This window comes from Alosa pseudoharengus, unplaced genomic scaffold (genome assembly GCF_046254945.1).
Source record: "Alosa pseudoharengus isolate Yale_2024_CS ecotype anadromous, Long Island Sound unplaced genomic scaffold, YU_APseudo_1.1 YU_APseudo_1.1_scf_12, whole genome shotgun sequence".
Classification (NCBI taxonomy): Eukaryota; Metazoa; Chordata; class Actinopteri; order Clupeiformes; family Clupeidae; genus Alosa; species Alosa pseudoharengus.
This window is the reverse complement of record NW_027468587.1, coordinates 32,561,946-32,704,466: the sequence shown is the minus strand read 5'-3', so window position 1 is coordinate 32,704,466 and position 142,521 is coordinate 32,561,946. Positions and strand designations below refer to the sequence as shown.

The window sequence follows — 142,521 nt, the reverse complement described above, 5'->3', positions numbered from 1 at the left end:
TGTGTTGTGTTATGACTGGACACTGCACGGCCAGAGAGACAGGGGTCCACTTAAGACTCTCAGTCCTGAGAGGGAAAATGGACACAAGGAATCAAAAACTTTTTTTGCACTGGAGATTTTTCCATTGCGTGCTCTTGAGATCCATGTCTGGCAGTGATCAGACGGCCTGTTTTCCACTCTCATCTACAGAGACAACCTGCCAAACTGAGAGCACGACGTGTTGTTTGAATAAATAAAAAGCCTGTGCGAAGTGAGTCAAAACAAATAATGGGTTTGTTTTACGCTTGGCTCTCTTGTGCTGATGTCAATGAAACAAGGTCCTGATGTTCTTTTTCACGTGTGATGCTTTTAAAATCAAAACCTTGCTGGAACTGAAAAGCTTTCCGCCCCCCCCCCCCTTCTTCTTTTCAATGGCAATTCTCTTTTGGTAGCAGAGTAACAGAGTAAGAACTGCAATTTTTTGAAAAGTACACTATTGTCTTCCACACATGTATCTGCACAAACATAAAGTCAACTAGGTCACAGACATAGTCACTGATATCCGAGAGGACACTAACCTTCCTGCCAACATAGACGGGGATCCCGATGATCATGGCCGGGATGGCGATGCCCGCGATGAGCGCGATGCCCACGGGCGCCCCGACCAACGTGCCCAACTGCCACAGGATCTTCTTCTTACGGCTCCACGGCTTCTTGCCCCAGAAGGTGCAGCCTGAAGGACTGGCAGGGTCAAACAGGGAGCTCAGTTAGTACAGGTCAGAACTACTGAACTGGAACTACACACAAGCATACAACTGTTGTAGTACAGTTTATCCATAGTACAATGTGCATTGTTGTTGTACAGGTTATCTATAGTACAATGTGTATTGTTGTAGTACAGTTTATTAATAGTACACTGTACTATAGACAACCTGTACAACAACAATGCACACTGTACTATGGATAAACTGTACTACAAGAATGCACATTGTACTATGGATAAAGTGTACTACAACAATTCGCACTGTACTATGGATAAAGGTAAATAGAGGTAAATAGAAGTCAGGTGCTAGTGAGGTGTGTCACCTGAGATAGTGCAGGTCGGAGATCTCCTTCATGCAGAGCCAGCAGAACTCACAGCCGCACACTGCACACGTCATGTGATTGCAGCTGCCATCGTTCATCTTGATGATGTAAGCAGCACAGCGAGGACAGGGCTTGATGTCATCAGCTGGAGACAGGAGGCAGAGAAACGCCATGAGGTCAGACAGGGCTCTAGGACTAACGCATGCTCTGGGAACAGTGAACGCATGTTTGTGCTGAAGAGAGCTTCTGTCCACATCCATGCTTATGCTAGGGGTGTATGCAGTATATGCAGGCTTCCCCATCTCATTCATAGAGATCTGTGCATTTGTGAGTATTGGTGTAAGTGTTGGTGCACCTTAAATGCAGCATCAACCTCTGCTGTAGGTAATTACAAGCAGACGGTTATCAGCAGCAGACTATGTGTGTGTGAGTGTGTGTGTGTGATTACATGCTGCACTGCTCTGTAAATTAGGATGAGTGGATGGTCCTGTGTGTGTGTCTGCGTGTGTCTGCGTGTGTCTGCGTGTGTCTGCGTGTGTCTGATTACATGCAGCACCGCTCTGTAAATTAGGATGAGTGGATGGTCCTGGCTCGCGCTCTGTGTGTGTGTGTGTGTGTGTGTGTGTGTGTGTGTGTTCCTTACAAGCAGCGCCGCTCTCCTGGCTGTAGGTGAGCGATGACGAGCGGATGGTCCTGAGGCGCAGGCTCTGTGCCCGCTGCTGGCGCGCGGCGTCGCACGTCTGGTTGGGGTGCCACAGCTGCTTGCAGTGGTAGCAGAACTCCGTGCCACAGCCCTCTCGGCCACACGTGATCTTGGGGCAGCTGGCACAGCCGAAGGCAATCACGGCATACCTGCAGCAAGACACAAGGTAGCACTGCATCAGGCCTGGCCTCAGACTCCTCAGAGTGCTGAAAGGTTCATCCACAGACAATGGCAGACAGACTCAAGAAGATACAAACTACCATGGAGAGAAACGTTAATGAAGTGATGGGGTGATGAAAAGTCACACACACACATTCCTTGTTTATAAATATTCTAAAAACAATAGCAGTTTATAATCTGAACCCAGTACAGACCATGGTCATCTCTGGCCTAAATGACGGGCCTTCTGGCTTGTGCAGTGAAACCAACTACAGGCGGTCTGGAACGTGGCGGCACGGCTGGTTCTCAATCAGGCGAAAAGGGCACACATTACCCTGCTATTAACTGAGCTCCACTCCACTGGCTACCCTTAGCGCCCGCATCAAACTCAAGTCACTGATGCTTGCCCACAAAGTGATTGCTAGGCCTGCTACCACTTACACTAAATGCGCTCATAAAGGCTTGTGCTACCCCTCGGCCACTGTGTTCCTCCAAGGAACGCCGTCTGGCACGGCTGCCTCTGCCCACACGACAAGCCAGACCATTTTCATTTGCTGTTCTCCGTTGTTGGCTACACCTTGACCAGTACTGGCACATCTGCACTCTCATCCTCTTGATGGTTGTGTTTATTGCTACCTTATGTCTGCAATGTAGCTCGAATGTTGTTCCTCATTTTGTAAGTCACTTTGGGAGAAAAGCATCGGCTAAATGAATTAACGAAAATTAATAAAAAGACTAAAATAGCCGATTTCCAGTCAGAGTGGATTGAAGAGTGTGATGCGCCTCTTCATCCTGTATAAACTGCACACCTACATAATGGAGTCCTAATGGATGCATCTTCCTGTAGCCAAGGGCCGAGCTGCATCTGCGTCTGTGGGAGTTGTCCATGTGCTGAGCAGGACGGAGCCGGAGGGAGGCGGCGGTCATTACTCGTGTGGTCATTACAGCCCACCACTAATGACTGAGAAATTCAATCTGAGGACAGTGAGAGATGGAGCCGTCACCGCACACGCTCAGACCGAGGCCCTCACCGCCGGCCACGCCGCTGCTGCTGCGCATCGCCGGCCTCGCCATGGCAACATCACTCATCTTTACTGGCTGCCAGCTGCAACTTAATTGAATTGGTGGGGGTGAACTGTAGAACTAATGACTTCACCAGACTGAGATGAGCACAGAGCAGAGTGCTCAGGGTCTCAATAAAAGTCTGTGGAGATTGAAGGGAAGGCAAATAACTGGTTCTCTTGTAACATCAAGCTTAACAAAATGGCAGCAAACCACACTCGGGCTGCTTCTGGGACACAAACACTGTAAGCAAACACACTTACACTTCTTCATGTGTCTAATGAGACAGAAAGGCTCATTTTCCACTCCACAGGGGCAGTTTCCAGGGAAAAACTGACACCAAGATCCCTCAGTGTGTGTGTGTGTGTGTGTGTGTGTGTGCCACAAAGACCATATCAGTTTCAAAGTAGATGCGCTATGCGTCCACATTATTACCATTGATATGCAAATGTTATAACCATTCACCCGTTGTCAAGTCCCACATCTCTATGTCACTGTCACCTGCATTAGAACTCAATTCTGATTCTTTTCTTCCTGAAAAGGAGCGCATGACCAAACGAATCAGGGAAGGGAAAATGGACTTCTACGTCATCTCCTTCAAATGGTTTCGCAATTCAAATCTTCACACTCGGCTCTGGCTCATATAGGGTCGCGAGCATCGGGAGCTCTGATATGGTGGTGTAATGTGGACGCGAGGGCTATCCCCCCAAAAAATCTTTCGGATTCAAACGGCTCCTACCCAATGTAGACCAGGCCATTCTCACTCACATGCACTCACATCCACAGACCTGTTATGTCTGGAGGCAGCAATGGCAGGATGTACCCGCCCAGCCCAGCCACCGTATCAGATCACATTACAGCCCCACAGCTCCACTCTCTCCACCCCCCCCCCCCCTTCCCCAGTGGGTACACATACGCCTGCAGGCTTCAGCAGCAGTCCCCCAGGCCACAAGCCCCCCCACCCCACATCCACCCTGCCATATGCATCTGCCAGTCACACTAATACCTAATCTGCTGGTATTACAGCCACCACCAACCACCCCCCACCCCTAAATCCACCAATCCGCCGCGGATGGCTGCAGTCTGACCTATATTCGGTCCTCAAGAAGAAAAGCCATCATTAATCCTGAGTCCGGCTCCCAAGCACATCGGCACCGGGCGATGTTCCCGGCAGAGAGAGGCTGACTGCTCGGCTCGCTAAAATGTGAGCAGTTGTCTGGAGCGCCGCCCTCCGACTCTTGTAAGGCCATGGGACAAGCTCCAGCTGTTTGGCTAGGCCAGGGCCGATGTTTCATACGAAGCTGGGGGAAAACTCACTCGCTTCTCCCCCACTTCCCCTCTCCCTCTCTGACCCTTCCATCTACCCCAAACGACCACCCCCCTTTCCAGAGAGTACCCCCCCCTCCCTCTTTCCAGAGAGTACCCCCCCCCCCCCCTCCACCACACCCTATCCATCTCCTCATTCTTTCCTTTATGCCTTCATGCCTGACGTCTCTGGGAAAGCAGTGCATGCGCTCAGGCTTCTGGCACAAGGCCAAGGAGAGAGAAGATGAGAGAAAGCGAAAAGAGAGGAAAGAGAGAAGAGAGAAGAGAGAAGAGAAGAGAAAGAAAGAAGAGAAAGTGAAGAGAGAGGAGAGAAATAAGAAAGAGAGAGAGAAGAGAAAGTGAAGAGAGAGAGAGAAGAGAAAAGAAAGAGAAAAAAGAAGAGAAAGTGAAGAGAGGAGAGAAAGAAGAAAGAAGAGAGAAAAGGCTGCAGGACAAGGAAATAAAAAGGACTCGGTCCAACATAAGCACAAGGGCTGAATCAAGCACTACACTTACAGGCAGGCAGACACACACACACTAAAGACAGCCATTTCTCTCCCCTCGTTCCTCAAAGCCACTCCACAAACTGGGCGACAGAACATTAAAAACCAAACGCAAGCTCACATGACTGATGGCGTTCAACCAGAGGCTGGAGCGTGAGGTGGATTTATGATTCAGACGCATTAATCTGCTGGAAGAGATGAAAGTGCTGGTAAGAGCCTATGGATGGGTGATGGCTTACAGCCAGTGTGTATTAAACTGTGTGTACAGAGGGGATTGATGATGTGACACAGACACAGACACACACACACACACACACACACACACGCACGTCCCAGGGACTGCAGTGTCTGAGGAACCAGTGGTAGCCTAGCATAGAGTCAGATTTGAGTTTCCTTTCTCTCTCCCTCTTATATTTGTGGTGGGAGTGTTTGTGGCTCAGGCTCACACTGCCATGCTGGCGCCCCGTAGACAAGCGCACTAGCAGAGCTCTGGAGCAGAGCAGAGGAACAGGCAACTCTGAGCTTCAACAGTGTTAGTGGACAAACTGAAGGCTGAAGCACTGTCAGATACGTGTCAAGTTGTCCTAGAGATGACAGATTGAAGTCCAGATCTATGATTTTTTGTGACCAAGAGGTTTGGCATGGGGGCAATGAATGGGGATTTGGTATTTGGGCTTGTGCTTGGGTATTTGGGGTCCACAACATGACTGACTGACTGTGGGGAGTGTTTGGGGTGCGCAAAAGTCCTGGCCGTAGGTAATTTAAAAAAATGAATAATCATTACAAAACAAAAACAGAGGCAACACAGACTTCTGACTACAATAAAAGCATATCATGGATGAGGTGCATACACTCACTACCAAAACCACTACCACAATATCTTTCATGTTCTCAAACTTGCCACCCAACACAGTTTAATAACTTGAATCAAATGTCAACCCTGTTAAGTGACATTGCAGTAAGAAGCACAAAGCCATCCTCCAGGGCCACCTTCGTCCACTAGTTACTCTCTTTGCCTTCTGACCCAAAGGCCCCGTTGGGCTTTGTGCTGGAGTGGAGTGGAGACTGGCCTGACGTGTTGACGGAGGAGTCTGCCCACATGGTGATGGGGACCAAGCATCAACCTGTCTGCCCCTCAAGTGTCGCGGTGGAGTGCGCTCACACTCTATGGCTGGCAGTGAGTGAGGGCCGAGTTTAGGGCGGGCAGGCCGGGTGAGTTTAGGGTTGGTGTCACCACTTCAGTTAGCACAGGGCAATCAGGCAGAGTCAGACTTAAGCTGCAGCTGTTGACAATGCTGATGCTGACGACGACATGCTGCTCGGAGTCGGGTGGAGGCTGTCCGCTGACCCCTGGGCAGAGGCCAGCACTGCTGCAGAAACCAGCTGGCACCCAGCCACCGCACGGGCAGCACAGCAGAAAGGGCTTGGCACAGAGTCAATGGCCAGGCTCAGCAGCAGCAAGACTCAGGAGAGAGTTACTGCAGTGCACAACTGGACCCGGCCACACACACACACACACACACAGGTCAACTGAATGATGAAAAGGGGGTCAGTCTTTAGCACTAATGTGTTGAATAGTTACGGTCTGAATACAGAATTTTTTTCTATCAACAGCTAGCTGCTAAACATCTAGCCACTAAGGTCTGTAAGGCCAAACACTGTACATCTGCAACCCAGGCCATTAAATAAGTCTGATCATGTTGAGTGCCGTTCCCTCTGCAGACATGAGCTTTCTTTCCCCTCCGAGTTTAATATTTCATTCAACCGTGGTATGAGGAAAGAAAATTAATGGGCAGGAAGTATTAAAAGCAACAGCTGCTGGATTTTCCTGAGAAGCTCCAACTTGACTTCTGCGGAGCTCACACACATTTCATTGGGCCATCTACTTCAAGGAGTAGCTGGAAGATTTCTATTGCATGTCAGATCTGTGAGTGTGCGAGTCAGAACCAGACACAGTATCTCTGTGGCTCAGCAGAGGCAAATCTCCCCCCCTGGGTTAGCAGTGTGATGGGAAGACTCCAGGCCTAGATGCACCGAAACAGGAGCTCTAGACTCTCCCCCACCATAGCTCCCTCCAGACCACTCTCTGATCCCCCCCCCCCCCCCCACCTGCCCCAACCACACACACTCAAACACAACCACCCTGATAGAAGCCTGCAGCACAGCAATCAATTCCACAGGCCTGCCGGAGGACCACACTGTGACCCCAGGCTGTGACGGGCTGCCTCCATGTTTAAAAACAAACAGCACAGCATTCATGCTTGTGGTTTTTCTTCTTGACAAATCACACAAACAAACCCAGCAGTCATTTGTTTAACTGTAGGGCCAAAGAAGAGATTGATGGAGTTTAATTTTGCTAGAGTAGCCGGGGGAATGTTGTGCAGAAACCTTATGGGAAAGTGCATACACACTGCTCTGCATACAGCAGGTTCTGAAACCCGAAACAAAGGCATAATTCAGTCAATCTGAAACTGTGAAGAGAACTGGGGGGTGTTTTGGTTGTGTGTGTGAATGCGAGATTCAGTCCTCACGTGAAACATTCCTGCTCAGATTGTGTCCTTCATGAGCACTGGGCCTCTACCACCACAGCCACCCACACGCTTTGGCCAGGCCAAGGGCAGAGCAAGAAGTAGAACAGTGCCCAGTCAGTCAGACAGTCTTACTGGAGTGCCCCAGCAACCTCCCAGGACTGCCTGTGGCCTGCATGCCACAACTGCCACTGACTTTAGAACAGAACATACAGACAGAGGAATGCTGCCCATGTTTTCTCTCTGTGTGTGTGTGTGTGTGTGTGTGTGTGTGTGTGTGTGTGTGTGTGTGTGTGTGCGCGTGCGCCTGTGTGTGTGTGTGTGTGTGTGTGCGCGCGCGCGCGCGTGCGTGCGCCTGTGTGTGCATGCGTGTGCATGCGTGTGTGCGCGTGTGTGCATGCGTGTGTGCGCACGCCTGTGTGTGCATGCGTGTGTGCGCGCGTGTGCACGTGTACATCATGATAAATCTCGAGGTCAGAGCCAGGGTTTCACTGATAACTTGTAGCCAAATCAGGGAAACCAAATTTCACAATGCAACTTCATTATATAACTGTCAGATGTTGACTAAGATAAAATCAATGTTACCTTGTTGAGCAACTCTTCCTAATTTCTTAATCCAACAGAGGCAAGAATATTGGGTCAAAGATGTGGCCTTGTCCTTTTGCTAGGCTAAAGATTCTCTCTAACACAGAACTTTGCCGGGAATAGGAAAGTTGATTCTCTGCTTTATAATTCTATGGTCAACACAGAACAGAACGAAAAGTACCCAATGGGATTGATGACCAATAATATACAGACCATGGTCATAACAAGATATGCAAATGTACTTATACTGTACGCCTGGCATTAAATGTTATACTTCAACTCTACCCTTTCCAGAGTACATGGACTCAATCTACTGGAGAGAATATCTGGTTATACACCAACTTGAAAAAGAGGAAACCCAGGTGGAGGTGGGTGTGTGTGGTTGGGTCATGCCTGCAACTTACCCGCAGTCAGGGGCTGGGCACCAACGGCAGTCGGGGTCGGCTACGAGCCAGCGGCGCAGCATGAACTCCTCATACTTGTCCATGAGTGAGCGGTCAGCAAGGATGGCGCGGATGTCGTTGGGGTTGAATCGTTCGGCGCACTCGGGGCAGGAAATGTTGACGCGGCTCTCGCTGATCTCGATGCGAAGGTACTGCCGCAGGCAGTCGGCGCAGGAGCGGTGCGCGCACGTCATGATCTCGGGGAAGTTGTCGCGTGTGTGGCGCAGAAGGCACAACGGGCATTCCAGCAGCTCCGACTTGGACGCGGAGGACGAGGAGGACGACGACGCCGCTGAGGAGGTAGAGGCGTGAGAGACCCCCGTGGAGCTGGAGGCCGCTCCTGCCCCGGCCGCGAGGGCCTTCTCGTGGTAGGTGTCCGAGTGGACGCTCTCGACGCTGGCGATGCCGTCCACCCCTCCCGCCGAGGCGGCGCATCCTGCCGACAGCGCCAAGTCGCGGGTTTTCCGCTTGGGCTCGCGGGGGCGCCGGCGGAAAAGCGAGCCCAGCGAGAGGCGCCGCTTCTTGGGCGCCTTCTTCACCGAGGGCAGGCTGATGGAGGAGGCGGTGGACTGCAGGTCGCGCTCCGAGCCCAGCTGCATGTGCTTCTGCAGGCTCATGGCTCCGGCGTGCTCGCCACACCACTCACATGGGACAGACGCGAAGAGGGGAGAGGAGGAAGAGGACGAGGAAGAAGGGAGCGGGAAGGGAGAGGGAGAGGGGGAGGGAGGGAGAAGGGGGGAGGTTTCGAGGAGGAAGGGGGCGGGGAGGGGGAGGTTGTGGGCACGCCGTGGGTTAGGACATGGTGTGGGCTCTCTGTGAACTACCTGCTGGGGCCATTCTGGAACTCTGGAGCTGGTGAAAGGGACTGAGGCGTGGGGTGGGGAGTCACCCTCTCTCTCGCTAGATCCAGGACCTGAAAGACAGAAAAACAGAACGCCTTTAATGGAGAAGGAAAGGAACAGAAGATCATGGGATGTCATCTCCTTGACAGGCACACTTGAGTGAGTCCACAAATCTAACACAGATAGAAACATGACGTCTGAAGATACATACTGTACACAACAGGTTCTCCCATAACTAATAGAAATCATATCACTAGAAACCACTAACAGTAAAGAAGACATTTTCAACTCATGAGGAGTGATAAAATTCAGCAAGTGTTTTCCACATTATAAATAAACAGATGACATCCAGTAATATACATCTTATCAAATGCAACACTCATCCTCAATTACACACAGTATCACCCCCACCCAAACACTCAAGAGTTGCTCGTAGTTTTTTTAAACCACTGACACAGCGTTCTACTTGAAAGAATGGACCATAAAACCCTTCGCATTATTTCATAACATAATTCCACAGAAAAAAAATGTAATTGGGTGACACGAGAAATACAATTCTATGAAAACAGGCACTTTATAACTTGACAAGAACCGGTCCTATAATACAAGAAAATGCTGTAAACCTGTTTACACTCTTGCTTGGCTATTCATCAGCTCAATGAAGCAGTCATAATGTCAGCTGACCTACATACAGAGAGCGAGAGAGAGAGAGCGAGAGACACAATCTGGACTCCAGTGACGCGTGGACAGAGGCGAGTGACATCAAGGACCTCTGTTACCTGGCAACACCACTTGGGCCAAATGCAAGCGCAGTCGGTGGAAAATTTAGGCTAACTAATCTCCAGTCAACTATAAGGTGTAGACACAAGTTCAGAGAGGAAAAAAGTCAGAGGGAAAAAAAGTTGATTTCTTTAACAGCGTTTGCCAGATAAATGTATTAGACTTTGATGTTGGTTTCCCCCTTCCTTGCATTCTCCTGAGAGGCGGCCTCCCTGCCCCCCACCACTGGATCCGTGTGCTCTACTTCTGCTGCCAACTCAGCCTTTACCGTTCACCCTCATGACCATCTAGCATCAGAACTACGGCACTCCCAGAGGTGACAAGGTGGAAATAAGGATTTCTTTGCACACATCCCATGCCCTGATCAACCATTTTTGACAATGTCAAAAATGTTTTGACAATTTGTTACGTTTTCTTACATGTGGGTAATTACTCAATTTTTTTCTAGTCCTTCATGTCGAAGCTCTGTGACCAGACCCAGCAGATTTTCAGAAAGGATCAGGTTCCTCTTTTTTTCCCCCTCTGAGAAAAGGCAGTGTGAGGAAGCTGCTGATTCAACTAGTCTGCTAGAGTGGCACGAGGACTCATCCCAACCCACCGTGCTGTGCTGAGCCAGGTGGACAGAGGCCTGAGGGGAACATCCACATTCACACCACTGTGTTCCAGCAGTCACAGACCAACATGCCTGGCTCAGGACACCATAACATTTCAGTTCAGGGACAGGGGCCTGTACTACGAAGCAGGGTTACTGGCTTATCTGGGCAACTTCGAGAGTAACTTGATCACGTGTGGCGTAACTTCCGATTAACCCGTACTACGAAAGGTGGATATGTTTCAACCGAGGTATGCTGCCATGGCAATTTATGCTGCATCTCAAACCTGCTCCGAGCAGGATATGTTCTTGGTTAACCCGAGGTTTCCGTTAACCACACCCTTTATAAGTACCACCCCTCCACTAACAATTCGAGACAATGTCGGCGTACCTGGATGATCCATACGACATTGGAGCGCAAATCGTGAGGGGCTCTCTTCGCAGGGCGAGGGGTTTTAGAGACCGCCATATATATATATACACGATATTCTCTATGAAGATATAGATTGTCCGCCGAAGGAATTCGTTATCTTTGTCAGATGATCTAGGCAGAAGTCTCTAATATCACCCGTCATAGCAATGTCCTTACGTGGACATTCATGTATTCCATCTAATCGGTGATGCTGAACATCTGAGCAAGAATACTGTATGTCCGAAAATAAATCGGACATAGGCCTAGCCTACAGTATGCTGAACATCTGAGCAAGAATAGGCTAAAATAAATCGAACATAGCCTACAGTAGGCCTAATAAATTAAAATCACCATTTTAACAAACTTGTTGAATTGAATGGCATATTACTGTACCCTGCACATAAAGGCTACACATTTCCACAGCACCATCCGACCGAATGCCTCCCTCAACCCCTTCCATAATTGGCCTTCCACTATTATTTGCGATGGCCAAGTCCTCTGCTACTGTAACACTCTGGTGCCTTACAGTAGTGTTCAAAGACACCTTTTTCTTGTTAGCTGTAAAACAGAGGCCAAGTGAAGGCTATAAGCATACTAGGCCTACATGTTTTCATAATTAAGAAATATTAATGCAAGCTATGACTATATAAACCACTATTCTAAATAACGTGTTTGTTTTCACCTGCTGCTATGTGCGTTTGGCAATGGTGTTGCATCTGAAATGTTCACAGGATTAGGCATACACTAAATCAGTCAATGGGGGCTACTTAAACATTCAATTACTGTAATCTATATGCCCACTTCTAAATTGTGTTGCATCTGTAGGCATTTCTATAAACTCAAAATAGGCAATTTAATTAACTAATTTCAGACATTCCGCAAGCTATTAATCCTCCGTAACACATATTTGAAGAACATGTGGAAATAAAACTTTACTTTTAGGCATTTAGGCTACCCGATCTGCAATACGTTGCCAACAGCCTTGCCTTGCTTCGTTTGCTGCCGACGTATTTGATTTTTGTCGTAGAGTGAGTTTTAATTCCTCGTAACTTGTCACAATAATTGTGCATTCCTCGTCCGTAAAATAAGGTGATCGTGTCTTCATTGAAAGTGGTGACTTGCACTGCAACCCGCCCCTTTTATGTGAACGTGCACAAACTCCAATTAGGTTTAACCCCGGTTCAACAAACTTCTTAATCAGCGTCGTAGTACCGATTAACACCACTTATGATAACCAGGTTTTGTCAACCCCGATTTAACAAAGTAACCCTGGGTTACATCTGGGTAGGTTAAGCTCCCTTCGTAGTACAGGCCCCTGGGCATGACGGAAGAGCCTGGAAAAGAGTTTGAGTCAGGCAGGGTGGTGACATCACAGTACCAAGCAGTGCTGGGTGAGAGTGCGCTATCAGGAGCCTAAACACAAATAAAGGTGGTACTGCGATGTTTGACCTGCACCACAGCCCACCATCCACCATCCAAAACAAACTGGACTGCAGATTGGCATATACAAAGGATTATTACGCAAGTGTTGCCCAAAGTTATCTTTGAACTGGAAATACCAGGACCTGGAATAAAAATTTTACATAGTTTATTGACCTCGTGAGTCGACCGAATCTCACCACACACACACACACACACACACACACCTCCACTCAACAGTTCTAAAATTTCTGTTCAAATCACAAATCAACAATCAATATTAGGACAAAAGATACACACCTCGCCCATCACACAGATAGTGACCTAACCATGCCTTGGCATGTAGAGTCCACAGTCTAGCCAGGCATGTGTGTGTGTGTGTGTGTGTGTGTGTGTGTGTGTGTGAATCCCTACAGATCCTGCAGGCTGTCAACACTCACCTCAGCGCTACTAGTGTAGACAGACACACACACACGTCACTCCAAGATGGAGCACGGCTCAGAATTCACACCTGAGGAATAGCGAGACACTGGATCCTGAGGAGGGGGCCCCGAGGCAGACACAAGGCAGACGCAACACGAGTTGGGAGAGAAACCAAACTAAAATAGCACTGTAGTGTGTGTGTGTGTGTGTGTGTGTGTGTGTGTACGCACCTGTTGCATTTAAGCCTTTCCTATACAGTAATTTCCCGTGCATTGTGTATAACCCGCAGGACAGTGTTTTATGCAAGTTAAAAGAAACAAAACCATATTAACTGCCATGTATTAACCTGGTAGCTGAAGACATTTTGCAAAATCAATGTATAAACTGCAGCTAATAGTTGGGAAATTACGGTAGCACAACAAGCTACATTGGGCTTCCTTCTTTAAGATGAACTCAGGGAAAATTCCCCTTTCACTCCTCCCCTTTCCTCCTTGGTGCACTTCCCTGTCCACTGTGCCCTCTCAATCTTCCTCTCTTGCTCACATGAGAGTCTTGTGAGCCCAGCTGGGGCAGTCAGAACCAAGTCTGAGCTGGGAATTAATGCCCATGAACACCCAAGCCGCTAATACCAAAGACTAGGTGCTGCACGAGATGGCATGGGCGCCACATCACACTTTGACTTTAGAGGCGGGAATGAACACAGAGGCAAGGAAGTGATACAATCACCATCCCAGATTCCTTAAAGGCAAGCCTCTCCACTAAGCAGCCACCTTGGTAACAGTGAACTTTATTTTGTGCAGCTTTACGATTACTAGTGGTGTCAACAATAATCGATTCGGCGATGCATTGCAATGCGGGGCATGCACGATTCAGCATCGATGCGGCAACGTGCCATAATCGATTATGTCATTGTTTATTTTCTGGCCTTGAGTGGACAATAAAGTTGTGAAGTTTCAATTACTTGTTCTGGGGGCATTTCCGGAGCAACGTTGTGATGACATGCGCAGCCTGTAGCTACATGCTAAGCGGCAGCACTAGCTAGCATAACAACAACACTAAAGAATCAAGATGACTTGAGTGAGATGAACGCGATAGACGGGTAATTAAAAACGCACCCAAAGCTTGGAAAGCGGACATCTGGGCACATTTCGAAATCTACGAAGTTAATGGGAAACTAGACAAGACGTATGCGGTGTGTAAAACCTGCCACACTAAAATCAAGCACGTTGGCAATACAACTAACTTCACGAACCATGTCGATCGTTGGCATCCTGAGCTTCGTTACTGTGTGTGCAGTATGTGCAGGGTAGGAATTTCACGACGGCCATGGCCATCGTTGCCCCTTGAGTTGGCCGTGATGCCCCTTTGAAAATCAGAGGTTTACAGGCCACGCCTTGCCCCTCCTACCTAATAACGATTTTTATTTAGCCTATGGCCTGTCAAAATAAGCATTCACAGCGCAAATTAATTTAGTCTTTTACGCAGTGGAAAAAATGATAGCGCACGGCAAGAAAGAAAGTGCATCCAAATTCACCCAATCTTCTCAGTTGAACTAGGCTACTCGCAAACGAGCCTACTCATCACACAGACATCACAAGTAGCCCATCACATCACATGAAAGAGCTTTTTCTCAGCTTTTAAACGATGTTAGCCGTTAATTGCTGTGGTGAACGGTTCACGAGAAAAGTAAATAATATAATTAAATTTAATCATAAATTCTACTGAAGGTTCTGCGCCCATCTCCCTACCCATTCATATCGGTGGAATACTTCACGAACCCTTCGTTCAACACATAACAAACCATATTTCAGAATAAACAGCTGACCTTACCGAACAGAAAAGGTGTAAAGCAGTCCCCTGTACAGTTAGCCGTTCCAGAGTAATCCAGTTTTGAATTTGCAGCAAATTTCGACATGCATGGATGTCTCCAAATTTGGGCTTTAAGTTATACAATGTGTTTAAATTATTAAACGTATTAAAATGCCATATCCAATATCCTGTGCCATTCAATTTAATTTTATTTAATGATATTTATGTCAAAGATACAGGAGAGTGATAATACACACATAGCAGGGCAAATCTGTTGTTCAATATCTGACTGCTTGTATTGCCTCATGAGCTCAAAATTTGCCTTGTTGTGTGCAGTAGAATTTTGATGCATCGCAATGCATCGTAGAATCGAATTGAATCGAATCGTTACCTGGTGAATCATAATCGAATCGAATCAAATTGTGAGGGCAGTGCCAATGCACACCCCTAACGATTACAGATTACATCAATCATGCAGTTTCCAACAAAGCGGTTTGTTACTTACATTACTAGAAGGGGCGGGATATGTGTAGACAACTAACTCCATACATTTCTGTGGAGGATTCTTGCGGTGTTGCAATTGCAATTATCAAGTCCATTTGGAGATTGGGTCTACATTGCGATATACCTCTCCCATATATCATATTTTGTGTACTGGGAGTCTCTGCAACCATCTTGGTGTGATGGTGTGTGCACTTCCATGTAATGATAATGTAGGGCTTAAAACCTCTCAATAAATTACTGTATAGATTTTTTTTGCCCCCTCCTCAAGTACCCACCTGTACTACAGTATGACCAAAGATCCTTTAGAACACTTTACTATGACCTTGCGTAAGCACAGAAAGGGCACTAAGTCCAGGGGAGCTCTCCACAGAGGGCCATAAGGTCTCACACAGTGTGCTCAGCACACAGGACAGACAAACAAGCCTGCAGTCAGGCCAAACACATGCACCTGGACACCCACATAACGCAAACACCTGTGTACTGGCCAGGTGGCTAACCACAGCAGCTTCAGAATTCACACATCTACTCAGAAAATCCACACACAGACAGACAAAAACACTGAAACCCACATCTGGTTGGGCATGAACTGCACTGTGGTGCACTTATGGCTCGAACTCCAACTGCTGCCAAACCACACACACACACACACACACACACACACACACACACACACACACACACACACACACACACACACACACACACACACACACACACACACACACACACACACACACACACACACACACACACACACACACACAAAAGAACCTTAAGAGTAGTACTGTCACATTGACACACCACTCTAGTGTTGTCACGATACCAAAATTAATGTTTCGATACCAAGTCAAGAATTGCGATTTCGATACTTCCTCGATACGAAAAAATGTATTTGATTTGGGGGCCCCACCACCTTGACATCATCAGTAATATTGAATATACTGTAGTGTGATCATTCACACCAGTGGCCATCCCAGATTCTGCTTGACACACAACACACATGGAAAATGATGGCTTGTGTCATATTTCATATATTCTGCATAATTACTAGTAAATATATTTAGCAATTTGAAAACTATTCTAAAACTATAACTATTTTTAAACTATTTCACTTAGGCATATCTTCAATGTGGTGTGTAGGTCTAATTGAGTGCACATTGGTGATGTGTAGGTGTAATTGAGTGCCTGTCACTTTAAGAGATACGTGCAAGTAATTGACCTTGTCTCACGGTTTTAGTCTAGTGAATAAAAGTTGCACATAGCGCATAAGGATATGTGGATGCAATTAATTATGTTTTGTATGTCATTTGATAAAATAAATTATCAAAAAATGTACAAGTTGAAGAAAATCTTTCTGGGATCATAGAAGAGATAAGTGTCTTGCAATATTCATTAATGATTTTAGCGAGCAATAACTGTCAAACGTGACTTGAGCTAGCGGGATAGTAAGCAAGGATCTCTCTTCAGATGTAAAAGTTTACAATGGTTGCTTAGCCTATTTCTAAATTACATTGAACCCAAATAGTAGGCCTACTGTAAATGACCAAAATCCCACAGTCTAGGTAGGTTAGCAACACAAACTTGTGAGATGCAAGTATGATGTGTTACCATAGCATCACTTGAACTAGCAGCCATGTCTCGCTGTTTATAGCACGACAGCTGCGCTTACGTGTGTGTGAGGAGAAAAGACGCACAGCCACAGGTTAGGGGAGGAGGCGCTAGCAGCATGCCTTGTGCACACGCATGTTACTTCAAAAGAACACGGTCATTCTCAAAAGTACCGATACTAATAAAATTAGTACTTTTGTAGTATCGATGCACCGTGCAACACTACTCCACTCACATGCATGCTTAATGTCAAAACTAGGCCTACAGGAACCGAAGGCACATTCCTCATACACGTGATAGAAACTAGCGCACAGCTTTTAGGCCCGACTAGTGTCTGTGCATTTCTGAGAAACGGAGGGATGAGATAAAACAACCACAGCTCTCACAACAGACTAATGGCGAAAATCCCAATCACTCATGACAGACAAACTGACAAGAGGATTGGTCTGTGGTCAGTCTGGGTAGGACTGGGAAAAGCAATAGGCTCCCCCAGACAGACAGAGGTCAGGCAAAGTAAATCTCCCAGCTCTGTTTTGTAGACTATGGTAGACTGCTGCTGAAATAAGACTTACTGTCCAGCTTTGCTGGCAACATTTTGGCACACAATGCCTTTGCCTTGCCCCTCCTACCTTGAGCTTACCTGCAGCTGGGGTAAAGGATGCAGAGGAGTGAAGGCAACAGGAAAAAGACCATATAGCACTGTAACTTGAACAGTGCCTCAGGAGACAGGGATCAGGCTGTCTCACGTGCATGGGGGCGTGCACGCGTCTCCTGAAGGATACTGAAGAGGTGTAGGTTAAGTTTACACATTACGTCAGCAAAGCCAGGACTGTGTAAAGGTGTGCTTGTGCACGTGCATGTGCATGGCGCTTCGGACTTGTAACCGGAGGGTTGCCGGTTCGAACCCCGACCAGTAGGCACGGCTGAAGTGCCCTTGAGCAAGGCACCTAACCCCTCACTGCTTCCCGAGCGCCACGGTTGTTGCAGGCAGCTAACTGCGCCGGGATTAGTGTGTGCTTCACCTCACTGTGTGTGTTTCACTAATTCACGGATTGGGATAAATGCAGAGACCAAATTTCCCTCACGGGATCAAGAGAGTATATACTTATATATGTGTGTGTGTAGGTGTGTTTGAAGCGTTCCAGTGTCACACAGGTGAGCTTCCTCTGAAATACAATGGGGCAACCTGATACCACAATGTGAAGCTGTGAGGCAATGAAGCAAGGCCACAAAAAACGGCCATGACAAGGCTAGTCATGAGCAACAAACCGCAAACAAAGCACAATACACCGCAGCCAAGACATTCTACATCAAACGCACCAAGGCAAAGCCATGGCAGCTGCCCTCTCGTTTCGTAGAAAGACTTTAAGAGCTTGTTGTTCAAGGCCTGCCTACGTAGCGACGCAGCCACAACAGGAAGAGTGGCCGCCGTAGAGCTGTTCCAGTCTCCTAGCGTCTTTTGAAGACCTACGCTAATTTCCTGCCTTCTCTGTTGAATACGCTCATCAAAGAGACCTGCCACAACAAGCCCATCAACCCTCCCACCCATTACTGTAAAGCTGCTAGCTGACACACACACGAGTAGCACATGCTTTTAGCACACACACACCAAAAAAAAAATAAACACCTCACATGCATGATTTCAAATGCATAACAATAGGCCAATTCTTTAACCATGTTAAACATGCTAGTTACTAACTAGGCACACACTGCACTGAAAAACCACACACACACACACACACACACACACACACACACACACACACACACACACACACACACACACACACACACACAGGGCCGTGTGTGAGGGAGCACAGTGGAGCAGCATGGCAGGTTCTAGTAGTTCTGACCGCTGTTGCCCCTCTGACCTTGGCAGACCCCAGGGCAGCTCCTGGCACAGCTGTTGGAGGGCCCCCAGCTATAAGAAGCCACAGTCTCACTGCACGCCAACGCCACTGGCTCCAGGACACTCTACACGCTCACAACAAACAGGGCACAAACATCTCAACAGCAAACACTGTTCTAAAGCAAAGGAGAAACTTGAATACAAAAATATTAACAAAACATTCAGACCCATAACTGAGTATCACAACTCTGAGAACAAATTGAATACCATGGACCAAGTTTTATGTAAACTGCATAGGGGTAGCAGCAGTTACTACAAAACCTTGACCTCATTATAGATCCCATAGAGTGCCGTGCTTCTCCAAAAGCACTATGGTGCGCTTATCAGTCACAGCGTGTGCTGTTGTGAGAACACAGTGAGAGTGGGAGGGTGGAGAACTCATGTTTGCCTCCATCTTAGTCCTCTCTAAGGCTTTGGGCCCCATTCACAAAGCATCTTCTCAAGGCAGCTCCTAACTTGTTCCTACAAGGCCAAACTACTAAAAAGAATGGGCATGTTGGTGCTAACTTTGGAACTCCTAATGTTCCGACTCAGAATCCACAAACAAAATTCACATTGCCCAAGTGATAAAAGGAGGACTGGTCAAGAGGACTCCTAACTTATGAATGCCAACTTCCAGACAGAATGGTAGTTACAGACATGGTAGTTTTTGTTCATTCCATCTTGCAATATTTTGGAATTCAGAATTACTGTAAAACTACTCACAAGGAAACAATTATGGATCAAACTAGCTCATAAAGATATCAAATAGATGCTCTTGGAAGACTGCATATTTTGTTACCATTTCACCGGTAATCAAAAACTGATTTATTTATTGTTTTTTTGTTTTGCTGTAAGCTATACCTACTCACCAGCACAGACATCACTAGAAACTTTTTCATGCTTTGTGTAGAAGGGCCATGATTTGATCTCTAGCTTCCTCTGTGAAGCGAAACAGAGGCTGCATAGCTCACGAGTCAGAGTGTATAGCCACACACCAGGCAGAGCTGCAACCATGAGAGCAATCATGATAAAAAAAGGAACTTCCTGTCTAAATGTTTGTTTATGGTCTCCCTGAGCAACAAATCAAAAGCGAGTCACCATCGTTACGGTGACAGACTGTGCTCAGACAAACTGGAAATGTCAATAGCAGTGGCAGCCTCTTGCCCAATGACAGACCAATACACCTATGGCGGGCCTGACTTGGGGCCTGTACTACGAAGGGAGCTTAACCTACCCAGATGTAACCCAGGGTTACTTTGTTAAACCGGGGTTGACAAAACCTGGTTATCTTTAGTGGTGTTAATCGGTACTACGACGCTGATTATGAAGTTGATTTGTTGAACCAGGGTTAACCTCATTGGAGTTTGTGCGTGTTCACATAAAAAGGGCCGGGTTGCAGCGCAAATCACCACTTTCAGTGATGACGCGTTCACCTTATTTTACAGATGAGGAATGCACAATTATTATGACAAGTTATGAGGAATTACTTCACTCTACGACAAAAATCAAATATGTCGGCAGTGAACAAAGCAAGGCAAGGCTGTTGGCAACGTATTGCAGATCGGGTAGCCTAAATGCCTAAAAGTACAGTTTTATGTCCACATGTTCTTCAAATACGGAGGATTAATAGCTTGCGGAATGTATTTAATGAGTTTAAATAATTAAATTGCTTATTTATTTTGAGTTCATAGAAATGCCTACAGATGCAACACAATTTAGAAGTGGGCATATAGATTACAGTAATAAGGATAATTGAATGTTTAAGTAGCCCCATTGACTGATTTAGTGTATGCCCAATCCTGTGAACATTTCAGATGCAACACCATTGCCAAACGCATGGCAGCAGGTGAAAATGAAACACAAACACATTATTCAGAATAGTAGGTTTATATAGTTATAGCTTGCATTAATATTTCTTAATTGTGAAAACATGTAGGCCTAGTATGCTTATAGCCTTCACTTGGCCTCTGTTTTACAGCTAACAAGAAAAAGGTGTCTTTGAACACTACTGTAAGGCACCAGAGTGTTTTACAGTAGCAGAGGAGTTGGCCATCGCAAATAATAGTGGAAGGCCGATTATGGAAGGGGTTGAGGGAGGCATTCGGTCGGATTCTGGTGCTGTGGAAATGTGTAGCCTTTATGTGCAGGGAGGGTACAGTAATACGACATTCAATTCAACAAATTTGTTAAAATGTGGATTTTATTTATTAGGCCTACTGTAGGCTATGTCCGATTTATTTCAGGCTATTCTTGCTCAGATGTTCAGCATACTGTATGCTAGGCCTATGTCCGATTTATTTTGGGACATACAGTAGGCTATTCTTGCTCAGATGTTCAGCATCACCGATTAGATGGAATACATGAATGTCCACGTAAGGACATTGCTATGATGGGTGACATTAGAGACTTCTGCCTATATATATATATATATGGCGGTCTCTAAAACCCCTTGCCCTGCAAAGAGAGCCCCTCACGATTTGCGCTCCAATGTCGTATGGATCATCCAGGTACGCCGACATTGTCTCGAATTGTTAGTGGAGGGGTGGTACTTATAAAGGGTGTGGTTAACGGAAACCTCGGGTTAACCAAGAACATAACCTGCTCGGAGCAGGTTTGAGATGTAGCGTAAATTGCCATGGCAGCATACCTCGGTTAAAACATATCCACCTTTCGTAGTACGGGTTAATCGGGAAGTTACGCCACACGTGATCAAGTTACTCTCGAAGTTACCCAGATAAGCCAGTAACCCCGCTTCGTAGTACAGGCCCCTGCTGTTATGAGAAGGAGACCGGCTAACCGGAGTTCAGAGACCATGTACAATCATGCATCACTCACAGAAAGAGAAAAGCTTTGTACCTAATTTAGCTACTAGGCTAGCTCATTTGCATTGAAGATGATTGCTACACGTATAAAGGAACTCAGCATTTGACGTTTGGCGAGTATTAATTTCAGACCTTGCGTATACATGAGGTTGCAGATGGTAAACCCAGATAAGGGCAGATGATACCAATTCCAGAGACAGCAACCAGTGTTGGGACACTGGGACAGCAATATGTCTGTTCAATTTGCTCTTCAAGAGTCGTGGGGAGCACCCCTGTCTGACATTCACGTGTCCCTTACGAGCAGTCAAACATCCCAGTCATCTGAGGGAACGCCCCGTCTGGTCTAAATCTAGAGCCCCAGAAGAAAAAGTCTAAGAATGCAGGTCGTGATGTGTCCCTTGGGGGTCCCCATGCTGACCCCTTAACCCCAGGTCACTGCTTCAAAGCATGCTGAGGTTCATGAGGGAGAAACAAGATGCAATGTAGACATACTGTAGACATAAATATAGACAGATAATACAAGAAATACAGTTTAATGTCTTTCAGTCGACACACAACGGAAAGGTGACAAATCTTCTTACTCCCTTGAAAGAGAGTTCACCTAGAACACAAACTTCATATTGTCATAGACATTAGTGCAAGACAAAACAATATTGACTCTCAAAGGAACACTTACACTGCATTACACAATATCTCAAATAAAAACAAGAAATCTCCAGCAGGCCTAATGCCCTTTAGGCTCCTTCAGGCAGACCATTTTCTTCAACACGTTGACATACCGTATCCACTATGCACAGCTGACTGGCTGACACAGGTTGATCAGGCCCTTCACTTCAGACAGATAGGGCAGAAAAACCTGTCAAACCAAACTATAATCAACACAAACATCAAAAGTTAGCTTCCAACACAGCAGGCAAGATTCTAACTCCGCCGTTCCTCCCTCTCTCTGTACTTCAGCAAGCAGGAAATGATGTCAGAGCACAGGAATTCTCAAAGAGAACAGAAGAGCGAGAGAGCAAGAGAAAGAGAGAGCGAGAGCGAGAGCGATCACATATCTGGTCTGGGTAGAGTATTTCATTCCCAGTTCCCACAACCTCTTTCCAACTAACTGGCCGTTTGTGTTCACAAATAAATCTGACATGCCTAAACCAAGACTATCGAGCACTTCCAGAACTTTGTCATTGTTGCTACAACCTAGACCGAATATGGAAAATGTGCATTCTACTGTAAATCCCTCTACTATGCATACAAGCAATATACAAAAACAGAAGTGGAAATGGCAATTCATTTCTTTTCCACTTAGCCTAATCCTTCCTCCATCAGGTAACAGATAATCCTCAGAAACTACACAGTCTGCAACACATGCAGTTTGTGCAGGAGGCCGATGCTAATCCCAGGACATCCCAACCCATGTATTTCCTTAAAAGGCAGAAGAACACATGTGAGGAGCTCCTCAATCTAATCCAACCCACCTCTCCTCTTGGGCACAGCCATTAGATTATTCAGAGGAAAAGGCTGTTTTCTGCTCTGCAGCTCCAAAGTGCCCCAGTAGGACCATTTTTACTCCAACGCTTAAGTGAAGGAGGATGCCTGACCTCAGTTGAAATGGTTTATACACATGGAAGGTAACCCTTTAGATACAGCATCTTCCAAGAAAAGCTCTGAAAACCATAGACTAATTGCACATGGTCTTGTGTACAAAAGCCATTTGGCGTGACTGTCAAATTCATTACGATAAAAACAGTAGACAAAGTAGAGTTTAACATGTTTAGTTCCAATATAAGGTTTCCCTCGTATATTGAATTAGCGCTTTATCGACTGTACTTCTTGCTCTTTGCCTTTTCACAAGGCACTTTCCAAAAAGGGTCCATTACTAGACTGGCATAGTCCAGGGCTTAAAGCAGGTCAGTCTTGCAGTACATTGCTCCTGATGACAAGCTACTAGCCCAGGCCCCAGTCAGAGTGGGCACCACAGCACTGCAGCATGAATGTGTAGTTATGCCCTTTGGCCATGCGAGTGCTCCCAATGCATGAGTGAACTGTGAGAAGATGAACATGAATGACCAGTTAAATGAAACCCAATAGGTTGTAATAAAGAGATGACCCTGGGGCAGATAGATTTTTCCTGTTTGTAGATATTTTCAACTGAAATACAAAAATGCAAGGTCCATACAAGCAGGATATTTTTGCTGGGCCAACACGTTGCCATTTGACTGGAAAGAGCCAGCTCTACCAGTAATCAGAGGTGGCTGGCAACCTGGCTTCAGAAAGCAGAAGGAATGCAATGAAAATGTTCCACTTTCCCAATTAGCACAACTCTTCCGTCAGGTAGATCAGCTAACTAGTAATGTCACCTCAGAAGGAAAAGGGGACACATGGCATGACTTGCTTTCTGAAGTTAGGTCATCTACCTCTGCCAGTACTGCCTCGTCGATCCTCACAAAATGGCCACGGTTTCAAACGTCATGGGAGGCAGCCCCCTTTCCTGTTCAGTCCTTCTGTTAAAGTAAATTAATTAATGTGGCTTAAAATGGGAAGCGGAGTTTCTGATCCAGTAACAAAGAAGGTCCGCACACTTGCTCTCCGTTTATTTCCTTTTATTTGACTTCAATCCCCAACACACATGACGTTTCGAGCCCTTCGGCTCTTCATCAGACTTGAACAGACAAAAGACCACCACCATTTTAAATAGGTCATAGGTCACCTGACCCGTATGTACCGGAGTGCACAATACATACATACATCGCCCACCCCCAATAGTGAACACATATTTAGAAAATTACATTGTATAACAGTAAAATATAAAACATCCTGTATATCAAGTCTCTGTAGAAAGATAGAGATATCCAGAAGTCATAAGTAAACATTGGCATGTTATGGAAACAGATCCCGCATTGAAAGACCACCTTATCTACTAATCTAATCTACTGGATCTTGGACTTTTGGCTCCTGCACCTTAATTTGAATGTGCGCACGTTCCCAAACTGAAAAAAGCTGAGTTTCTGAGAAATGCTTTTAGTGTTCTCCTCTGATCATTATTTTGAAGCCCTTCCTCTTTCAAAATGACTCTTACAATACAGCCTTTAGGGCCAAACGGGAGAGGAGACGTTCCACTTTAGGCAAACACAACACCTCAGCAAACACTTCAACAGTCACTTAGCAAATTGGGTCAAATTATATTGACTTAGATTATGATCCAGGCTCTGTGGGAGCAAACTATCTTAACAAGGTTGCCATTTACAACAGATGGTGACCAAGTGCACATCTGGGCCCATATTCACAAAGAATTTTAAGGCTAAAAGTAGCTCCTCATGGTGAATTTACAAGAAACTTAAAAGAATGGGTATATCAGTCTTAACTTCAGGACTCCTAATTTTTCTGTCTAAGAGTTTTCAAAAGGCATTTTAGCTCTAAAGTCTGGGAGACCACGCCTCCAAACCAAATAACCAAAACCATTAAAATTGTTGAAATGTAAACTACAGATCACAAAGATCAATGGCTAAAGTATGTAAAATTCAAAATTTAAAAATGTTGAAGGAGGCAACACGATCTAACTGCTAATTAAAACAGTCATAGTCCAACCTGTACCATCTTCCACAATCTTCTACCTTCATTATTTGAGTGATGACAAATTTTGAAAATCTTATCAAAGCCTTTGACAAACATTAGACATGCAGTTTGGGTGCAGTCTGCAGACTCAAGTTCACCACCTCGAACCTGTCTGCAAGCGTTACAACTGGCAGGCTTTGCGTAGATATGTCTAACAGACAGACTGAGCTGGAGTCCAAACCCCAGTCTCTATGGTCAGGCAACAGTGAAGGAGGATTCAATCAACTAATGTCATTACAGAGCCATTTGCCAGGACTCCCCACCTCTTGCACAGAGTGTGTTCTTTTGGTTCATCACCAGCAGATTGATTACATATCACAGTGTGCCATCATGGCTAAATTATTTAAGGATATTTTGCTAACCCAAGCTTGTTTTTGTTTATCCTGAATAAACTTCACAGCACTTTCCCAAACAATTACTCCACTATGATTACATGCACACACACATGCACATGAGAACAAGTAAAAACTCTACCATTGCTAGGCATTGAAAACCATAACAAGTTGGATGTCAGGTCATGAATTCAGTGTTCCATTTGCCTCGGAAGTAGTAACTGGGAACATGTAATTGCATCACACTCCAGTTGACTGTGGTCTAGTTGTAAAAAGTCATGAGAACAAGATGCTATCAATTTGCAAGTCATTGTCTGCCGTTAGCGATTGTTACCAGATTTAGACTAGCAATACCAGTGCATAATGATGCAAAGTAGGCTATTCTACTCCAATAATTACCATAACATAGCAGCATAGAGGTTGGACAATATTGTTTACTATTTTAGAAACAATATTCAATAAACAGTGCATTTCTACGGCTCTCATGTACTGTTAATGGGTGCAGCCATCTTGGAAATGCAAACTAGGGTTACTCAGGGTTCAAACAAGCTGCACATAGGAATTATGACTTGGAGTGCGTTCCGATTGCAACTTCAAAATCATAACTTGGAAATACGACTGGGAATATGACTTATTTGTACAACTGGAATGCAGCATTAGCCTTGAGTTCAGAGTCTCAAAAGATTCTTTGTATTCCCTGTGCGATCATGGCAGAAATTTGATACAAAAATGCTGTACCACTTCTGCATGGGAAAGGGCAGCCTTAAACATGTAGCTACTGCAGAAATATGTTTTGCTATCAGACAAGCATTTCTGAAAACACTGTTACTACATGGGCCAAGGATAACGGCACTCAAGTCATTAACATGAGCTTCAAAATACTGTCGAGAAGGTCTGAGCTGCAACAAAGTACTGACCCAATACTGTTCTCAGGGTGGTCCGACACTAGAGGCTTGGTAGAGTGGTCGGGGGCAGATCTCAGCCATCTTTAGGCCAGGTGAAGGATACGAAAGTAAAGTAAAAGAATGTCTGCACAGCTTGCAAACTTTAATTAAAAACAGTTTAAACAAATAAATAAAAACTTTTTTATTAAAAGTTTGGGAGCTACTCCGGTGTGCGGGCAGTCTCTTTTACTTTACCGACACTGGAGGCTGACGCAGACGGAGGAATCCTCCACTGGATTTCTCTCCCACAGCAAACAGAGCCTCCTCAGCTCCCAAAATCCTACCAGGCTTGCTGGAACACCCACCTTGAATTCCACCACAGAGAGCCAGCAACTGGCAGCCCTGGATGCCGTTGTTTGGAACTGTTGCATTTATGTAGTTTGGACAAGATATCTGTGGGTGCCTTGATAAATACAAAAGTCAAAACATGGCAAGATTCAAGAGTATTGTTTTTGCAAGAGATTCTAGACAGTCAGTAATCCTTCCTGTTTTAGGGAATTCTTAAAAAAAAAAAAAAAAAGAAAGAAAGAAATACATGTGCATTCAAAACCTCAGAATTAAGGCGTGTCTGATTTTGTAACGGCAGTCCATTTCCCCATAGAAATGAAGAATAATTTTTGCACAAAAATGCAGCTGCAGAAAAATCCCCCATATGAAATCATCTTTGACATGTTTAAGGAGGTGGTCAAAAAGGGTGTTCCCCCTAGAAGAAGCAGCTAATATTTTGGAAAGGCCCCAGTCTAGCCATCTTAAACAGGCACCTTTCTCATCCAAAGGAATGCCTCAGCAACAGGGCAATTGTTTTTCTCTCCGTTTGAGTGAAAACAAACCTTCTTGGGTGGGAAGGGCGGAGGAGTTGCGATCAAGGACACCCTGATGGGCTACAGACATAGGCACTGCAGCTGTGTTTATTCTGAAAAGGACAGCGCAAAGGTCACAAGTGGGCCCTCAATAACATGGACACAAGGTCACCTGGACAAGTTGAAGACGTCTGCAAAGATACACAAAGTTCTGCTTTTCCTAATGCACGTTAGCCTGACGAGCCAGACCCACATTAAAATGTAGGGTCTGGGCACTCACCGTTCGCAGTGCTTAGTCCGAGGGGCGGGATAATCGGTTGTCTTTCAAATTCCCTCTGCACGCAATAGGACAGCGCTGAGTCCCATGCGTTTTCCCACCAGCGGAGCTAGTTGGCTAGTTCAAACTTTTGCCATCTTAAAACAAGCTTAACTTGTGTCACACTGTTGGCCAACAGCAACATCCATCTTCTTTGTTTTCAAGTAGCAGGGAATTCAAGCCAAACCGTTGCAACTCTGCCATCAATCATTATGTTAAGCCCGCCTAACGACTCTATACACGATTTGATTGGCCTGATAGAAGTTGAATTTTTCAAGCTCACAAGCCAACAGAGAGTTTCTAGACTAGCCCTGGAAGCAAATGTAATTTGCTGCCGCTAGGGTGCGTCTAGATTTCTAGGCTAAATGCACGTAAACAACTGCATTAACTGGTCGTGTAAATCTCTTGTTGCTTGCCCTACTGTTTTCAGGGCCAAAGCCACAGGATCAACGTCCATGAAAAGGCAGACACATCTTATCTCCAATCTGCAGAAAGAATACAAGGGTACTCTGATCTCTTGTTTTGCATCAGTGCTACAGACCAGGAAATACTAAATTAGGTTTAGTGTTTTAGCTGATTAGGTGGTTTAGTGTTACAAACCAGGAAGAACTAAAAGCCTAGGCTAATATTTGGTAGCCTCGTAAACCAGACTCTTGACTACGCTTCTCTTCGTGCAAAGAGTCTGGCCAGGCATCATTGGCAAACGTCTTCTTCCAGGTGGGTGGACACATTTTAACCAACCACCAACAACCGGTGTATAGTCATCGTTTCTCTGCACTTTTTAGGGACAAGCAAGCTAGCATCAGATCATTGATTCCAATGAAATTGAGCAGAAGTACGTAGATAGGCGGAGCCAGGCTACATATCTGGTTTGGTATAGGGTAATATACAGGGTTTAGCTGGCCAGAGGGAATTCTGGTCCCGTCTGATTTCTTTATGATGGAACAGTCCCTCCACAAATATTTTCACTAAGTCTAACTATCAAACCTAAAGCTGGCAGTTGAAATCAACCATCTTGTTTTATGATATGTGTGAAACCTTGACCATTTCTGAAATTTTGTAGTCACTATTTAATCACCATGGGTATTAAGCTTAACCCAGCTAACCACCAAGGATATTATATACCAAATCCTTATGCATCATTTACATCTTGGTCCACAGCCCTTTACAAAACACTTAATTCGCAAAGCCTGTTGATAGTCAAGTACAACATGGGCTAACGTTTCAGGAAAAGCTGTGGAGATGGTTTCCTTTTTTCAAAACAAACCTTGAGCACAAATCTAATAATAAAAACAAAACAAAATAAAAATTTGGTACTTGAAAGGCCTGCACAGATCTAAATTACAAAGTAGTACCAAATCAAATAGCGGGTCTATTAGCCTTATCTCACCTCAACAGCTCAGTAAAATCAGGGCAAAACAATCGGATCCCTTCCTTCAAGCAGTAGCACAGCAAGAGCTTTACATTCCATGTGGTCAATGAAAGGGTTTTAACTTCGGCCGGCTAGAAACAACAAGAGGCAGAGTCACTGGTTGGAGGAGGACCGCTACCACCAACTGGAAGATTCTGCTGGGCCACACGTGCAGTGCATGGGGCATGGTCAAGTGGGCAGACAAGCTCATTTGAGTGCTCTCTGGCTCCTCTGCCAGCACCAAGACATGTGGATCACGTGTGCGGCTGAGAGAAGACTCATTCATAAGCTGTATAATGGAAGACTGTGGACTGGATTAGGGACTCAGTCTCCAAAGCTCAGACAGACATCCAGTGCTCATATTAAATATGCTAGCAACTATTGAGCTTGTTAAATCTAAAACTGACATGGCCTGTATGGAGTTCAATATGTTGTGCATCAACAAAGCTATGGGATTTGCTGGACAAAATGCAGTTATTGAAGCAAAATAAAGAGCCAGGCTAAGTCAGGAAGGGCTAAGAAGCATAATGAAATTTGGAATGAAATATAATTGCTATAACTGATTTTAAAAAAAGCATCCACTCTAATGGGAGTGATGGACATTATTCATCTTCCATCCCAGGATCTAGTTTATGCAAGGAGTGTTTTTCCACAGACGTCCAAGTGCGTCAAAAGAACTACATCTTCTACAAAACCAATTTCCTTAGATCCTATAGGCCATTTCTGCAAATTATCTTTGCCAAGTAAGAAAATGCACTTCCTGACAAATATTTTACCTTGTGTCAGCAATCAGAAATTCAGTTAAACAAAAAACTATTTCAGGAAGACATTGCAGTCATTCGTCCCAATGAGTTTAGGATTCTCTGTCCAGTTATCGAAAGTAGGACTCCACTGCAGAGACTAGAATCTTGATTAAAAACGTTGTGCCTAAATAAACGGTCTGATACATACTTGATACCTGGAAAGAACACTCAGCCTACATCAGGTGACAATCAAAATGTAACCTGACTGAGCAGTTCTTTGAGGAATAATGTGGCCAGACTTACCAGGAAAGTCAGAGATGGGTCTAAAAATGATCTGCTGACCATTAAAATAGCTTTTAATGACAGCACTCTGTGAACAACTTGACACTGCTCCCAAACGCATGCTTAGATTTCACAATTTAACAAAATGTTCACCTGGTCCCTTAGGCATCACTGGTTCAGTGATAATGATTCATATTCCTATGAATTTAGACAGGTCTTTACTCGCAGTACAATGCGGCATCAGAATCCCTAATCAATCTGTGTCTGTCTTGCCAAGCGTGCTTTTAACTATAATTGCCCACAACTAGCCTAATATATTATCTTCTCTGACCAATCAGGATCAGATAGATTTGGGACAGATGCAGTTAATCACCCTGACAACACCGTTAACGTCAACCAAGCTAACTAAATATTGAAACTGTTAGCATTGACCTCGTTTAACTCACACAAAGGGACATGGGACAATTTAAACAAGGTTTTATCCTTGAGGTTTTATCCTTGAATTTCCCCTGGGGACCTTGAATTTCCCCTGGGGATCAATAAAGTATCTATCTATCTATCTATCTATCTATCTATCTATATATCTATCTTATCGACCATTGGATTGACAATCCGTCTCAAGTGTTCAGTTTAAGATGTAACGTTAGTGGTAAAGTTAGCACGTTAGTCTGCAGGTCACAACACCGAAAGGTAAAATATGCTAGGACTTGGTTGACATAGTTAACTCACATTTAATGTCACGAATAATGTCTACCAAATCAGAGTCAATTTAACGCAAATGTAGGCTACTAGAATGTAAATAGAATGTTCAAAGGGACAGTTTTTAAACATGAGAAGTTCATTATGCTTGGCGTGCCATCTAACTTTTAAGTTGCCTATGGTAAGGCAACGTGTTACGAAGTTCAAGGATGATCTTGCTTTGTAACAATAACGTAGGGTTGTTTATCCAAAACTTACTTATCAAAAAGGTGATGCAAAACAAAACGAAAGTATCTTGTCCTCGCCTGCACCGAGGCACCTGGCTATCTAACGTTAACGTTAGCTAACAATAGCACATGTAAGCTTGGATAGGTTGCGATGCAAGGCAGCCAGCTAGATATCTGACTACGGGCAAATAGTCAGCTTGTTGGTCACAGATGTTACGTTGATTTAAGCTTTCAAGCGAGGAAAAATAACGTTAGCCATTATCTAAAAGCAGCCTTCACTAGCACTGCTGGTTCTGTAGTCAATGGGCATAAAGCAAGCGAATATAACGTGGTCACTTCCAGCTTCATCGATACAACCACATAACAAAACGCCAAGAGTTAGGAGTTATAATAGCTAATGTTACAACGATAGCTTAATAGCTACAATGACTGACAATACTGCAAAGCAAGATCTAAACCAGCAATAACAGTTAGCCTACACTAACGAGTTAGCTTAGCGTAGATAACGTTAACGTTAGCTGGCAAACCACTCCAACTAACGTTAGCAGGCAAATGCCTCCGATGTGTCTTGTAGCCAGCTAGATAAAGAGGATAATATGCTTCATACCTTTAACACATAAAGTAAAGTGACCTTGACGAATGTTTTCAGAAGACCACTTCCACTGTCCAGGTCTCCTAAGAAATCCTTTGCTGGCCGAATGGTATATGTACTTTCTCCAGTTTTAGCACAATCCAGACTGACTTGGTCCCACCCCGTTCGTTGATCTGAAGCGCTTGCAGCTGGTTTACGTTCTTTCTCTGTAAGGCTGTTCAAACAGTCTCGCGATAATACTGTATTAAGCGAATCGAATGAAAAGTAGAAAAACTTTTCCAGACACAAGGGCAGGCTAGGCTTACACAAGACTTTGATTGATTATACGGTAAGTAAAATGAAGTTATGTATGTACAGTATATTTGTATTGCAAAATAATAAATGCATAATGTTCTTAACATCTGCTCTTGTATGGGAATAGTTAGGCCTACTACTGTTAAAAATGGTCCAAGACTGAAAATAATAATGCCGAGGCAAAGGCATGAAAAGTCAGTTTCCCTGTGATTGCCATAATGTTCTTTCAAGGTTGGCTTCATAATGGCATTATTATTGATGTAAGAATATTTGTTTCTGACAACAAAACACGTGGCTATCACTGAGCCTTAAACAATCCACCTTGTCTTGAAATAAGCCATGTAATGACTAAAACAAGCTGGTATGGATGTGTGGCCTATGGTTGTTTTGGAATCTACAGTCACAACAAATGTAAATAGCATAGGCCTAATTGATGCACTGTAAACCTATGTCATCATTTTCAGATTCAATTAGTTACAATGAGAATCTATTCTAGCCAAATCTATCAGACATAACTGGCTGAAAGGTAAATTGTCATTTATAAGTCATTTGGCGGCATTACATAAATCATGATTAGCCTTAACCAACAGGGCCAATAGGGCATGTTTCGTAATAATAAGGGGAAGAAAAACTCTAAGAAGTAGTATTTGACCAGCATAAGCATTCATCAAAGATGAAAGGTTATGTGTGGGGAAAATGGCCTCCCACCCTGTGCTATACCCTCCACTGCCAATATTTACATTCCTCAGAAATATCCCCAACTGTCAAGAACAGTTTTTGGAACCACCCAGACCTCTCTCTCTCTGAAATACATGGGGGTTGTAACATCTACCTAATCATTGACAACATTAAAGGAAGTTCTCTCAGGAGTAGGCCACAGTTCTGTTGTACAGTTCTACAACTCAGTTCTGTGTCAGTGATGTGTTGATGATAATCTTTTTGAAGGAAAGTGGCTATAACCATTCAGAAAGTAAGCCACAAACAAAACATAGCCATGTGATTACAGTCCCACCCGTCCAACACTAACAGAGGATTAGGGCTGTGTAAATAACCCCAAGAAACATGTCAATCTACTTTATGGTGCATTTTAGTCTTTTTTTTTTCAGTTTATTTTTTTCAGTAGCTGTTGTGACGTTAATCGGTGGGATTATGGGTCGTATGGTAACAGTTTGTGTACGTGTGACGTATTGCTGAGCACAGGCTGGCACGAGTGCCCTGCCATTCTTCCCTTAATCCTGGTAATACCCCACCGCCTCCTTCACATCAATGGCATCCAACCACGACCACCAAAAAGAGCCTAACTCCATCTGTGATAAACAGGAGACAGAGCTCAAATCATCTTTTTAATTTTATAGGGAACATGTTTAGTCAGTACCTTTAATTCCTTGCAAGGTATTAAAAACAGAACATGTCTGACATGTTGGCAATTTTAGCATGATGATTAAGCCTACCTATTAAAGCTTTTTTAACCTTTTTTTGAAGAGTGCCTTGGCCTATCCATACTAAGAACATGTCTGACATTCGAATTTCAGAACATGTCTGACATTTGAATTAAAAACAGAACATGTCTGACATTCGAATTCGAATAATGCAAACCCATGCTCTGGAGACAGGTTAGTAGCAATGGAACAAAACCTAACATTTCCACGAAACTGATAAAGGATTCTAGGTATATTCTAGATGCAGGATCTATTTTTTCCCTTTGGCAGATCAAATTAACCACAGACAGTGGTGTGATGAAAAGCTATTTAATTTGGATTTAACTCCAAAGCAGGGTGGGTTAGAAATAAAATGATCATTGTTGCCATAGTTACGATGAGCTCACATATATCAGAATACCCATCAACCCCAGGAAAAGTAATTTAGAAAACAGTCAACACATTAGTTTGGATAATTTCTTCATCCTTAGTCTAATACAAATACACCATACAGTAGAAAACATCAGAACTCTCCAGTTGGATGTTTTACGTGTAAACATCATCACTACAAACAAAAAAACACATATAATACATGTAATACATATAATCTTCATTCTCCCAATCAGTAATGGCAGAATGGCAGTGAATTTGTAAAGAGTGATGCAAATAATCCTCTATGATGAGTCTCTTGAGTGGATGAGCTGGATCTCTGTTATCCTTTTGATCAAAACAAATCAATGTGTTTTGTTTTTTTTACCACAGATCTTAAAATAATGTGTGTGTGTGTATGTGTGTGTTTTCAGAGAAAAAGCAGTAAGTTAATCAATCAGCCAAAAAAAAACGAGACTTTTAAAACAGGACTCATTTTCCAGCTCTTAGCATAAGGAAAACTTACAGTAGATGATTATGGCTGCATGTTCGTCCAACTAAATATCCCAATGGACCACTGTATATAACAAAAGCATGGCACAGAATCAGAAACTTAACAACCTGATACTCCCCTTTTCATCTAAGATTTTGTCATGATAAACCCTTAAAATATGCATGAGGTACTGTTTTAAAACCAAAGCTGTCTGAAACCTAGAAATGTTTGTGTTGGAGCCTTGACAAGACATTGGACACTGCAGAGACCCAACTACTACTAGACATTTGGAATAAGCTAGTGCAGGTTCTTGCCTGTGCCATTGTATGACAAAGGAATTACCCAGGCCTGATGCGGGTTACGTTGGAAAATGAGACTGCCCAGACATGTGGCAAGGCTGAATTGGAAATACCAGTTCACTCCACAGATAATCAAGCAACAGTTTCCTTATTTCATCAGAGTTTTGTGACATGAATGCAGTGTTTTGTCACTGCCCAACAGAACGCTAAACATACATGGAGAGTTGGTGCCCATATTTGGCTGTGTGTGAGGGGCTGAATGGAGACAGGTAATTAGAGTAAGGCAGCTGAACTTCTCAAACACACATTAAAGCGAGGCCCCCCCAAAAAATATCACACACAAGTAGCTTTACCCCCCAGAATCTCCCAATGGCAGCTAAATTGGGGGTCCATTTAGCCACTGATTTTGAAGCAAGCAGTCAGAAACAGCTTCTACAGTTGACGGTGTGGAGAGTGCCATCTTATTTTAAGAGGTGGAGAGTAAACAGTGTCACGGTGGAGGGAGCAGTTGTTGAAACAGTTGGATGGTTACAGTAAACAAAGCCAGCCCCCTGAGGTAAACAGAGAGAGCAGGCTAATACCACCCCAAAGACTACCAACGCCTAATATTAGGCACTGGGGGCATGGCGGTTGACTGACGTGCTATATATTACATTGCTGGGGTAATCCTCAAGTCGACACAGAGCAATCAGGAGGAATTCACAAACCACTACCCAGCCACTTCCACACATCACACCTGGCCAAAAATAACCCTAAAAACAAGGCTCCGCTCAGAGAGCGAGTGCCCCGCATAGCTGTAGGTTCGCAGAGGAAGCACCATACTTGCCCACAGCCCTCCTACTCATTTGAGTGTCCAATACTGTTTTAGAGCAGTATTCTGTTTACTTTTGAAAAGGCCGAAAAGCAAAACAGCATTAAACTGACTCTCACAGCAGGTTGCATACTGCCAGGCTCTCTGGCTAGGATTATATTCACGTGATGATGAGTCACTAAAGCCCCTTTCATGATACGCAGAGATGACGGCTGAACCTTTGACTGTCTGGGTTTATCTGGCACCCCTTGTTCTGCAGTCAGAGAGGAGGGGGGAAGTCCAGCTGAACACGACTGGACAGACAGACAGGGCCAGACTAGAACTACAACTTGTGCTGCATTTGGAATCTATCGTTAGATACTCTGGATGAAGGTCCTGACTGAGCACCTTGAGAATCTATTATGTTTGCTACATTTCAAATACAGCTGCTGGATGGTGGCAGTGCAGTGTACCATGTTGTATTATGACCCAGCATGAACTGTGAGCGGGCAAGGGAGCATCATGATGACAAGCACATAACGGTATGTCAAACATTGACATTCCTAGTGTAGTTCATGTTCCTCCAGGGCAGATTTGTCAGTAGCTACAGAGCAGTAGGGCTTTCTGTCTTGCACACCTACCACTACCAGTAACATCAGAGCTCTCAAGAACTCTCTCCTATGGAGTAGTATACCTTAGACTCAAAATAAACCGCAGCTGATTTGGTTAGTTATAAAGACCTATGTAATGCCCACCCAAGCACATCACAGATGGCTTTCAAACAGAGAACTTTTTGTTTTTGTTGCTCTGAATGTCATTGTCAGAGCATTTAAATTTCCAATTTAGAGCTTAGGATCCTTTATAGTATGTGTGATAGACTAGTAAGTGATATTTATTTATTCATTAATATGTATGTATTAATTTATTATTGTCAGATTTTTTTTTTTATTACACACCTCTTCACTGCCACCTAGTGTTAGGAAAGGATCCTGTAGGCCAGTGGTTTTCAAAGTGGGGGCCGCGAGGGGGTACCAGGGGGGCCTCAGCAAGTTGGAAGGAAAAATAAAAGCAACAAATAAATACATTTGAAAAATTTAAAATATACCTATTACTATGAGGGTTGTTATACAATGCCATTATAATAATTTGTTGCATATCTGAACATTATATTTTCCATGATAATGACTGGGAATAATAGTAGAATGAATAGTAGAATGATAGCTCTCATATAGCAGAAAGCCCCAATGCTTTTTTTTTGCAATTTTTACACACTGTATGCTCCATCGCAAAGTGCTTGCGGCTAAAATAATTATTAGGATTAGCTTAATGTATTTTTACATTTGCCGTAGTATTGTCGATGGGTTTAATAACACATCAAGTGGGTCCTTGGCCAGAACCTAGTGGTATTTGGGGGGCCTTGTCGTGGAAAAGTTTGGGAACCCCTGCTGTAGGTAACCAATCCTGCACAGCCACATTCTTAAAGACTGTAATGCTGTAACTTTACTAATAATACTAATAGTACTAATAATTGGATGTTATCTTTCACTGTAATACATCAGAGGTGATTCCCAAAGCATGTGTCAGACAGGAATTCTCTTCACACTCCCTTCACGAGTCATTTTATTACCACCATCTGTTAAAAAGCAATCAGGTGGTTCGCTACATGTAATGTGCTTCACGAAAATACACCTTTTTCATGTCACAAAAGTGCACACACCTGCACACAGCAATGATATACAACACAGAAACATTCAGTGTGAGATTTTATTATAGCAAGCAGTTCTTAATCCAGACATCTCTCCAGAGCCTAGCTATCATGTAGGATTTTGTTCCAAACATAATATTCTGTGCATCCGTACAGTACTGGGAAAAGACAAGGCTTATATTTTAAAATAATTTCTCAAACATCAAACAATTTTTCATTTTTTTTCCTCCTTTTTTTTTTCCTATGTAAATAATCAAGGTCTAGACACTTTCTTCCCAGACCTGGTAAAACAATTCTGATTTTCATTCCATTTTTTAGCTTTTTTTTCTTTTGCAATGTTTTCTGGGTTTTAGCTTTTTTCAATGTTTAATATTTTTCTTTCTTTTTCATAACTTCTTTTAACCAGTGAAGCAAGCTGCAGCATTCCCATTCCTGGAACAGAAAAACAGGGACATTAGACCTCAGTGGGCGCACACTGCAACAGCACATCTACAGTCTGATGGATCGATCCAGACTTTGGTTATCTGGATGGCACCCTGTGCTAGACTGTAAACAACCTGGGCAACTGTGCTGAGCTATTAGCACACTGAATTGACACATCCAGGAATTTAATAGTGACAGTGGGCACTGGGCAGACTACTGCCTCAGGTGTTGTCCAACAAGTTTACTAGCTACTATCAGCTTGATGGGAGCATGCATGATTAAACTACTGTAACATTAGTGAGATTGTTGTTTCAATTTTGAAAGATGTTCCAGTCATAACGTACTGCTCTAGAGTTCAATTATAAACGAGCCTAATAACTAACTTCTATAACCTCTAACGAGCCTCCTCTATGTGGTCTATTCACACATACCCAAACTAACCGATCTTTGATGGAAAACACTCAACATTCCTATTCAACTGCTCCAAACGAGCCAGCTGTGAAAACATCTGCAAAGAGGTAGTAAAAACTATAACTGTACCACACAGAACTTGATTGACAACCAACATACCTGCAAACTCAGAAGGGCTGAAAAAGGTGACACATTTCCGAAAGACCCCCCCCCCAATAATGAATATTGAATATTATCATATTATAATAAACGTGCAGTAAGCGGAATTTAAATATGGCTGCATTTTACACTTTTACATTTTAAAATGACATAGTCCTACCAGCTGTTTTGAGTTAAGGCCATGTTTAGCCTAATTGAATAACTTAATGATGGAGAAGATATTTTCAGACCTGCCATCCTTGAAGAAATGTCAGTATTACCTCAAACCAGGGAAAACACATTGCCCACCTTGGCCTTCATGTATGCAGCCAAAAACAGACCAAACAACATAAATGTTGACAATCTGTTTTAAAGCCTAATCCTTATCTATAAAAATCACTGGTGTTGATAGAAAGGGACCGTGGATATCCATTTTCTGGTCTCTATTCTAGCATGTCTGGTTTATTAGTACCTCTTTTCAATCCATTATTATTTTATATTTTTTTTTAAGAAAAGGCTGCAATGATCACATTCCAACTAAAGGGGCGGGTCTCAGCAATAGGTGCGTTATGTCAGTCTACTCTAGAAGCCTAAGTCTCGCTTGTTTGCGCGCTAATTATCAAGAATTATGATCTATATGCTACACAGAAAACAAACAAATTAAACACATATCACTGAGCAAGTCAAAATATTTTGCTAGGTCCACTTTCAGATTTGTTGCAAATAACTACATTTGGCCTTGGAAAGGTCTGCGCTCCCTTAGAACGTCATGTCTAACCATCATCGACACATGGAAAATATAATGCTAAATGAAATAACTCGTGAACAAGCGATAATTTTCCAAGAAAATATTAAACTATTAAGCCGAGCTAAATTCACAATCGCACTCAGTGCAGAATCGTTTTGTTTCGCAAAGCGGCCAGCTGCGGGAACGTGAATTTGGGAGTAGGCTAAACACTTGTTAACCTCACCTCAGCAAGTCTTTCATTTAACTTCCCGAGGGCAAGAGAAAAGTAGCCTAACAATATGATGTTTTACCTTGAGTTTATATTCAGAGAGAGTGTATCATGTGGCCCGTGTTTGTTAGCTAACATTTTCTTTTTTCCTTGGTCATATCGCTGCTGCAGGCCATAGCAGGCATGCGTAACAGAAAGTGAGAGAGATAAAGCCCGCCCTCAGAAACTGATAGGTAGGTCTTCCAAAATAGCACAAAGAGAGGTCAATCACTTGTCTATAAATCTCGCATGAAATCGACGAGTCTCACTCTAGACTATGGGAAGTTGACCCCCCCCCCCCCCCCCCACGAAAAAAAAACTCTTCGGATCTACACGATTCACGTGAATGACATATTTTGATTCAAAAACGGCGATTTTCCCCGAAAGGTGACTAGTTTGCAGGTATGAACCAAGAGGGACTAACAATTCCATTATGGATTGTTTTTAATTTGACAGTGTAATGGATTTCATATGTGTTTGTTTGTTTGTTTAATTTAAGGCCATTTCCGCAACTAAGGCTATTTAATGGCCAGAGCATTGTGTGTGATTTCATATGTGAAAAAAGGCTGAAAGTGGAGGTAATGTTAGGGGTATTGATGGGGTGAGGTGCAGCAGCAGTAAGTACCTGGTCATTAAACAACTGGCACAGCTGGGCCAGTAACAGACTTCTGAGCGGCCTCTTTAGCCTGGTGAGCCTGCAGCACAGCCACGGCCTCATCCACCTGCAACACAAGACCACTGCATGGTTCCACTGCATGGTTCCACTGCATGGTTCCACTGCATGACTTTGACTGTGGAGATACCTTTACTCAACTGCAGGACTGAGTTAAAATGTGTATCTACAAAGTATGTTTGTGAGTGTGTGTATGTGGAGAGGTGTTTGAATGTGTGTGTGTGTGTGTGGAGAGGTGTTTGAGTGTGTGTGTGTGAGCGTGTGCTTGAGTGTGTGCGTGCGTTTCTGTATGCGTACACACAGACTGACCTTGGAGCGCAGAGACTCTGGAGACTCTAGCATGTGGAGGAGCTCGGAGTTGTCGATCTCCAGCAGCATGCCTGTGATCTTCCCCGCCAGGTTGGGGTGCATGTTCTGGATCAGTGGGAACAGGCGCTCTCCTGAAGGGAGGACGGGCACAGTCAGACGTGAGGGGGGAAAACAAAGACATTCCACATAATCACAAGAGAGAGGAAGGAGCAAGAAAGGAGCACATGCACACAAAATCATTTACACAATCATACATAAACACACACACACACACAAACTTTGTGCATTTACAAACATGCAGAGAATAGACAGACATACACACACCACTTCAACTGAGAGAGAGAAAAAAAGAAAGAAAGAGACATAATGGCAATCAGAGGTGATGTACTGGTACTGACCCAACATCTGCTTCTGCTCCTGTGGGGGGGCTGCTGCCAGCATGGAGGCCGTCAGCGGCTCCTGGCCTTGGACATGGACAGCAGGCTGCAGGGAGGGTGACAACTCAGTTACACACACAGGAAAAACACAGCAGTCATAGAAGAGGGCAAAATGCGAAACACTTGGGGTCAGAAATAGCACCAGGTCAGGCCGACTCCTTTTAATCGGTCCTTTTTCAAAGAAAACAGACTCTTAAAACAGACCAGCCAACACTTTAAAGTGGAATTGCTGTACATCCTTGAAAAATGCCGTCAAAGCAAATTTTGTTGCCTAGATGGCAAAACTAACAAACTATTTTATCTGTTCCCTTTCCACCAATGAGTTAGAATTGAGTCTGGCTAAATCAGACTATTAAGAATTTGAGCCTGGTACTCAATCATTGGGATGTGATTATAGGATGTGTTTCAACCGATACAGGGGAAAAATGTCTCTGCGCATAATTGGATAGATCTCACCAATCAGAGCAATGGAGAACAGTCATCCTTCTTCTCGACAAATGAAATGCCTTAATTGCTGTTTTCTGTTCGTTTAAAGTTACTGCGCTGTCAAGAATCTTGTACATGCGACGTGCGAAATCTAAACGTCTAGCTTCTATAGCAAGAGCCGAGCACCCTCAGTTCTCATACGGGCATAGAGCCTTCTCAATGGAACAAGTCCAGACCTAATTTGGCCTGGCTTCCAGACTCCAATGACTTACTTCTACTTTACTCTTCAGTATTCAACTACTTAAGTGACACATTAAAGTGAAACCTGTTGAAGTGAAGTGTTTCTCCATCATAAAAGACGTGTGTGTGTGTGTGTGTGTGTATGTGTGTGTGTGTGTGTGTGTGTGTGTGTGTGTGTGTGTGTGTGTGTGTGTGTGTACCTGCTGCATGGCTGAGTGTGGCTGTGAGCCCAGCTGTGGGTTCCTCACTCCTGCGGCGTACTTGTATTGGGGAACGCCGCGCACCGGTGCAGCAGTGGGAGCTGTGGCACTGGCCGGTCGTGGGCCAAGACTCTGAGAGGCTACCGGAGGAGAGGGGGAGGAGACAGACGGGTCCCTCTCAACAAACACTACTCACATTTACTTTCAAAATAAGGAGCCCTCCAAATCCCATAATTATACATGTACAATATAATCTCAGTGTATCAGAATTTTGCATAGCAAACCATTTTCTTGACTTTGACTGTTGAAAACATCCAACCAGCCCACATAGAGTACTGTAATCATTATACTACAACAAAGACGGCAAGGACAGCCTGCTTGCTTTTGTAACAGACAACCAGGGGGCACTTACTCATGCGCTGAGATGCCACCATGCGTGGCACCTGGGAGGCCGGTCTCACAGTGCTGAAGGTCTGCGGACGAGGTGCGGACGGCCGCATGGTGTTCGCTTGCATGCTCTGGAAATCTGCAGAGACAGTGGAGTTTTCAGAAAGTGTGTGCTCCATAGCCTTGTTCACCTTACCACTCTAAATCTGAATTTTTAGCATATCCAGATTGTATCTAACATGAGATCCTATTTTTCCAAATCGGTCTCAAACTGCATACAAAGGTGGTTTTGAATTAAATTCCAATCAGATTTTTACAGATCTGTTTCCATCTGAATGTTTCGGTCACTTGAATAGGATTGTTTTCCGTGTCACTCACAACGCGACAGCAACAACAACGTAGATCCGGATCCAGAGACATAAGTTAATTCAAACAAAATGATTTAAACAAGCAAGTGGTCGAAACTTTGGTCGAAGTGGGAGAAAATAGTGGGTGTAGCTTGTTACCATAGAAATCAATGTGGATAAGACTATGTTAATACAGGCAAATCGGATCTGATAATTTGCAATATGTAATGCAGACGGTCAGTCAGTAAGATCGGATTCTGATTACATTTGGGAAAAAATCGGATTTGGGCTGCAGTCTGAACAAGGCCTAAGTGAGAGAACAGCAGCTGGCAGAACCATGTTCTCAGTTAACTGGACAGTGGCCAGAGTCAGACCTCTCATCTACGGTATCCTCCTGCAGAGGGGACCTTTCCCAAATACTTAAGCAAACCACAAGAAGCATCTTATTTAAGAGTGAAACACAATTTGGACCACAACAGGTCCCAGTTCTTTTCCCCCCGTGATGTTGCATGGAGCTCAACATCAGCTTGCAGGGCCACTTACGCTGAGGGCGCATGCCCTGGGTGGCCCAGCGTGGGCCAGGTCTGAGCTGAGCCAGCTGGCTGGTGGGGTAGTACGCAGCGCGGTTCTGGGCCTGTGGAGCACACACACACACACAAAGGGGTTAACATGATGATGCATGTGGCAACCTTCTGAGCAATGCTGCTGGGCAACCACATAACCAGTTCCATGTGTTCTGATTGGATGATCATGATCATTTGACTGAAGTTCTCCAGAAAAAATGTGCCAGGGCAACAATAATCGGGAACACTGCAAGGCAACATTGGTCAAAAAGTTGTGCTGTGATGATGAGCTTTGGGTTTGTACTAGTATGACTGCTTTTGATAGTGATAGTGATTTTGGTTTTTTTTTCAGCAAGTGGACTTGCCACAAAATCTTGCTGAGTCTCTTCTTATATGCTGATGCTGAACTACAGTAGGCCAGAACCTCTGCTCTAGTCATTTAACATCTGCAGTATGTGTCAAGCCTCATAACCGCTTTGTTCTTTCCTGCCGGCAGATGTGCCAGCTTAAGCTATTTTCAGCTTGTCTACATTCAGGCACTCCATGATTTCTCACTATGCCATGATAATATCTCACTGGTGTAATGACGGCATTAAAAAACACCACCACCGTTTGATGAGGCTAGCTGCAGCTATTTGCGGACATGGTTTAAAGCACACAGTTCTATGCTGTGCTGTGCTGTGCATGGTTTAAAGCACACAGTCCTATGCTGTGCTGTGCATGGTTTAAAGCACACAGTCCTATGCTGTGCTGTGCATGGTTTAAAGCATACAGTTCTATGCTGTGCAGTACTATGTGCATCTATGGCCGAGCAGTGTTGCTATGGTGTGGAGTGAAGGGTGCTGACCTGGGGGATGGCGGCCATGAAGTAGCCGGAGGGTGGCGCGGGCTGGTAGGGGTTGATGACCGGGTTGGGCACGGCCCGGACGGTGGCCATCCTCTGCATGTACTGGTTGGTGAGGTGGGCCTGGCGCTCCTCCTTGCGCTGCGCCAGCGCCACGTACAGGGGCTTGGTGGCCACGATGCGCCCGTTCATCTCAGTCACAGCCTTGGTGGCCTCCTCTGGCGAGGAAAAGCACACAAAGCCGAAGCCTTTGCTGCGGCCGCCCTCCATCATGACCTGTAAAGAGTGGGGAGATTTTTTTTTACAGATTTGAGATGTTATCGGGAAAAATGTGTGTGGCTATTTTCTCTACCATTATATTCAATAAAATATTGCACATGACTCTAGATTAATTTATATAACTTGACTCTAGATTAATTTATAAACACCAAATAGTTATGTAATCATAACTACTACCTATATTTCTATCAGGTTTATGTGGAGCAGGGACAGACAGTGAGCCGCCAGTGATTCAGTATGTTGTCTGCATAGTGTCTACAACAGTGCAATGTGTGGAAATGTGTGCGGAGGGAAGAGGAATGGAATTGGCATTTTAAATGTGGTATCTCAAGTACCGTATTTTCCGGACTATAAAAGTCGCACCGGAGTATAAGTCGCACCAGTCAAAAAATATGTCATGAAGAGGAAAAAAACATATATATAAATATATATATGTTGCACCTGAGTCACAGGACTAGCCAAACTATGAAAAAAAGTGCGACTTATAGTCCGGAAAATACGGTAAGCTTTTAAGATGGTTTGTTTCACAGAGGAGCTATGTACAAGTACAAGCTCCATCAATACGATCAACTATCAGCTGCTAACTGGGAACGAGTGTACTGTATGGTGAATAACCGGCAGGAGAGGTGGCTACCTTGGCACTGGTAATTGTCCCAAATGGGGAGAACTCTTTACGCAGGCGCTCATCATCCAACCCATCATCCAGGTTCTTCACATAGAGATTCACACCCTGGAAGAAGATTTGCATGTTAGTGCCATTTTAAATCTATGTATTAACACTTACACTACAGTATACACTGCCTACAGATGTAGTAGGTGTTGTGTCATGACTGTGCATGACTGTGTAAGATTACACTAAATCAGCTTGACCACTGTCCCCTGCTGGTCAACTTTACAACTGCATGAAAAGACAAGATTGATCACTGACTTTCAAAACCATGAAAAACAGCATTTTGGTATTGTAAAATCACAACTGTATCACTGGACGTGGTCCCAGACTGGCAGCATGCATGGTCAGAGTGACGGCTCAGACGGGTGGCATCTGGCACACACCTGGTAGCGGGTCATGCGGTCATGCTTCATCTGCTCAAATTTGCGCTTGAGCTCCGTCTGCCGCTCCACCTTCTTCTGCGCCCGGCCCACGTACACCAGCTTACCGTTCAGCTCCTTCCCATTCATCTCATCCACGGCCTGAGAAGGAAGACACACACACACACACACACACACTCATTGAGTGATTTCACTTTCACACACCAGTCGGAAACATTAAAAAACTCCAGTTTCTGCTCACCCTCTGTGCGTCCTCGTGTCTCTCATAGCTGACGAAGCCAAAGCCTTTGGACCTCCCGCTCTCATCCGTCATCACCCTGATGCTCAGTGCAGGGCCTGGGAGGAGGGTTTTTTCAGCACAGGTCAGATCATGTGCCAACACAACAACTTCTTAAGAGCATGCGTGGCCTACTGGTTAGAGAATCGAACTTGTGACCAAAGAGTGGCCAATTCGATCCGACTCGTAGGCAAAATGTGTGGGGGGCGGGAGTAATTGACCTCTCCCACATCCACGGATGAGGTTGCCCATTAAACAACTGCTCCCCGGGCACCGGATCAAGGGTTGCCCAATGTTCCAGACCTGTATGTATGCTCCTAGTGAGCTCATTGCTCCTAGTGTATGTGAGTATACTACCCCCTTCAGGAGAAATGAAGTACCTTAAAATTTATTTATACAGGTCAGATACAACACTGAAAATTCCCATATTCCCAGAAAGATCTTCCAGATAAAAAAAAAAAAAATGTAAATCAGGTTTCTTGGCCAAGTGTACTTGCGTATACAAGGAATTTGGTCTATGCATTTATCCCATCTGTGAATTAGTAAACACACAGAGCACACAGTGAACACACAGTGAGGTGAAGCACACACTAACCCGGAGCAGTGAGCTATCTTGCTACAGCGGCGCTCAGGGAGCAGTGAGGGGTTAGGTGCCTTGCTTAAGGGCACTTCAGCCGCCCCTACTGGTCGGGGATCACACCGGCAACCCTCCGGTTGCAAGCCTGAAGCCCTAACCAGTAGGCCACGACTGCCCCGATTTTGCACCCAATTTTGTGAAATGTTTCCCAGACACGCACCAAACTTGCCAAAGATCTCGCGCAGTTTTTCATCGTCCATGTCCTCTCCAAAGTTCTTGATGTAGACGTTGGTGAACTCCTTAGCACGGGCACCCAGCTCGGCCTCTCGTTCCTTGCGGGACTTGAAACGCCCCACGAACCTGTAAAGCATCAGTGGGAACCAGAGTGGAAATCCACAGTGAAGGAGCTGCGAAAATTTTAGGTGAGGACATTACACATAAAACAGCAATACCTTACTTGCACAATATTTAGTCCATAATTATGATGGGACCATAGTAGGCTACAGACTACACATAATAATAATCTCTACAAATCTGCCAATCAGGAGCCGCCAGGAACCAACCACCGCTTGCAAATCGATGTCTTATTCGAATCAGGAGATTTTATGCAATTTTGAAGTATTTCCACTCAGAATTTTGCGATTCACATTCCTGTCTGGATAAAGTGGTGCTGCATGAATTAAGCATACCCATGCATTTTTGCAGCAACAAAAATAATATTAGTTCACTCTAGTGTTACTGTATTCCCTAGCCCAGTACTGTGAGCTAAGAATGGCCCATTGCATTTCTGTGTGTTGTGTCACTCCCTAGTTTATGAAGGACTGTTAGCTAAGGCTGGAGTACTTCTGGGGTGTACATGCTGAATGTGACAAGGCCATGCAACCAGGCTACTTTTAGAAATGTCTGATATCACAAAAGCAATTCTTTCACACAAACATACGGGTATTTGTGGGAGTTTAAGGGCGTTTTTTGGAGGTAACCAGGTATACCATGCTTTTGGAGGTGCAAACAAACGCTGCATTGCCTTTGAGATAACATAGTAAAGAACAAAAAATCTGATTGTTTGGACCTCCAAATGGGCGGTGATGTACATATGTGACGCGAGTTTGTGTGAAGAATGCCCTGCCCAAATCTGTTTAGGTGAGTTAGGCCTATAACTGCAGCTTCTCTCATCGGTGATCTAGCTCAGCTATAGCTGATCATTGTATATATAAAGAACACAACTCACACTTTGCGATCATTAAGCAGCATGCCGTTCATTTTCTCTATGGCTCTCTCTGCCGCCTCCTGGGTCTCAAAGTGTACAAAGCCGTAGCCCTTTGAGCCATTCTCATCACAAACCACCTTGAGAAAAGGAGAGTCGTGAAAACCTTCAAAACCATGAACATGAATTAGATCATTTGATACTCAGTAAGACACACTGTAAGTCTGTAACTGAATCTGCACAATTCGATTGGACCGTACAGTGACTAGATGACCAAATTATGCAGAACAAACCACCAGGGGGGGAAAGCATCCATATTCAAGCTTTCCACACACATGCATGAGACAGCACCCCTGTCCTTTACCTTGCAAGAGAGGATGTTTCCGAAAGCCGAAAATGTATCATAAAGGGCCTTGTTGTCAATGGACTTGTCCAGGTTTTTAATGAATATGTTTCCAACACCACTCTTTCTGAGGGAAGGGTCACGCTGGGACCACATAATGCGCACAGGCCTGCCCTTGATGACATCGAAGTTCATGGTGTCCAGTGCTCGCTCAGCTGTCAAAGGGTGATATTTGGCCATATACAAAAAAAAATAATTATGCATCAATCACATCATTCAAGACCTTCCTCAAAAATCTTGAAGCTTTAGCTTCTAGCCTAATATTGGTGCAGTCCTAACCCTGATGGCTAGGCCTATGTGACTATGTCAGTAAGTACCTCAAAACAAAGCACTCTTATTGAAGAATGAATAATGACTAGAATAAGAGTACCAACTACATCATCACCTACCGTCTGCCGGTTGCTGAAAGTTTACATAGGCATATCCGAGGGAGCGACGTGTTATCATATCCCTGCAAACCCGAATTGAAAGTATGGGGCCGGCAGGACTGAACTTCTCATATAGCATTGCCTCGGTCACATCAGGATGGAGATCCCCGACGTACAAGGAGGCCATGGGGTAACTGGGAGCTGCGCTGTGGTTCATCTTGGTGGGCGCGTCCGTTTACACAAGGATTCCGACAGTAGCGTTGACTGGTGAAGAGAGGTGCTCTGTTACCAACAGCACGTCGTTGATGTCTTCTTAATGACTTGAATCATGAGAGGGTCTGTCTACAAGTCATACACTAACGTTAGCTGACGTTGTCATAGCTATATAACGTGGGTAATTTATTGATAGCTAAGGGTAACGTTAACTTAGCCCGCAATTTACGGTCACTCCATATAACTGTAACGTTAACGTAACATAACGTTAGAAACATACACCAACGGTAACGGTTTTGTACTAACGCCGATAAACTATTCGCTTAACAGTAGCGTCAAAAATATCGATGACGTTTAACTTTAACTGCTAGTGATATGTAACGTTAGTTTGCGAAAATCACCTGGTCAGCAGGCTAACATCAACGTTCATTCAACCTTCAAATTTATCAAGGCTAACAGGTGACAAGTTATCCTACCGTTATTTTAGCTTGAAATATTTGGTCACATGAAGGTTAAGCTAATCCTAGTGTGCAGGCTAGCAACCCTTAACGAAAATGACCCACGTTTAAAATCAAAGGGTGACCGTGGTGGCTGAGCAGATTCTCCCAAATCTCCCACAACCGAGTTAACATAGCGTTCTCAGCTGACTGATTAGCCTTGTCACAGCACCGGTTGATGATTACTTTTAAATTCCCCATGGCTACCCGGTTTACCTTCTTATCCACGTAGTTAGCGTTGTGATGCGGCCTTGCTTCACCGGTTCTGGCCTATTCGATATTTTGTTATTTTTTCTATTTTCTCTATTTTTAATATTTTTTTCAATTATTTTTATAGTAAGATGTGAGCCGAGGCAGGCTTCGGACCACACGGTCACCACTCCAACTGCCTGCCGGGGTGGGTGGAAGTGGGAGGCAGTTGCAAACGAATCAAAACCAGGGGTGAGTTCAAGACGAGCAAAATTGCAGAGCGTTTGATTCAACGCAAACAGTGGTGCGTTGAACATTCGTACAAACGCTGCTGAGAAGGCCATTCATTGACCTGGTTTGACCCCTGATTTTTTCCTGAGCCTGATGAAATCAAAATAAATACATATTTAATTTTCTCTTCAACTTTTCACTCCTCTTTAATCTGTAGATGACTCCACATCCAACCTCAAGCTGATCATCAATCATTAGGCCTAGGCTATTCTGTTCGATGTGTAGGCTAGGCCTAGTATGTTACACCGAAGTTGGCTGCATGCTTTTTGACATGAACAGGTATTTAGTAAAACAAGAACCTTTCTAATGAGGAGACGTACAGCACTAAAACAAATCCTCCATAGAAATGCATAGGGTTAGTAACTTGTCTAGTTCTACACATATCCCACCCCTTCCGCGGCAAAACGTCGACATGTGAATACATTGAGCCAATCGTGTTGTGTTGTGAGTGCATTGAGCCAACCATGGTTGCCTACTACCAAGCCAGTGATGAACCTGTAGAGAAACAAACTTCTGTTTGAGGAGGTACTGTAAGGCTGGCAGAATAGGTCTAGTAGGAAAATGTCCGAATATTTTCGGACAAATGTTTGAGATAGATAGATAGATAGATAGATACTTTATTGATCCCCAAGGGGAAATTCAAGAAATGGAGATGGAAAAGCAAACCAAGAATGCACCATAGGTGCAAAGTCAACCCCCTTATTGCATCACTTTGTCCCATCCATTTAGGTTGAAATCAGCCTTCAATTTCAATTTAATTTCACTTAGAGCGCCAAAACATTAAAACATTACACATGTCTCATTGCGCTTTACAGAATGTTAGACAATCAGAGAAAAGAAAAGATAAGAAGGCCCATGGGTAACAGGGGCGAGGAAAAACTCCTTAGAATTGGGGATACATATAGGAAGAAACCCCGAGCAGATCCACGACTCAAGGGCCTGACCCATCTGATAGGTTCAGTCACAGAACAGTAAGGTCTGTATACATGACAAATGCATAGTTAGTTAGATGTAGAGAATAGAACATGGTGTTTAAAGCCACCTGAGGTGTATGTTACAAGAGGTGGGATGGTTACATATCCAGTATGATAATCCTATTTAGTGTCAGAAAGTTCAAATAGTTCAGTGTAGGAAATGGAATTGTCCAGGGGGATTAAGAGTTGTCATAGGGCGAGTAGTGGGTCGCTAGGCTGCACGGGCCAGGAATCCAGGCAGGGGGACAGCAATAGGCGATGATAGGCAGCAGTCGTAATGGTTAATGGGTAATATCAATAAGTATATCAATGGTATTATATAGTGTTATTCCATAGTGAGAATAGGCAAGAGAAGCCTTGATGTTCGGAAAGCACACAATGACCTCAAAAATAATAAATAATTGATAACTTGTCTCAAATGCATTAACACAAAAGTAATGAGGCTTTTCAGGAGTTTTGAAAATATACGGAGAAAGTACAGATATTTCTGTGAAAATGTAGGAGAGTAAAGTAAAAAGTTGTTAGAAAAACAAATACTCCTGAAAATGCTACTTGTGAGGTACTTAATTTGTACTTCGATACTTCCCATCTGATCTCTGCCAAGCAACAAATGGTTACCAGACCTGTTATTTGCTTTACAGGCTTGGTGAATTCAGAGCCTTGGATGTAAGTTACTTAAACAATAACAGTAACAGTATATATGGTTGCTTTTTGTCAGACCTACACACCATTAACTGATTACAATGGAGAAACATCTGTTTTGCAAGTGTGTTCCATGTGCTTTGTTACTGCTCTTTGTCTGGAGAACCCTTCTTCCTTTTTCTCAGTTTCAAGAGAAAGCCTGAATGAGTACTGCTTTTTGCAGTGGTTAAAATGTACTTCTCTCTCCTCCACTTTTTTTGTACTCCCCCTTTCTTTCCTCTTACAAAATTCTTGGTTCTCTCTCCTCCATAGGCCGGATTCAGTTCGATACGGCCTCCATTAGGCAATGCTGCATGAATAACCCAACCTGACAATGGCAGGGCCCATTACCTTATGAACCTTTATGAAATATGGCAGTCAATGTTATTGACATCAGCAGAGGAGAGAGGCGAGCAGGGCCTGTGTGTGTAGTCTGTTGGCTTTATCATCATATTAGCACTGATGCATGCGCTGATAATGATGGTGATGGTGGTGATGGTAAAGTGTATGTAGGTCAGAAGTTTAGATAGAAAAAGCAAAGCTGTTATGTCCTCTATACTCATAACCTCAGTCTCTCTCTGTGTAGTTTCATTGGAGCCATACAGTGTTACTGACTGTTATGACTGCTTTTAACAGACTACTTTACAAACTGAGTGGTGTTGTACGCTGTGTTGAACATGTATGCATGAGATGCTGATCTGATGTCTTACAGCCCAACATGTGGTTTTAGTGTGTCGTGTATTTCATCTGAATTTTAAGTCTTCTTCAGCATGTGGTGATGCGTGAGTTACGATCTGTGTTGTTCAGGTTCACAAAAGCACATCATGTGAACCGCATCATGCATCACCTTAAAGCTAAGATTAATGCTTTGTCTTATCTAGTGTGTGTGTGTGTGTGTGTGTGTGTGTGTGTGTGTGTGTGTTTGACTGAGAGAGTGAGTGTGTTAATACTGTTTTAAGCCTCTCTCCTCAATTCCTTTGATAAGAGTGGGGATTGAGGATTAGTTAAGCTTTTGAGTTGAGTTTTTGCTGTTTTTATCTTTTTAAATTATAATTTTATTTCTCTCTCCCTCTCTCTCTCACTTTCTCTCTTCCTTTCTCAATCTATCTCTCTATCTCTCTCTTTATCTCTCTCTATCAGTCAGTTGTATTTCTTTTGGACCCTCTCTCTCCCTTTCTTTCTCTGACCCTTTTCGACCTCTTTACTGTAAATGGTGCACTACAGAGATTAAGTCCCTGAATCAGACCTACATTCATCTTAATCTGTTGGCCAACAAGATGTGTGGCTCTAGGATGTCATTTCTTCTATTACTATTCTGTCTGTTCCTCCCTCCATCCTTCTCTCTCTCTCTCTCTCTCTCTCTCTCACTCTCTCCTTCATGACATCATCTGCCCACCATATGCACATCATAATGGGATGGCAGGGGTGGAGCACACGATCGTTTATAGAGGGAAAGCAAAAAAGTGGATGGGGGAATGACGATTTGTCTGTTGGAGAGAGAAAACAAGAGAGAGAGAGAGAGAGAGAGAGAGAGAGAGATGGGTACAAGCATGGAGGTGAGAGGTCAAAAAGGTTGAGAGAGCTGGTCCAATACTTTTGTGCATGCTGGCTCTCGCACTGGTCATTTCCTTACCAGATGGTCAGGGATGTTGATTTACTTCATCGCTACATAAAACAGAAAGGAACCCAACTTGCTAAAGAAGAGGAGAGAAAGGCAGAGCAAGAGGACAAGAGAACTCTAGCTCTCCGCTATTTTTAGGGAACCTGATTGGTATTCGATGCCTGCATTCTCCCTGGGATTTTAAATGAATTAAGGTAAGAACAGCCGTCCCAGCACTACAGGGCAGCTCTGATGACTTCAAAAAAATCTTTTGGCTTGATCAGGTCTTTATTCTTTCCTCTTGAGGTAAACTTGCATGAATTTGTCTTCACTTTGTCTTAGCATTTTACCCATTCTTATTGGCTATGCCTCATTGTCTTAGCATTTTACCCATTCTTAGTGGCTATACCTCATATGTTTTTACTTTTCCTATCTTTCTCTCTATCTTTCTCTCATTCTTTTTCTCCCTTAGTTAATGTCTGTGGGAGTGAATGGTACTTTGAGAGGGGCTGTCTCTGTACCCTCTTCAATAACCCCTTTCTTCCGCTCCCAGCTGTCACCCTCCGCAGACTTAGCTGTGGCTATATTCCTCATCACCACAGGTAAATCCAACGGGCATCACTACAGTGACTCACTCACACATACAGTAACACACCACATGTCATTGTGGTGTAATCTCTCACTGCATCCCGGAACATAATGCAAGCAGTAATATGAAAACTGTTCACTATTTGTCAGTCATATCCATTGGTATGTAGTAAAAGTTGCATTTTGGTAACTGAAAGTAAAGTGTGTTGGATCATTTGTGTCTGTCATGTTCCAATTCAATATTGTATTTGGGAGTTGGATCATAGTGTGTGTGTGAAGTTGGATCATTGTGTGTGTGCGTGTGTGTGTGTGTGTGTGTGTGTGAGTGTGCACGCATATTAAATTAAAAATCATATATTATGTATTGATTGACACAATGTGATGTGAAGGGAAAATTATTTTGGTTCACACAATCAATGAAAGCATATTTGCACCGCTGTGCCCGTCCATTGTTATGGGGCAGCCAGGGGTCTCAGAGCCCGCCTGAGGTCTGTGTGTCTGTGCTGGCCATTCTCCATCGTCTCTGTCCCACAGGCACCCTTTTTTTATCTCCTTTTATTGCCGTTCCTAAAGCATGGGAAAGGCCCTGCACTTCTCTCTTCATGCTCCCTCTCTCATGAAAACAAGTGGAAGCTTTGTGTTGGAGAAAGCCTTGTGACTTGAGTGTCCTCCTTACTTGTTAATACTTATAATGATTTATTGCACGTTTGATTTTTATTGTTTTTTATGTTGTCTTGGGTTTCCTGAACATTCAAATTCTTTGCCACTCAACAGTTGTCAATTTGTGTATACTGAGTAAGCTCCACAGCAATCTCTGAACACTGCTTTTTTCCATATTCCATTTTTTTTTTATTTCTCTTTCAACTTGTATAATGTTGAAAACTGACAGTTGACATCTGCATTGCATACTTATTTATGCTCACGTAACGTGTAATGTTTATGTGTATACTTATGAAATATACCTCTTATATATCTTTCCTAGGCGTGGTGTCAGTGGTGGGTAATGGTGTGGTTTTGCTGGTTTTTGGGCGAAAGAGAAAGAAACTCAGGCCCCATGAGCTGTTGACCATAAACCTAGCGGTTTGTGACTTTGGCTACAGTCTCCTCGGCGCACCCTTTCCTATAACGTCCAGGTGAGTGAGAGGCTTTTACTCTCTCATAACATGTATGAGGATGCATAAGGTTGACTATGTATAAAGTTTAAATATTCATATGAATAAGGATGCACGAGCATAAGAATGGTTTGCGCAGTGCATACCACTTTGTATCTGGAAGGGCAATTTGATGGACACTAGCATTCTGAAACACCACAATCTTAAGATTTTCTCATTATAATTGTAAAATTCCATATGGAACATTTATAAATAAATAAATCATTATTATTAAGTATATAAGTCAGCACGACACCCAAGTCACAAGACTTTCTCCAACATGTATATATATATAGTCGTTCTTGCTTTTTCCTGATATATAGTATACTGGCACTGCCTGAGGATTCCTCATATGGGGATGCTTTCAGCAAAAAAACAAAAACATTAGTATGTCATTTCATGTCACATTCATCCCATCTGATTCTCATAATCAGATGCCCTGCAGGGATTCTCTTCATGGCTGATTGGCCAAATCAAAGTGAACAGGGGAGGGCTACTGCAGGGGGCCACATAATCAGGAGGAAAGCAGACCTTTATGGTTCTGCGTTGTGGAATGGAACCGCCATCAGGTTCTGTGTCGTCCTGAATCATGTTATACAAATGATCAGGACTACTTACAGACTACGTTTACAGATAGCCTCCTTGTAGTAGTTTTACCATTTTATTACTATAAATAAGGACCTCATTTATGTAGGGATTTCAAATCTGTCTGTGTAATAGCATCACTGCCAGCTGTAATTAAATGATTGTAACAATTCCAAAGTTGCAGGATGTCTTCAATTGATTGTGATGTGTTTATCATGCGGTTGTCTTTGGTCTCTGTGATAGCCTGTCTCATGCCTGGGTGTTTGGTCAGACCGGGTGTCTGTACTACGGGATGCAAGGCTTTGTGTTTGGCATCGGCTCTCTGATCACCACCTGCCTTATCTCTCTAGACCGCGCTTTCAAGATCTGCAGCATCCAGTATGGTAAGAGGCTTAAATGGAATCACCAGAAGCCTGGTAGTCTAAAACATTTACCACTTTGTTGGTTTATGGCAATTAACATCTTTTTTTTAACATATGCTTTTCATTTGCTTGCCCTTTCTGTGTTGTTTTGGAGGCAAAGCAAAGAGAATGCTTCAGATAATCTCATTTTAAATTATACTCAAATCTTTTAATTTGGAGCAATTTATGTTTTGAGCAAAGTTCCTTTGGGCTTGAGTGCTCCTTAGACAACGGTGATGAAGTTTTCTCTTCACCATTTCCGGCCTCAATTGTCAGTCAGCCTGTCTCCAATTTTCACAATTGTGGTCAAATGTCCTTCACCTTTCATCTAATCCTTTCTGCTTTCTGTAGCATGAATGCTTTCCCCCCTCTTCCTGTGTTACCTTGGTTTCTATCTCCTATCCTGAATTCTAAGGTCACCATAGGGATAGAGATTGTCTATGTTGCCCTGGTCATTATGGCACAGCACAACGCACTGTGGTCATTATTGGGCCTGTCATCTGTCCATCAATGGGATTGTGACTACGCATTATGGAGCTATGAGATATTAAGCTCTAATTACCTGGACTGATGCTATCATAAACCCTGTGACGGATAATGATTGTATATCAGCAAAGCCATACTGGCCATTTTGATTAGACAACGCCATGTTGTTAACATGATGTTAACAGTGTGCATCATAGAATTTCAGAGTGGGAAGCAGTGGATGAATCGTAATTAAAGTCATATATGAACCAGCCAGTCAGCCTGTTATTGTACTGTATGTTTACACTGAAGTCATTTTAATAATACAGTATGTGCAAAGGATGGCATATCCTTATCAATTTGGCATTACGAAGTCTGTATAACTACTAACCCAAATATAAAGTGTGATGTTATATAGCAAGATGTGTTTTGGTTGGGGTCGGTCACTGTACCTTTATGTCTCCCACTTTCTCTGTCTCAGGTCAGTGGGTTGAAAGGAGACATGCATCTTTGTCCATTGTGCTTGTATGGATCTACACCATATTCTGGGGATTACTTCCTGTTTTTGGTTTCGGTAGCTATGGGCCAGAGCCATATGCCACAAGCTGCACAATTAACTGGTACGTTATGCAATCAGTGGTACACCTGTTTCCTTCCCTACATTTCTAAAATTCAAAAATTCACCTGAAGAATTGCTTCAAACACACAGGATGGTTGAGCATCCCTTTAAAGAAGATCTGTTTCCTCATTAAACATATAATACAAATTGCTCCCCATTCCTAACACACCACTCTCAAATATTAAAAGAGATCTCCTAAATCTGAACAGAGAGATTCACGATGCATGATGGACTGCAACAAAATGGATATCTGACCCCATTGTAGTAGATCACTACCTGTTCTTTAGTCAGTTGGATTAAAGTGGATCTTCATTAGATCCAAGCCCAATCAGCCCTAGAGTTTTCCCTAGCATCAACTGCTCTCTGGGCTGCATGGTTGCATACCATCTACACTGCTCTCACATGGTCCAAAGATAAAAAAAAAAAAACCTTTGTGGTTCCCATATATCCCAACAGGTGGAGTATGAAGTCATCTCTCAATGACAAGATCTACATCTTTCTCATGATGTCCCTCTGTTTCGGAGTGCCCACCTTGATCATCATCACCTCTTACATCGCCATCATGGTGACGGTAAGGAGAAATGTTTTGTGTGGCACAAAAAGCATTGTATCTACGGAAACTACTACTGTGTGAGAGACATGGTGGTGGAACAGTTGAGACTATAGAGTGGGGTAGGGGGACCCATCACTGTATATTTTATACAGCAAAAAAACAAAACAAGTACATTTAGCATAAACTTGAAAACTTAAAAAATGGTACAAGAATTGTGCAATTTTACTTTGAGGGTTGTGATGTTTCTTCTCAGGAATGCAGTAACAGTGCTGATGTTTATATTCTTTTAGGTTTATCGCTCTAGTCGTACCTTGGCATCCATTCCATCCTCAACTGTCACACACAGCAGCAAAGAATTGAGACTCACAAAGGTGATCTTTTTCATGTGTCCATATCTCTCTTCTTTCACTTTGAGCTTAATGCCCTATTTATCTAAGTTCGTCTACTGTATCTCAATGTCAGGGAATTAGATTTCCCTGGGCATAAAGTATATGGAACTAAAAACAGTCAAAGCTGTTTGCTTATAGAAAACAGCTTATAGAAAACCTTCTGTTCAAAATTTTAAGTGTAATTTGGGGTGTCCTCTATGGCAACAATGTGAATAACTACATGCAATATGATTGTGATCTATAAACAAATGAAAACAGATGAACGAACCTCTTCCATTACAGATCGCTGCAGTGGTCTGCTCATCCTTTCTCTTGGCCTGGATGCCGTACGCTATCGTTTCTCTCTACTCCGCACTGACAGCCAAGGAGGAACCAGGAGAATATGTAGGAATCCTGACAGCTGAAGCTGGACCGACAGGGCAAGCGACCCCCAAGCTGGCCGATTTCCTCGCTTTCCCGTCGCTCCTCAACTGGACCTCCGTGGAAAATTACACCATCATCCACGAGACTCTGGACATGTGGAGTAACAGTACAATGCAATCCAACTTCAGGCCGGACTTCAACCCGGTGTCTTCAGTGGGTCCTGGTTCAGTCCTGGGGCCCCAAAGCACTCGGGCCGTGTCCAGCCTGCCTCCGGAGGTGACGCTGATCCCAGCTATGTTCGCCAAATCGCACTGCATGGTCAACCCCTTCATCTACCAGATCATGAACCACGAGTTCAGGGCAAACGTGTGCTACATTTTCTGTGGGAGAGGCTTGGACAGAGAGATGACAAGCCGAAGAGGGAGAGAGGGGAGTGACTCTGAAGGTAACATACCCACTGACACACACAAAGCCAATCAGAGGCCCAGTGAGAAACGTACCTAGCAGATACAGGTCGGTAGCAAGCCTTTCGAAACTGGGGAATATTGGTCATTTTTCTAAAAATGAGGGTTTTCCCCCCTCATATTCTGTGCTGTTCTGTGAAATCTTCACTTCAGTAGCACACATAGTCTACGCTAAACTTTCTAGATTTATTCGTACCTTTGTATTCCTACAGTAGGCCTACAAAGGTTTTGCAGAAGGTTTTGTTAATATATCATTCGTAGCCTAATTTATATAACAGTGTATTTTGCCGACAGTGTATGTGCACTGTGGCCACAGCGAAGTCAGACCCGAAATGGGCAGAGTCAGGCCAAAGTTATTTAATAAAAGATAGATAGATGGATCAGAATTGAACACTGGTTACATGTGATTGGTTTATTCAGTTTCACTTTACTGGAGCGATCTCGCCCATTTCAGAGTCCCCACTTTGGCGTAGCTTCCCGCTACCTGTATCACCGCCAAACTCGGGCCTTTTATCCCTAAAAGCATGGCAAAAAAATCTGACTAGGCCTACTTACAGTATTTTCTGATTTATTGAATGATAAAAAAGATATCCAAATTCCTTCTGTAAAAACACTTTATCCAACGTTCAGATTTCTATTTTGCAAATGGATAATGGCTGATTTGCATATATAAATATAATATTTCAGAACACTTGTAATATAAACAATATCTATTAGTCTATAGACAAATATATTACTTTTGTGAGAGAGTTATAATGGAGACATAATTTATTCCTAGTCTAATCACCTTAGAAGACGGTCCAACCACACTAACATTTGAGATGTATGCTACAGAAATATACAGTTATACATATAATACGTAAGGGATAATGTAATCACATGTAACCAGTTGTTCAATTCTGATCCATCTATCTATCTTTTATTAATTAACTTCGGCCTGACTCTGCCCATTTTGTGTGTCTGACTTCGCTGTGGCCACAGTGCACATAGGCTACACTGTCGGCAAAATACACTGAACAGCAGTCTGTTATACTTAGCAACAGTCTGTTATTGAGAATTAGCAGACCACCGAACATTGGGAAGGCCCATTCAAGTGAATGGAGCATTCTGCAGCATTATGAAGAGCCGTGTAATAAATTATAGTTTTAATTGATGATTATTGTAGGTTATTGAATAAATTGAAGCCATTGCAGGATTATGAACACCATTTTGTGTCACAAGCACAAGCCCCTCAGGTCAACCCCTTGCTGTCGCTATGAAATCCAATAACCCAGTAAGAGGCCCAGGATAGAAAGTGAGTGAAAACCATTGATACCCACATCAAGTGAGGCTCAGTGAGATACCCAGAATCTTCTCCTGGCCAAGATGCTTAGGGTGCATCATCCCCAAAGCATCTTACAGTATAGTTAGGTTAGGTGTGTGAATGTGTATGTAGTCCATAACCCACAGCCTTTGCTGTCCTTACCTTGTTTGACTAGTGAACCTGCAGGAACTCATGGGCATAAAATGACATATTTGTGGTCATGGTGCTACTATTTTTTTTCTTATGGAATTTGAACTGTGTTGATCTCAGCAGGAGTGTTATAAAGTATCTCCATATTTACTAGTGCAAGTGCATAGTCATAATGAGTGATTTTTCTTCACTGCCATCACTTTACCAACAGTCAAATACTGAGGTGTCAGAATGTGTTTTCATCATAACAGCTCTTCTAAGTGTCCTCCAATATGAGAATCCCTTTACCTTCTCTTTTAATTGGTCCTCCTTCTGCTACAAGGATTTGCTGTATTTTAAATTTAAGCTCCATCTGTCTGAGCTCATCTTTTAATTTCTATACCAAGGTGTTCAGTGAACTTAGATGTGCATCAATCGATCGAATGCATCGATATGATATCAGAAAGAGACAGCCACAGACCTCATAACTGCTCTGCACCCACATCATTTATGTTTGTTTTGTGTGTGTGTGTGTGTGTGTGTGTGTGTGTGTGTGTGTGTGTGTGTGTGTGTGTGTGTGTGTGTATGGTGTTTCTCTTTGCAGGCAACCGCAGCAGCATGAACCTGTCCTACTGCCACAGCTGGAGGAAGAGCTCTTCAAACACCCCGAATCAGGGAGACCACAGGAAGAAGAAGCTTCAGAATCCGGGCAGTGAAAAGGGCCATCGCAGCTCCTGGCACGGCAGCGGAGGCAGCGACTGGGCCTCCCTGGACGCAGCCACGCTGGACACCCAGATCAACATAGATAGGGAGAAAGGAAGTGAGAAGGGTCAGGGAGGGTCCACCTCCAGCAGTCTGTTAACTTGTGAAGACTGAGGTGATGATTATGGTATGGGGAAATGGCTGTTAAAAATATATTTATTCTTATATGAAGATCTTTATGAAGAAGTGTATATTTTATGAATCTTTATTTGTAATTGATTTAGAACGCATACTTATGCGTGCTTTCACTTTGTCATTCCTCACTGATAATGCTCTATGTGCATTAAGCTGTTTCATTTGCATATTCATATTTGACTAGATGGCTATTTAGGTTAATAAGTAGCCTATATCTAGAACTGGACAGACTTTTACCTTTAACACACTGTGTAGCTCATATGGACATCTTCTATTGACAATCATCCAATGACAGCCAGCAAGAGCATGTTGTCTATGTTAACCTTGACACTATGGTCCTGTTGCTGCCAACTGTCCTGATTTGATTTATAGAATGATGCCATGACTCCCCATTTAGAGTAGGCATAATATTAAATGTAAACCTGTATGTTTTTGTTGAAAGTCAGTGAAAGTGTATGTGAAATCATTGTACTGTATTTACTTTATTTAAGCCTGACAGTATAACAACAGCAGAAAAAGATCAAAACAATAAATGTTTCAGCAAAAGAAAGAGCAAGTGTTTTTGTCCACAATGTCAATAAGACCTAAACAACAATAGGCTTATATTTGAAACATAGACTACACAATAAAGAAAGTCATCTATCTCTTCTTAACCCCCAGGAAACAAATGAAAAGAGACAAATCAGACTCGAGTAAACTACTGTAGGCCTTTTGAAGATTGAATGTAGACGATTTAAAGATTTAATTAGCCTAACCCTGGCTTCAAGACTTTTGAGGAGCGTGACGTAACCATTAAGCTTGGGCTACCGTAAATGTAAAGGTTAGGCTACATAGGCATGGCAGTGTCGATTAGAAATACACTACTATTTTCACTATTTCATTTTCACATTTTCTGATTACTGTGTTGACTAAAACACTTGTCAAATATAGCCTATATGAAAGAGAAAGTGTCCCAAATTGGCTTATTAAAATAAATATGCGCCTTCTACTTGAGTCTTTACGGGAATATCACACATGCTGCATTCACCCTTGCAGCTTTCTTCGTTTCAGCCAGTCAAGGCAGATGCACGTTCAGCTGAGCAGTCTATTTTAATTTCATTAAGTCGATGCTCATAGAACAGTGCGGTTTTATTCTCTTTATCTGCTGTATATATTGAACGCTTTGCAAAATCACGCTTGATTTATTTTTGATTTTATGTCAGTGCGAAAGACGAGGCTTGCGTAGTATTCTTTAAAGCCACGGTAATCGAGTAGCCTAGGTACTGAACGGTTTCAGTTCTTCAGACGACAAACCAGTAAGGCTATTTATTACTTAGGCTGCTTATGTAACCACATGAAATGTAAATAGCTATCTCGCGTTAAGTTGTATCTTGTCAGTAGGCTATTACAGTGGCTACGTTGTTGGATTTTATTTCATTTAATCGCTTGATCCTCATAGCCAGTGTTCATGCCAGATCTGCAGCGCTTTAGGTTGTACAGTAGCATGAATCCTTTGTTGGGAGGGAACGCGCTTCTTCAACAACAACAGCAACAAAATCAAGAGGGACCCAGTCATCCGGATTCGCCATCGGGCCTTTTGCCCGAAGCTGCTCTAGGTGGTCCATATCCATCTATCATCCTCGGGGAGCAATCAGGGCTGGGTCTAGAGAACATCTCATTTTCTGGGCCGGAGTTGACGGCATCCTCCCAGTCAGGTTTGGCATACCTGCATCTAAATAATTCCTTCCACCGCTCAGCAGCGCAACCCCCTGCAGCTATGGCTTTAAGAAACGACCTGGGATCGAACATCAGTGTCCTTAAGACCCTCAATTTGCGTTTCCGATGTTTTCTAGCCAAGGTCCACGAACTAGAGAGGCGTAACAAGATTTTGGAGAAACAATTACAACAAGCACTTGAAAATAACTGCGGAGAGAACGGATGCGGTGACGATAGAAGGGGACATACCAGGGAGATTGGTGTACAGACCGGGTTTGTCGGGACCATCCCAGTGAGACCCGGGTCCCTCCCTTTTCTAAACACCAACAATGCTGTCAAACGCCCGACCAGTTTGTTTACACCGCCTCTCACCTCCGTGCTCAAACTGGAAACTAATAAATGTGACGATGAAACATCAACTTTAAACACTGAAGATACCAATTCGAACGCGAATCCGACCATCACTATCAGCCTGTCAACTCCGACAGAGGCCTCCGCCAATACCAACAACTCCAACAACGCGCCAAATGTCAGCAGCGTCAGTACCCACACTGGGACCTCGCCAAATCCTCCACCAAGATTTCTACCAGGCACCATTTGGTCATATAACCATACCCGAAAACTTGGATCGGGCTTGGAAACAAGGGTGACCAGTCCTGGTGTGTCATGGGTCCACCCTGATGGAGTCGGTGTCCAGATAGACACCATCACACCAGAGATAAGGGCCCTCTACAATGTCCTGGGCAAGGTGAAGCGTGAGAGGGATGAGTACAAACGCAGGTAGGCCTAAATGTGTTTAGCTTAACATTTATTCAAACGGTGTTACTACAGTCAGTAAGGAAATGGGTTTGCCAGAAGCTGTGCAGGTCCTATCCAGTGATCGATTTTTAGGCTATAGGTCTTGCTGTAAACACCTTGCACTTGCAGACCAGTCAAAGCACTGCCGCAGCGAACTCAGCAGAAACTTGCCATCTGTCTCGGCCACGGCACTAGCAGCAAATTCAGTCCCAGAGCGCTGTCCGCTCGCGCAGTGCTGGACAGAAGCAGCTCCGAAAATTCTACCATTGCAGATACTTGAATTAGCTTAGCCTGTGTAGCCCGATGAATCTAATGGTTAGTTGGAGTCGAGTTTGGAGTGCACAAAGCAAGCAATTGGCCCAGCTAAATAGATTTTTTTATTTGAACAGAGACGGCCTGTCTTGTCACAGTTGCATTTCTGCACTGTTATAATGAACTGTTAAAAAAGTTGCGCATTATAACACAAGTTATCTTTAGTTTTGGTTCAGTGTGATCATCTGCTCAAATATCTGATACATTTCGACATTTTCTATTTGGCCTACCACTAGTTGCCCCGATTACAGTAGCCAACCTCACAGCATAAGGTTATGAGTATGCCAGGGAGGCACGCAGGCACAGGCAGCTGACATTGATATGCTATCATTAGAAATAAACAGCTGCACTTTTGAACCTGCCCTTGCACACAGTTGCATCACAAATAACCAACAGTACTTCTGATCTGGGTCATATATAGTATGAGTTAGCGTTTTTGTAACCCTGTAACTATATTAGGCTTGTGAATGAATTGAAGATTATCATTATAAGGCCATTACCCTTTCTGCCTATTCATCTTTAGGACTGAACACTGATGGGGAAGAGATGAACATTTGCTATGACAGTTCACATATTACCATTGGCCTCAATCATGTAGCTACACACAGAACCACTTTTATTGACTTTGGTCCTATCAAAGTCCTCCGATAAGTAATCCTATCCTATCTTATTAGATATTATTATCTAAAATCATATGGTATGGGTACAGAGAGAGGTGAAACAGTGAAGGGAAAAAGAGGAATGGTAGTTTGTGCTTGGAAGTAGGTGAAACATCTTTGACATCCCTGAAATGATTGATGTGAGTTATGGATGTGATATGCATACAGGCCTTCTTTGTGATGGGTCTAGGCCTGCTTTACAATGACAGATGTGATATACATACAGGCCTTCTCTGTGATGGGTCTAGGCCTGCTTTACAATGAAACTTTCATCATAGTTTGTCTGCAGGCCCTATAGGTGCTTTATGAATAGGCGCATTCCTGCTGAGGTGTGCATGTTATGAGCCAGTACAAACAGTGCTGTTAAGGGTCTGCTCTGCTACATGAAAGCAGTTCTTGTTTGATTTCATTTACCTCTCTTTCTGTCTATGCCTGTCTGTTTCTTCTCTTCTCTCTCTCTCTATCTCTCTCTCTTGTCAGCCTGTTCTGTGTCTCTCTTGTGTCCTCTCTCTGATCTCTGTTTTGCATATTACACCGTTATTCTCTTGTCAACCGTTTGTGGGACTCCCCCACCACCCTCTCTCATTCCATCGTTGCTGTGTTTGCCCCCCCCCCCCTCTCTCTACTGGCCGTCCTCCCCTTGGCTTGGCCTCTCCCGTGCGCACCACTGTGTCGCTACTACACTGTATCTGCATTGCAGCACATTCTCTAGCCCTCGCTACCTGCTGGTGGCTCCACATCACGCCATCTCTCTCTCTCTCACTCTCTCTCTCTCTCTCTCTCTCCATCTCTCTCACTCTCTCTCTCTTTGTCTCTCATTCTCTTCATCTGTCTCTCTCTCTCTCTCTCTCTGGTCAGTTGTTTTGATATGTTATTCCTTTTAATCTGTGCATGTGATACATGTGGGTCTAACAGGACTGTTTGTACTGTTATCATGTATCATGTGTTTCAATGGGGCGATGGTGCCATGGTTTGATTGATTCAGTAAATGAGTGTTAAAGCTCTCTCTTTGATGTACCGCTCTCTAATGTTACAATCTCCTCCCTTTCCTCATTTTCCTACTCTCCTGTTCTTCTCCCATATACGTGTTTTATTCTCCTCTGTCCACCTGACTCATTCATCTCTTCCTGTGAACTTGTGAGCTGGCAGCTCGGCAGTGTTAGTAATGGGTTGCCTTGACCTGCCTCTCATCCCTCGAACTCGTTCTAACGAGCTTAAGAAATGCTGCAACTTGCTGAATGTTAAACAGGCCTTACGTAAGGGTGCAGTGTGCCGTGAAGAGACTGCTCTGTCTGTACGCTCAGTTCTGAATGCAGCTACTGTGCTCCAGCACTCGAAAGTCATGTTCGCCAAGCAGGACAGAGTGGTTCTAGCTGGCTAACTCGGTTAATACTAGCCACGGCCAAGCTCTCTCTCTCTCTGGCACTCTTTCTATCATTCTCTCGCTGTCTAAACAGTACAAACACACTTGTTCTTGCTGTGTTGACCTATGATGAAAGTTATTTGCCATCACAGACTATTTACATGCCATATACAATTCATCAGCAAATTCGTTGTCATTAGAAGGGTCAGGACTGTTTTTTTATGTCTCATTTGTGTTTTAACAAGAGTACTATCAACATAACACTTCATAATTCCAGTATCTAAGACTTCAACATGTCTTTTGGAAACAAAAGTTCTGTTCAATTTTAAATCACAGCATTTTTAAATGAAAAGATCTGTTAGTTTTAGTTTCTCACTATATCTAAGAGTTTGTTTTTCATTTTTTTTTTTTTGTTGTTCTCAGATGGGAAGAAGAGTACACTATGCGTGTGGACCTCCAACAAAGAATTGGTGATCTTCAAGAGGTACAGAGTAAAACATTATTCTCTCTCTAACAAACTCAGATACCAACACCACACACTGCACACACATTCACACAGACACTATTTTATTCATCTGTAATTAAGCTGTTTGGTGCAATGGCCTCCACCCTGTTGCATACTCTGCGGTGTCCTTCCTTAGTATCTTGGCACAGTTTTCTGAGCTGTTCCTACTTTGAATCTGATTAACTCCAGTGCCCCCACGTTAACAGCTTAGGGATGCTCGCACCTGATGTAACAGGAAGGAATACGCTAGGGGAGGCTTTTTTAGACTCAGGTTTTGGACTTCCGGGCTCCAGGGCTGAATCAGTTGAGTGGATAAGGTGTGTTGATCCTATGTTAGTCTGTTTGTTGTTTACAACCTTTGGTGACAGCGCGTGCCGTGGCTCAGGTTAACTTTGGAATCCGTTTTAAACATTGGAAACCGTTTTGGAAAAGATACAAAGATTTACTGAAGTAGTGGAAGTACTGCCAAATGAATAGTTACGAATAGTTTTAGTGAATGTGATGCCATCCTTTCTGGAAGTGGTAGTAATTTTTACTGTTGTGAGTGAAACTCTGTACACTTATGTTTATCAACACAGAAACAGGTAGAGGGTACCTAAATAAATAAATACAGGGTTCCCACTCAAATGTAAAATTCCATGACTTTTCTCTGACTTTCCCTGACAAAAAACCTGAATTTCCATGACTTCCTATATAATGAATGGTATACTGTAATATACCACCCAATGATTTCAGAGCACCCATGTAGCAGTCAAGAATCTTTTACTTTTTTAGAGCGGGGGGTGAATAAATGGCCATTGAATAAACACAGTTGGGCTACTCAAGCAAGTAAAGCTAATAAGCAGATATACACAAATTCTGCTTAGAAATATATTTGTATTAATGTATTTTGGCAAGAAAATGATAAACTGCTACAACAAAATTCCCTGAATTCCATGGCACAAAAATGTTTGGAAAATGTTTGGAATAAACTTTCTAAAATTCCATGATATTCCAGAAATTCCATGACTCGTGGGGACACTGTAAATAGATAAATACATACATTCCTAGTAATCTTCTAATAATAATCTGTAATGCTGAGAAAACTTTACATTTTTGTGTACGATATCATGCTTGTTCAAAGAGGGAGTTGCTTAGGGAATGATTGATTTTGAGGTTTACCCATTCAATCTTAAATTTCTCCATATTACCAATAAACTGAGAATCAGTGAAGCTGCTCCGATGACAGGTGGCTGTGAAGCTGGCGCCTGCTATTTGCTACCGGCCTGTCAGCCCATGGAAACACTGTACACATCATCTCTTGTCATACAAACTCACTGTGTTTTCACTACTAGAAAATGCTGAACTCTGGAATTTAGCACCAGAAAGAAAATTCCCACTTTATACTAGTTCCTATAGTTCCCACATTCTGATTCTTTGGCCCGAGGGTTTTTATGGATTGGTTCATGTTTTTATGGCCTCTTACTGCAAGCAAATAAAAATCCCTTTAAAGATAAACAGCACAAAATCTGCAACTCTCTATTTGCCATGCCATCTGAATTGAATCATTGTTGTGATTCTCACGCTGAAACGCTGAACACAAAACCTATAGCACTTTAGAGTACTGTAGACTTAATTGTGCTTTGTGAGCTGTAATAAACTAAATGATATGAGTGTACTCTGACATCATAGCTGGTGTGGATAAAAGCAATATTTCCATTTTTGTAAAGATCTTATGGGTTGAAAATGGTTCATCCAATTCAAGGTTCAAGGCCGATGCTAATGTAGAGTCAATCATTTTGGACTTCTCTACACTGTGAAGTGGGTTAAACAAGCCAACAGGACACGCATAGCTGTTTTCATTTGAGCCAGATTTTCAACATGTATTGTATGTCCATTCTTACCGTGTTCTTATGTTCTCAAATATAAGATAAGATAAGATAAGATAAGATAAGATAATACTTTATTTTGTCAGACAGGTCTGAAATTTGCTATACTTTACTTACAGTATGCATAGACAGTCTGCTCCAACTAAGTTAAGCCCATTTGGTAATATGACAGCCACTGTCCATGACTGTGAGTCTCATGTTCATGTGCTGATGGAGACTCATTCATCATTCCGTGGAGTTTCATTCTCCTTCCCTTCTCAGCTTTTTTTAAGCTTTTTTGAAAAAGAGTTGGTGGAATTGGGCACAGAACTGGAGATGTTGGAATTAAGCTGTCTCATATGAGATTTGCGCAGTGCGCACCATAGAGTATAATGTCCACTGTAATGTCCTGTCGTGCTGACCGCAGTTTGTCCTTCTGCCCACAGGACCTGCAGGAGAGCGAGGTGTGCCAGGACGAGCTGGCGCTCAGGGTCCAGCAGCTGAAGGCCGAGCTCGTCCTCTTCAAGGGCCTCATGAGCAACGTGAGTCTCCCAGAGCGTCCAGCTGTGTCCAGCCGCAGCTTTCACAGCACACAGGGAAACGCAAGTCACCATGTTTAACAATATTCTGCACGAGGCAGATTACTTTCACTGTGATGGTGACACAGCTGGCTGTCTTGCATGCTATGGGTTGTTGAAAACTCTGTGTGACAATATTTATAAGTGGGAACATCAGGCATTCGTGCATTTGCCTGTTTGACTTCTTGTGGTTAAATCAATAGTTGAACCATTTGTTCGGGCTGTGGTGTGTGTATTGACCATATAAATATAGATACAGATTCCATGAAATGCCACACACATAGTTATTCTGACAGTATAGAACAATGTACATGCACACATTTGAGTGGAATTAGTTCCCCCTTACACAAAACCTTGTACGATCTTCATCTAACTTAATCTAGATTGTTATCATCAGTATGGCCCACCGATCAATAACATGTCTCAATCAACATGCGTGTGTGTGTGCATGTGTGTGTGTGCATGTGTGTGTGCATGTGTGTGTGTGTGTGTGCGTGTGTGTGTGCGTGCGTGTGTGCGTGCGTGTGTGTGTGTCCTTGGTTCGGCTTTCAGACATTTGGTCTCCCTGCATCTTCAGCTCTCCTTCTCTCTCCTTGGACCATGCACGCTGTCTGTACTGTATTTATTCGTAGAACTCATTTTCCAAATGGTCATGTTGAAATTCCCAGAATTGTTTACGCCTAGCGCTCTAATCTTTGTGTCGATTACTGGCTGACACACATTGGATTTCTCCCCATAGACTCACATCTTTATCTCTGTGACTTTTCACAGGATCTAAATTGTTTGTTTACAATATTATTAATATTTAATCTCACCTTCTGGCTTGACTTTTTGGACTTTCCCATATGTGTGTTATTGAAAACAAATCAAAAATCAGCATACTGCTCTTTATTTTGAAGTTTTACTTTTTCTTTCACTCCTTGTGCACACACTACTGCTGTATACATACCAGTCTTTTCCCACATTTACATCTGCACTCATACATGTATAGTGTGTGTGTTCCCTAACATTTACATCTGCACTCATACATGTTTAGTGTGTGTGTTTCCTAACATTTACATCCGTACTCATACATGTTTAGTGTGTGTGTTTCCTAACATTTACATCCGTACTCATACATGTTTAGTGTGTGTGTTTCCTAACATTTACATCTGCACTCATACATGTTTAGTGTGTGTGTTTCCTAACATTTACATCCGTACTCATACATGTATAGTGTGTGTGTTTCCTAACATTTACATCCGTACTCATACATGTATAGTGTGTGTGTTTCCTAACATTTACATCTGCACTCATACATACGTAGAGTCAAGATGCCATTCCGTTTAAATGGACAGATCTTTAAATGGCCACATTTTTAAGCACATGCACTGAACACACAAAATAAAACAGGATAGACAACCGTGAAAATCGAATCACTGAATTTGACAAACAGGGTATTGTACTGGAATCATGGACCTCACCTTTAAGTCCGTTTGTCTCTGTTTTAGAATCTGTCCGACTTGGAGAGCAAGATCCAGGAGAAGGCGATGAAGGTGGACATGGACATCTGCCGACGCATCGACATCACAGCTCGTTTGTGTGATGTGGCCCAGCAGAGGAACTGTGAAGACATGACGGGCATGTTTCAGGTACTGAGTCCGCACGCTGCACACATCGCTGGGCAGACTGTGCCAGGTGGGGCCTGCAGTTTGGCATCATGCTGTGATGTCCATTTTGTCTATTTTAGTTTGTCCTGTGATGTCCATTTTGAGTGTCATCTGACCTTGACCAAAAGTAGTGCCCTTTATAAGTTAATTTTGCATTTTTCTTTTTAAAATATTATATCAGGTAATCAGCAGTTGTGTTTTTTTCCCTTGATGAGGTTGTTTTTCCAACACATTGGTAGATTTAAAATAATTAATCGATTAATCGTCAATTATGACTTCTAACAATTATGAAAATAACATAATTAAAAATTCTGCTTTCCATTTTGCAACAATGCTCTTGTTTTTAACTTGTTATAAATCCAGCATATCCCTTTGCTTTACAGCGGTAACTGTTGTATACATGATCTTTTTTACATGTATTTTTATTGTTATTTTTATTGAAACTACTGTTAATGTTTAAAATCTTGAATTTCCCCTTGGGGATCAATAAAGTATCTATCTATCTATCTATCTATCTATCTATCTATCTATCTAAAAGTTTAGAAAATGAATGATGATTCCAAATCATTGAGACATTGTGTTAAATAATTGTGATCTAAATATTGACCAAAATTATCATGGTTGTTATTATTGCCATAATTTAGCTGAGCAGCCCAAATTTGAAATATCTACATGGAATTGTATTGTTTTTAATATTGTGCCTGGTGCTTTTCCAACATCTAATCAGGTGCCCAGCACTCAGTCTGCCATCAACTGTCGCGCTCGGAAACAAGCCCCTCAGCCAGTCAGTGGCAGTGAGACGGATGAGCCAATGAGCACCTCAGATAGTGATGGGGGTGGAGCAAAGGACGATGACATCTGTAGTGCTTCAGCCAATCAGATAAATGAGGAAATGCAGAGAATGTTGTGTCAACTGTAAGTAGCCTGATCATGCAATCGACTGTAAATTTCCCATTTTTGAATTGTGAGCTGGCGTGATTTCCTGTGTGAATATTGCAACATGGTCTTGTGGTCTATAGGTTGCATATGTGTCAACCACAGTGTCACAACAGTTTGTTTGTGTGTGTTTACCAGGAGGGAGTGTGAGTTTGAAGATGACTGTGACAGTCTGGCCTGGGAGGAGACAGAAGAGACTCTTCTCCTGTGGGAGGATTTCCCAGGATGCACCTTGCCTGCTGAAACACACCCACAGGGGGAGGTACGCACATCCAGTACTGTCAGTTGTGTATGTTATGTGACCCACTGAATATCATGTGAATGCATTACATCTTAAAAGAATGCTATGTGGAGGTTTTTTTTTTGTTAAAACGTTTAAAAATGACAGAAATATCAACAGAATATGAAGAAACAACCGCTTTGACATAATGCCGAGAACGCCTACGCTCTCTGTGTTGGCCAGATATCCACTTAAGTTATCATACAAACCAGCTAATATTGAGCCGGTTGTGAACTCACTTTTCACCACTTTGCACTATGATGCAAGTTAATGGAAGAGAGCCATGTGGCTGCGCTAAATGTTCTCAGTGATGTGCCCTCAGTTTTGTACAAACATACTGCAAAATTATGTTTTGCTGTTTATGTTGATGTTGATTCCTGCTGTTCATGGTCATAGTCATGTTGTGTTTAACAGTTTTTGACCTCTGGCAGTGCATGTTGTACTGTGAAGGCCTTTACAGATCCCTGGTACAACATGCAGCGCGTTTTGCAGCTGTCACCAACCAGTTGTTCATTGGCTGTAAACAGCTCATGAAAAACAGTTCTACATGTTTCAGCCATTAGAGCCTTTATCTGGTCAAGTCAATATGGTTGCTTCATGGGCTGTGTTTTCTGGATAATCGCACTATCAGTCTGTGTTGTGTGCAAGTTGACAGCTTATACAGTGCTTAGATCCTCCCCTGCTCTGTGTATTGCTGATTTGTGGAGGAGGTGAAGCACAAAGCCAGGTCTTACAGCTTTGTATCCCTCCTGATTATCCAGGGCTTTTATGTGGCTTTACTGAAGTCCTGCTGAGATTAAGGAAAACCATTAAAGGGTTGTTAAGATGGCGATTGTCAGGACAAAACAAAAACAAAAATCCCTGTCAAAAGCAGCTTCATGCCTCTACCCTCCTGAGAGCTCACGTCAGCAGCCTACACACTCTGTACTCTTTACCTCTCTCTCTCTGCACTTTCTCTCTCTCCCTCTCTCTTTTTTCTTTTGCATCTCTCCATCTCACATCATCTCCAGCTCAACCTCACTCACAACTAGCCTCGCCTTTAAGCCAAAGAGCACACTCTATTCAATTGTCTATTAATAACATAAACAACGTGGGCCTGAATGGCAGATTAACATATGCCCTTGAGAGTCTCAGGAAAATAAAGAGACACTTGGTCACACACACTCGCTGGCCAAAACAGGGTTTTGGCAGAAATAAAAGGGTCATTCAGAAGCACATTGCATGCCCCTCAGTTTAAGCCCTAAATCAGATGTAATGCTTACAAAGTGTAATCTTGTCTCTCCTGGTTTGGGTTTTTTTTTTTTTATTCCAGCCCTGAAATCTAATAAGGAAAAGCACAGGCATATTATGTGTCCTATACCACAGCCACAAACATCACCTCATACTGAAAGAGCTCATAGAATTCACATTGATCACACTTTCATCACACATTATCACTTCCTATGTTTTACTATATGACCTTAGACCATCTGTGTTAATTTGAAACTGGGCAGAGTCATGACTGCGCTTTTCTATGTATATACTTTTCTATGTATATAGTCTGTTGCGCACACACACACACACACACACACCTGTGATAGTCTGCATCAGTTGGTTTGGTTTGACACTTTGTTTAGGTAGTTTTTGTTTTTTGGATTTGTGTGCCTTAGTAGCTGCCTGCGAGTGTGTTTTTGAGTCTTCTGTCTGTCTGCCACAGCAGGAGGAGTGCTTGGAGAAGGTGATTAAGGACACTGAGTGCCTGTTCAAATCCAGAGAGAAGGAGTATCAGGAGACCATAGACCAGATTGAGGTGGGACACTGTGGCAACTGCTTTCTCTTTCTCTCTCTCTCTCTCTCTCTCTCTCTCTCTCTCTCTCTCTCTCTCTCTCTCTCTCTCTTTTTGTGAGTGTCTGTGCAGCACATGTGTCTTTCTGTGTATTCTTGTGTTCCAGGTATGTCTGGTTATCCCTGTCCCTTTTGTTGCTGTACTTACTCTAGTTATATGCCTGAACTCTCATTTGTCCAGTTTTGTGTGTTAACTGTTTGTTTGTCTTGTTCTATGTGCATCAGCATCACCATCCATGACTTACATGACATCCATGAAAGGGAGCGTATGTGAGCCTTAATCTCTCCCCTCTCCACTCTCCTCTCTCCCCTCTCCTCTCTCCCCTCTCCTCTCTCCTCTCTCCACTCTCCCCTCTCCCCTCTCCCCTCTCCTCTCTCCCCTCTCCTCTCTCCTCTCTCCACTCTCCCCTCTCCTCTCTCCCCTCTCCTCTCTCCTCTCTCCACTCTCCTCTCTCCCCTCTCCTCTCTCCCCTCTCCTCTCTCCTCTCTCCTCTCTCCTCTCTCCTCTCTCCCCTCTCGTGGTGTCCAGTTGGAGTTGGCCACGGCTAAGTCGGACATGAACAGGCACCTGCATGAGTACATGGAAATGTGCAGCATGAAACGGGGACTGGACGTGCAGATGGAGACCTGCAGGAGGCTCATCACCCAATCTGGAGACAGGTACCTACTCTCTCTCTCTCTCTCTCTCTCTCTCTCTCTCTCTCTTTCTCTCTCTCTCTCTCTCTCTCTTCTGTCTACTCTATCTTCGGTCTACTCTCTCTCTCTGTATTCCAGTCTCTCTTTCCCTGAATGTCTATCTGTTTCCCCCTTTCTCTCTTGCCATCTGTGTGTGTCTCTCGGTCTGTCTGTCTGTCTGTCTATCTCTCTACCTGTCTATCGTCTATCAGTGTATATCTCTCTCTCTCTGTTTCCCAGATTTTGTCTTTGTCTATCTTTATACCTCTCTCATTTTGCCCCTCTCTCTCTCTCTCTCTCCCTCTCTCTCTCTCTGTTTGTCTGTCTCTTATATCTCCCTGAATGGTCTCTATGTCTCTGTGCACCTCTTTCTCTCCCTGTTACGGCTCCCACACCAGGGTTGTGCAAAATTCGAATTGCAATTCTGCTTCCTGTTTGCTACCTCAATTGAAATGTAAGTGAAATTCAAGAATTGAATTGTAATTTAAAAACCAGTTTCAATTCAATTCTGGAATTTTGCACAACCCTGTCCCACACACAGTTGCGTTCCGTCAACGCATGCCAGTTGGTGTTCCCGACGGTAGCTATGCAAATGACTTAAGGTAAAAGCGTAATTTGATTGGCTGGTGCCGTTTGTTGTTCGCTTGTTCGTAATTTGATTGCCTGGTGCCGTCCGTCGGTGCAGCAAAAGTTGAACTTCTCAATGCGAGCGACGGGAGTAACGCAGACCCACAATTCAGTTCGGCAACGGATGACGTAAGCCCATGTAAAGTGAACGGGATGCATCTCCAGCACTGCAATGCATGCAACTGTGTGTGGGAGCCGTTAGTCTCTGCTACTTTAACTCTTGGTCATTGCTCTCTCCTCTGTCTCAGTGTCCTCCTTTTGGGCTTTCACTGACCGTTGCCTCCTTTCAGTCTTGTTTTCTTTCTTTCTTTATTCTGTATTTCCCCTCTTTTCTCTGCTGTTCAACCCCTTGGAGTCTTTGCTTCTCTATCATACATACACAATGTATCCATTTCTCTTCTTTTCTCTGGTGAGCTGGTCAAAGGGAATTTGATGTGTTTCTCTGCGATGTGTCGTGCCAATGCTGTTCTGCATTCCATTAATGTCTGACTATCTCTCTCCTCTCTCTCCAATGCCCACCTCCCTCCTCCCCCTTTCTCTGTGCTTCTCTCTCTCCCTCTCTCCTCCCTCCCCTCTCTCCCTTTCTGCTTCACTCCTCTCTTTCTCTCCTTTCCTTCCCTCTCTCACCCTACTCCTGCTGTCTGCACTCCCATCATTTCTCCCTGATTCACTTCCCCCCTCCCCCTCTTCTCTCTCTCTCTTTCTCTGCTGTCTCAGTAAATCCCCCTCTCCAGTCCCTGGAGTCGCTGGAGGCCACGTGGACGAGGGCACTGAGGATGCGGAAAGGGCGGTGGCTCCACCCGTCGAGGCCTCCAGTAGGTAGTACGAGTCAACGAGGTCGCCCAGAAGAGAGAAGAAGACAAAACTTCCACCACCCCTCAGCCCATGCCCTGTCATTAGCATCATTCTCAAGCCACTTGGGCTTGTCTTCAAGTGGGTGCCACATACATACCACTTTTGCATAGGAGGAATTTCCTTACACTGAGCTTTTGAAGGGCAGGTAACTCTGTTTATTATTTGGTGGAATCAAATATATGTATGAATAGTAACATCTTGATTGTGGAACTAATTTGATTTATATTTTTGATTCATGATGATATTTGAGTGCATATGTAGTATGTCCATACCATGTAGCATCTAAGCAGAGACTGCCCCCTGCTGGTTGACTGTATGGTCCCATGCTCACATTTTGCACACAAGTGACAATGACAATGGCTAGGAATGCTAGTGACCATCATAAATCAACAGTTATATTTTCTTAGTGGAAACCACAAATTATTTTCATTTTGAAAATGCATCATTGAAAGACTGGAGATGTTGCTGAAAACATGGATGATTCCTCTCAGCATAAAGGTTCATATTTGTAATGTATGTATGTATGTAATGTAATGCTGTCAAAAGCTTGTCATTTAGAAGCTTTGACAAAAAATGTTGATGAGTTGAAAAGCAATCCAAGCCCTTAACCTTAGAGACCTCATTCTGCCCACATCACTTAAAGCACATATAGGTTTCATTTAACAATAATAACATCATACATATCAGGCTCATAGTTGTCTGACGCAATAACCAACAGAAATGTTATACAAGCTTTGACATTCAGCTACAATTCAACTTACAAGCACCTCATTATCCAATAATCACATGGTGTCCAGTACATCACCGGCATCTCATTACATGTCACTGGATCACACCTTGTGCATGTATATAATATATATATAGGTGTGTGTGTGTGTGTGTGTGTGTATATATATATGCTGTATATATAATGTAAAATATACATAGCTACTACCTGTAAATAGCTGTGCGGACCTTTGGTAAGGTCACTGGGGCCTTTCGCTCACTCTCTGTGTCTGTGTGTGGGATTGTGTGTGTTGTAACGCTGTATAGGGCATGTACACATGCTTTATGAAGAGGCTGGAGATAGATAGATAGATAGATAGATAGATAGATACTTTATTGATCCCCAAGGGGAAATTCAAGGATGACACAGAGAGTGGTGTTGTTTGCCCAAGGGCATGGGAACGAGGGCTGCACTGAGTTGAGATCATCTATCTGTGGCCTGGTGTTAACACTGACGCAGAGGCTGTGGTCTGTCCAGGGTTTCACTGAGAGACGGAAGTTCCCATCATTGGCCTCAGTTGTCTGGTGTCTGGTGCGTATACCGTAACCCCAGCTAAATCTGAGCTGGTGAGCAATGGGCTCGAGTTGAGCCAGGCCAGGCTATCAGCAGATTTCTATTCTGTCCAAAGATTTTGGACACATGCTTAATGACAGACTTTGTACTGTAGGATGGCTCCTACATGCCACATCTGTTAAACCCAGGGCTTATGCAATATCTGAACCCTTACTCACAAGTCCTGGTAAGTGCTTGAATTTTTCTGTTAAGGCCTGTATAAATTAATGAATTGTGTGAGCTAGTGGTTAGTTTGTGCCCTTATTCCCTCCATACATGTACATCAGGTGTACACAAGATCATAGTTATGGTAAGGAATTCATATGAATAAAAAACATGAATGTGCACTTGAAATATAGGGACAGAGGCACAGAAAGAGGTCCTCATGCTGATGCTTCAGATGTTTTTTTAGGATCCTTGAAGTGGGAGGCTTGCTGTGTGTTTTATCTGATTTAAGATTGGTTTTGAGATAACACAAGTTGTCTGAGTCCCACTACGCTTACTAGGTATGGTCTCTGACTATCAACAAGGAACGTGCGTAGTTACCAACAGTCACAGGACCGTCCATGATGCATCCAGTTTCTATGAGTAACTGGATGAAAAAAGCTTAATAGGAAATATGCCATAGAAGAGAGTGATTTTGCTCAGGAAAGGGAAAAAATCAATTCAGTTCAATTTTTTATTTATTTTTTCTTTTTTTCTTTCTCACCTTGATGAATGGCTGTTGTCTGGGAGAAACCCATACAGTACTTCAACTCACAGGAATAGATTGTTTCTCGCGTGCCAAAATCTACAGGTTACAGAGGTCACAAAGGATGTCACACTATTATCTGCTATGAAAACCAACCTCTCTATGGTGCTCAATTCCTATATTCCTAATCTATTTTGAAGCTTAAAGCACAGCCGTGCAAAACAAAGCAAAGACGAAAAGGAAGCAGCAGCTTTTAATGAAACTGCCACACTGATGGGTAGTTCTTTAACAGCCAAAGCCTATGAGATCATGATGTTTAGTTATGTTGTACAGGTTTTCATTTGAGGTTGTGTAATGTTTTTTTTATTTTATTATGAGGTAAAAACACTGATTTTGTTTTGCATTTTTTATGTTGACTTTTTCTTATGATGCTACTGTTACTATTGTAAAAAAGGTCCATTTCCTCTTGTGCGTATATAGCCACACAGAGATCATGTTTGTTTATGAGGAAATGCTGCTGAAATGCTTTCATGGATGACACCTGAATGTTGAGACATGTTAACCATAATGCTGTCTGGAGCTTAATACTTAATACTTAAACTGTCAGTTTAAATATTGTATCAGTGATTGCAGGCCTAAAAAAGGCCCAAACATAAATGATCACATTCATCTAATCTTTCCTAACGATCCGCTAGCTGCCCGCCCCATAAGCAGGCCGTCAAAAAAACGTGTCTCTGTAGGCAGCCTAGGCTCTGAGATCTGCAAACAACCACTCAAAGGCAAAATTAAGTGTTCCAACCAATAACCGACGAGATGTGCGTTCAGGAGAGTTTCAATTGCATGGTAGGGAGGGGGAGGGAGTAGCAGGGCAAGCTAGCTCTCTGTTTTGTTTAAACGTCAACAGAAGTGACGTTACCCCGCCATCGCTGATACAACCTTTAATCTGCCCCCAAAATGAATAAAATGTGATAATTGGATGATAACTAGAGGGACTAAAAGGACTAGAGTCTGATATTGTAATTGAATAGATGTTCGCCATAATTCCTATTCTGTTCATGAATGAAATCTTCTTACAGCCCTGGGAATTGAATTGTTGCAGTTGCTCCAGGCAGTATTGATGGGTTGAAAGCATTCTTCTTATGATAGCAAAAGAAAATATTCAAGGCTTTTTTCTCTTTTTCTGTATTTACTATATGTGTGTGTGTGAGAGGGGTGGCCATATATTGTAAGCATGTTGGCGTGTGCTCATTAATTTTGGCGTGTTTGTGATGAGAATATGTTTATTTATATAAAAGGAGTTAACTTATTGTTTGACTGCAACATGAAGAATGCCAAACTTCTCCAATAAGCTTCTCAAAACATAGAATTGAATGTTTTCTCAATCTGTCACTGTCAGTTTTCAACTTTGCACAAAGTCGTAGATATAAACATGCAGTAAGCGCACAACGAACAAATGAAACCAGCTTAGACAACCTGCTTCTATAAATGCAATACAGAACTACTCGTCATATCACATCTTCATAATGTTCTCAAAACAATAAGTAAATTCTTTTGAAAAATCACCAAAGTGTGTTCAAGAAATCACATAAAAAATAAAGAAGAAAAGTGAATGCTCTACACATGATGTTGTGATATGATTGTTATGATACTATACTCAAAGGAAATTGTTAAGGATGTATACAAATGCTGGCTATATGCAAGAACGTTTGCCGTCTCTGTCAAAAGCACTGGCTGTAGTGTGGGATGGTGTTGTGGATTAACACATTCAGCATGTGTAAGTCTACCAAGATATGAATGAAACATTGCCATTTGCTCCTTATATATGGGTTCCTTGTTGCTAAGCATGCATCGGTTGTATACATACAATGTTTACAGAGGTGTGCAATCCGGGATCAGGCAGGAACAGTGTTCCGGAGTTTTCTATTTTAATTGTCTGGATAAGGTGATTTAACCCAACAATTCAACCAGCCAGTGGGAGTACTAGTTAGTCATCGGTACCATATCACCTGAAGTGTCGTTAATGCAGTTAAGTATGTACTGTAATTGGCAATACTACTTCTTACATAAACACACAGTACTTGTTACTGATGCCAACCCTGGCACTCTAAAGCCTACCCACCCTGGCCTTGACCTCTACAATCTGCCAGTTCCTAACTTTATCGAAGTGCATGTTGTATTGACATTTGCTTGAGTTAGATATACATGGTACTGATCATTTAATGATGTATCAAGTGCTAAAGTATCTACTGTGATGACACCTTTACAACACGTCACAGTGTAGCCCTTTAATGTGCAGTTTTTTATTTTTTATTTATTAATTAATGTGCAGTTTTATTGTACAGCACGAGCATTCTGTCTGATCCCAAGCTTTCACACTCCTGCTGGGTTGTGTGTGTAGTCACTAATGGCTAGCGATTTCTCAATCCTTCATGGTGCCCCCCCATGCAGGGTTGGGGGAAAAAGCTAGCCCTTGCTTTAGCACTTAGTGGAGCCCAGTGATGTGTTTTGAATAAGTTACCAGGTGGGATGTGTGCAGACCGGTGCATTTGGCAAGGGACTGGGCTTAAGTCAACGTGTAAGTAACTCAAAGACGAAGCAAAAAGGACTCGCTAGCTTTTAAATGCAAGAGCACTGAACGACAAGCATTTAACAGAGCTGAGAATAAAAAGACACTGCTGAGCAATTACATCGCCTGCTGCTGTTTTGTGTTCTCTTGTGGTCCGTGCAGTGTCTGGTGTGTGAAGTGAATACACATAAACAGTTCCTGTTAAATATACAAACAGTTCCTGATCAGATAGCATCAGGGAGTCTGATGCAATACTGCTTTGTGGGTCCCTCTAACTGTCAGTTTGTGGTATTTCAAAAAGTATATTTTTAAAACCTGTCAGAATAAACAGGAAGAACGGACACTGACTCACAGTTCTCTCTGATGATCTATCTATTACCTTGTTTTGGAATGTATGTGTAAAGATGATTTGGCTATTTTATACCTTTTTTATAATATACATGCACCTATGCAGATACACACACACACACACACATATATATATATATATATATATATATACCTATGCAGATATATATACACACATAAGTACCCAAATGCACATACACTCACACACGCCCACACCCCTCTATCCACACCTTATGCGTTCTGTCACAGCTGTGCTGTATATTCTTTCCTTCATGTCTCCATCATTGATGAATAATAAAAAGCAGTCAACAGGACCAGTGTAAAGGTGGACAGGTGGGTGTCTGAGAGAAGAACAGACAGGTAGAAGGTAAATAAACATCAGATGAGGAAAGAGTGACGCAGCAGAGAACAAAGGCGAGTAGGAGGAAGAGAAAGGAAGAGAAACAAGACGCCGTGAAGGTTCCAACAGCAGACACAACCGGCGCACCTATACAAATCTGATGACAAAGTCTGCAGCTGGCTGTTGCTGAGGTATGGCTAATATGATTTTTTTTTTTTATTCAAAAATGTCACCTCAAGTTCATTGTGTAATTCTGTCTCATTCATTCAGAGATTACTGCTTTTTAAAGAAATGTAGTTTTTGCAGTATTAGTTGATATTAGTTTTGCTAATATGATGTAAAATTTTAATATGTTGTTTCTGGAGATCTATGACCGAAAGATAGAATAAATGAAAAGATATTTTTGCACAGATCAGAGTGCAGATTTTTCATCTTGTGCTTGCTAATCTGTAAAATTTTAGGCATATTTAGCACTGATTCTGTTGCATTTATTGGAGTGATGAGTTTTTTTACTGTCTGTTGTCTGTTGCATTACTTTTCTATGACATTGCTTATAGTGAGTGCAACAGGCTACAGGTCTAAAAGATTCCTGTGATGTCTCTATTTCTTGTTCTTGTTGTCAGCATGGGAGCGAGTCTATTCTTTGCAGTTCAGCTGATGCTGATGGCTCGCCGGACTTTCCTTCTCCCCCTGGTACAGACACTTATTACTACTTCTCTTGTTCTTTCCATTAACTCTTCACACATTTTAGCCAACTAAGTTAGTTATAACCAGAGAAAAACTGATATTTCTGTTGGCGTAAGACCTTGTCTCTCTTCTTGTGCCCTCCTTTCAGCATGACGGGTGTTACGTTTGTGAACCAGGTGAATGGGTACTGGGTAGCCTTGTGGGTTTCCCGCCTCTAGTGTGCTTGGCAGAAACTTTTCTTTTACTGTATGTATGTACACATGCATGCAAGCTATGTTTGTGTGTATGTAGATACCATAAGTGTGGGGGGCGTTCTGCTTACCTGACACTGTGCTTTTTGATTCTGGGAAACTGCACAGGAAATTTCTATTGCTTTTGTTTCCCCCATTTCCTTCTGTGTCAATGTTCATCTCTCTCTTAGCATTTGTACAGTATGTCTGCCTGTCTCTCTCCATCTCTGTCTTGCTCTCTCTCTCTCTCTCTCTCTCTCTCTCTCTCTCTCTCTCTCTCTCTGGATGGGAAAGTCAGTGCCCTTATGAAGAAGAATAACCACATCCTCCACCAGCATACCTGCATGTGTGTCATATTCTCGTCGTCTTCTGACCCCTGATTTCCTGTTATGCTTGCTCTCTCTCTCTCTCTCCTCACACACCCGTCTCTCTCTTATTCGTGCCCCATGCAGTCAGCACTTTGCGTGCGCTGTGGTCTGCCGAGCTAACTGCACAGGTGCGAAGATGTGTGTTTCCACCTGCTGTTCTTGAGCTGCCGGTCTGAGCTTTTAAATAACTGCCTCAGTGGAAAATAAATGACTTGATGCAAGTGAATAAAATTAGCTCACAGTGAAAATAGGCCCAGGGCCTTGATCTGAGCAAATGATCTGTCTGATTCAGTGCTGTGCAATGTCCCTCTCTTCCGCACCTCCTCATTCCTCTCTTCTCATCTCAGCTCATCTATTCTGTTTCTTTACCCAAATTCAGATGCTATTCTAGGCATGTCAACATAAACTCATACTCTGTTCACTGTCATCTGTGTGCCAGGATCTTACCAAGCCAGCTGTTTAAGCTGTGCACCATGCCCCCCCACCACTTACACCCAGAGGGAAAACCAGGAACATCAGTGCCACCCCTGCAGAAGGGACTGCAAACCCGGTAACATCAACTTCCACAACACCCTCTGTTTCATCTCTAAAAGCCAACAACATGTTGCCCAGTAATATTTACATTATTAGTCATTTAGCAGACAGCGCCTGAGCAAAATCCTGAGCACCTTGTAGCGAAGCTAACTAGTGAGATGAAAAGACATGATGGGACAGATTATCTAGAAGAACTTTCTATATTTGTTAAACGTGTGCAAAAAGTATCACTTTTGTGATGATTATCACTTATCACGAAAAGAAGAAAAGCAAATCTTAGAGGATGCACTGAGAATCTCATGTTTCAAATGAGCAACCTGTCACCAGTTCACTACATTACTGGTACCATGCAGCAGACACATTTCTATGCCTGTGCTACCAAGTGTGTGCCGATGAGTCTTCAGTAAGGGCCTTATTGCGTTACGATGATGTGATGCTAAATGAAAAAGAGAATATACGGTATAGCAGAAGTAGTTTGTGCAGAGGGCCAGCACCCTAATTCTACCGAATTATAAAGTAACAAATGAGTCATTCTTCCTGTCTTAATTATAGTGTGTTTTTCTTATTGGGCAGCATTTCTAATTCTAAGAATCTTAGGTTAAGGCAAGAAAGCAAGAAACACAGGAAATGAGTCAAATGAAAGAATCATTTGCTATTTTTATGTTTCTCTCTTTCCTTCTCTCTGTGTGTGTGTGTGTGTGTATGTGAATGAATGTATGTATGTATGTATGTATGTATTTTGCATGTATGTATGTCTGTGCCTGTGTCTGTGTCTGCGATAGAGTTCAACATGGAGGTGGTTGAAGTTTGCAGTAGCAAGTCTAACATGAGATGTCGCTGCAAGGCTGGGTTCACATGCACAAAGAAAGACACAGATGATATCTGTTTACGCTGTGAAAAGGAATTTACTCCAACTACAGTAAAAATACATGGTAATGACAAATACAACATGTGATTTTGTATGTGTATGTGACTTCAGTTTATATGTGTATAAACAGGTCTCTGTGTTTTTGTGGTATAGACAACACCAAGACGACCAAGTCATCGTGTGAGAAGGGCTCTTTTTTAAGTTCAACTTCTGGACGCTGTGAGAAGCACAGAAAGTGAGCTGGACTTCTGCATTTACATGAATTAATTTGTAATCCAAAGTGACTCACACCTGACAATTATATTACAAGGGATTATATTCTCCCCGGAGCAACTTGGGGTTAAGTGCCTTGATCAAGGGCACAGTTGTGGAAGATGGGAAACACAACACACACAGACAGACACAGACACACGCACGCACGCACGCACGCACGCACGCACGCACGCACACACGCACACACGCACACATGCACTAAAGACTGTGTTGCAAATGTATTTTTTCAGCTGTACCGCTATGGGTCGTAAAGTGCAGACTCCAGGAAACACCACCCACGACACCATCTGCCTGTCACAATCTTCTCCGGCATCAGGTGTGTGTGTGTATGTGTGTGTGTGTGTGTGTGTGTGTGTGTGTGTGTGTGTGTGTGTGGGGGATATTGGCTACTGTTGTACACCTTTCTGCCAAATTTGGATTATTCCATGATGCTTATCTTCTAATCCAAATAAAGAATTTAAATGTCTGTGTCTGTGTGTGTGTGTGCCTGTGAGTGTGAGTTTATTCTTGTGTTTCTGGGGTAAGAGAGCAATTTCCTTCCTAACATTTGTCTTTCCATTTCAGGGGATGCAGCTATGCAGTGGCAGTTGCCCCTGGTGGTGATTTGCATGGCAGTCTTTGCCTTTCTCCTTCTGTTTGCTTTATTGTACAGTCACAGAGAGGGAGAGGGAGCCTGTCTTAAGCAATGTGAGCAGCAACTATATTTATTAACTGTACATTTTATACTATAGTGTGTGTGTGTGTGTGTGTGTGTGTGTGTGTGTGTGTGTGTGTGTATTGTATTGTGTTTTTCTCAAACTGCACCATGGGAAATGTGAAAGTCATAGCTATATGTTGGTCTCCCATTTTCAGTGCTGAAGAGTTGCTTTCCAGGCAGTGATAAAGTAAGTGTGTCATTTGGAGGAAAATACTCTAAACATTAAACTAGAACAACAACAACGATGATGATGATGATGATGATGATGATGATGATTATAATAATAATGCCATCTGCTGTGGATTTGGAAGTTTTTGAATTGTGCTTGTCTTTCACAGGCAGCCATGAATGCAGCTACACTCCACAAGCCCAAGGGGCCAGTGGCAACAGTGGATTACCAAGAGACGCATTCTGATTCATTGCCATCAGCCATTTACAGCAACAGCCCTGCCTTATCTCAGCCAGGAGCTTTGGGTATAGCATACTGTTTCCTATTGATAGACTGAAAAGGTCACAAATAACATCTAGTCTAGTCTGTAGTCTAGAATCTGTAATCCATTTCTATTGCTCTTATGGTTAATCTTCCATCATTTCACTCATTTCAAATACAGCATTATTTAATAAAAAAAACGTTTGTCAAAATCATTTGGACACATATTTGGACGTTCATCTTGACTGTCTTGCCTGACTGAAACCTTGCACTTGTGAAGGTTGCATAGTTTTAAGTAAAGTATATAGTAGCATAAAGTAGTTATTAATTAAAAGTAAAGTCAGAGCTGTAGCAAGTGATATTTATGTGTTTAGTTTTAGCATTGGCTATATGGAGAAATAAAATGTTTCATGGCCATATTTGAAACATGATGTCTTTAAAACAAGCATAATTTACAGTATATGGTTCATGGTCTATGGTTTTCTGTCATTGTTTTTTCTCTGTGTCCGGTTTTCTGCATTTGCTTCACCATTCCGCTGTCTGTCTGTCTGTCTGTCTGTCTGTGTCTCTCCCTTCATGATCTTTTTGTTTTGTTATGTCTGTTTCACTCTTTTTTCATCTCACGTAATCTTTTCTTTTTCCCTCTCCCCTCTCTATGTCATTTTCCTGTCTCTCTCTTAGGTCCTTTCTACATAAACCATCCAAGCACCGTCTTTGTCAGCCTACTGAATCAGTTTGGCTTAGGGGGAGCAGAAGGAGGAGGAGGAGGAGGTGGAGGAGGTGGCCGTGAGAAAGAGCGAGATTGTGCAGAGTATGACAACCCGATGCCTGAGGGAGGTGAAACTCACTCTCCTCCTTCTCCCATCCCTCTGTCCACAGAAGAAATGAGCCGGGAGGAGGAGACCTCTGTTCCCTCTCAGGAGCAAGGGAAAGAGAGCCATATGTCTAAAGAGGAAGAGCTCTGATGGAAGAAGTGAGGGCAGGAGGACAGAGAGAAACAGCTGCATATACACAGGCAGAGAGAGAGAGAGAGAGAGAGAGAGAGAAAGAGAGAGAAAGAGAGAGAGAGAGAGAGAAAGATAAACAGAGGGATAGTTACAGAGAGATCTAAACAGCTAACATTAACCTGGTGCTCACAGTTACTGTATACAAAACCAAACCCTGTTATTGCCAACTGTCCCTTTAATGCTCTCTGAGATAGTGATCTCACATGGATCAGACACATTTCACTGGTGCGCCTACAATTTCCTCTCAACCTTTTTTTGTCATTTCCTCTGATATTTATCTTCCTTCACTAAAAATAGATGTTCACTAACAGGGTGTGGGCAAGTGGGTTAGTTAGACGGTGTCAGAATAGCCTCTTCTCTGCCAATCACGTAATTGACATCACTCAGGGACCATCACATCTGGCCATCACATACTTCTGCAGTCTGATACAGAAAGCCCTGTGTTTTTGTTGATGTGATGATGATTTTAACATAAGGTCCAATGGTCGGAGAACACAGGCATCACTAGGACTAATGTCTACACTTTGTTACCCCTGCTGAAGGAAACAGCTAGAGACCAGTAGCTGGTTTGATCTGGTTTCATCTGGTCTTTGCTGGTTTTCTTCCAGCTCTTGCTGGTATTTGCCTGTCATGTCGGATACAGCTGGTGACCAACCTACAAGCTTGACATTGTTGCTGTAAGATGGTCATGCTGGTTTGCTAGAATGACCAACATAAGCTGGCACGGCCAGTTTAACCAGCAATGTAGACCAGCAACACCAACCAGCAAAACCACCAGCTTGAGGTGGTATGACTAGCAAAACCAGTTGAATCACCATCGTAAACTGGGTAAACCATGTTTTCGCAAGAGTTGTGTTGGTCTACTGTAGCTGGTCAACCATCATAGGGTGGTCAAACAAGCTGGTCAACCAGCAAACCACCTTAAGCTGGTCAGGCTGTTGTTTTCAGCAGGGACTACACTCTTAAAACGAATGTGTTGAAAGCAACACAACGTTTTTAACACATCTCTGTCCAGATAAGGGACAACACATTCGTCATTCCTTTAGAGATGTAAAATGATAATATCATAAATTAAGTTTGCTTTATTTATTCTGTGTTTTAGTGCCAATCTGCCAGATTTCTCACAGCACTGTAAAGAGACTTCAAAGTCAGGTGCCTGTAATGGATCAGATGTTCTTGTACAGGTTGGCAATAGTTCCATTCCAGTATATGCTTGTTTCTATGGATCTAAGGAAGCGTGCTAAGCTTATTATGTACTTTATATGGAAGTGCAATAAATTAATAAAGAGATTTCTTTTAATGAGATTTTATTGATTATTTCAATTTAACCATTATTATTTACATCACTGTTTGTATAATACATGTGAGACAGCAGCTGGTAACAGAAAAGATACATGCCAAGGTTATTCTCTTATTTCCCTTCTATCGCTTTTATACTACGGTTGCCACAATTTTGACATTTGCAAATATAATTTACATACTCTTTTTTTTTAAAATATTTTTTTGGGCTTTTTATGCCTTTAATTATAGGACAGTGGAGAGTGACAGGAAGTGAATGGGAGAGAGAGCAGGGGTGGGATCCGGAAAGGACCACGGGGCGGGAATCGACCCAGGTCGCCGGTGTACGGTGCAGGTGCCCCAGCCAGTTGCGCCACAGCCGGGGCCATAATTTACATACTCTTGGCCCTAAAACGGACTCTTTCATTAAGCTATACCCCAAACTGCTAGCTTTATCTGAACTATTGCTATTGATTATTATGTCTGTTCATTAGTTCCGAACCTATCCTTGGTGAGGTAACATATTCTTTGTCCTCTGTTTACCACTGGCATTCTTAGATCACCAAGGGCTTGATATAGTGTAGCTATAATACAATTAGGTAACACTTTGATTGAACACTTTGACTTGGATAGTCAACCCACAGAGACTTCAGAGATCATCTATTGACATTCAAGTTCCGTATGTAAAAATATTGTTGAACAATTACAGTACTGAACATCATCTTAACCAAATCCAACCCCTATCCCCTAACCATAGATTGCAGTTAACAGAGTGTCAACAGATAGTTTGTTGATCATCTGAGCATCTGAAGATAGTCTATGGGCATATAATATATTTTTTAAATTGAAAACATTGTTTCTGTAGGGCCATTCATTTGAAAGGAATTCACAAAGCAATGGTTGAATTATACACCGGAAAAAAGGTCACAAATTGGTATGCAATTGTACTACCGTGAAGAGAACTTAGTGCAAATGTCAGAAATGAATTGACATTCTGAAGACAGTGTCACAATTGAAAGAAAACAGATACAGGATAACCTTTAACTTATCATTTTACATTACATTTTACATTTACATTTGCATGTGCGCATGAGTGTATGCGTGCGTGCGTGCAAGTGTGTCTGTCTCTGTGTATGTGTGTGTGTGTGTGTGTGTGTGTGTATTAGAATATAATTCAATGTTTATGTTCAACACAAAATTCCCTCTGTCACTTGTCCATTGAGATGATCGGATCCATCTTTTATCCATACTTCCTGGAGGTCTGTACACACTTCAGGCAAGCGCAAAGTCTCTTCTTCTGTACTCTGTGTGTCCTTTGATGACGAATCTGTTGAGCAAAATCAACATTATAAAATGGATAGATCCATCTAATCTTGGTGAGTTGCCTTAGAAGCCATTGTAAAAGAGTCTGCAAACTTCCACCTGCAGTTGCATTACATCAGTATTACTGTGCCACACCAAGATTGTGTTGTTACTTGGCAACCACTACATACATACTGTATATACATATATATAAAACATTGTAGATGTTGTGGAAGCACAAACCATCAAATGTGCAGCAACCAAGTGGCTCCAGCTTTCTGAGCTGAGTGGCAATGATGAGGAGGAGAATGCACACGCAGACTATCAACACCACTGGAAGAAGCACTGCTGCATCTGAAACAGAACAAATAAGGAAGACAGACAGACAGAAAGAGAGAGAGAGGGCGAGACTTTGACTCAACATCCTTCAATTCATCATTGATCAGAAACTGTTATCAGTGACTCAAACAATTCGAAACTGAACTATGAGACCACCATTCACCGCAACTGACATCACAGCTCTCCTTATGTCTTATGTTTTTCAAAAACGTCAAAAGATTTGTAATACTTCAAAAAAGGTATGCCCCACCAATGAGAAAGAAAGAGAGAGAATGAGGATGGTCTGGAATAGATACATTTAACTTGCCTTTAACTTGTTAAGCTGTTATAAAGACTTAAATGCTAAACTTAAACTGAAACTCTACCATCTGGCTCTTTGGTGAGAGTTGTCCATTCTGGTTGTTTGACATCTGTAGTTGTTGACACGGTTGTAGTTGTTGGGGGGGTAGTTATAGTTGTAGTTGTTACTTTTGGTCTCTCTTCTACACAATATGAGCAGTCAGCATCTATGCACCTGTGACCCGGCATGCAGCGACACACAGTGTTTGTCGATGTAGTGCAAGGTTTGAGCTCCTCCTGGCCTATAAAAGACACACATCGGACAATCAGTTAGTGTGAGAGAAACGTTGTCACACACACACACACACACACACACACACACACCTGCACATCTACATACTCCCAGACCAACAGGCTGAGGTGGCATTTCAGTGTATTAGAGATATTTGAGAAAGTGCCAGATAATGTGTATACATGTTTGTGTGTGTGTTTGTGTGTGTGTGTCTGTGTGTGTGTGTGTGTGTCTCTCTCTCTCTCTCTATCTCTCTCTATCTCTCTCTCTCTCTGTTTGTTTTTGTGCACATGCACATGTGTGAGAGAGGCATGAGAGAAAGTGAGAGATAATGTGTGAATGTGTGCATGTGTGTGTGTTTAAGCATGTGAGTCAGTTATAAGGACAGTACTGAGCCCCCTATGCCTGGAACCCACCAATGGGAAAGCCCCTCATCTATCTGACCTTTACTTCAGACACTCATTTCTGTCTGGTTGTCATCACGTTTAATCTGGATATCAGTTTTATTCTCACACCAATACACTGTATGAATAATCTGTAGTGTATGAAGAGTACAGTACTTACTAAGACATACTAAAGTTCGAATAGCAAAGCAGACACATTTTTGGTACTGTAGGTAATATTATAAAGACAGCACAGAGCTAAGAGTGAGAGAGTAAGACAGAAAGAGACTTACCAAGTCCGCAAGTCTGGCATGCATCGCAACGCGACAAGGCATTGTACACACTGATATACATTCCTTTGCTGCACGGCTTGCATTCTGTTTTTACGGACCCTTCGTGGCATCTAGCTGCCATGATCTCACCTACACAGATGTACACACATAAATACATTTACAAGTGTCTGTGCACCTGCAAACGTACACACACAAGTGTGCACAAACACACACATGCACGCAAGCAGACACATGAGCACATGACACATACAATAATCAAATAAACTTAAACAGAATGATATGAGGTATAAAACGACATATCTATTCTGAGCACCAGTTTTGTGAAACATTGCTGGTAAATAAGAAATGTGCAACAAACTTAGACCATAAGCCACTGGGTGAACAATCATTTCTAAATCATTCCATTGCCACACCAGCTCATATTCTATAAATGAAAAATCAAATTCAGTAAGTATCGTTTTGTGTCATGTGTGTCATTCTGAGACGATGCTTTGGGTGACAATCCGGTACTGAAAAAAAAGATCACAACTTTGCAAATCTTGTGAGATACAGCTTGAGAACAGTCTTCCACAATGGGCTCTCAGACTTACCTGGTTTGCATTTGTTGCAGCACTTGTTGGGAGATCCAGAAGGCCATTGATACTTTTTGCGCTCATCACAAGTGAGTGAGTGGAGGAAGGGGAGATTGAGGTTCCACAGGAGAACAGTAATCCAGAAGACCCTCATCTGAGAACGGGCGAGTGAGGCAGAAAAAGGGGGAGCAGGATGGAGAGAGAGAGAGGGGGGATTCAACTTGGATAGAAATACAGAGAGAAATCGTATCACTCATCTGATCTCTGTTTGAAAGGACTGTGCTACCTTTGGACCTTTGGGTCTTCACCCCTCCAAAGTTACCTCTTCAACACCAGGTGCCGGGCACAGCTTCACAGGACCAAGATTTAGTGCTCAGTCCTTATAGGTACACTATCAGCAATCACCATCCGTCTTAAGACACACTGTGTCTTCCCACATCCAAGAGCAGGGAAGACACCAATTACAATGCATTTTGGTATTCGTTTTTTTTACGTAGTTTCTCCAACACATCCAACAGAAATCATCCAGCCTGATCAGAAGCAGCTAAGCTATTAGCTAAGCACAGCCCATTCATCAGTACAAAAACTGACTTGTATAGACATTGGCACCAATGTCTACACACATTTCACACGTTGTCTGTCGGGTCACTTTTGTCCAAAGTGGCTTACATCACATGTAAGGGCTATCTGTGCTCTCTGTGAATTAAATTAAATTCATATAAATTCATACCACTTGAACAAAATGTGACCATCATGTAAGGGGTCTCCTCAGTTTTATCATACCAAAGAAATAGCAAGACACCCACAATCAGTGTGATAATCAAAACAGTCTGAAAGGAGGTCCCAGAGCCTTCTGGAGCCCCAGGGAAGAGAGAGGAACCCAGGCCTTACCCTGTGTGCAGCCAAAGAAGAGAATCACAGGCGAGAGCAGATCATCCAGACCCCTGAGTGAGATTGAGTAGGTATGACAGTTGGAGCTATCTCGCAGTCACATTTTACTCCTTTATCAGAAATGTCAAGTGATGAGTCATTTATGAACTCTCAAAAGCTCCCCGGGACCCCACTGATCTCTACTATGTCTACAGTGCACCTAAGCAAGCGCCCTCCAAGCTCCACTTCACCTCCCCCAGACTGTTTCCATGAGCGGCCCAGGCTCTCTATATTTTGACTCTTAACTGATTATTGAGCCTAAACGTTCCAAAACAGTCTAGAGTGGTACTGCCCCCCCCACTACATTTGTGTTACCTTCTACACTAACCGAGGGTCTTGTTTCTCCTTAAGCATCTGACTCAAATGCAGAACAACTTCAAAATGGTGATCACTCATTTGGTAACTTGCTGTTAGCTGTCATGTGGGTTAAGGGAGGTGACAGTATTTGCCAGTGGCGCTCAGATAAAGCGAGATAAACAAAAAACGGGCTATAGTGCGTCGTCAGCAGGGTTCTTAAGGACTGGCGTATCTTTTTTTTGTTTGGTCTCTCTCTCTCCCTCTCTCTTTCTCTGCCACTGTCTCTGTCTAAGACAACCCAAAATTATAAGCGCTGTGAACTGCTTCTTTCTTCTTCTTCTTTTGTGGCTTGACCTGAATTTTCACTGAGCAGCCATCCCCTCATGCGACCCTCTCCCCTCGATGTCCCGCAAATGGCCTGACTCACTATCAACTAGCAAACTTCTAGTCAGGTGACTCATTTTCATTTAAGATCAGACTCAAATCAACTAACGGCCCTCCAGAATCATCTCTGCAGCATTATATATATATATATGTATATATATATATATATATATATATATAAAAGGTTTCAGGCTGAGAGCTGCTGCTTCACTCTGAGAAATAACATGTGGTCATGCTGTGACCCAACCCTCCACTGTCAGCGTAACCACACCCTTTAATGGTGCAGACCCTCGGTGATGCTACTATAAGGAGGTTATTATGCCAATTAACAGAGAATGAGAGCACAACTATATATCACCAAATTCCCATCTTCACCATCATCATCTTCATGCTCTTCTTCTTCTCATTCATTATATTCAACACCAAAGTCATTACAACTCATATTTTTCTCAGTCTTCTACTTTTCTTTTTCTTCTACTTCTTCGTCTTTCTCCCCTTTTTTCTTGTTCTTCTGTCAGCAAAGCTTACTAAGAAAAAGCCGTGAGTTGACTCGTGAGGGGATGTGGTTTTTCAGATGAAGGAAGTTGTTGACATCACCTCACTGGTTTTCTCAGCATGGGCAGCCGGGTGTAGTGAAGCCTGAAGGTATCAGCACAGAAGCACTTTAATGGGACAATTTGATCAAATTAAGCCTTCTTTTAGTCAGTCAGAAACAGCGCAAAGAGAATACAGTCCCCTAAGCTCCAAACGTGGATTTATTTAGCACGACTTTTCGGACATGTCCTTCATCAAAAGTGCAATTTTGATGAAGGACAACATGTCCAAAACGTTGTGCTAAATAAATCCACGTTTGGGAGCTTTAATCAGTGTGCGGACCTTTATTATTTCTTCTCAGTTACTTACCGGTATTTGGTCCAGCACCTGCACTCTTGTGATGTGCACGCACTCCTTCGTTCCCTATCAGTACACTCCATCAATATGTGAGGTGTAATTTTGAATGCCAGCCAGAATATCAGTTGCTCCTTTCAGTGGAGAAAGGGCCCCAGCGCACTTTTGTTAAGCTCATTCATCCATTTATATATTTTAATTGTTTACTTTTGACTGTCCTAAAAGACAACATTTGGCTTAGGGTGGATAGACCACACTATCTATCTATTTATCTCTTCACATTTCTGTCAGAATCACAGATCTGAAAAATGTTGTTTTGTAAATTATGACAGGAAAAACGTCAAAAAGTAATATTCAGGAAGAATGCCTCTGTTTCTCGGTTTACCTGAGACTGCAGTAAATGTCCCCTTAATTGGATAAATGGTTTACACACATTTAATGTATGCTACAGTGCAATAACAAATGTCCTTGTTGGTTATAACATGTTTTTAATATGCTATTCGAAATGGTGTAACGATAATAACGATAGGCCTAATTGATAAAAACAAACGTAGGGGGTGTGAAAGGAAATGCGTAGGCTATCGAGAGAATGTGTAACTGTTAGCCTATACATTAACCATATGCTTAGCCTACCCTTACCGCGCTGCTTGTGGTGTTGTGGAGTAAACATGCCATTTTAATTTCTTCCCTGTTGTGTTAGTCTGTGTTGGCGAGAATCCGTCGATATGCCCTGCCCGTTTCCCGTTTACGCACACCCCCACACTCCGCTTCTGCTGCTTAGAGGAATTGAGCTGGACGCCCGTGCCGTCGTGTGACCTGCTTTTTCTTAAGAAACATAGGTCACATTTAAGATAAGAATTTATAACAACAATCGCTACAACAATCGATCTGTTCTACAGTTTGTTAAGGTAATTTTCTATATGTTCACCTCTTTTCTGTGGGAGTAGAGATACAAGTCTATATCTTGATGTGGTTTGTGTGGGTGTAACCTGATATCGAATTCGAAAGTAAAATTAACTACACTCAAAAAAATATCTTGTTGGATTTAATTAAAAATGTTTTGTCAAGTGGTTCCACGAAACTGTATTAAATAACTCTAAAGATACTATATTCTTTTCAATTGACTCAAATAAATAACATTAACTGAACAAGAGTGAATAAAGTAGATGGTAAGTAATTGAATTCCTTTATTTTTATTTAGTATTCTTACATTGAACCAACTTAATATGGCTGTGTTCAACCAACTTAATGCTGTTATGTTCAATTAATTCAGCATTCTTACATTGACTCAACTTAATACTGTCCTGTTCAATCAAAGTCACATTGTTAGGTTCAAATAATTTAAGTTAAAAAGATATCTAGCACACAGCCATATTAATTTAAGTTTAAGTGATACAGTTACGTGGAACCACACTTGACAAAACTTTCTTAAGTAAACTCATCCAAAAAACAAAGTTCTTAAGTAGATCCAAGGTAAACAAGTTGAATTTGTTCTGCATAACATTTCTAAATAAAATTGAACAAATGTGTTCAAATAGCAAACAGACACACGGTCTTCAAAACAAATTTGCATTTATTTAGCTCCATTCTCATCAAACCATCAGGGACATTTTTTAGTAAAATAGAAATGCAATGAACAGAAAAATATCTCTGCTAAACACGGCATGTTTAGTTTTGTTACATTGTTAGTGATTCAACTATAATGTCTACATCTTCTAGTGGAGGCATTGGCACCCTCATGTTTGATTGCAAAGATCCCGATGGTGGTTTTCTCCATCTGGCTCTGGGCATCAGTCAGCGTCCTTTACCACAGACCAAAAAAAATACATTTAATTGATGACTTTTCAAACAAAAGTATATGTCTTTAGATATGTTTGAATTCAGTGGATTAACCTCACATCTCCCATCTCCTTTAAATTAAAGCAATGGTTCTGAGTGAATTTCACCCTTGGGTCATTTGCATGATCATTGCGAGTGCCAACCCCCCCCCCCCCCCCCCCTTACACTTACCAGGTATTCCTTTATGAGTTTCTCCGAGCCTTCGTACACAAGTGCTTTCAGGTTGCAAGTTCTCAACAAGCCAATGGTATGATTCTGCAAAATAGGGAAATGAACATACAACTTACATTTACAAATGAAGTATCTTAATGTTTAACATGCCTTACCATGCAACCCCCAATGTTAAATGTTAAAAGAGATTTTTGGAACGCACTGATCTTCAATGTAAATCTATTCATGGGGTTGAAACAGGCAGTACACCCCTATGTCAATGTTAACTTTCAAATTCATGTCAGCAAGGTAAGACCTTTCAAAAAAAGTTAGCAGTTGCATGGTAAGGTCCGGTAGCTCATGGCCTAATATTGGATCACAGGTTTTCAAAGTGGGAGGCACAAAACAATTTCTCACTAACCTGGTCAATGGCAGCCATGATCTCCTCCCTTTCTACGCACACACAGCAGACAGCCTGGAGCAGTTGATGTCGAGTTCTGACATTCTGACAACGTTATGAGGGGAGAGGAGATAGGAAGAACAAGTAACAATACAACCCAGCATTTGGAAATACAGAAAGAATTACAATTAGCATATGGCATGGGTGTCTGTGACCAAAGTGACCATGAGCTAACCTGTAATACTTCAATAAATGAGACCTTGATGACACTCCGGTCTTGCGCTCTTTGCACTGCCACATAAAGACCTGTGGGGAGAAAGAGAAAGTATATCAAACTCAACAAATTTACACTAAAATGTGTAAAACTATAATAATATTAGATCACAGAATCAATTGAGAATTTTTATAAAATTGAACTAGGAAGATAACCTTTAATTAGATTGGCTTGTTTGTGATTTAATTAGTTACTTGTTTGTGATTAACAAATCATTCAAACATTGAAGAGTAGGCAGCTTCTAGCATGACAAATGTGAAATTATTTACCTCCCGAATATAGTGGTTGAGAACAAATGTGTGTGCTTAAAATTGACAAGTTCCCATGCAAGAAACTGCCATTTGCTTTCTTTAACTGATATATAAGCCGGATGAGAGCCAAGTAGCCTATGATAGCAATACAAAAATACTATAGTATTTTTGCAGCTACACGTGGCTAATGTTAGCAGCTACAGAGAGACTAGGCAAAATGGCAGAGTTTGCTACACGAACATTAAAATGATTAAAATGTTTCTTGATGGACTTTAGAGCCTGCATAATTGTTCATGACACACAAGGATAATTTGGTCAAACAGAGTGGGGTGCACCTAACAGTTACGTTTAAACATTAAACTTTTCCGATACTGATCCAACAATTAGTATTCACATAAACCCAGGCAGGGTTTGTATGGGGCTAACGATAGCTGCTATCTTATCTTACCAGTTAAATACATGAAGTTGTCTTGACCTTGGCACTTCTATGAACATTCAATTGTGGTTTATATGAAATAACCCCATCAAGGCACCACCCCTGTCTATCTTCAGTAGGGAGTAAAACTAAACTGGGAAACATGATCGAATTCTAGCCTGAGATGACTTAGCTCGCCAGCCACCATGACAGATTTAGTAGCTAACATTAGAAGCTAGCTGCTCGAGTTTAGTAACACATGTAGCTACACTATAAGATCTACTAAAATTATTATTTAAGTTGTTGTTACGACAAACTCGCTAAACTCAAAACAAAAACACTATGAACAGCAACAAATACATACCTTGCAATTACAGGATCCAAAAATGTTCCGTGAGTAAGCAAGGAAAAAATGGCGGAGCTTCGCTTTCTCAACCGTCTCTGGCGGAGTCCTCACCATGGTCCTCATAAGTTGTGAAATAATGCTACGGCAACTATAGAGGGACAAATTTCCTAATCTAATGCGTTTTGTTCAAGAAAGTTGTGTAGATCCAATGCAAACATGTTAAGTTAATCAGCAAAAACGCATTATTGATTTGAAATAACACAACTAACTCAATTTCACCTTAGAAACCTAATTTTGTTCTGTAAATCCTACGAAAGAGGATTTATTAAGATGAACAATAGTGAGATTTCATTTTTTTGAGTGTAGGCTACTGTAGGCTAAACTTTCTCAAGATGTAGTAAGAGTCAAAGTCAAACTTAAAGTCAAAGTAGTTAAAGTAATTTTAATCTTAGACCATCATATGTATAATATGTTTGTTGAACATAGAATATACTGCGCTTGCGTTTTTGTGTTATTGCGAAATAGCTTGCTTCGGCTGTTAAATCAGGAAATCAGGATGCTTGACAGTTGAAAAATGTGAAGGCATTTACGTTGAAACTAATATAGCTATAATACAATACTGTGTGGCTCTTGTAGAACAACATATGTTTTGCCAATCGGTCTACATTTTGGTTTAGATGGATTGAAACCGACAGAATAAGGATGGGCAGAGGTCGCCAGATGTCAACATGGACAAACAACGTTGGACTGTGTTCTCTGATTTTTGTGGTGAGACATGAACTATTATTATTATTATCTTGTTGCCAATTTTAAAACCATTAACACCCTTGCAGTAGGCCACGCAAATGACAACGTTCAATCAAAAGCAAAGCCTCTGTTGTGGCTCAACTAACTATATCTGTATATCTACTTGGGGCGGGCAAATTCCAGTTATCTGGTGTCAAATGCTTACAGTTGTTTTACATCTGTTCTCCAGCTCCTGGTCCTGCAGTCCCATGCTGTAAGGGGGGTGGACTCTGCAGGGCCTTGGCCAAGCCAGTCCCCAGCCAGCCCCACCAACAGCAGCCATGAGGTCAAATGTCAGTTAGATGAGTACCTACACTCCAGCAAACAGTTCTGCTGTAACAAGTGTAATCCAGGTAAGAATGCACTCTCTAATGTCTCCAGTCCAGGATTATGAAATTAGTACATTAAGGCTTTTGATCTGGTACAAGGATGGGCAACTGCTAATAGTATGCCCATGATGATGTCTTTCCAGTCATTTATGGCAAAGATCATAATCATGGTTATTTTGGTCAATATTGAGATCATGATTAACATGGTTCCTAGTTGATTTTGAAAACACATTAATTTTGAAAACGTCATCCATTTTCTAGGCTTTAAGGAGTTAACAGTGAATAAAATTTAATTTAACTAAACACAAATAGAAATACGTTCAAAAAAGAGAATAACAAGAGTTACCACTGTAAAGCAAAGGGGTGTGATGGATTAATAACTCAAGACAAATTGGGAGCATTGTTGCCGGATTAATCGATTGCACAGTCCTTCTCTCCACATTTTTAATTTGCTCAGTAATAAATACACACATAACAGGAGGAGCTGTGGGAAAAGCAGCATTCATATTACATTTGACTCTGAAGTGCTCATTGAGGCCAATGAATCTGACCCAGGGGCCATTTCCCAATCCCATCCCATCTCTCGCTAGCTATCACTCTTTTCTGTCCTATCTGGATAAAGACAAAAAGGCCAAAATATACTTGAAAATACACGTAACCAAATTAACTCGGTATGCTGCTAATTTATAGATTTGAGTGAAAGAGTCAACCAGTGTGCGGGTGATTTAACTGTTCATTTCTGTTCTCTTAAAGGTTTCAAACTGGACAAGGAGTGTGATGGTCCAGGCAAGGCTACCAGATGCCAACAGTGTATAGATGGATATTCATACATACATACAGCTAACTCCAGTCCCAATTGCTTCAAATGCAACAGATGTAAAGGTGAGCGAGTAGGGCCACTAGCCTCACAGTCCATGACTGCAGCTCTGCCCCACACAGAGAGGGTGCTGCCATTCACTGCACGGTGTTCAGTTGCAGCTGCTGCACTAAACAGTGTGAAATGATCCTCTGTATTGCCATATTTTCATTTGGGTTGCTGTGAATGAAACATAAGGGTCAGCATTTCTGTAGCTATTTAGTAAGTTTAATTTGGGTAGGTGCAAAATATGAAGTCCAAGCGTTTCTGCAGCTATTAACCAAGCTGGACTGGGTACAACCCATCCATTGATGTTGGGGGTCATCTTAACTAGATTTGACCCAGATGTGGGTGATCTCATCCAACTGGTCCTGACCTGACAGCATCAGTGTAAGCTGGGAGATGATCACTGTCGATCTTATTAGATGGAGCCTTAGCTTTGCCTGGTGATGCTCTGCTGTAGTTGCTGGAGTTAGTTTTGCCCTTTCACTGACTCTCTCTGTGTCTGTACCTTTCAGACAATGAAGTGGAAATCACCAAATGTGACTACAAGACAAACAGAATCTGTGAATGCAAGGAAGGCTACTACAAAAAGAGTATTACCAAACTAGACCATCAGTGCGTTAGGTGCACGAAATGTGGTGATGGAGAGAGAGAAATAAAAGCATGTAAGTATGTGTATGTCTGTGTCTGTTTGTTTGTATATTTATATGTGAATGATTAAGATAGAAAGAGATTGAGAGAGAAAGACAGAGAGAGATGCACTCAGTTATGATCGATTGACAATGAGCCATTTAGCTTACAATTCATCTGTTAATTGTTTTTCTCACAGGTAAACCAGAGCAGAACAGAGTATGCGATTGTAAATACCTCCATCATCGTGAGAATTCCACAAAAACCTGTACATTTCAGTAAGTACCACAGTATGCAACATTACATGTGTTGGGTATTCAAACTTCTACACACACACACACACACACACACACACACACACACACACACACACACACACACACACACACACAGATACATAACACACTGTGTAAATGCAAAATAAAGTGGTTATTAATTATTCTTATTATATTTCAAACCTTTCCACTCATAATTCCTTGTCCGGATGGACATTTGCATTAAAGGGGTCATGCCACAGGTAATCTGTATTTGGCTTTGAAATAAGATATGTCAATGGGACTAGGACAGTTCCCTTCCCTGTCTGTCGTGGCCATAGAAAGGAAATAGTCATGCAGCACTGCCAAATAAGAAAGGCATGTCTACATCACAACTGCTCTCATTTATTATATTTCCTCCTCTGTTAGCAATCTAGCAATTCACCTGGAAAATATGTAGATGGCAAAATGTCATATCAAAAACCTTGCAGACTTTACAAAAACATCTGAGATTTCATCAGCTATTTCATCATGTTTTAAGCTCACATGGTTTTGCTGTGATTGCAAAAATGTTTCCTTTGTTCCAGCTATTTTCTATTGGCAGTTGCTTTATTGGCAGTTGCTACTGTCGTGTTTGTATAAGGACGTTTAAACACAACTTAGACCCAGTTTAGTTGCGTTCGCATGTGTTTTGGGGTGGTTTCTACTTTTATGCAGTGTACACACACTGATTGTGAATCTGAACAGAGCTGTCCCCTTTTTCCTCTGTGTTACTCTAGGTGTAGCAAGATTTCCGACTTATGTCGCACTGACCATTGTGGCCAACGGGAGAAATGTCCTGGTCCTGGCAATCAAGGTATTTGTTCACTCGCAATTTGTTGTACAGGGTGTTTACCTGTGAGTGCAAAAGTGCAAGAGAGAGAGAGAGAGAGAGAGAGAGAGAAAGAGAAAGAGAAAGAGAGCTAGTAAAGAGAGTAATGTTGTGTGTGTGTGTGTGTGTGTGTGTGTGTGTGTGTGTGTGTGTGTGTGTGTGTGTGTGTGTGTGTCTTCATCTTACTGTATTGTGACAGAATAAAGACAAGACAAGGATCTCTTTATGATGTTAAATGATAATCTCAAATGCAGCCACAGAAGGATGATGTGAGAGTCAGCATGTCACCAGAGAGAGCCCTTGTGGTGTTCTAATCCTTGGCATGTTTGTTCTTTACAGACTGGTCTCTGATAGTGGCAGTTCCATTCACTATCATAGCAACTGCTCTGCTAACAGCTCTAGGTATGTTGAGCTACAAGGCCATCAAACACAGACTGATGCGGGAGAAACTCCAAGGAAAATCTCCAGTTACCTCAGAACCTCCTGGCTCCCCTTGTGAGTCACTCGATTCCACAGAGGTAAAAATACACCAAATATTTTATTTCTGTCCTTGATGCCACAGATGATTTTCTATCAGAGTTGTTTTACTGTAACATGTGGTACAGACATGGTGTGTTTTACATATTGGATGTTTATGGAAAGATGCTTAGTTGACGTTTCTTTCTTCAGTCTTTCCTTATAGTGACCACCCCAGAGAGCCACATTAGGAATGACCACAATGAGGGTGTTCCCTTCTCAATTCAAGTGCCCAATGAAACGCAGACTGCATTACCTGACTGTGTACCACGAGAGATTAATAGTAAGTATGTGGAAGTGTGTCTGTGGGTGTGTCTTTTAGGGTTGATTGTGTATGTCTGTAAGTGTATTCATAAGTGTACTATAAACATCTGTATACTTTTCAGTTTCATACTCTGTGTGTGTGTGTGTGTGTGTGTGTGTGTGTGTGTGTGTGTGTGTGTGTGTGTGTGTGTGTCTTCCTGTTGTCACCATTTCTCAAAACTCACTTAAGAATGTCTGTTCATCATTTTCCTCTTCTCTCTCTGGCCCTCCTTTTTTTGTTCCTGGTCCACTCTTAATCTATTCTCAACTTTTTCTCTCGCTCCATCTCTCTCTCTCTGTTTCTCTCTCTCCATTCTTGTCTTTGTCCATCTCCACCATAGCCAGCAAATTCATCTACTCAATTCTGGAGGAGACCCTGTGGCGCGGTCATTGGATGCTTGTCTTTGTCCATCTCCACCATAGCCAGCAAATTCATCTACTCAATTCTGGAGGAGGTCCCTGTGGCGCGGGTCATTGAGATGGTCCGTCTGCTTGGCGTGAAAGACCAGGATATCGAGAGGGCAAGACGGGACAACCCTTTGTCCTGCAAAGACGCCCACTACGACATGCTGAAGCGGTGGGCGGACAGTGGGACGCGACGCCGCACCACCACACTTCCCTGGCCACTACTGCTGCAGCTGCTGGCTACACTGAGAGATATGGGACTCGGAGGCTGCGCAGAAAGCCTGGAGGTCGAATACGACCTAGATTTGGCATGACACACACACTCACACAGAGAAAACACTGGCACACACACTCAAGTGTCATGGTCATTTAAACTTGAGTTTTAACACAGTGAGAAACTGAGAAACATGTGTGGACAAAGCCCGAAGATCGAATATGACCTAGAACAAGCATGAACACCCACTCACACACACACACACACACACACACACACACACACACACACACACACACACACACACACACACACACAAAGAAAACACTGGCACACACACTCAGGTGCATGTGTCGGAGCGCATTCAAACTTTTCACCCACTGAGAGACAAGGTTACTCAGAGGGTATGGACAAAGGCTGTGAGACCAAGTAGAGGAACACCAAACCTCAACGGACCCAAAAGCTGTATTCCATGGAATGCTGATTCATAGGACCAAGCAGGGGCCAGATTTATTGTCTGTCATAGGGCCCTTATTTTTCTAGCAAGTGTGCCTGGGACCAAGCCTTTAGTCTTTTCAGGGAACATGTAATAGACTTCAGTGAATGACATGTAGAGAGTGTATGTCATTTGAATGTGTATGTGTGTGTGTGCTAAGAAGATTATTTGAGGCATAGATTGAGGTGTTTCTGTGTCAAGGGAAGGCGGTTCACCTCCAGACTAGCTGTCAGACAGTAACACAACACAGACAACATGAATGGACACTGTTCGCAGATCAGTCCCATTAACACAACACAGCAATATTTTGTGTAGATGGTCTCTGTAAATCTTCATTTATAAGAACTCTGGCATTAATAGATACTTAAGCCTGGCGTTTAATTGCAATCTGAAATGAACTATTTTTTTGATGCTATTTAGCATTATTCAGATTCACATGAATAAAAGTGCAGTATATCCAATCTTAATCATCATTATTTACTAACAGAAACAGTCAGCGCTTTGCTGTGGTGATAATTGTTGGCCTTGGCATAGTACAGTGTTTCATCTGTACTAGTAAATGAATAAGCTCAACAACACTAATGTTTGTGTTCCTGAATTCTGTCACATGCACAGCATGTACACTGAAAAAAACCACATGTTTAATATGCTTATTTTTATCTTGTGTAACTAGTGGCCGTAAGTATACAAATCAGTAGGTATAAAAATAAGAATACATGTAACATGTCATTTTTGTCAGTGAGGGACAGGATCAATCAACCAGCTTGTTAGACAACTTTCTCTGCACTTTTGGCTTACATTGCTGAAGGGGAGGTGCTAGATTCATTTGTCAAATGTTTGTTATCCCCGTGGAGGGGAAAAGATATTAAGCATTATCACATCTGTCATCTGTTTCTGTTACTAATGAGGAGTCGTTATTTTGTTATTGAATACTTGTAAATATATTATAATGGTGCAGATACTGTGTGATGTATTAGTAGAAGTCGTAAACAGATTATTGAGCTGATTTGATGCAGGATGGAATTTTTAATATACACAATATAATATGTCTCTATTAATTTTTCAGCCAGAAGTGGGACAGAACTACTGGCTTGGTATAATATGCCCCTCAGATCCATAAATAAAATATGCAAATAGAAATATACAGAAAAAAGGTATTTATTCATGCGTCAGATTACAGTAAAGGTTTCATAGCGGTATACCGTATTGCCATATTGACATTTTTACACGCTCGTATTTATTCAAATGTCCACTTCACAGAATTAAACTATATTGTTTAAATTATGAGTGCATTTGGTTGTGTTGTGATTAGTCTTTTTTGTGTATTTGTTTGTGGATAAGTGTGTATAATTCATAGTTTTAGTGTGTGTGTGTGTGTTTGTCTGTGGATAAGTGTGTATAATTCATAGATTTAGTGTTTGTGTGTGTGTGCATGTGTGTGTCTGTAGATAATTGTGTATAATTCATAGTTTTAGTGTTTGTGTGTGTGTTTGTGGATAAGTGTGTATAATTCATAGTTTTAGTGTTTGTGTATGTGTGTCTGTGGATAAGCGTGTATAATTCATAATTTCAGTGTTTATGTGTGTGTGTGTTTGTCTGTGGATGAGCGTGTATAATTCATAGTTTCAGTGTTTGTGTGTGTTTGTCTGTGGATATGCATGTATAATTCATAGTTTTAGTGTTGCGTGTGTCCGTGTCTGTGGATAAGCGTGTATAATTCATAGTTTCAGTGTTTGTGTGTGTGTGTGTGTGTGTGTGTTTGTCTGTGGATGAGCGTGTATAATTCATAGTTTCAGTGTTTGTGTGTATGTGTGTGTGTTTGTCTGTGGATATGCATGTATAATTCATAGTTTTAGGGTTGCGTGTGTCCGTGTCTGTGGATAAGCGTGTATAATTCATAGTTTCAGTGTTTGTGTGTGTGTGTGTGTGTGTGTTTGTCTGTGGATAAGCGTGTAAAATTCATAGTTTTAGTGTGTGTGTGTGTTTGTCTGTGAATAAGCATGTATAATTCATAGTTTTAGTGTGTGTGTGTGTGTGTCTTTTTATAAGCGTGTATAATTCATAGTTTTAGTGTGTGTGTGTGTGTGTGTGTGTTTGTCTGTGGATAAGCGTGTATAATTCAAATGGTATGCAGTCCAGCTGCATTGCTGATTATTGTCCGTGTATCCTCTTGATATGGCAGTTTCCGTCTAGCTGTAAGTCCCCACCTCCAGGTCCACCTGGCCCTCTCTCTGCTCCCCTTTTGGCCCTCCACACACACACACACACACATGAATGTGTCTTAATCTGTTGATTTGTTCATGTGATGTGTGTTTGCGTGTGCGTGCATGGGCATGTGTGTGTGTGTGTGTGTGTGTGTGTGTGTGTGTGTGTGTGTGTTGCTGTGTGTTTGTGTGTGTCTGTCTGTGTACGTGTACCTACATGTCTATACATCTGTGCAACTTGCCTTGTTCTGCCTGTGTGATCTATAAGAATTGAACTTAATTGCCCTCAAGCTTTTTTTCAGTCACACCCTTAAAACGCAAACCGAGGTGGAGGAACTGAGAAATCAGTCTCTCTCTCTCTCTCTCTCTCTCTCTCTCTCTCTCACACACACACACACACACAAACACACACACACACACTCACTCTCGCAATTTCTGCAGTTTCCACATCTCTGCTGCTGACTCATAAGCTCTCTGGAAGCCAGAGGGAAGCCACGTGCTGCTGGCAGTCCGTAGCACCTTTGCTCACAGTTTGTCTGGAACTCTGATTCATGTGTGTGACAACGCATCAGGGGTTGTGCCTCACCACCAGAGCTTGGCCTGGTCCTCAGCTTCCTTGTTTTGTGACTTTTTACAGAGCATATCCTTGACCCGATTCCGGCCTGGGTCCTCTCTGGATGCTGATCCGAATCTGAGGTCCTGCCACTTCACCCTATAGGCTGTCCTTGTCACGCCTGACGAAAACCATTAGCACCTCACTGGTGAGATTTGCTGAGATTCTCAGCATAGTTGGACGTGTCCCAAGTGACTGAGCAAACCATGGACTCCTCATCGCCTCACTTAGACAAACCCTCTTTAGGCTGGCTAATGAGCAACTGCCAAGGTGAGGCCAGACAAGTCAAGCCTCCCCGAAGCCTGTCGGTCTAGTCGGGCCAGTTGGCAGAGAAAGGGAGAGGAGAGAAGACAAGTGGAGGGAGGGACTGGTTAATGAGGTGAGATTCAGGAAGCCAGGTACAGGGACAGGGACAGAGAAATGACTCACACAGGGAATAAAGATGATCGCCTGAGAGACATGGAGACGGCGAAAAACAGGTAATCTACAGCTTCTCGTACACAGACTACAGCTAGGAGAATGGGAATAGGGGTTTGTGTAGGTCCATTCATTCTCTCTCTTTCTCTCTCTCTCTCTCTCACTCCGAGGTCTACTTAACAGATCTGTCTTGGTGTCTTGGCAGTTAGGGAGCATTGAGTTTGATGTTTTAGGTCCGCGCTTCTGTTTGGGGTACAGACAAAAAGGGGTGTGTTGACCTCATGGAGTCTCTCTTTGACTCAGGTAGTGAAGGTCTCCTGTGTGTTCGGTGTGTTAGGGTTTCATATCAGGTGCTGGCCTACGGTGTTGATGTTTGCCACGCAAGTGCCACAGACGCCGGGGGTGTAATACCTCTACGTCACTCCTGTCTGCTCACATCTGTGTTCTACCTCAACTGTTGAGTAATCACCTCATTTCTGTCTATTTCCATTTCTTTCTTTCTTTCTTTCTTTCTTTCTGTGTTTATTACTTCTGAAAGTTTTGAAGGCCTTTTTTTCCGACGAAGTGGGCAGCCCCAATCAAAAACAGATGGTTCATCGAGACCTTTAAGTGATGAATCACAAACTGCAGATGCATACTCATGTGTTTCCCAATCCTCAGTCACAGAAACCAAGGCTGTGAATGTGAGCTACAGAAACTGGAGCCTTGCTGATGGTTTATGAACGGTGTAAACGACTGAGTGAAGACGGAAAGAAAGCTTGGTGGAGGGCTGTTGTGACCTGAGAAATGTGTGTGATCACTGCGATCTAATCCTGTGTCAGCAGACATGTAGCCTGTCCTTTACTTTCACAGGATGTTTTTAAAAGTTTGACAACTTCAGGCATCAGGCTACTTTGATTTTCTCCCCCACATCGAGGTTTCTGTTCCGGCTGAAGCTCTGGTATTTGAGCTCCATTGGCTTCCCTTAGCCGCCCTCAGGTCACTAATGCTTGCATATCAAGTGACTGCTGGGTCTGCACCCACTTACTGAAGTGCTCTCATAAAGGCTTATGTTACCCCTCGGCTGCTGCGCTCCTCCCAGGAACTCTGGCTGGCACTGCCGCCACCACACTTACGGCAATCCAGACTTTTTTCATCTGTGGTCCCCCAATGGTGGAATAATCTGCCAAGTCCCATCAGAGCAGGGTCATCCCTCTTTATCTTCAAAAAGATCTTGAAAACACAACTCTTCCAAGGATACCTCCTCTCCTAGCACTTCTGACAACCTCACACACCTGATACGCACCTACCATCCTCTTCCCTCTCTCCCCTCTTCCCCACCTCTCCACTTCCCTCTCTTCTCTCCTCTCTCTCCTCTTCTACTACTTCTCCTCCTACCATACTTTGACCAGTACTTAATAATGGTATTTCCTAGTTAAAGGGACACCAGGCAACATTTTCGTGTTAATTAATCATCTTCGTAAGTCGGTATATGGTTAAATGACTCATTACGGGGCGAATGAAGGCTCTCTCGCCCGCCCCTACTGCCTGTAGGAAGAATATCCCACTTGCAAGTTCGGTGTATCCTACCCACCGACCGAAGCAGGATCAGTTTACAGCACAGAGGCAGGCTAGAGATTGTTGCAAACGTGTGTATAATGGCAGAGCCGGCGAAGAAGCAGCGAAAACCCTTGACGGAAGACGCAAAGAAAAGGAAAAGAGTTTCAGACCGAGCGAGGGGAGGGTTTCGTAGAGAAAAATCATCAGGCTCTGCACTGTACCTTAAATTATATTCTATTGCTATAGCTGTAGTTCTGTAGCTTAAATGTTCAAATGCTTAAATGTTATTCTATTGCTGTAAGTCGCTTTGGATAAACGTGCCTGCCAAATTAATACATGTAAATGTAAATGTATTTGGGTCTTTTCTGGCCTTCAATGTCCTGTTGTAGACTGGTTCTACCTCAAACTCTGTGTGTGTGTTTGTGTGTTTGGTGCTTCGTAGGCCTCAGGTATGTTTCCCTTAGGTAAGCTAAGGTAATCTCTGTGAGCTCTGTGGGGGCGTTCTAACAGTCTCAATGCGTTTCTCACAATAAATCACAACAGCCATCCCTCCAAGGCACCTAACCAAAATACAGGAAGTGATGTCGTTCCCCTGGAGGATATGGACTCCAATAACCAGAGGAAAGATGCCCGGGCAGAGACGCCAAAGGAGGAAGAGAGAGATGCTGAAGTGGAGAACGTCCTAGATAGCACTGTGCCAGCTGCAGATGTACTCAATTACCAGGTGGCGCCACACAAGCACCGATCCAACACAGTCGGCCCTCAGGTGCAATCATGTTCAATTAGTATCTACTTAGTATTGACTGCCTGTATGAAGAAAACAAACCAAAACAAACCGATGCCCAGGGAAATGTGTTAATTTGTGATTTAAATTGAACAAGCATTAGCCTGGGAGAACCCAGACAAACCTTGAATTTGCTCTGCAGGTCCATCTAGCAAAGAGGCCATTCACCCCCATTTCCAATGTTCCGGGAGGGCTTAACATTGATGGCACGGAAGCAGTTTTTGAGTTTTGTTTTTTTTCCCTGCTGCTCTGCATATGTCCCCTTACAAAAATGAAATGTTTGCAGCAGATTTACTTGTGGGTGATTTGTGGGAAACAAATGAGTACACTAGAAAATATTACAAGAAGTTTGCCAGTGTTGGCTGCTAGAGACAAACTTCTAGCAAAGAAGTTTGCCACTAGTGGCAAATGTGTTCACCAGTGATTTGCCACCACACTAGATAGATAGATAGATAGATAGATAGATAGATAGATAGATAGATAGATAGATAGATACTTTATTGATCCCCAAGGGGAAATTCAAGTTCACTAAGCCAATAATGGCAAACTTCCAGTGAACTTCTGGTGACAAACCTAATTTACATGACATTGCTACAAATTTGCTGTAACATTGCCAAAGGTTAACCGCAATTGTTTGCCAGAAAATTTATTTGCATGTGAAAAAATGACCTTGCCGCAAATTTGCGGCAACTGTTCACCAGAAACCTGAAATTTCTGTAAGGGTCATCTCCTTCATTGCTCTGATTGGTTTTAGGTCTATCCAATTGCATCCAGAGGCATTTTGATGTGTGTCCGTTGGTGACGCCCCTTGGAAATGGGAGGTGAATGAATCTTGTCCAGACACAATCTCAATTTCAATTGAGATAAGGTCTGGTGCTAACCAGGCTAAACAAGCATGCCAAAGAGGTTTTTTTAAATAGATAGATAGATTACTTTATTCATCCCTAAAGGAAAATTATGGTGTTACAGCAGCAATTAATAATATAAACATATATTACACATATATACATACATACATACAAGTTAAAAAAATAAATAAATAAATAAATAAATACAAATGGATATAGTTAAATAGGTTGTAAACTGCATTGTCTCTCAGCATAAGATTTTTCTCTCACAGCACAAAGGGGAGTTGTTGTAAATAGTTATGGCAGTGGGCAGGAATGATTTCCTATAACGGTCCTTGTTACAGCGAAGTTGGAGCAACCTCCAGCTGAAAACACTCTGTTGTCTGACCAGTAGTTCGTTCAGTGGATGTGAGGTGTTGTCCATAATGTTAAGGAGCTTTTGCAACATCCTTCTCTCAACAACTAACTCTAGGGGTTCAAGTGTATAGCCTACTTCCAGAGCCAGCTCTTTTAATCAACTTGTTTTTTGGTGTCATTTGCCCTGATACTGGTGCCGCAGCAGATGGCTGCAAAGAAAATGGTACTAGAAACAGCAGACTGGTAAACCATGTTCAATATCCTGCTGCACTAACATTAAAAGATCTAAGCTTTCTCAAGAAGTATAGTCTGCTCTGTCCCTTCCTGTATACAGCCTCAGTGTTGCACTTGCAGTCCAGTTTGTTATCTAGATGTACACCCAGATATTTGCAGTTTTCCACTACCTCCACCTCTTTCCCCATGATGGAGACAGTTTTTAACTTTGTCCTAGCCCTCCTAAAGTCCACTGTCATCTCTTTGGTCCTGGCCACATTTAAGAATAGGTGGTTGTTTCCACACCATGCCACAAAGCTGTTCACCAGTTCTCTATACTCAATCTCCTCCCCATCCTTCACACACCCCACAACTGCAGAGTCATTAGAGTATTTCTGCAGATGACAGGTTGCAGAGTTGTACTGAAAGTCCGAGGTGTATAATGTGAAGAGGAAAGGAGAGAGTACAGCCCCCTGTGGTGCTCCTGTGCTGCTAACCACCTTCTCAGACACACATCCTCCCATCCGTACAAACTGTGGTCTTTTCCGTCAGGTAATCAACAATCGATGATGTTATGGATGTCTCCACCTGCATCGTTTGTAGCTCCTCTCTTAGCAATACAGGTTGTATGGTGTTGAAGGCACTGGAGAAGTCGCTCGCTGAAGCAGGTAGATGATGGTATCTTCAACACCAACCTCACGTTGGTAGGCAAATTGCAGTGGGTCCATTGAGGTGGTCACCTGAGGTCTGAGGTGTGCCAGCACCAATCTTTCCAGAACTTTCATGCAGTGTGATGACAATGAGTAAAGGAGTCAGATAGTCAAAATTATCCCTCAGAAGTGTATACCTTGGTTTCATGTTTAAATGACTGCATACTCATAAGGGAAGCTTTTGTTCATCCTATACTTGAGCTAAGCTTAGCCAGCCAAACTTAATAATAAGTTCAAGTTTTATTGTCATGTACCCTGGGTTGTTCTAAGTCTAAGAGAATGGTTCCTGTTATTAGTTCACTGCATGTCACTCTGCTAAATGACAAATAAATGTATTAATGTAAATGTGACACATACCCATTTTGTATTTTGTAATTTCTGTAAAGTTTTTACATAGTTACTAGTGATTTCTGACACATTTGCGCTTCCACATTTTGCCCCCTGCACAGAAGAAACAGAGGCAGAGGATTGTGGATTTTGGAACAGTAAGCAAGGCCTCAGCTGTCGCTGTAAAATCCAGAACCCCGCTCATTCAGGGCCTTTTCGCACAAGGAACATCTGACAAGACTCCAGTCACGGAGGTACTGTATGTGCTGAAAGTAGATATCATGTATGTGTGTGTGTGTGTGTGTGTGTGTGTTTTAGCTTTCATCTCTGTCATGGACTTTTGTTTTGGAGCTTTGGGTTTCCATATAAGTTTAACATTTTGGGTAGAAGCAATGTACACTTTTAAGTAAGTGCAAAAATTCCAACTTGAAGTACACTTTTATGTAAACAAACAAATTAAACTTGAAGCAATGTACACTTTATACAAATAAACAACTGAATTGGTGGTTATGCTCTCCACAATACATTCTCCAGGGTGGGTCTCTGGAGGGGTTGAAACAGGCTCTTGAGACCTACGCAGTACCCGTGGATCTAACTTGGAAATGGGCAGAGGAAGGGGAGGTCCACACACTGCAGGAGAGCTGGACCAAGCTAGTGCATTCTCACTGGGTAACACACTCCACCGCAAAGAAATGGGGAAGAGGAGCAGGGAACAGAAAAGAACAAAAAGAGGGAACTGGATGCGAAGAAAGGGGAAATTGTTCTAAATATGTTTACTACTTTCTTGCAAAGAAAGGTCACTGATCTGCTTTATTTTTCTTTCATTTTAATCCGTACAAGCACATTCCATATCCAGTGTCCTCTTTTATGTATTTGTATCGCAGTGATTCTTGTGAATTGTTTTCATTTAGGTATATAGTAAATAATTATTATAATTATTAAGTGTCCATAATTATATTATAATTATAATTATAAATGTCTTACTCACCTCATGATGTATAGGCCCAAGGGCCATGAAACATATTTTCTTAACATGTGAGAGAAGTACTACTTCAAGTATTAGGGCCTGACTAAGTGACTAAGTTCCTGTAAATGTTCTGTTCTGTTAAGATGATGTCAAAGACACAACGTCACCAGCAGGAGGCACTGTGGGAGTTCCTCCACACTGAGCTCACTTACATCAACAAGATGATCATCGTCACTGACGTACGGTTTCATTCTCACAGGCTTTATATCGTGTATATCTTTAATGCCATGTTTTATGCCACTGTTAATGTTATGACTTATCAACATTTGTGTTTGATGGCTGCTCTTCTCTTTGTTTCTAATACATGAATTTTGGTCTCCTCTAGCTGGTGATGGCTGCACTGTCTAACCTGCACCAGCATGGGTACCTGCTGGAGGTAAGTACATCAGTTCTTCCAATTGCACTCAGGAGCAGCCCTGGGAAGGGATTGCCTAGAACTCAAAGTGGCAGGAGACTTGCAGATTTTTTTGTGTCCTCACATGTTGATCATAAGCTTGTGTTGCCCCTTCTACTCAGTTGAGCTAGATATATGTCTTTTGGGCCCTCACTGTCGACTTCAGGGCAGCACTGCCTGGAAAGGCACTAGGGTTAGGGTTAGGCAAGGGTTATGGTTAGGGTGCCTTGAAGTCGACGGTGGGGGCCCAAAAGACCATCAAGCGTGGAACTATATACTATGAAAACAGCCTACTGCAGTGTGTAGCCTCTGGGACTTCTTACGGATCAGTTTGAGTAGAGCTATTTGTGTTCCCTCACAATACTTTCATTCCGATGCAAAAGTATGAAAAAAGGCCTTCATCATAATGGCTCCGTAGTAACTGATGTATATGCATTCCGTTCCCATTTAATGGCTTACTATTTAGACAACTTAGCCACTAAAGTTTCTGTCATATGAACTGCTAAAGGTAGCTGAATACCAGCCTGCAGCGGGGGAAGTACTGTAAGTATTGAACGCGTCAACATTTTTTTCAGTAAGTATACTTCCAATGAGGAAATTTGCATGACATTTTCACCAGACGTATTAACTCAGGTAATCCACACATATAACAAATTCAAACAAAGAAAAAACAGTACACCAAGTCGTCAACTTTATTTATATAGCGCATTTCATACAGGTCATTCAATGTGCTTTACATAAATAAAAACAAACAGGAATAGCTACTGTAATACAAGCATAGAAAGGCAATAGTCAGAGAATAGTTTAAAAAGTAAAGAATAAAAGAATAAAGAAAACATAAAATATACAAGGTAATAGTACATAAAAGCATAAAAGGGCAATTAGTCAAGGCAAGGAATGAGCTGTAATCGGTAAGTAGTTAGAGAGTAATTCTCCCTCCTATCTGTGCAAATCAATGAAATGGCACAGTACATCACCCTAAAAATTCCATACCAACAGTGAGGTTTTTAGGTGGAGGCATCATGGTGTGGGGCTGTTTTTCATCTCATAGTACTGGCAGACTTCATACAGTTAAAGAAATGATGAATGGAGCCATTTTATCTAAGAGAATATTGCCATCCACCAGGATGATGAGGATGAGACGTGGGTAGCCCTTTCAACAGGACAACGATCCAAAGCATACAGGAAAGGAAACTCTCAATTGGTTTTAGAGAATACTGTGACTGATAAGTTTTGTCATACAGGAAATATCTTGAAGCTGTCATTACAAACAAAGGCTTTTCCACAAAGTATTTAAGAAATTTCAGTAGGCGTGTTCAATACTTTTTCCTGTGTCATATACATATATTTGTATGTGTGTATTACGTATTACCTGAGTTAAAGGACAATTCCGGCGCAAAATGAACCTAGGGGTTAATAACACATGTGTACCGAGTTCGATCGTTCGCTGGGATTTGTTTTCATGCTAGTCGAATGTGACCAGTTTTATTGCAAACCGCTTATTAGCGTTTAACGCTAGCCTTCGGGGCACACGTACAGTAGAAAGAAATCGCTATTTCTATACCACTAACAAGGCTCAAAATAGCACCACACTTACACAGTAGCATAATGAGGGTCTCTACATGTAAACCGAAGCATTGAGAACTTTGTAAGTGTACAGGCAGTTTATTAAAAAGAAACACATTACCGTTCACGTCTGGTTCACATATACAGGCAGGCGATGTGAACTAAAATCAAACGTAATTTGCTCAATATAGGCCTATCAGAAATAATAGCTCCAATGTAACATAACTTGTATAGTGTACTTACTTAGTGGATGTCCTGGTCCCTCTGGTATGGATCGCTGCCGCCTGTGTGGCATTGACTACAGGTAGCTTCTAGCTCTCTCTCTTATAGCCCTTTCACGGAGCTCCCGCAGCTCTTCCTTGGTATATTCCGACTCGAAAAGATAAGGACGTCCAATAAGGGTTCATCCTCGATGTCTTCAAATTCGTTCAAATAACCTGCCATCTCTTATGTCTCCTGTTGCGTTCAGTGCTTCTCTTTTGCACAGTCCTTCTGCAACAACGTTTCACCCAAGATTCACATCCCAGAGTTCTGTTTAACCAAGGCGCCTGCCTGTATGTGAACCAGACATGAACGGTAATGTGTTTCTTTTTAATAAACTGCCTGTACACTTACAAAGTTCTCAATGCTTCGGTTTACATGTAGAGACCCTCATTATGCTACTGTGTAAGTGTGGTGCTATTTTGAGCCTTGTTAGTGGTATAGAAATAGCGATTTCTTTCTACTGTACGTGTGCCCCGAAGGCTAGCGTTAAACGCTAATAAGCGGTTTGCAATAAAACTGGTCACATTCGACTAGCATGAAAACAAATCCCAGCGAACGGTCGAACTCGGTACACGTGTTATTAACCCCTAGGTTCATTTTGCGCCGGAATTGTCCTTTAATACTAATGTCTGGTGAAAATTTCATGTGAATAACCTCACTGGGAGTATACTCTGAAAAGAATGTTGACGCGTTCAATACTTATTTCCCCCACTGTGTCACAATGTCACAAGCCCTTATTTCCGTTTGCATTCTCTGTTTTTTTCCCTGTCATCCTTTGATCTTTCTGGTTTGTGATTCTGCAGGTAAAAATTAATCTGGCTCATACACTGCACACATCTGTCAGAAAGATGGAAAATAAGCAGTATGTGAGTACTGTAGGTGTTGGGCTTCTGCCTAGAGCATTGACTTCATCTATAAACTTTTTTTTCTCAGGTCACCTCAGAAAAACTGTTCTCGAACCTTCCATCCATTCTTGAAGCTCATCAACGTTTTTGGCAGGATGTGATGTGCCCCATGTTGCAGATGGCTCGAAAGGAAGGGCGTCCATTTGACCCCCTAATGTTGGAGCCTGGCTGTTTACAGGTATGCCCATGTCTGAAGAATGCCAGTTTAAAAAAAAACAAAAAAAAACACACACACACACATTTTTTTCAGTCTATTTTTTTCCAAGTCTGGTTTTGCAACAAATTGTCAAATTGCCAGTTTCCAGAGCGTTTCCCGTCTTATTTTGAGTACTGTTTGGAAGAGGAGAAGGCAGTGGATTTCACAAGAAGACAGATGGAGTCCAACCCCCACTTCAACGCATTCCTAGCGGTAAAACAAATGTTTATTTACAGTATAATCAAATATGAATGTCTCTGTTAAAGCTGCTCTAAGCAATTTCACATGGTTTCTAGGCTAAAACATTTTTTGTCACATACTGCAAACATCACCTCACCATACGCTAGCTGCCTGTGCTCTGAATACGTTTTAAAAAAGCACGGTCTATGTGGACAGCCCAGGCTCCAAAAATGGCAACAAAAACAACTTGGTCCAACCTGGCCCATAAAAACATAACAAACTGTTCCAGCCAATCACTGACGAGATGCGCGTTTAGGAGAGTTTCAATTGCATGGGAGGGAGGGGGAGGGAGTAGCGAGCTCGTTCTCTGTTTTGTTTGAACGTCACCAGAAGTGATGTTACCCAACATCGCTTAGAGCGCCTTTAAGATACATGTAGCAGCAGCGGCCAAATCAGTCAATTGATAGCAGCAGCCAAATTGGTTTGGCAAGAAAATACACTTTGCAGAGTTCTTTGTAAAAGCAATGTGTTTCTGTGCACTGGATTATTTTGTTGTTATTTTAAATGCACACATGTTGCATGACCATGGGAATAAAACAGACTGGCAGTTGATCAGTTGAATAGAAACTCCTACAAGTAGCTTTACACGAAATGGGAGGTGTTTAAGAAGGGAGATTTTCTTTTGGGGTCAAAACTGACATTTCGCAGTTTCATGACATGAGTGGCAATACGTTACTCAGCACTCAGTGGCCTCCATTGCTGTCCAGCATCCCACTGCTGTGAGGATCAGAATGACTTGCCAACCACACCCACCTCGTACAACCTGGATTTGGTGAACTTGTTGTCGTTGTGGTTTTAGCTGTGGCCGAGTGTAGGTGGTGGGTAAAGTGTGTGCTTTTCTTGCCCTGTTCTTTGTCTTCGTTATAGTTTATAAGTGACGCTGCTTCTATGATTACATTTACCACCCCCCACCTCACCATGGTTTTAAAGAGGGGCTTGAGGGTCTCGTGGTTAACATCTTACTCACTGTTTGTGAAACCACCAAACCATACAAACATTAGAATTCAGATACCTCCATGTTATTGCATCATCATGGTCTCTGAAAGAACAGTGAAACAGCTGCTCAGTTGTCCTTAACCAGCTCTCATGCATTTATTAATGTATTCTAGGATTAGATTTCTGAGAGGTCTGAAACACTTGAGGCCCTGAAGCTCTAATGTATGGACAGGACTGGAGTGTCATGAGCTCAAACTGATATTACAATTGTGTTCAAATAAAGAGGAATGTGTTAAAAAATTTGAATAAAGTGCAAAATCATTGTATAGTAGTTTTTATTTCCACATTTTAAATATAACGGAAACATTCCATATTCAGTTCCAACAAATGATTTATCAAGTCTGCATTATTTTTGATAGGAAGTAAAAAAAGGAATACCGTATTAGTCTGTAGAAAAATATAGTAGTGTCCCTGCTAACTTCCCTGCGTGTCCTCACGATCAGGTACCAAGTCCCTGTACCAAGTTTGGCCTTCGGACATCAAAGTGTTGCTGAGATATGAGCTCACTTCCTGTATTGCAGCGTCCCCTATAGAGGCCATATGATGCCAACTTCCCTGTGTGTCCTCACAATCAGGTACTAAGTCCCTGTAGCAAGTTGGGATATGTTGATGTATTCAGACTGATCAATGACCGCTGATATACGATAAACAGGTCTAACACCTTATTATGAGAAACATCCCCATACCCAGGGCTGGACTGGGACAAAAAAATCGGCCCTGGCATTTTTGGCCCAGGCTGCCCACACCCACCATAACTGGTCAGACACATTCCCTGCAGACAGTCCACTTAATGCGTGTATTCTATGCCATGAGTTGCCTAGTGTTCTGCGTTTCTGTGATAGTTTTCGATCTTTGATTCTTAATGATAATTAATTAATAAATTCATTAATTCTTAGAGTAATTATTTGTATATTTATGGTATTTGCTTATTTTTGTATTATTGATATTTAATATTCTATTTATATTGTTATTATTACTATTTTGACTAATACTCTGGATCATATTGGCCTATGAGGGTCCAGGGATGCTGTTAAACACACCATTTTAACACAGTTTGGGAGGGACAGAAATACCTTAACAGAGCAAGTAGGGCTCGTCTTCTGTCTAACTCAGCTAGGTGACTTAAACATTGGCTACTATATCACTTCACTGCTTGACAGTACCCTGCATCAGGGCCAGCCCTAGGCGGGGGCCATGGGTGGGCTGAGCCCACCCAAACAAAGTCAAGAAGTCAACGTTTAAAAAAAAAAAAAAGTTTAGTTGTGCATATGTGCAGTCTCAAACCCATGTAGATGTAGATGAGTTGGTGTTGAGTGTAATGGTAGCTAGCGGGTAGCTGTGCAGTAGACTTATGTATGTGTGTTAGGTAAATCCCCTCCTGAAATTCTGGCCAGTTCTCACATAGATCTCTGTTTCTCAAAGTCACTGAGTGCTGTCAGTACGAGAAAAAAACCTGAAAATAATTTGTGCTACCTTGCTCAAGAGCAACCTACATATACTGATCACAACAACTCTGGGCAAATTACAAATCAGCATCAGTCCTGCATTCATTGTTTTGCACTTTTATAATCACATCACCAAAAGTAGTTAATTGGTTTTACAAAAAATATTTAGCAGTATTTTTAAACTACAAAAATACACACCTGTAAAGTATTTTGATACAAAATATGATGCCATTTTTCCCCAAATAAATAAAATATAAATGACAACATACTATTTAGTATTTTAAATACATGTATCAGACATACTGCCTATCCCTGGCTGTTGGCTGCAGCACCTCAACCCACTATACATTAGACGTCATTAGATGTCTGATGGACATGCAGATCATGTCTTCGTCCGTCGGTCCAAGACCAATTCTGGACAACTGCACGACATGCAAACTTGGTCCGTTATTTGGACATCTAACCATGACCCCATTTGGACGTCAATAGGACTAGGTAACCTTTTTTGGACGTTATACAGAGGTTCTGTGGATGTCAATACTGAAAAAGACGTCGTCTGGCATTACAGTCTGCACCTAAAATTGGATGTCCAAAATACATCTCTTTGTGCAGTGGGAAGCTGGGTAGTACCAGAGACTTTCTAATGTGGAGACACAGCACTCAGAAAATACTCCATAGAAATGCATGGGGCTAGTTTGTCACGCCAATATGGCCGTTGTCTACACATATCCCACCCCTTCCTCGGCAAAACGTCGACATGTGAATACATTGAGCCAATCATATGGTGTGTTGTGAAGACATCGTGCCAATCATGTGTTGTGATCTCGCCGCTGGAGCAAGATTGGTGTCGTGAAGCCTTGCGCACGCGCAGTTCGACCCAAAGACTGTGCCCGATGAGTGCCCATAAAACGTTGGTATATGGCCGCCGAGTGGAGGGACTTGCCTAAAAGGACTTTGGTAGTACTGATTGTTTTGTGCTTGTTTTGTGGTTAGTTTTGATCCAATTTGACTGCTTAGTTTTGATCCAATTTCACCGCTTTGCTATGTTGCCCACCCAAAATTTCTACCAGCCCACCCAAATACAGTATAGTAGCCTAGGTTAGAACCAGCCCTGCCCTGCCCTACTTTATTCACTTTTTTAACACACTGCTATCTATTTGAACACAACTGTATGTGTCTTATTGCATTTAACAAATAAAAAGTAGCAACATAGCCAAAATTCAATTATACCACAGTACACTTGCTAGACACAACAACAAACTGTTGTGTGTTGTGTGTCTGAAGGCACTGGAAATAAAGGGTTTCACTTTCAGAGCACAGTGGTGCCATTGGTGGTAATCATAAATATAGGTTAAACGTTAGATAATATATAACATAAATAATAAACAATACACCTTTGGTTCATCTATCCAATGATATATATTGTGCACTACACATACTCATCAGAGCTAGCTGGTTGAATGAATGCTGAATAAATGAATGAATGGATGGATAAATGAAGACCGTGCTCTCTCGCAAAGGGCAAAGATTCTACTGTGCTGCTATTCCACCAATCAAAATGAGGGATATCAGAAATATGGACATTCTAGAACATCTCTGAGCTCTGAGTTGAGCACTTGCTCTGGCTGGCTTGAACCAGTGCGTGTAGGATGCGCAATTATATGTTTAGTCTGCGCTTTCTTTTTTTATTCCAATTTTGGGACATTTCTGGAGACAGGTCACCGAAAACGGGGACTGTCCCCGGAAACCGGGGATGTCTGGTCTCCCTAATCTGAAGGCCCCTTTCCTCAGAAGAAACCTTGTAACTACATCAGAAACGTGTACCTTACCTTAACTTTTCTCTCTCCATAAAGTGGGTGGAGACGCACCCGCAGTGTTCTCGTATGCGATTGGGCGACATGCAGGCGAAACCTCACCAGAGGATTACCAAGTACCCTCTGCTTCTCAAAGCCGTCTTGAAGAGCACAGAGGACTCCGAGACCCAGGACTCCCTCAAGAGGATGGTAAGGCTTAGGCCCAGCGCTAATGTTCCTATATTAGATATTTTATATGACTATTCATTTAGTACTCTTTCAGTGATGCAGTACTGTTTGATAAAGTCTGGTGAAACAGACAGTTTTCAGTGAAAGGAAGATTCCACTCCCCATTTCTGTGACTGATTTAGTGATCAGACAAGGAGATTTTCCTTGGAAAATTGATTGGGTCACACAAGCCAGTCTGGAGAACAGGGGTCTGTACCGAGGGTGTACTGGGAATAGAATTCGGCCCTGGACTTGTTTGCCAACACTGACCATAGGGCCAGTAATTGGCAGATAGAACTATAAAATGTTCCACTGGCCAACAGATGCTGATTCCCACTGGGATTGACAAAGACACAGCCTCTAGCATCAACATGACCTTTATATGATCCCCATGAAGTTTTAAGAGGAAATCATGGACACCTTATGTGGAAACATATGCCAACAAATTGTCATAATTTCTGAACTAGAGCTCCATGCAGCTTCTGTGAGTTACAGCAGCTCTGCAAGCATCAGAGGTGGTATGTGTAAAAGACTGTCAATATCTCCTGACTCCCTTGTTGTAGCTGTCCAGCGTAAACAACTTTGTGGACAACATCAACAATCACCTGGTGCAGAGGGACGAGGAGCTTGCCTTGTTTCAGTGTGCCCAGAGAATAGAGGGCTACGACGTGATGAAAGGAATGAGTGAAGAAATTGACAAGGTAATTCAGCGGAACAAACAAAACATGGAAAACATTTAGGGATTTAACGATTTCCCTTAGATGGATTAAGGCTAGTCCTTGACTAAAACACAATGTCTATTTATCTCTTTTGAAAAAATCTTTCAGTCTGCGACTAGGCTTTACTCATGTACAGGAAAGAGCATCTAAGACATATGACCACTGCACAGCTTGGAATGTCTGACAATTTTGAGTAATGTGCATCTGTCATTCATAGCATGTCAGGGAGTTCTGCCAGTTTGATTTGATGAGTCCTGTGCGGGGGGTGGGCCCTGAAGTTATCCGCAAGCTTCTATTGGAGGACACCATCAAGATTAGAGGAAGAAAAGACAGCAAGGTTTGTAACAGCACACCATGTCCTCTGGGGCATCCACACATATGATACATGTAATGTCCTGTCAATCACATTAGACTGTATAAGATGTATGCACAGGTGTCCCTGTGGATTTATGTCAGTGAATGATTTTGTTATTATTATGGCCTTTTGATTGTTTGAATGAATTATTTACTGAAGAATTAATTTTCTGATGTTGTGGGCTGTGTGTCTGACCTGTACAGGTTGAAGCAGTGCTCCTTCTCTTCTCGGATATGGTGCTGGTGACCAAAAGCCAGAGGAAATCAGAGAAACTGAAAGTGGTGCGCCCCCCACTGGCCCTGGACAGAACTCGCTGCTCTGCCCTCAAAGACGGCAGTGAGTTACTGTTAGTAATACTATATCTATCATCTGTGCCAACTGTGAAAACATTGCGAAGTCTTCCATATATTCACTCACATTTCTACATTAAGATGCTGTATACTTTCCACATTAAGATGCTGTAGACTATTACCATACTATTAATGAGTGAATACATGGAAGACTTCACAATGTTTTCATTGTAGACACAGATCAACATGTTTCTTGATGCTTATTGTGTTTTTCCATCCTTTTCACAAATTCATTGATAAAAGCTTCCCACTGTCTTTTCTCTTACTCTATTTGTTTTCCTCTGCATCCCACTCTTTCTTTCTTTCTCTCTCTGTCTCTCTCTCTGTAGACTCCTTTGTCCTGGTTGAAGTGAGCGATCTGGGCTGTGCTGTGAGCGTGTATGCAGTCGCCACCTCCAGCCCTGAGAGCTGCTCTGCTTGGGTTTCTGCCATCAAAAGCGCCCAGGTGACCATTGCACACTATAGCATGTTACATATACACTATATATACACACTAAAAACTGGAGGCAGCCTTTACAACATCGTTTCCCAACCTTGGGGTTGGGAGGAGATATTGTGTACCTTACAATTGATCAGTACATTACATACAAATATATATACCGGTACATTAAATAAAATAAAAAATATGAAAACCCCCATGATATCCAAATTAAGTAACTAATCAGATCCTCCATTACAAACTAGCCATGTAAAAATCCTGCATGAGATCACCATGGCTAATAATGCTTTATCAACGTTCCAAACAAAGTAGCAAAACAGTCAGAGGAATGAAGCATATGTTAATCACAGAAACGCCAACACTTGTGAATTTTACAAAGGATATGTGACAATTAGTAGCAATATCAAACCAAACATGTGGCTCTGTTTTTTGCTGACAGGACTCTTTAAGGACACAGAGAGCAAGTGGAGTGAGTGTGGGACCAGAGGTTGTTCTGATGGACACATTCGAGTCCGATTCCATGGCAGAGGTGCGGCAGGACCAATCAGAGTCCAATGTCAACCCTGCATTGGATACTGCTGCTGTCAACCCAATGGAGAACCAGTCAGAGGGAAGCATTACACCTCAGCAGCTAACAGAGGAAATTACATCAGCAGAAAATGTAGATGCAGAGTTACAGGGAAAAAGGAGCAAATTAAGTGAGTTCCGCAGCCAGTCAATGTATGGCAATCTGGGACAGCAAGTGAGAAGCACTCCAAGGGAAGGTATGCTGTCACAGCCTGGCTCTCGGAAGAACAGTGAAGGCAAGCTGTGGGAGTCAACCGAGATTTTTGTGCCTGGTATTCATGAGAGGAGAGTCACCTGGAGTCAGTCACATCAAACAGCGTCCAAACTTCAGCACGGCCGCACCCCATCCTCAAGAGACACGGCTAGTGCAGATAGGCCAATCACCCCACACACTTTGCTGTTGAGTGGATGCACGGAAGAGGCGATCATATCAAGTGAAACAGCACCCAGCACATTCTCAGTGATCACTGAATACGTTAGTGTTGAACCTGTCGGCCAGTCGATTTACCTCAGAGTCGAGTCAGCTCAGCAATCAGTCAGATCCAAGAAATCAAACCAGTCGGAGGGAAACCATTCAAGGCGGGACTCGTGGTACAGCCTGTCAGGCGAGGACGAGTCTTCGATTGAGTCTCGGAGGTTTTCGCGCAAACTGAGGTCTCCGCGGCTACGAAGGAGGCGGCAAATAAACAACCAGACAAATACCGAGCCTCCGGCATCGCGCCGGGGATCGGCAGACACTGGTCAAGCTCCGACAGGTCTGCCACGAAACACCACCTCCTCATCCAACTCTGACTCCGACAGCAGCCACCGTCAGCATGGCAAACAGGCAGAGGGCTCCCACCGTGTGCTCAAGCTGGGCTCCCTCAAAAAGAACCAAGGCATGCTCTGGATCGTGGACCAGCAGGACAGACTGTCACCAGACCTGAACACCTTCTCAGAGCCCGAGCTGCCCAGGAGAGTGCCCAACAAAAAAACTCACAAACCCCCACTGAAGACCCAGAGGAGCTCATCCATCCCAGAAGCGATCTTCCAAGGGCCTCTGGTCCGCTCGCCTCCCAAGAATCACTTGAGGCCCCCACCTGCCCCATCCCCCCCGCCGAGCTGCTTCCAGCTCAAGGACTCCCCTCTGGAGAGCCTCCTGGAGCGTGCCAAAGGGCGCGAGAAGGGGCGGGAGGAAGCAAAAAATGGTGGCAGAAAGGAAGAAAAGACCGCCACACCTCCAGATCGTTCACCTTCATCCACGTTCTCCACAACCTCTTCTTCCTTGCCCAGTGATGGGGACCGAGAGACGGAGGAGGAGGAGATGAACCCCAAAAGGCTTCGAGTGGCCAGGTCCCATGGGTGGCGGGAGGGAAACGTGGACGGGAGTGATGATGAGAGGAAGAGCAGGTGGGACTCCATTATAGAGCTTTATGAATAAATAGGATCTGCAATATATGATTGATGTACTATATGAATGAATATGATATGGAACTAGTAGGAAGATAATGGGAATGTCTTAATTTTGTCTCAGTATGAGCTGTAAGATTTGCAAGTTTTTAGGGTAACATATGTCAATTGCTAGTAAACTGCATAAAGTTACATGCATAAATAATCAGGAAAACAAAAGTCAGTATGTAAAAGGCAAGGAAAAGTGAGCTGCATAAGTCATCAGTCAAAAAATCTTGGAAATGTTCATGTTCGCAATGTTATCATTACACAAAAGCTTTATATGAAATTATAATATGATATGTAAATATTATCTCATTATGTGCGGTGTATTGACAATGACAGGATGTACGTCTGTTAAAAGGAAACATAGAAACTGTGTTAGGCTACAGTTTCTCATGTATTTATGAAGGGAAATTATTGTGAGGAGTGGAAATGATCTTGAAATAGCTCTCAAATCGGCTCTCAAATCGGTCTGCCTGTTCCACCACTGGTGACAATATGACACTGACAATACCGGTTTCACTAGACAGTGGAAAGTGAAAGAGAGTGCAAAAAGGTTTATTTTTTCCTTAAAAGAGAATTCCAGTGATCTTTCTCTGTTAGAGCTAGAGCTGCCAGACCGCTAACAGTGCTACACTCTGGGGGCATGAACATGGGGGCTCATGAACTTGCCCCTAGAGTGTAACAGCACTGTAGCTGCCTGGCTCTAGCTGTTGGCTGCAGTAACTCAAGCTAGGTAAAACCGATTGTATTCGTTTTTGAATTCTCCTTTAAGTGGTACCCCAATTTAACATAGTCATGCCTTCAACACAGCTAGAGGTTTTGTCTTTAGTTAACTGTAATGACAACGGAACATAGACTGAACATCCCCTTCCTCTTGTTTTGTTTTTCCTCTCTTCCAGCCCTGCGTACCCAGATGGGGCTAGTGTCGACTGGCCAGGCTGGTGCTTTGACGATGAAGAAATCACCCATTTCTTGTCCCCAAATGATGACGAGAGCTGGGGCGAGCTAGAGAAAACACTAACTTCCATGAACTTCAGCCACAAAGGGCCACCAGAGGAGAGCCAGTGTAGTGAGGTTTAGTGGGTGGGACCCCATAGTTCAGGAGGAAGGGGAAGTCGAAGAAGAGTTTGTTTAAACTTAGACAGCACATTTGTCGAGCGTTTGTATAAAATATCTTTGATTTGACTTGTCTAAAAAAGGTGTTATTTCAGAGCACAAAACATTTCAGTTACTTTTAGGGTGTATCTGCAGCTGTCTCATTTTTTAAAACATCTTTTATTAATGTGTAAAGCTTCCTGTAATTTCTTTGTTTATACTAATATTGTGTAAATATTCTGAGTATATATATATAGTAAAATATATTATTTTTGTAATTATGTATCGTAAATAGTGTATATCAATTAAAACACTAAATATCTGGCATGTTTTTGGTATATCTAATGCAACAGAATTACACAAAAGCAGTGTATTCTAACTAAAGGGGTGACACTCTACACGGTCATCCTACCTTCAGAATACAATATTCAGAGTATATTGCTCAGTAACTGCACATGAATATTAAACACTCTTATGAGTAAGAATGAATATGTCAATACATCATTTTTCACCATGGTTGCCCTTTCAACATACTAATAATGGTGGTTCCCATACTCTGTCTGTTTCTCTTTCATGCACACAGTCAGTCACACTGACACACACGCACACACACACACACTATGTTTAGGATTATGCTTAGAATTAGGCTACCCTTGAAAAGACAATTGAACTGAGAAAAGATTGCAGACTATTTTATATCCTTGACTCAATGTAACCGTTTTCTATATGGTGGAGATGTATCATTTTCAAAATAAAAAAAGACTGTTTGGTGTCATTCATAGGCTATATGTAGGCTATGTATTTTTGTCCCCCGGAGACAAGAAATATTCTTTTCTGATTGGTTGGTATTCTGTATATCAGGACACCTATGAACAGGGCTCTACACTAACATTTTTTTTCAGGAGCACTTGTGCGCCCAAGTTAAAAAATGTAGGAGCACAGACAAAAATTTGGGCGCACAGTCAGTTCTGTACTTAACTTACACATAATCTAACATTATACTGCAGCTAACAATTAACATGCCAGTGCACCAATTGCAAATATTAAAAATGACTGACAACATTTAGGCTACAGGAAACAGGATTTTAAAGATCAGTGCCTACTTTATTTTCAGTCTGTTCTATTTTCCTACATTTTGTTCATGTAAAATAATATAATACATTGCCATATTTGCATTTAGCCTGTATATCAAGTATCCTGCCAAATGTAGGCTAATTTATTTATTTGTGAATCCATCTATAGCTAATCCAAATTGCCCATGGTGACCTATCTGACTGCATACTGCCTAATAGGCTACTACTACTAAAACAGTCCATTTTCTCTTCCACAAAACCCAACATAGGCTAATCAAGGATATATGTTTTATACTTTTAGTTTTTATTTGAAATATCTGCATTGATGGGGGCAGTAGGCAAACGTTAGGCCTACTTTCGTTTTGCACTTGTATTCGTATTGTATTTCCTTTTAGCTTGTATTCGGTGTAAACAAACATGCATGCGTGGAAGCCTGGAGTTGTCAGTAGCGTTCTACCTTTGAATAAAATGGGAGTATTACGGGAGGGTACTTTTGTGCCGGTTCGCTACAGCTATATTTTGCATATTGCAGCCAATACGTCAACTGGGCTAAAAGGCATGTTAGGTTACCTTTCCTTCTCTCACTGCATTCTCAGAATCTCATCCTGTTCCTCCTATATCCAATGAATTCGGTGGATAGAAGAACTAATTTCTTCAATCTTTGCATCTTGGCTGGCTAGTCTAACTTTCCGCTTTTTCTACATTGACATGTGAAATGGGTGCACTGTAGAGCCTTGCCTATGAAGAAGATCTGGTAAAATGCATATCAATGCTCTTTTGAATGGTAAGTTTAACAACCATAGTAAACGACAGTTGAATGAGGAAGCAAGCTCACAACAATGGAATTGACTGTAAAACAACCACCGGTATCAGTAACCAAAAAAAAGTAGTAGTCTACAACAAACTGAATAAAATCAAGGATCTTCCGTGAAACCCTTTCAGATGATCCAGAACGCGGTGGCGTGCCTATATTCTTCTATCAACACAAAAGGGCACATGCTACCGCAGTGCTTAGCGAGCTCCTCCTATAGCTGCCCGCATTCTCAAATCGCTAATGCTTGCTTACAAATTAGGCTAGTCTTTTGTTCTGCACCCACTTACTTGAATGCACTGCCCTCATACAGGCATACTTTAGTGATCACACCCACAAACAGGGATCACCTTTGGCCAGGACAGCCAATTTTTGGAACAGTTGTCAAGGCATACACAAACCTAGCCTGGCTCCGCCCTCCTATGTACAATTTTCATTTTCCTTCAGTACGTCGTCTGGGATTTTTGGTATATTCATGGGTTTTCTCAGGCCAAATTTTACCTGTCCAATCAGCGAACAGAGGGGGTGGCTGAGAATGATGACGTTGAGGTCGTGGGCTAGTTTGAGCATGACATACGTCACGACCAAACGTTAGCGATTGGTTATGGCAGATCCAGAGTGGCTCTGGGCAGATCCAATAGTTTTACTCGCCTTCAAGGAAATTAACACTTTGCAATGGAAAGTGGCCATACTCTCTCTACATTATGAAATGTACAAGACTCTAGTAGGACCAGGCTAACACAAACCAAGATATGTAGGGCAACACAGGGATAGTCTCAGCAGCGCATGCAAAACACAATAAGGAAGTGATTTTCAACCGCTGTTCCGCAGCACAGCAGTGTGCCGTGGGATCACTGGGAGAGATCATTGGGTGTGCCGTAGGAAATTGTCCAATTTCACTTAATCGGTCGAAAAACACTTATTATTTAGTTGTTGCAAATAGTAGGTGTCTGTGCCTGCAATGTAGTGACTTAAGTAAATAAAAAGTCTTTCACGTCAGTGGGTAGCAGGTAGCGCAATAATGGCCGAGAAGTGGCGGTGAAAAATCGATATCAGAAAGCTACACTGCATTGGTCTCCAGAACATAGGCTACGTATAGCGCTGCCATCATTGTGGGGGCAACTATCACTGGATGTCACGAGCAAGACCATCATGAACCCAGATGCAGACATAGAGACAGGAATTGCGTTTAGGTATCTTTAATAACAGGTAGTGCTGCTGCGATTAGTCGACTTAGTCGACCTAATCGACCATGAAAATTAGTCGACGGCAATTTTTTTAGTCGAAAAGTTGTTTTATATTTTTGGTCTCAAACGGCTCACTGTAATGTTATATTAACTCTATGCTATTAACTCTTGTACAATGACTGTCTTTGGATGTTAAACAGGCTACTAAGACGTTGGCAGTTTTAAACCCGCTATGCACGCAAACTACACCAGCAGTTAAAGCTGCGTGCCTGCCTGCTTTCAGCGCAATTCATTCTTAGGCAGAGCTAAGTGGGGGGAGCTGCGCTAGTAGGTTACGCTAGTCCAGACTCTGACTGATATAGTATTGTGGAAATTGAAATAAGTGAAGAGTGTCTCACCGCAACGGTGTGTCATTACTGTAATTCATTAAAAAAAAAAAAAACGTTAAAACGAACATGCCGCCGCCCGTGATATCAACAAGAAAACAAACGTTTTTGCAAAAAGTAGGAAATACTTGCTAATTTGGTGTCATCAAACATAGAGGCATACAATTAAATGGTGGTATGAGCGTTCATTCAATGCGCGAGAGAAACTGAAACCACTTGATAACGTTGGTAGCAAAGCTCCAATTCAACCTATTGGAATTAAGGCTATTTAACCCATTCGTGCTGCACGACGCAGCATTGACTCTCCCGCTGGTTGCTGCGTAGCGCAGCATGCTTTTTATTTCATGTTTCTAGGTGTGCAGAGGCTTAGATAGTAAGGTTTTGGTAGACGTTGACAATTCTTAGTATTCTTTTCAGAAAACCCTCAGGAAATAAGGTTATTTAGTCTAGAATGCCATAGGATTCTATAGGCGTTTTTAGCAGGCATTTCAGGAGTAAATGGGTTAATTATGAAACTACATTTAATAGAACAATGTGGATTTATGCAACTTCCATAAAAACAGAGCACAGACTATACTACACTATCTAGAGTATTGTATAGTCAAATTTGAATAACGTGGCCAAAAGCTTGTGGCATAATTAAATATGTCAATATTATTTCCATTTGCCTACCAGTGTATGATGCTTGCATGAGGGAAACATCCCAAAACGATGACACCCATATAACTGCTGTTGTTTTGAGAAGTATTTATCATGCAACCATGCAAAAGCAATGGAACTATTGTAATTATATTTTACATTAGTAAAGCAGTCCTCTACTTCGCTACCTACAGATGTTTTACCGGTATGATATTTTAAAACGCCATGTTATTTCCCATAGACAATCGACGCCAGGAAGTTGGATGGATACGGAAGTTACGGAGGCGGGACTTATTCTGGAGAGGTCTATCATGTGTTGTGAACTCGCTGCTGGAGCAAGATTGGTGTCGTTAAGACTTGCGCACGCGCATTTCTGCCGAATTCACCTTATTCACCCGGCAGCCATTACGAGTCTGAGGGGTACACTTGCCATTACACCTCAGTCCAGCAGATGGTGGTGGTAATGCACTCCGTTTGCAAACTGCTAAAAAACAATTCAGTGAAGAAGAAGAACAGGCCAGTGAACCCTTCTTCTTTAATCGGTGAGCTTTTTTTGGCAGTTTGCAAACGGAGTGCATTACCACCACCATCTGCTGGACTGTGGTGTATGGCAAGTGTACCCCTCAGCCTCGTTATGGCAACCGGGTGAATAAGGCGAATAGGATGCCCGATGAGTGCCCAAAAAGCGTTGCAATATGGCCGCCAAGTGGAGGGACTTGCCTAAAAGGACTTTGGGTAAGCCCTCCTTACACTGACAGACTTTGGAAAGATTTGCAAAGATTTGGAAAAGATTTTTGAAAGACTAGTCTCAGACCCTCTCACATCTAAAGACAAGTAATAGAGTTTTATGTCACAGACTATGATTTTGCAATGACTAGGGATCTTGCAGGGGCACTATTTACAAGACTGCAACTAGATTCCTTTAAATTATTACCCATCGTGCAACAGGAACTGAAATGATAGCCTAGGCCTACTAAACTCAAAGTAATATTTTCGTGTCAGAAAGACTACACCCAGGGATGACCGGAGCACTCAGAGAACTTTTAAACTTTTTTTATTAAGGTGCACAAACGACTGACGTTTTGACACACTGCGTCTTCCTCAGAGTATAATATGTTCGTGTTTCTGCAGCATTGTTTCATGCGTGACATCTCTAACAGATAAAGAGTTGTTCTGTCACGTGGAAGAGCCGACTAATGATGTATAAGAAACGAAATAACAAATTATCATATTCATGGGTTTCATCAGTTCCCTTGCTACAGCTGTCGCCTACTTTGTCCCTTTCTGTTTGGTGTTGAAGAGAAGTCACTATTGGTTTTTATTGTTCACGTCACTATTTGCATGAGCCAAGACTAGAAAGACTTGCGATAATATCAAACATGTTTGATATTGTCGTAATGGCAAAACTAGAAAAAGACTGACTCTGACTGACTTAAAACCGCTAAGATTGGCACCTTACACGTAACGATCTAGTTGACGGGAGCGCGCCGCGATTCCAGTACAACTCCCATGATTTCTGTCCGACTTTGGAAATTTAGTCGCTGACTGTGAAAACAGACCAAAATCGTACAATGTAAGGCCGCCATTAAGGTGTTTGCCCCCAGACGTAGCCTATATGCCACTTAGGGACTGTACGATATTTAGGGGGGGGGGGGGGGGGGAGGGCCGGTCGCCAGACGATCGGGTTAAAAATGTTCTGCCTGGCCCTCCCCACTGGTCAAATTTTTTTTTCCAGTGGCCTTCCCCGGCTCAAAAAAATTCTCCTAGGCCCTCCCCCCTACGTGAATCAAATAAAAAAAAACTGGTCGAAAAATGAAGTTTACAAGGTTAAAACGGCCAGCAAATGTCATAAGCACACATACACAAACACGGGGCTACAAACCAGTGTTGCGCGGGTTTGGTCACAAGCGGCCCGCGGTCGCCCGATATTTTAATCAACCCGACCGCAACTCGGACCGCGAATCCCAGCTAACACATGACGTTGCAGCAATGTCGCCATAAAGTTGTCATTTGGTCACATCGACATTACCTTCTGGCTACGTTGTTGCAACGTCACAGCTACTTTGCAAGACAATGTTGTCACTTGGTACCATTAGTGACATTGCAGCGACGTTGTGACCTGGTCAGCTGATGATGTTGCAATTTGGTACCGTTAAGAACGGTGCCACAACATTGTGATTAGGTCAGCTGGTGACATTGCCATTTGGTGCCGTGGGAAACGTTTCCGCGACGTCTGCCAATGACGTTGCCATGTAGTATTGTGAGTGATGTTGCCACAACATCATGGTCAGGTCAGCTGATGACGTTGCCATTTGGTGCTGTGGGAAATGTACCGGCGACGTCAGCCGATGATGTTGCCATGTAGTATTTGGAGTGATGTTGCCACAACATCGTGATTAGGTCAGCCGATGACGTTGCCATTTGATGCTGTGGGAAATGTACCGGCGACGTCAGCCGATGATGTTGCCATGTAGTATTTGGAGTTATGTTACCACAACATCGTGATTAAGTCAGCCGATGACGTTGCCATTTGGTGCTGTGGGAAATGTACCGGCGACGTCAGCCGATGATGTTGCCATGTAGTATTTGGAGTGATGTTGCCACAACATCGTGATTAGGTCAGCCGATGACGTTGCCATTTGATGCTGTGGGAAATGTACCGGCGACGTCAGCTGATGATGTTGCCATGTAGTATTTGGAGTGATGTTGCCACAACATCGTGATTAGGTCAGCCGATGACGTTGCCATTTGGTGCTGTGGGAAATGTACCGGCGACGTCAGCCGATGATGTTGCCATGTAGTATTTGGAGTGATGTTGCCACAACGTTGTAAACGGGTCAGCTGATGACGTTGCCATTTGCTGCCATTGGAACCGTCTATGTAAGAAGACGAGTGCATATGCAACGTGGGGGATGAGGAGGAAGGGGAGGATGGCAAGAAAGAGGATTTTTATTGGACACTGAACTACAGTGCATTGTAGGCTGTATACTGTACAATACTGTAAACAAATCGTATGGCCCTGAACATTGTGCTTTCCATTTGTTTGCAGTACTGACTGCTCAATAGATTTTGACTGGTACACGTTCATATCAACAAAGAACAAGAATCAAAGGACAAGTTTGTGAGATGCAGGATACTGTAAAAATAGAGGTACAAGGAGGAGGAAGAACAAAAAAATGCAAAGAGCAAAGCAAAGTAGTAATTTCCACTTGATGTTTCCTTGTTTTGAGGCGAAAGTTTGATTTTGCAAGAGGAGTCAGAGGTTTTGTAAATAGTGCTTGTAAATAGGGTTTTGTGTTTAATGCTTTAAGAAAATGGAGCAAGGTTTCAGAAATTGTGTTTTAGCGATTGAAAAAAACTGTAATTGTTGTCACTTTTGTTTACCAGTATGGATGACATGTGCATGTGTTTAAGGTATTGACGACAGACTGAACAATTAGCTAAATGAGTTCAGGCAACTGAGAACCTTCTTCAGCCAATGGGTTTTAGTGTTTTAGCAACTGAGAAAAACAGTGAAAAACTGTAAAAAGTAGGCTATTTCATAATGAGGGGGGAACTAATGTAGCCTAAGGTGTCTCTTATTTCATGTTGAGGTTTGCTTCCCAGCATGCATTTCAAGTCAGTTGTCTCGTTTATAGGCTATTATTGTTATTGATTTTGAAACAATATGGTTGAAACAGTTTAGCTTAGGCTCAACTCTTACTGATGTTTTGAACAATAAATTGAATAGTTTATATTTTTAAAAAAAGAAACCTAGACGTGAAACTACTAGTTCTAACCCAGTATAAAAGTCCAGCTGACAATTCCATCGTGTATCTTGTTGGAGGACATAAGCCTGAATGGTTGAAAATCAGCAAATCAGCTACACACATAAGGTAAGTTCATACATAGACTGTATGTAATTAACAGCAAAATGGATAACCATGATGATGTGATCTGATGTTACAAGTTGTCTCTCTCCCACAGTAACAGTAATATCACCCGGATCAAAGCATTCGCTGTGCCTACAGGTATTAATTGGCCTATGTACAAGTGCTGTAAGAAGGGTAGTTGTCATGTAAGGCACATACTATAATTTTATTATTGTTGCGGTTACGGATTGGCAAGTTACGTTGCGGTTACGTAATGAAACCTTCCACTTGCGACGTTGCCGCAATGTTGCCTGAAGTTGTTAAGGACTGGCGACGTCGGTAACTTACGTTACGGTTACGAAACGGCACCTTTCAATTCCATGATGCTACAACGTAACCTGATGTTGCAGATACGGATTGGCAACGTTGGGGAGTTACGTTGCGGTTACGAATTGTCACCTTTCACTTTGCATGTTGTGGCAACGTTGCTAAACAGGACTGGTGGCGTCTGTAACTTACGTTATGGTTACGGAACGGCAACTTTCAACTCCATGTTGCTGCAACGTCACCTGATGTTGCGGTTACGGAGTGGCGACGTTGGGGAGTTACGTTGCGGTTACGAATTGTCACCTTTCACTTTGCATGTTGTGGCAACGTTGCTGAACAGGACTGGTGGCGTCGGTAACTTACGTTACGATTACGAAACGGCACCTTTCAATTCCACGTTACTGCAACGTAACTTAATGTTGCAGTTACGGATTGGCAACGTTGGGGAGTGACGTTGCGGTTACGAATTCTCACCTTTCACTTTGCATGTTGTGGCAACGTTGGATACGACGTTGTGGCAATGTATTTTGGGTCATTCAGTTACATTGCAGCAACGTACCGGCAACGTAACTGTGCTAGCTGGGATATTACAGTTTTTTCTGATTGCTTAAGCACATTTTTTGTAACTATGGCTTTTTTTGCAAAACTCTACACACAAATGGCAAAACCTCTCACCCAATCAGCAAAACATTGTAGTTCTCTTGCAAAAGCTAACACACCTTGCTTAACTCTTCACACCTTCGTAAAAATGGTGTTTTCGTATCTAAACACAAGCCATCACAATAGTAAGCACACAATGTGCCAACAACACACTGATGGTATGAATATAAAACACATCTGGCTTTTGCTTTCTCTGTGCACAAGGTAGACTATGTCAGTTTGAGGTCATACTTTTGTCATAGTTCTGTAAACATACAGGGATCCAAACTTCAAGTATTACTGTAGTGTTTATTTACACACATGAAAACAAACACAAGTGTGTTTTTCCAAGTCAAAACACAAAATAGCATTTCACTGAGACAAAACAAATCATCGGGTCATCTCTCTCAAAATTCTGTCTACATCACATGCAATTTCCTAGTCCAAGGCACCGGGAAAAATATATTCTGGAATGACGTATCCAGACCTGACATGACAATATACCCACATGTTTTTTTGTCTGTAAAAGGGCTATTTCTTTCTCTTTTCACTCTTCCTGCTCACTCCATTGTACCCATTGTACATTACCTGTGGCTTATTTATAGTGCTTAGGCTGATTGCAAAGTGAACTAATTATCTAAAACAGTTTTCACATGAGAAAGTGTGCCAAAGAGTTGGCAAAATAGTGTAAATAATAGCCATTGTGCCTACAGTTGTGCAAAGTGTGTGTTACAAAATTGCAAACTGAGTGCAAAGCAGTGTTTGTGCTTTTAGTTTTGCGAACTCAGTAAGTGGTTTTGCCATTTGTGTGTAGAGTTTTGCAAAAAAAGCCATAGTTACAAAAAATGTGTTTAAGCATTCAGAAAAAACTGGAATTAGGACAAAATTATACCCGACCCGCGATCCAACCCGCTTATTTACAAAATGTGTGCTTTTGGTTATAACCTGCATGCAGTAGTCCATTTCTGTAAAACAAACTAATTTATTTGCGAAACTTTATGCAGTAGAACTACACGCAGGCATGCAGGACATAATGTTTGCGCAGGAGAGAGAATGAGAATAAGAGCGCAAGCACGCACGCAACCACCAAGGATTAGAACACTAGGATAAGATTTGGCCATGGACATACTTCTTTCGAAAATAGAAATGGGGAGGCAAGGTAGGCAGAGAGATACATTGCTGGTCAAAACGTTAGTGTAAGAACTGGTTTAAAATGCTGAATGAAGCACAAAGCTTGCACATCCACTGTTTAAAGTCACAAACACAACGAACTAAGGTAACTTTTATGCATGCGCGATTGCGAACCTATAGGCTACATACCGGTAGATATGGCTGTGTAGTCTGTGCCATAAGATTTATTCCTGCAGGCTGCCCGTTTCGGCTGAATGGCTTCGCAAGAAGTAGGCCTACATAGACCATAACTTGTACTACTGTCATCTTCTTTAAGAACTTTTCCCAATATGTCCCATAGCCTATACTGTCTTCAGCTTCTTTACTGTTGACTTACTGTATTGATGCTTTACTGTATTGATGCTAGCCTTCTCGTGATATTTTAAGTAGGCCTATTTGTAGAAAATATAGGCTATATTTAATTAATTTTAACTGACCCGCCCGCAAATGACCCGAATATCATTAAAATATTTGGTTTATGACTCATAACCGCGGGTGACCTGCAAGCTTACGAGGGGAGTTGTGGGAGATTCAGGTAGGGTTGCGACTTTTTGGACTCGTCCACTCTGTCAAAGAGACGTGAATCATGTTTTGGCCTATAAACCTTTTAAAATATCGAAAACGGATCATTGATCAGGGGAAAAAAATATCATGGATCAGGAAAAAAATATTTTCCTCGGCCCTCCCCCCAGGCCAAAACAATTCTCCTGGGCCTTCCCCTGGCTTAAAAAATTCTCTTAGGCCCTCCCCCCCCTGACGACCGGCCCTCCCCCCCCGGTAAATATCGTATAGTCCCTTAATATAACTTGACGGACAATGCGATATCTAGCTTTCTAATATCTATGGGTGAAAATATGTAAAACAGCGATAGATAGGCCTACTTGAAAAGGACAAAAAACAGACTCTGAACTGAACTGTAAACAGACGGAGTCTGTCAAATTGTCATTATTTTTGCTGTATTAGGCGGGGATCACATCAGCCAGCGGCAAACGTAACGCAACGCTCAGACCATAATAAGTCTTATCTCGTTCAAAAGCAACACAAACGGTTTGTCAATTGAATACGCTTGCGTTGCGTTTTGAAAGTTGAACCAAGTTCAACGCTCAGCTTTAGTTCAATGCTAGCGTTACGCCAGCGTTGCCACCATTCCGCTGCCGAACCATAGAGAACAATAGGAAACCTGCCGCTTGCCGCTGGCTAATGTGATCCCCACCTTAGGCTACAGTTTGTAATTTTGTTACATTTTTGTTTGGTGGTGTGTCGCAGGATTTTTTGAATGTAAAAAATGTACCGTGGCTCAAAAAAGTTTTAAAAACACTGCATTATGACACCCTCTGAATGCATGTCAAGTTTCTTGGAATTCCGTTCATGGGGGACCATACAATAAATTAATATATGTGTACATTTACTGACTGTACGCATGCACACACACACACACTCATGAACACACACTAAACACACACATAAAGATACATGCACACACATGCAGGCACACACACATACACACAAGCACAGACACACACACACACACAGGTATGCACACACACCAGCACATATGCACACACACACACACACACACACACACACACACACACACACACACACACACACAGTAGACATGTAGGCATACGTATACACAAACGCACTGGCACATGTACACACACAGGCACGCACACACACACACACACACACACACATGCATGCAGGCACACACACACACACACACACACACACACATGCATGCAGGCACACACACACACACACACCCTTGAAAATACTGAAAAACTGAACACCAATCAGCCAGCCACAAATAGGTCTCAGTTGAGCCATTTTGAGAACTTTGCAAGCATGGAGGCAGGGAGAGCAAGAGGCAGAGGAAGAGGAAGACAAAGAGAGAGAGGAGTAGGAGGTGGTTGAAGAGGCTATGCACGGAACAATATTTCAGATGATATTAGAGAAACTTTGGTGGATCATGTGATAAATCATGGCCTGACAATGAGGGAAGCTGGGCAGAGAGTCCACCACATCTAAGCCTGTTTTACAGTAGTGTATTTTTGTTTTATTTTTGTGTTACTGCATTTACTGTACTGTACTGTAAAGTATATAGGCTAGTCCTGTGATGTACAGTATTGAGTTGATGTCATTTGTAACCTTTCAGTATTTTGGTTGTTGTGAAAACCTTTGTTTACCGTTTTTGCCCATTGCTTGAACATATAGACACATGCTTTGACCAAAGTAACAAAACTTGAAGCTTTTGTCACTATCTTAAACACAATGTAACCATACCTTAAACAAAAGCGCTGCTTTGCACTTTAGTTGCAATTCTGCAACACACTTGCTCCTTTCTGCAACACACTTGCTCCTGCACACTACACACACTATTTCATACATAAGACACTTCGTTCAAAATGAAATCGCATGGGAACCATTGGGACAACACATCTATTCAAAATACAAAACACATTGGGTGATTAAAAACACTTAGACACACACTTTAAAATACTTACTTACAAAACTGAAAACCAATCAGCCAGCCACAAATAGGCTTCAGAACCATTTTGAGAACTTTGCAAGCATGGAGGCAGGGAGAGCAAGAGGTAGAGGAAGAGGAAGACAAAGAGAGAGGGGAGTAGGAGGTGGTTGAAGAGGCTATGCACGGAACAATATTTCAGTTGATATTAGAGAAACTTTGGATCATGTGATAAATCATGGCCTGACAATGAGGGAAGCTGGGCAGAGAGTCCACCACATCTAAGCCTGTTTTACAGTATAGTGTATTTTTGGTTTTACAGTATTTTTTGTATTACTGCATTTACTGTAATGTACTATAGTACTGTGGTGTACAGTAGAGTTGGTATCATTTTTAATCTTACAGTACTTTCATTTTTGTTTTTTGTCTAAACCTTTGTTGAAAAGAAAAAAAAACATAACAAAAACTGTAAGTGTTGCATTGAGCTTCACAAAATGCTAACTGATAAACTGAAGAAAAGCAGTGAAAATTAGACTGCTGTGTTTTATATAAAGTACACTAGTGTGTTGCTGCTAATCTGAAAGTGTATATGATGCAAGTGTGTATCATTTTGTCATCAGAGTGACATTTTGACAAAGGATTGTTAGGTTTTGATAGCAGAGTTTCAATTTGACATAGATGTGAATGATTTATTTCCCAGTGTTGTGTCTTGTGCGCTTGTGTGTAAAGTTTTGACACAATGAGCCAAAGTTGTGCAAAAAGTGTTCAAGCAATGGGCAAAAACCGTATGCAATATGAAACGAGTGGGAGTGGGGGGTTGGCTGTAATTGTAAATCTTCTTTTCCGACAGATGCTTACTTTCTGAAACACCGATAGGCTTGCCCAGCTTCTAAATATGGTGCAGGTAAATCCTGACACCTAGTGGTCTCCGTCCGATATGGAGATCTGACCATATGACTTTTCAGGAAGTTAAGTGCATTTGATCCTGATCTAGTAGCCTTTTGTGATGCCGTCTACAATGTTGGATACGGAAAAGTTATTATAGAAAGAACATTCAATGTAGGCCTAAGCAAAAAAGGTGTGATATTTCTTGCTAGTTGCAAATAAATAATTAATAAAACTGTGCATGATTAGGTAGCCTAATTCTGTAACAAGACAGGATAAAATTTCTTCCACCGTCAGGTTTTAACTGTGCTTATTCAGGTTGCTGCGCGATTGCAACAATAATTTATATTTCTAATGTTGCGGAAAATGTTACGTTGTCGGCAGGATTCGAACCTGCGCGGGGAGACCCCAATGGATTTCTAGTCCATCGCCTTAACCACTCGGCCACGACAACATATAAAATATATTTCCTACGCAAAAAATAAAATCATTTTACAATCCAAATAATTCTGATTCTTCACGGTTGATTGGAGTACACCCATTTGAAGACAACAACAGGCGGCAGTATAGGGCTATTGATCAACATAGCCTAAACATTTTAACCATTTCGTAAAGGGAGTGAAACCGCCCTATAGTGGTTTCGTTCCTGTCGGAGAGCAGTTTAGGCTACATGTAGCCTACGCCTAAAATCCAGTGTCTAGGCTACAGTAATATTCTACTAACTGTGTGAACTCCAATCAATATTTCGCCTTTTGTGAAAAGAAGCCGGTCAATGAAATTGGTATTTTGATCAGCGTGACAAAGCGCCCAAACCGGCGAGCATGCAACTGCCCGATAATAACTGTCTTTAAATCAAACCCAGTGTTCTAGTCTGTGTAGTAAAATATTGTGATCAACAGTGTCAAATGCTGCACTAAGGTCCAGTAGCACTGGACTGATGTTTTACCTGAATCTGTATTGAGGCGTAGGCTATGTCAGCTGTTTCAGTGCTGTGATTTGCCCGGAAACCTGAAAGTAATCAAAATACCCATTTGATGTTAGAAAGGTGGTTAGGCCTATTAAAGACTACTTTTTCAATCATTTTGCCAATAAAACAGGGACGTGCACAGGAATTTTGAGGGGCAGTTGCTCTGACCTGAAAAAAGGGCACCCCCCCCCCCCAAGAAAAAAAAAAACCTCACGGGCTATATGAAGGATTGAGAATAACAGGGTCTTTATTAAAATATATACACTTCTATATATATAGAAGTAAAACAATGAAATACAGCACTCAATCACCTTAACTAATAACACAGAAAAACATGACTTGAGTCATGAAAATCACCAACATCAATATCCCTATCAAGTCACTGATAGGTTTCTCCAAATGTGGGCTCATCATCTGACCAATTACATATTATTGTTATTTCCATTATAATTATTATTTTAATGCCCACTAGTGGTATATATGTTCTGCTCAGGCAAGATCTTTGAAATGATAGCCTATGTTTTTTTAGATTACAATTATTTAGCATGCAGCTCTTTAACCCTGTACTTTCTAGCATGGTCCTCTCATCTTATATTTGGTGATCATCACTTAGGCCTACCTGCCCTCTGTGCCTCCTCCTGGTCCACATTTTCCTCATGTTCTGGAGGCTTGTGACTGCTCCTCATCTTAAATGTAATGTAATTATGAAACATTGCCATTAGTAGGCTAAAATACGAGTCTGATTAATTAATCAATTCGCTTACACGGTGTCATGTCATCTTTATCACAGAAAGTTTCTGTCTCACCTGCTGGTTGGCTTTTTCGCAGACAACCCTGCAGTGATGTAGCCTGGTGTTACCATCTGCTCGCACGTGTATGACGAAGAGAAACGTAGTCACAGGCGGTAAGGACCAGGCTAGCAGTGACGTGCTGCCCTTTGCTGCCTCCCTGAATTGTCTCTCCCTCTCCTGAATCCGCCTCTTTTCAGTGGGCATCTTGGCTTCAAACAATAGCCAAAATAGTGGATAGGATTTAGGCATTTAAACATTTTGAATAAAATAATTAATGTGATGCATTACTTCCATCATTCATTCTACTTGCTAAAACAAAATGTGAGAAACTATCAGCATACATGTAGGCTAGCTTTAGTTTGCCTAATGCAGGGGTGGGCAAACATTTAGGCTCAAGGGCCACATTGGGTTTTGAAAATTGGCCGGCGGGCCGCACAGTAGGCTAGTAGCATAATGTTGAAGTTAGTTCTGCTGCAAAGGAGATAACTAAGAGTAGGTCTACCATCTCTATTTAACATGATGTTTTGACATTGTAAACGTTCTCTAAGAGTGAAAAGCAGTTTGCGGTAAAGCTATGTCGTCTCTGTCACAGGAAAAAAATAGCGAGCAACCTGATAACCAAATGAAATGCTCGGCGGGCCGGATGAAAGTGCTTGGTGCGCGGGCCGCAGTTTGCCTACCCCTGGCCTAATGCCTACCAAAACTGGCTAGGCCTATGTGGTAACGGGCTGCTTGTCTGCGAGCTATCTGTCTGATTATTTAGGCTAAACGTGGCAAACTCAGCCTGGATTTATGAAGATTTGAATTCATTTCATAAAACTTGATGACGATCGTTCGTTTGTTATAGCCTACATCACAAACTCACTTATTCCGACAACGTGGTTTCGCTACAATCTCCTTCTGCCGCTCATGCAGGCTCCGCTCAGGTGCCGGTCGCGTGCAGCGCTGAAGCAACGTAAACAGAGTTTGCCCTACTGACTTTCACTTTCGGCGCCCGAATGGAAGTGAATGAGGCTTTGCGATTTTTTTTATCTAGGCCTACGTGAAATTCTGCATCCATTGTACGATTTATTTATTTATTTTCCCCTCGGAAGGGCAACTTGAGTCGAGTTGCCCGGGCAACCCCCCTGTGCACGTCCCTGCAATAAAAGGTAGATGATATGGGCCTGAAATAATTGTTTAGCATGCATCCAGGTTATTCTTCTCGAGCGGCTTTCAAAAGTTTTCAGTGACTTAGGAAAAGTGCCAGACAGCAATGATACATTAGCCTACAATGTGAAGGACATCTGAGGTGAAAAACAGTTCTGAAGAAATTGGTAGGTAGAGTGTTTAAGCCACACGTGGAAGAGCTGAGATTCTGTAGCCTACTGTTTTTCGAGTGTTTCGTAGCCGTAACTCTGACATCATGTTGAATTAATTGAGCAGAGTCTGATTATGTCAATTTTACCTTTGAAAAAAAGATGCAAAGTCATTGCATGTATACTGCCTAAATTAACCTACTTTAAGTTCTAAAGAAGTGGGACATGGAAACCTGTCATTTTGTCACTTTTATGTTCAGTAGTATCATATGTGCTTATTTTGTCATAGCATGTATCTATACCACGCGATAAAAAAAAAAGTTTTGGGGAACACTAATCTTATTATATAATGGCATGGCTCGTTGGTCTAGGGGTATGATTCTCGCTTAGGGTGCGAGAGGTCCCGGGTTCAAATCCCGGACGAGCCCAGTTTTGCCTCAGACTCAAATCAGGGGATTCTAATAAATCACATACATGGAAATAAATGACAGTGCCATCGCCAGAATTCTCAAACACATAACCAATAACCTGTTTAGGACTGAAGCGTCTGCTTAGTCCATAAGTATAATCTGACTACTTCTGACAACAAGTAGCCTAGGCTAGATGGAGATGAAGAATCAAAATGATCGACCTGCTATCAGACATGGAATGAGGTAGAGTGTGTTAGAAATACCAGTTATATGAAATACAAAATGCCGGTTTAGTGACATAATATAGACCCAAGGCTACTGCTCTGTAATATTTATTGGGAACTTGACTATACTTTTTATGTTGATGTCAGGTCAAGCCAGTAAAATAATCACTCGGCTATATTGAAACAGTAGCCTAAGAGTGTTGATGTCAGGAAAAATGTAGTTTCTCCAGAGAAGTATATTTTTTCCAAGTTCTGATGTGTTGTAGCCTGCCTCTACTATTACAGTTTTTTCTGATTGCTTAAGCACATGTTTTGTCACTATGGCTTTTTTTGCAAAACTCTACACACAAATGGCAAAACCTCTCACCCAATCAGCAAAACATTGTAGTTCTCTTGCAAAAGCTAACACACCTTGCTTAACTCTTCACACCTTCGTAAAAATTGTGTTTTCGTATCTAACAGTAAACACAAGCCATCACAATAGTAAGCACACAATGTGCCAACAACACACTGATGGTATGAATAAAAAACACATCTGGCTTTTACTTTCTCTGTGCACAACTATGTCAGTTTGAGGTCATACTTTTGTCATAGTTCTGTAAACATACAGGGATCCAAACTTCAAGTATTAGTGTTTATTTACACACATCAAAACAAACACAAGTGTGTTTTTCCAAGTCAAAACACAAAATAGCATTTCACTGAGACAAAACAAATCAGTCTACATCGGGTCGTCTCTCTCAAAATTCTGTCTACATCACATGCAATGTCCTATAGTCCAAGGCACTGGGAAAAATATATTCTGGAATGACGTATCCAGGCCTGACATGACAATATCCCCACATGTAGACTGTTTTTTTGTCTGTAAAAGGCCTATTTCTTTCTCTTTTCACTCTTCCTGCTCACTCCATTGTACCCATTGTACATTACCTGTGGCTTATTTATAGTGCTTAGGCTGATTGCAAAGTGAACTAATTATCTAAAACAGTTTTCACATGAGAAAGTGTGCCAGAGGGTTGGCAAAATAGTGTAAATAATAGCCATTGTGCCTACAGTTGTGCAAAGTGTATGTTACAAAATTGCAAACGGAGTGCAAAGCAGTGTTTGTGCTTTTAGTTTTGCGAACTCAGTGAGTGGTTTTGCCATTTGTGTGTAGAGTTTTGCAAAAAAAGCCATAGTTACAAAAAATGTGTTTAAGCATTCAGAAAAAACTGTAAGTTGCCTACTGTGGATGTTGTGATATACTAGCTAACAAATGAGACTTAAATAGCATTTCATTTGCATTTTTCCATCAAATACAGAAATTCTGCTTTAATAACCATGTTAGTTATTAATTCAGTGGCCTCACAAAGATTGACTCTTCAGTGGTGTCGTCACGGACAGTAACCTCTAGACGAGAGGCGCAGAAAACAGTTCGATAGTCCCCTGACATTCAGCTCCACCTCCAAAGCCTTTGCATTGGCAGACAATTCTGAAGCCAATCCTCGTTCGATGGCGTTATCCAATGACAACCTGGAATGTCATATGAAGCTTTTTGTGCCGTGCCTTTCCTACACAGAAGTATTTTGTGGAACTTGTAGTTTGAAGGTGCTCCCGTGAAGTCGGATTAATGTACAACGAAAACTACATTCCTAAGAAGACACTCTGTCATGTGGGCTGTCGCACAAATTGCATGACAGGTATAACACCATCATAGTTGGCACATACAGTTGTAGCCTACTCCTGCACTACGAACGATTACTGTTCTTGAAGGCGACAATCATGGTAAGGGGATCATTACATTACAAGTCATTACATGAAGAATATATTAGCAGAATGTGGGTGATGTTACAATGCTAGCATGATGTTATCGCATTGCCTAGTGAGCTAGTGTCTTACAGTTCGGGTATTTGTTGCTAGCTCATAATCGGTTCACTGAATTTACAGCGATGTGATCCGTGACTGTGATCTGTGCTGAATGCTTTAGTCATTTACTTTATCCGTAAATAGACTTGGCTTACTGCTAACCTTGCGCATATAGGTTCCCTGCGTTGTGTTGTTTTTTATTTCGAACATTGACTTGCTGTCGGTTGACGACTGGTCTTGCAGCAATTAAGCAATTCACTTTTTGCAAGGTGATATGCCACTTGCGACGAACTTCCTTTGAAACAAA

The 142,521-nt window shown here is 42.4% G+C and overlaps 9 protein-coding genes, 1 long non-coding RNA gene and 2 other non-coding genes across 15 annotated transcripts in view; 7 read left to right on the top strand and 5 right to left on the bottom strand.

Moving 5' to 3' along the window:
* Positions 1–31,538, bottom strand: part of LOC143119420 (E3 ubiquitin-protein ligase RNF19A-like) — a 38,156-nt gene extending 6,618 nt beyond the window's left edge. The window contains exons 1-5 of the mRNA XM_076280915.1: positions 31,426–31,538; positions 8,315–9,266; positions 1,709–1,917; positions 1,066–1,210; positions 558–720 (exon numbers count right to left, since the gene is read on the bottom strand). Coding sequence (XP_076137030.1) covers positions 558–720; positions 1,066–1,210; positions 1,709–1,917; positions 8,315–8,970 — 1,173 coding nt within the window. The 5' untranslated portion in view covers positions 8,971–9,266; positions 31,426–31,538. The remainder of the gene's footprint in view (positions 1–557; positions 721–1,065; positions 1,211–1,708; positions 1,918–8,314; positions 9,267–31,425) is intronic.
* A 5,285-nt stretch (positions 31,539–36,823) lies between these two features.
* Positions 36,824–48,424, bottom strand: LOC143119418 (polyadenylate-binding protein 1A-like). Of its 3 annotated transcripts, none has more exons than XM_076280913.1 (16): positions 48,256–48,424; positions 47,351–47,671; positions 46,923–47,116; positions 46,583–46,698; positions 45,575–45,714; positions 44,742–44,836; positions 44,504–44,641; positions 44,085–44,180; positions 43,175–43,447; positions 42,308–42,398; positions 41,443–41,556; positions 41,031–41,170; positions 40,126–40,210; positions 39,728–39,858; positions 39,371–39,467; positions 36,824–37,210 (listed from the first exon to the last, which is right to left on the bottom strand). In XM_076280913.1, the coding sequence occupies exons 2-15, from the start codon at positions 47,544–47,546 to the stop codon at positions 39,378–39,380; spliced, it is 1,899 nt and encodes a 632-aa protein (XP_076137028.1). In that variant the 5' UTR covers positions 47,547–47,671; positions 48,256–48,424; the 3' UTR covers positions 36,824–37,210; positions 39,371–39,377. The 3 variants fall into 3 exon arrangements, with proteins under 3 accessions (XP_076137028.1, XP_076137027.1, XP_076137029.1); XM_076280912.1 differs by having other exon boundaries at positions 47,351–47,593; XM_076280914.1 differs by lacking the exon at positions 48,256–48,424 and having other exon boundaries at positions 45,584–45,714; positions 47,351–48,160.
* Positions 48,425–52,249: 3,825 nt separating this feature from the next.
* On the top strand, positions 52,250–59,660 carry LOC143119672 (melanopsin-A-like). Its single transcript, XM_076281289.1, has 8 exons — positions 52,250–52,376; positions 53,345–53,495; positions 54,342–54,481; positions 55,446–55,584; positions 56,040–56,154; positions 56,427–56,507; positions 56,808–57,333; positions 59,389–59,660. Exons 1-8 carry the CDS (start codon positions 52,250–52,252, stop codon positions 59,658–59,660), a joined length of 1,551 nt encoding a protein of 516 aa, XP_076137404.1.
* Positions 59,661–60,745: 1,085 nt separating this feature from the next.
* iffo1b (intermediate filament family orphan 1b) lies at positions 60,746–78,979 on the top strand. Its single transcript, XM_076280908.1, has 9 exons — positions 60,746–62,156; positions 64,932–64,992; positions 67,307–67,402; positions 68,929–69,069; positions 69,815–70,002; positions 70,162–70,285; positions 72,000–72,092; positions 72,657–72,787; positions 74,147–78,979. Exons 1-9 carry the CDS (start codon positions 61,129–61,131, stop codon positions 74,250–74,252), a joined length of 1,968 nt encoding a protein of 655 aa, XP_076137023.1. The 5' UTR covers positions 60,746–61,128; the 3' UTR covers positions 74,253–78,979.
* Positions 78,980–79,726: 747 nt separating this feature from the next.
* Positions 79,727–85,946, top strand: LOC143119416 (uncharacterized). Its single transcript, XM_076280911.1, has 10 exons — positions 79,727–79,738; positions 80,171–80,240; positions 81,272–81,382; positions 82,149–82,298; positions 82,388–82,469; positions 82,738–82,823; positions 83,072–83,194; positions 83,360–83,391; positions 83,543–83,678; positions 84,316–85,946. The coding sequence occupies exons 4-10, from the start codon at positions 82,157–82,159 to the stop codon at positions 84,597–84,599; spliced, it is 885 nt and encodes a 294-aa protein (XP_076137026.1). The 5' UTR covers positions 79,727–79,738; positions 80,171–80,240; positions 81,272–81,382; positions 82,149–82,156; the 3' UTR covers positions 84,600–85,946.
* A 51-nt stretch (positions 85,947–85,997) lies between these two features.
* LOC143119415 (uncharacterized) lies at positions 85,998–91,506 on the bottom strand. Its single transcript, XM_076280910.1, has 6 exons — positions 91,366–91,506; positions 89,398–89,533; positions 88,808–88,936; positions 87,926–88,141; positions 87,465–87,575; positions 85,998–87,246 (listed from the first exon to the last, which is right to left on the bottom strand). The coding sequence occupies exons 1-6, from the start codon at positions 91,420–91,422 to the stop codon at positions 87,107–87,109; spliced, it is 789 nt and encodes a 262-aa protein (XP_076137025.1). The 5' UTR covers positions 91,423–91,506; the 3' UTR covers positions 85,998–87,106.
* Positions 91,507–92,353: 847 nt separating this feature from the next.
* On the top strand, positions 92,354–102,500 carry tnfrsf1a (tumor necrosis factor receptor superfamily, member 1a). The gene is made up of 10 exons (XM_076280909.1): positions 92,354–92,786; positions 96,231–96,321; positions 96,530–96,692; positions 97,422–97,550; positions 98,043–98,192; positions 98,357–98,435; positions 99,191–99,267; positions 99,622–99,800; positions 99,952–100,081; positions 100,525–102,500. Exons 2-10 carry the CDS (start codon positions 96,256–96,258, stop codon positions 100,818–100,820), a joined length of 1,269 nt encoding a protein of 422 aa, XP_076137024.1. The 5' UTR covers positions 92,354–92,786; positions 96,231–96,255; the 3' UTR covers positions 100,821–102,500.
* On the bottom strand, positions 93,434–94,592 carry LOC143119417 (uncharacterized). The gene is made up of 4 exons (XR_012986294.1): positions 94,503–94,592; positions 94,289–94,372; positions 93,889–93,972; positions 93,434–93,680 (listed from the first exon to the last, which is right to left on the bottom strand). It is a non-coding gene; the product is annotated as an uncharacterized LOC143119417 (long non-coding RNA).
* A 1,850-nt stretch (positions 102,501–104,350) lies between the features above and the next one.
* plekhg6 (pleckstrin homology domain containing, family G (with RhoGef domain) member 6) lies at positions 104,351–124,033 on the top strand. Of its 2 annotated transcripts, none has more exons than XM_076280907.1 (15): positions 104,351–104,512; positions 106,533–106,713; positions 109,351–109,482; positions 109,763–109,897; positions 110,339–110,434; positions 110,581–110,631; positions 113,413–113,562; positions 113,683–113,793; positions 118,115–118,264; positions 118,846–118,983; positions 119,219–119,338; positions 119,560–119,692; positions 120,036–120,151; positions 120,585–122,101; positions 123,046–124,033. In XM_076280907.1, exons 1-15 carry the CDS (start codon positions 104,454–104,456, stop codon positions 123,224–123,226), a joined length of 3,270 nt encoding a protein of 1,089 aa, XP_076137022.1. In that variant the 5' UTR covers positions 104,351–104,453; the 3' UTR covers positions 123,227–124,033. The 2 variants fall into 2 exon arrangements, with proteins under 2 accessions (XP_076137022.1, XP_076137021.1); XM_076280906.1 differs by having other exon boundaries at positions 106,533–106,755.
* A 13,018-nt stretch (positions 124,034–137,051) lies between these two features.
* On the bottom strand, positions 137,052–137,133 carry trnas-aga (transfer RNA serine (anticodon AGA)). The gene has a single exon. It is a non-coding gene; the product is annotated as a tRNA-Ser (tRNA).
* Positions 137,134–140,091: 2,958 nt separating this feature from the next.
* trnap-agg (transfer RNA proline (anticodon AGG)) lies at positions 140,092–140,163 on the top strand. The gene has a single exon. It is a non-coding gene; the product is annotated as a tRNA-Pro (tRNA).
* Positions 140,164–142,049: 1,886 nt separating this feature from the next.
* The window catches only part of fdps (farnesyl diphosphate synthase (farnesyl pyrophosphate synthetase, dimethylallyltranstransferase, geranyltranstransferase)), a 5,132-nt gene continuing 4,660 nt past the window's right edge, over positions 142,050–142,521 (top strand). Inside the window, exon 1 of the mRNA XM_076280905.1 lies at positions 142,050–142,133. Within this exon, the coding sequence (XP_076137020.1) occupies positions 142,131–142,133 (3 nt within the window). The 5' untranslated portion in view covers positions 142,050–142,130. The remainder of the gene's footprint in view (positions 142,134–142,521) is intronic.

What these genes read in the sequence shown, in the direction of transcription:
- LOC143119418 (XM_076280913.1), bottom strand. Translation starts at nt 47,546, where the DNA reads ATGAACCACAGCGCAGCTCCCAGTTACCCCATGGCCTCCTTGTACGTC. An exon ending in CTTTCAGCAACCGGCAGACG is followed by an intron (nt 47,117 to 47,350) that starts GTAGGTGATGAT and finishes ACCCTTTGACAG; the next exon opens with CTGAGCGAGCACTGGACACC. An exon ending in GGAGCAGAAGCAGATGTTGG is followed by an intron (nt 39,859 to 40,125) that starts GTCAGTACCAGT and finishes TCCTCCCTTCAG; the next exon opens with GAGAGCGCCTGTTCCCACTG.
- LOC143119416 (XM_076280911.1), top strand. Translation starts at nt 82,157, where the DNA reads ATGGAGGTGGTTGAAGTTTGCAGTAGCAAGTCTAACATGAGATGTCGC. An exon ending in AACTACAGTAAAAATACATG is followed by an intron (nt 82,299 to 82,387) that starts GTAATGACAAAT and finishes TTTGTGGTATAG; the next exon opens with ACAACACCAAGACGACCAAG. An exon ending in ACAATCTTCTCCGGCATCAG is followed by an intron (nt 82,824 to 83,071) that starts GTGTGTGTGTGT and finishes TTTCCATTTCAG; the next exon opens with GGGATGCAGCTATGCAGTGG.
- plekhg6 (XM_076280906.1), top strand. Translation starts at nt 104,454, where the DNA reads ATGACTCACACAGGGAATAAAGATGATCGCCTGAGAGACATGGAGACG. An exon ending in CCAACACAGTCGGCCCTCAG is followed by an intron (nt 106,756 to 109,350) that starts GTGCAATCATGT and finishes CCCCCTGCACAG; the next exon opens with AAGAAACAGAGGCAGAGGAT. An exon ending in CTGCCATCAAAAGCGCCCAG is followed by an intron (nt 120,152 to 120,584) that starts GTGACCATTGCA and finishes TTTTGCTGACAG; the next exon opens with GACTCTTTAAGGACACAGAG.
- LOC143119672 (XM_076281289.1), top strand. Translation starts at nt 52,250, where the DNA reads ATGTCTGTGGGAGTGAATGGTACTTTGAGAGGGGCTGTCTCTGTACCC. An exon ending in ACATCGCCATCATGGTGACG is followed by an intron (nt 56,155 to 56,426) that starts GTAAGGAGAAAT and finishes ATATTCTTTTAG; the next exon opens with GTTTATCGCTCTAGTCGTAC. An exon ending in AGAGGGGAGTGACTCTGAAG is followed by an intron (nt 57,334 to 59,388) that starts GTAACATACCCA and finishes TTCTCTTTGCAG; the next exon opens with GCAACCGCAGCAGCATGAAC.
- iffo1b (XM_076280908.1), top strand. Translation starts at nt 61,129, where the DNA reads ATGCCAGATCTGCAGCGCTTTAGGTTGTACAGTAGCATGAATCCTTTG. An exon ending in AAACACACCCACAGGGGGAG is followed by an intron (nt 70,286 to 71,999) that starts GTACGCACATCC and finishes TGTCTGCCACAG; the next exon opens with CAGGAGGAGTGCTTGGAGAA. An exon ending in ATCACCCAATCTGGAGACAG is followed by an intron (nt 72,788 to 74,146) that starts GTACCTACTCTC and finishes CTGCTGTCTCAG; the next exon opens with TAAATCCCCCTCTCCAGTCC.
- tnfrsf1a (XM_076280909.1), top strand. Translation starts at nt 96,256, where the DNA reads ATGGGCAGAGGTCGCCAGATGTCAACATGGACAAACAACGTTGGACTG. An exon ending in CAAATGCAACAGATGTAAAG is followed by an intron (nt 97,551 to 98,042) that starts GTGAGCGAGTAG and finishes TGTACCTTTCAG; the next exon opens with ACAATGAAGTGGAAATCACC. An exon ending in TCCTGGTCCTGGCAATCAAG is followed by an intron (nt 99,268 to 99,621) that starts GTATTTGTTCAC and finishes TGTTCTTTACAG; the next exon opens with ACTGGTCTCTGATAGTGGCA.
- LOC143119415 (XM_076280910.1), bottom strand. Translation starts at nt 91,422, where the DNA reads ATGACTTTGGTGTTGAATATAATGAATGAGAAGAAGAAGAGCATGAAG. An exon ending in ATGCCAGACTTGCGGACTTG is followed by an intron (nt 88,142 to 88,807) that starts GTAAGTCTCTTT and finishes TGTCTTTTATAG; the next exon opens with GCCAGGAGGAGCTCAAACCT. An exon ending in TCTCACCAAAGAGCCAGATG is followed by an intron (nt 87,576 to 87,925) that starts GTAGAGTTTCAG and finishes GTTCTGTTTCAG; the next exon opens with ATGCAGCAGTGCTTCTTCCA.